The sequence below is a fragment of the Coenobita brevimanus genome, chromosome 110, assembly GCF_032717465.1.
Source record: "Coenobita brevimanus isolate Jiangsu-jjx chromosome 110, ASM3271746v2, whole genome shotgun sequence".
Lineage (NCBI taxonomy): Eukaryota > Metazoa > Arthropoda > Malacostraca > Decapoda > Coenobitidae > Coenobita > Coenobita brevimanus.
This window is the reverse complement of record NC_137063.1, coordinates 33,813,191-33,957,369: the sequence shown is the minus strand read 5'-3', so window position 1 is coordinate 33,957,369 and position 144,179 is coordinate 33,813,191. Positions and strand designations below refer to the sequence as shown.

Sequence of the window (144,179 nt, the reverse complement as noted above, 5' to 3'; positions counted from 1 at the left end):
ATTCTTTCCTCGTCCATCTGCCTACGGGTGACTTTACACTCCCTCTTCTGTCTTTCTTTCCTTCATTCTTTCTTCTTCCTTCTGCCTGTGGGTGACTCTACACTGAGTGACAAGCCAAATGGTTTCCTGTCTACCAGGAAACGATTTATTACGCTGGGTGGTAACCATATAACCAGATTTTGGCGCATGGTGATTTAATGGGTAATTATGGCGCTCCGATCGGATTGAGCCAGTGAAGGTTTATATCCAAGGGATGGTTGGGGTTTATTGCTCACGTAATGCCACTCAGGGATGAGTGAGGCTGGTCACTCTCATCTTACATGTCAGGACCAACTTGCCTAGCCCCAGGCTCCTACGCTCCTCATGGGGCAATGTAGGATTGGATGATGAATGAATCATGAATGACATTATTACCGCATACCAAACTGTTAAAGAAGTATAAAGAGGCCGACTCTCCCGCGTCGAAGCCGAACTGTGTAACCTCGGGGTGGGCGGAGCTTAACGATGACGTCACGTAAACACCCTGGTATTCTGAGATATTGGTTACTTTGCAGGCTGAGAGAGAGAGAGAGAGAGAGTGTGTGTGTGTGTGTGTGTGTGTGTGTGTGTGTGTGTGTGTGTGTGTGTGTGTGTGTGTGTGTGTGTGTGTGTGTGTGTGTGTGTGTGTTACATAGATACTCATACCAGTCTTTTGGCCCTTTATAGGTGGGCTTGGCTTTATATTATGAGAAAGGCTTACTCTCTAATTACAGGATGAGAGAGAGAGAGAGAGAGAGAGAGAGAGAGAGAGAGAGAGAGAAACACCGATAAACAAAACTCCTATATAACATTTTTAAAAACACCAGATATGGAATTTAATATATTTGTTAATGTTGAACCACTGAATACGTCGACGTCTGTTTCACTGTCATTATTTATTACCCTTATTTATTATCATTTATTATCGTATTTTACTTTATTCAAGAAGACCTCCTCGCAGTCAATGAGTTAATAAAGACTAGTTAAAAAAGACTATATCTAATCCTTCCAGTTCCAAAGGTCTCTCCACTGATAAATATAACAGTGTGCAAAAATACTATGTAAAGTAGGCCTCTGCAGTAAGGAGGATACAATACTTCAATTTAAAGAGAAATAACGTAAAGAGTCCATGCGGGCTGTGTCTGCATGTGGGATGGGGCCGGGACCTCAAAGGCTGGGATGGTGCGTGATGGAGTATGTGGGCCATTTCACGGGCCAGGCTGGCTGATATACTCCTTTCACCTTCACCTGTCCTTGAGTTTCGTCCTTTTACAACTTACTTCACGTCGGTCAGAGGAAGAAAAAGACAACGTTGTGGTTCTGCATGGTTTCCACAGCACTTCTTCATCACTAACACCATATTTTCGTGCAAACCTATTCCTACAATTCAGCCTTCCACATGCAGAGTTTGCAGTTTTAGGCCAAGTTAGAGTAACAGAAGTACAGCTCTGTTTTGGTTATTTTTATTTATTTATTTATTTATTTATTTTTTTTTGTTCATCGATCCTACCTCGTCTCATCTTTCAAGTGGTGGTGGTGGTGGTGGTGGTGATACACTGTTCTCCACTACATTGTTAAATTTCCGATATAGTCAGGTCTTGTTATCAGCGCCAAGAATCTGGCACACTTTAGTTCTTTGCCATCCCTACTGCCGACGCGTACTGGTATTTTATTTAGTCTCACACTGAACGATTTTGTTCAGCAGAGGGAAATCGTGGCAGTCAAAGGGTTTTCTAGGCTGCTATACACTGCGGCAAGATATGACACATCCCCACCCCTTCATTCACTACGACGGCTCTCTAACAGGATGAATAGTGTTGTCTGGCAGTAGCGAGAATGTAGTATGGCGTCATCGTGCTGAAGGGGTTAAAGGAAGCTTATCAACAGACTTCTTAATGTATTAAGTTCTAAGCATAAGCTAGACGTTGCGGTCCCTGTACAACCCACTGACTGTGTCAGCAGTAAGAACAAAGGAATCAATATGCCAATCTAATAATCTGAAAACGAGCCAAACAAGAAGAGCGAAATCACACACCGTCCTCACGACATAACTGTGTCTCCACGCAGGCAAAAACGGGGTGGTTTTTGAGTGTCGCTGGGGGTAACTGACAGGCCGATTCGAGGAGCTGACAAACGTGGCATCCGTTGGTGGAATTTTCAGGCAAATTGTCAGCGCTGGTTATAACTGGCGGTCGGGGATGATAAAGGCAGAATACATGAGGCAGATTGGTAAAGGACGAAACTAAGATACATAAATAATAATCATAGATATAAGATACAGGAACAGGAACTGCAACAAATGTGCGGGAATTATATACATTACGACAGACTTAGGCCAAACAATTAATATACTGTACAGTAAACGAATCTGAAAGGAGAGGGTACCAAAATTTATAATAAAGAGGAAACTTATAGATATAAAAAAAAAAAAAAAAAAAGCGAGAGCATTCAATAAAGGAAGGAACTAAAATTCTAAGTAATGAGGAGGCGATTTAGAAGCAAAACGAGCGAAAAAATTAAGAATACGCACAACAGACAAGAATAACGAAACATATTGTACAGTAAATACACACTTTAGGGAACTGATAACGAAGGACAAACATGGCCCAAACGCACAGGCAACGACCCACCCATATTTCATGAAAACACTCCCATTAGCACCATTACACCAGTCCTCAATGAGCCAGTCCTAGCTTGTATTCAGAATGGATGGCTAGTTATGGCGTCGAAGTGGCAATGTGTGAAACAGCGCTGCACGCACGATGACTGCAAGGTCTCTGGGAACACTGTTAAGTCTATGCCCAGAGACGGAAGAAAAAAATTATATTCTGTATATCGATTCGTGTGTGGAGTGGGCGGAGACGAATGAGTGGGATGGACTAAATGGCGATGACTGATGGGTCACAACGGGGGAAGAATACCCTGTGAGTATGCACGTTACACGTTGGATGTCGGGCAACTTATCATCATCATCATCATCATCATCATCATCATCGAATCCTGTGTTGCCCTGTGAGCGTAGGAGCCCGGGATTAGGCAAGTTGGTCCTGACATTTAAGATGGAAGTGACCAGCCTCACTCATCCCTAAGTGGCATTACGTGAACATTAAACCCCAACCACCCCTCGAATATAAACAGACACAGGCTTAATCCAACTGGAGCGCCTTAATTACCCACTAAACCACCAGCCGCCATAGTTTGGTTATATGGTTAAAATCGTTTCCTGGTGTATACAGGAAACCATTTGGCTTATCACTCAGTGCAGAGTCACCCGTTGACAGAAGGAAAAGGAAAGAAAGAAGGACATAAGAGGAAGGAAGGAAAGGAGGAAGGAAGTGAGGAAAGTGCAGCCACCCTAAAGCACCACTACATTGAGTGAGTGGATGGTTAGCACCCCTCCTACATTATTACAGTATGATATTCAAAGTCTCAGAGAAGATACGAGTTGTGTGGGTGGAAAGGAGTGGGCGGGATGGGCTGGGATGGGATGACAGTGGGTGGTGGACAGTCTATGTACAGTTGCATGGGCGTAGCGATGGTATAGTTAATTCAAAACGTCCCCAAGAACAAGAACAAGAACACACAACGAACACGTGTCCGTATTATACACCTGGTTTCTCACGGCGCTTGTCAAAATGTCGAGTAACACTGGTATACAGACACGGATTTTGCCCCCTGAATCCGGTGACGCATATTTAAGTATAGTATTGCCAGTTCCTGACGATTTTAGTCATGTTTGGCAGGAACTTTAGCGGTGCAAGGGCAGGCTGTATCAAACCCCACTACTTCGAAGTCTCCCAAGCTGGATAAAATCGTCTGCAGGTAGTAACAACACACACACACACACACACACACACACACACACACACACACACACACACACACACACACACAAGCCACTCCTTAGCTGTGGTGGGTTTCTCAGAGCTAAGGAAGATCGTTTGGCGTTAACTTTCACCAATCATCGAGTTTCTGTCTCGTTAACCAAACAACGTTAATCGAGACAGCATCTAACTTTCTAGCCATGGTGGATAAAAGGGTTAGTTAGTTTGAGAGAGAGAGAGAGAGAGAGAGAGAGAGAGAGAGAGAGAACAAGCAACAAAGTATTCAACAGACAAATAAATACAATAATACGTTACCAAAAAAAGTTAAGAAAGGAGAATATAATAATAATAATAATAATAATAATGATAATAATAATAACAATAATAATAATAATAATAATAATAATAATCCATCCATCCATCATCCAATCCTACGTTGCCCCATGAGGAGCGTAGGAGCCCAGGGCTAGGCAGTTGGTCCCGACATTTAAGATGAAAGTGACCAGCCTCACTCATCCCTGAGTGGCAATACATGAGCAATCAACCCCAACCATCTCTTGGATATAAACCTTCACCGGCTCAATCCGACTGGAGCGCAATAATTACCCACTAAACCACCAGGCGCCAAAATTTGGTTATATGGTTACCACCCAGCGTAGTAAATGGTTTCCTGGTGCACAAGAAATCATTTGGCTTGTCACTCAGTGCAGAGTTACCCACAGGCTGAAGGAAGTGGAAAGAATGAAGGAATGAAAGATAGAAGAGGGAGTGTAAAGTCACCTGTAGGCAGAAGGACAAGGAAAGAATGAAGGAAAGAAAGACAGAAGAGAATGGAAGGAAAGAAGGATGGAGAGGAAAGGGCAGACACCCGAGAGCAGCACTACATCGAGTGAGTGGATGGTGAGCGCCCCCACCTACCACATAATAATAATAATAATAATAATAATAATAATAATAATAATAATAAAGGAGGGAGAACATAGTAAAGGAGGTACATAAATAATGCTAAAGGAGGGAGAGGCCGGAGAACATGGCAATAATGAACGTGATGTGGACAACAAGGTTTACACACGGGACAGGCCTTTGTGTGTGTGTGTGTGTGTGTGTGTGTGTGTGTGTGTAAAGGTTGTGGAACTGACAGCCGTCTGTACGTTCATGAGGTTATGCGTCCATGAGGGTACACACACACACACACACACACACACACACACACACACACACACACACACACACACACAAAGGAACCAAGCACGTGAGCGTCCATAAAGGGATACGTGTACATGGAGGTAAACATGTAAGAAACTACATGAAATCATACGCACACAGTAAAATACATACAGAGAAAGCACAGCAGTGGGAAAGTAATATACCCCTCAACCCCTTCAGCACCAGAACCCTACTTTGCTTAATAAAAATCATCTGGTGCAAAAAATAGGAATATATGATATACATATATATATATATATATATATATATATATATATATATATATATATATATATATATATATATATATATATATATATGAGAGAGAGAAAGAGAGAGAGTGTGTGTGTGTGTGTGTGTGTGTGTGTTATCTTTCACAGAGGTCTTTACTGAGCTGATATAAATCGTCCAGTGCTTGCCAAAAATAAAAATACATTATCGTCCTGAAAAGATTAAACCAAACGCACCTCCTCATATTGACAAGTTCCATACACGGAAACTTACATCTTGTCAAGTGTTCAGTCACGAAAGCAGGATTGTCTAAGAAAACTTCAGCCTTTGCGTCCCGTGAGAATATCCAGCCACATCATCATCATTGTAACCCACTGTACCATCATCATCATCATCATAACCCAAATTATCATGTTCACCAATATCATCACCATCACCATCACGACCCACTTGACCATGGAGTTCATTTCCTCTAGCGGTTTCTTATGCCTCTGACACCCTGATAATCTTATGTGACATACCGGTATATCGTCATAATATCCACACACCTTCCACCAGTAACATACAAGAGGATATTCAGGTGCAATGCACAGAATATATAACTGGGGAAGCAATGTTACCAAATCTACAAATCCACTCAGACTAAGGGTATAAGTCTGGCCTTCACTTGTTTGTAGATGGTGATGATAAGCGATTACTCTGTCCCGGAAGCAAAACCATGCCCGATCATGTATTCACTGCAGCGCGCTTGTTTTAAATTAACCAAGATCTCTAACTCCTTTCAGCTCACCTGGTGGTCAAATGTAGTCAGACTGGAGAGCCCATTGGACAAGCAACCAAGGCGACCCATTCCTGCCTCGTAACTGACCCTCTTTGAACTTCATACGACCACGACTTAGTACTTTAGTTGTGGGAGTGGCCCAGTTCCATCTGGTAAAAACAAGGACACCTCTGATAGCCGCACCCCTTCCAATCATATTCATTACCTCATCACATCCCCCCCAAAGTCCTTTATCTTTAGACAAAGACATACCCCAAACACACAACAAATGCACACTACACGCGTCTCAGACACATCCCAAACATTCACCAGACACACAGTCAATACTCCCCCCCCCACCCATCTCCAAAGCCCGGACCCATGTGTGCGTGGCAAAAATCAATGGAAGTGAAAGGGTTGTGACGCTTAGTTTACTCTATGGTTGTACCCTGCCACACATCACCCACCATAAAGGCCCAGTGGCTCAGCGAGTGACACTGGGACGCACAGCGGACTTGGCCGCACCTGCGGGTGGGACAGTGAACCGACTGCAGTAACCAAGGAGACTCACTTCATACCCAAAACTAAAGCTCATCGAATTTCCCGCAACTATGTAGCTGTGGGAGTTATAAGACTCGTTTCCGTCAGTGAAAACAACCGACTACAGCTAAGTACAGGGTGACCCAGAATGAATGCAACCCATAAAAGTGTGTGTCATCTATAAAACTGATAAGAGATTTTCCTTATTTTTGCATTCATGTTAAGCTGAGCTGATAACAAAACAGTCCTGAAAGTTTGGGTTGTGCAATTCAAATGGTCTGTTTTTTGTGACCTTTCCAAAATGTGTTCTAAATGACCACCTCGACGTCGCAGGCACTCATGAATGCGAAATTGTCAATTACGCGGACACACTCCTCTCTTGGGTTAGCCCTGATGTTGGCCGTGACTTCTGTTTTCAGGTCTGATTGACTGTCGGTGGTTTTCATAAACATGATCCTTCAGATAACCCCACAGATAGAAATCTGAGGGATTCAGGTCAGGCGGGAGTGGGGCCCACTCAGGGTCACACCTCCTACTGATCAGTCGATCCCCGCATCGTTGCCGCAGCCACATCAAAGTTTGGTTTGAAGTGTGTGCGGTGGCCCCATCCCGCTGGAACCATTGCTCCCCACCACTGATGCCCCCACGTCTTCCTAGTGTTATGGGTTGCATTCACTTTGAGTCACCCTGTACGATCAACACCCTTTTGTACTTAAGATTTGTTTATGCAGGAGGGACAAGGAAGGCATAAGAGCAAGGTGGTGATGGTTATGACGATGACTCTTTACTCTTACCTGTTCTAAAATTGCCCTCTCTTCAAACTGAATTGGTGGTATGTGGTGGCGACCATCATCCACTGACTTGATTATCATTCCTTTTCTTTGTCTGCCCTCCTTCCTTCCTTTTGCTCCCATCTTTCCTGTCACTTTTTATTACTCTTCTTTCCTTTTCAGGTACCTTTATAATGAGTGACTAGCCTAATGATTTCCTGTAAGCCAAGAAACTATTTACAATGCTGGGTGGCAACAATATAACCAACCCATACGTGTTCCCTTCGTGTCAACAAGTGGGTTGGCGGAGAGTTAGTGCTCCTTCCCGTAAAGCAACTAACTCAGAGTCAAACGGTCGCCCCTTCCGGGACTATGTTGTCTGGCAATAGATGGATAGATTCAAACTGAATGTGAGTTGCACCAATATATTACCACTAAAATATGGTGCTAGTCACGTATAATGTGCCATGGAAATGATGTTGAATATTATTGTCTTATTCTGCCATTGATCTAAGTGATAAAGCTGCAGAGACAAAAATCTAGGCCCGCGAAAGGTAAAACGACTACAATACACCTAGCAAATTCCCGCCGTAACTTAGAATTTGTTCTCACAGGACGGGCGAGGGATGGAGAGCGCAGAATCATCCCGTGTCTCTTGTTCTTTCTTAAAAAAAAAAAAAAAAAAATCGTCTTCCTAATCTGTACCACTGAGGGGAAATTAGTTAATGCATCCGGATCGCAGCCGGGAAAAAACAGAGTTCAATTTTCTGGCCGATCGGACTGTGAGACGTAATGTTTCCTTTGACTTTGTTGTACAGTTGGGAAGGATGCGAATCTGCCCGTTACAAGTAGTATTTATGGGAAGCCTCCAACAGCAAATAACAATTATCTGCCTTACTGACCCACGTGCAGTCTGTTAGCATTTATATGAGCTTTCGTCTACATTATAAAACCTGCTCTTTCTGTGTGTGTGTGTGTGTGTGTGTGTGTGTGTGTGTGTGTGTGTGTGTAAACTTGTCTGTTATCCTGCTGGTTGGGTACGCTGGGTACGTTTAGTGGGTAAGGTGAGGTGGGTGGCATGAGTAGATGGGTTGGAGTGGGTAAGGCGCAAGGTGGGTAGGTTGGTTGGTTGGGTGGGGTGGGAAGTGGGTGGGCAGGGTGGGGGTGTGGGTGCGGCAGGTGAGTCGGTGGGTGGGTAGACTTTGTTGGTGGTGGGTGGGTGGGTGGCTTACCGGGAGACAGGGCAGGAGAAAGGTTTATGGTGCTAGTTTTCTGATCTTTTGCAATCGATGGACGATTTTGGTAAGCTTATACGAAACCACCTCAGACTGAAGGTTGTAGAGGGAACATGTTATCTCTGCACAGCGATATGTTTCTCCCTAGATGAAGAAAATGGTCGAAACAACACGAATTAAAAAACAAAAAAGCTGCAAACGAAGCGCCAAGGGTCATGATGTGGGCTGTTTCGTCAGTTTTATATCACGCGGGGACAAAGGTAGTTTTATTTTATTTTATTTTTTTTCCTATAACTCTTAGTATTCAGTTGGGGTCAAAAATTCATTTACACCGTGTCGAGATCGTGTGGAAACCTACTGGGATGTTAATTAACTACAATCAGATGGTTTGGAATCTTGCATCAGCGGTTAAGTACTCAGATGTGTAAAGGAATTATATACTGACCAGGACTTCAAAAGGAGCGCAGGCCCCTCCAAGGGCAGCACTTCCCCTCTGTTGAGCTTGACCTTTGACATTTTTCGCCTAAAATTTAATCGCTTGTTCCTCTGATGGTCATTCATCATCATTCAAAATTTGATGCAGTTCCATCGAAAAGCATCCATAATATTACTAACAGGCAGACAGACAAACAACCGAGCCAAGAACACGACCTCCTTGGCGGGGGTAACTATACAGCGGTACAGTCACTGACAAACCCAGGCCGGTTCTCCCACTGCGTCTACTTCACACCTGAACGGGCATGACCGTCACATTCCCCCCTGGCGTATCATATCAAAGAGCACAGGGCAGAGGGACACACCAGGCCAAGATCTCTCAACTGAGGAACATTAGTAGGCAGGGGAAGGTGACAAGAAGAGGTGAAGTATTGGACAAACTTTTGACACGGACTGTAACAGGCAGTAAATATCTAGCAGTAATGTTCTTAGGCAAGCCGTAAATTTTCACATGAGGCAATCTGCATGTTAGAGCGGCAGTTGTGGTGAATAATATACGGTTGTAGTAGGATGGCGGCAGCGGTGGTGGTGGTGGTGGTGGTGGTGAAGGGCCAAGGTGGGTTACGAGTATCATTCACTCGGCCTCGACCAGACGTAACAGGAGGAACGACACACTGAAGAACAACGGAAAACTGAGAGGGGGAGAAAATGAGTTCATCGAGGAATATTTAACCCCGATGCAGTCTATTGTGATGACTACAATAAAGGCGGGGGACAGGTATTTGTTTTAGTTTCGAGCAAACACCGGGTTTTAAGTACTTTCTTTGGACTCCTGTCATCAGCAGCAACATTTTCCTAAACCATATCCATTGGGAACGGTTAATAACGAAAATGCGGCAGCTAAAAAATATACACGAAAAATATACGGTGTCATGTCGGACCGATGTTTACTCCTCGCTTGCTGGGCGAGCCCCAACGAGCAGGCTCTTTCGCCTCTTCCTAAGGTAACTGGCTGCTCAAGGTTAGATCTAGTGGCGATGTAGATAGTTAGTATCATGAAGTGGGGTCTGGGAGAGGCGTAACCCCCTAATTAGGAACCAAGTTTTCTTTATTCCTTTTTTTTTTTTTTTTTTAATCGATATCCGGAAACGAAGCATTTCCGAAAGAAATGAGGTCCTAAGTAAAACTGATATTTAAAACACCAGAAAAAGATTGTTTTATCCACAAAACTCATGTTTGCTCGAAAACGCAAATTTACCATGGGAAGCAGATGTAGTCTACTATTATAATTACAAACTAGGAGTGGGACACTGCTAATTCCACAGTAGGACGTCTTGGTAGAACGGCTGAGAGAAACATGAAGTTTTGGCCCGTGCTGTAGGTGGCAAAGGAGGCTTCGTGGCATCTCTTCCTGAATTATTTTGTTTGCATCATATATATATATATATATATATATATATATATATATATATATATATATATATCATCAGCCGTTTGAGTGTCCACTGCAGGACCGGCCTCTCCCGACCGAAGTGGGGACGATACAGCCAATGTATCTCTACCAAGTGGCTTAGGCTGTCTGGGAGAGATTGTATGTAGGATGAGAAGTGCTTGTAAGTGTAATTGTAGTGGCTTTGGATGTGTGTGTAGTCTGTGAACCAAGTGAAATCGGCCCGCGCAAACCAACTGGGTGCAAGCATACTTTATAGTATGCGACACTGGTTCAACCACAGCACCTCTTGTGTCCGCCAAAGCAGTACGTGGCCAGAAGAACGTTCCCAACGTTTATTACCCTGGCGGGGCGCGAACCCTCGTTCTTCAGTATACAAAAACGCACACTTTACCACTGAGGCTTATATATATATATATCCTCGTGTGCATTAAAGAAAACTGTCAATACTTCCAGTACAGTACAGAAATAACACACAAAGGTGTAATAGGCAGACCATGTCGTAACGGAAGCGGTGTCAGAAAATCTCCAAAGCCAATTAGAGTGCGACCCTTTGTGTCTGGACGGACCCGATGATATTTGGAAGACTGACATTCCATTACCAGGCTGGATAGACTCACACTGAAAAACTCTGGAAACCTCTATAATTGCCAATGAATAGCTGCTACCTCCTGGATGACACCCCCTGGCTAAGGTCAGAATGAATAATGGATTATATAACTGACTATGACTGAAAAAGATATTATATATTTTTTGCTCTTAAATACCTGGATTCATATAAAATCTTGACAATGAAGAAGCTACAGATACAGAAGAAGCTACAAATTTTGACATTATTGCAACCTCTGCGACCTAGCGTGGCAACGCAGATAAATACACTCAACAGGCTTTTTTGGAATACACAGCATAAGAAAACTATATATGAATATTTAAATAACTATAGATCAGGAAGTATTATGGTAGCTATTAATCATGCAATTTCAAGAAAATGTGTTAGACTCGACTATTTGAGAGTATAATTGCTAATAGAGTACCGTAAATAACAATGCTTTAGGAAACATCAAACACATCACAAGTGTTAGTGCGTACATACCTCTGGTACCATGTATTTAAATACTGACCTGTTCAATGAGCTGACTAATGATATGATGAAGCATAGCGCACAAGACTTACATGTAGATATATGAATGCTTACAGTATACTAAGAACAGGTCGAACTATTTTTATGACCTATTATGTAGAATGACTTACGGAATGAAGCTTGAGATACTATCGGTACTTAATCGGGTTGCAACATTCAGTGACGCAGGAAATATCGTAGCAACTCTACCTCAGCAGTTTATTTTGTACATTACACCTTTTTTTTTTATTATTATTATTATTATCTTCCTCTACGTTACTAATACAAATTCTGTCAGTATTTCAAATATGTAAACATAAAATAGAACATCAGGATGTTGTATGCTTGATAAATTACAAGGAAACATGTGCTACGAAGCCTCCAGCACCATTTAGTGCATGCTTCATGGTCATACAAATACCCAGTACACCGATACTCGAGTAGGTCCACCAAGCCCAATGGCATAGTTATCGGCCGCCCTTAGAGGGCAGAGCGATAATGTTTTTGCCTGCCTGTGTGTGTGTGTGTGTGTGTGTGTGTGTGTGTGTGTGTGTTCCCATTATATCTCATGAACGGCTTGAGCTATCAACATTAAACCTTCAGGGTAACAAGATATGGCCAAAAGCTTGGCCGAGTTCGAAAATGGGCACTCGGGGTCAAGACGAAGGTCACCAAAATGGCTGCCAAAGGTAAACCAGTTTTTATCGCCCGCCTGAAGCACTATTATATCTCATGAAGGGCTTCAGCTATGGCAACCTTCAGGGGTATCAAGATATGGGCAAAATTTTGGACGAGTTCGAAAATGGACCCTCGGGGTCAAGGTCAAGGTAACCAAAACGGCAGCCAAAGGTCAACTAGTTTTTGTCGCTCGCCTTTAGCATCGTTATATCTCATGAACGGCTTAAACTATCAACATGAAACCTTGCAGAGTACCAAGATATGGCCTAAATCTTGGACTTAGCCAACAGCATATTCTGGCGGGCGATTAGTAGTCGGCTTCCGAATGTTTTTCGTTCATTGGATATGGAGATGCCTTATACCGGGTATACGTAAAGGTTTAGTGCTTTGTATTATTAACGGTAAGACTGGTGCAGAGAGAGAGAAAGGTAAACCTATAACAGCTGATACTCCTGCATGGGAAATATCAATCGTACACCAATGACAGGCCTAAGCTGAACAAGCTGTCACTCGATTTCAAAGTAAGAGCATGAACCTCCCTCAGAATTGAAGAATCTACTGCTATATATTTACCGTAGTGAGACATCTTATCTACTGTAGCATAGGCGTACGAGGCGGAGGTTTGGAGGCGGTAGTCCACCCCCCCTCCCCCATGGCTATATGAAATGTGTCGTTTTCACGGGAATATATATAAATAAATAAATATATATATATATATATATATATATATATATATATATATATATATATATATATATATATATATCCCATTGGAGCCCGGTGTCCAGAGTACTGGACAGATCTGGGATTTTTTCAAGTCTTTATACAGTAGGGAACCCCTAGATAGGGGCCTATGAGCTTCGCGACTATAAGCCGATAGGCGGAGGGAGGTACGTTTACTACCCTCCCAGCGTAATGCCTCGCCCACCACCCCTGGGATCCAGTGGGATATATATATATATATATATATATATATATATATATATATATATATATATATATATATATATGTATATATATATATATATATATATATATATATATATATATATATATATGTATATATATATATATATATATATATATATATATGTATATATATATATATATATATATATATATATATATATATATATATATATATATATATATATATATATATATATATATATATATATATATATATATATATAATATATATATATGTATATATATATATATATATATATATATGTATATATATATATATATATATATATATATACATATATGTATATATATATATATATATATATATATATATATATATATATATATATATATATATATATATGTATATATATATATATATATATATATATATATATATATATATATATATATATATATATATATATATAATCAGGCCAAAAGCTGACTTTTCAGGGCAGAAACTTCTGATGGTGCACTGTTAACTTAAAACAATTATGGTTAAAGTCATTCGAAATGGCAAATTATTAAGAAGGTATTCGCCTTTATGTGTGAGGGTAAATTTAATTACTATCGGTTTGTTGTGTTGTGGTAGGTCGGGGTGCTCACATGTTGTGGTAGGTCGGGGTGCTCACCATCCACTCACTCGATGTAGTGCTACTCTCGGATGTCTGCCCTTTCCTTTCCTCCCTCCATTCCTTCCTTCCTCTTCAGTCTTTGTTTAATTCATTCTTTCCTCGTCCATCTGCCTGCGGGTGACTTTACACTCCCTCTTTTATCTTTCTGTCCTTCATTCTTTCCTCTTCCTTCTGCCTGTGGGTGACTCAACACTGAGCGACAAGCCAAATGGTTTCCTGTACACCAGGAAACCATTTACCACGCTGGGTGGTAATATATAACCAAATTATGGCGCCTGGTGGTTCAGTGTGTAATTACAGTGCTCCAATCGGATTGAGCCGATGAAGGTTTATATCCAAGGGATAATTGAGGTGTATTGCTCACGTAATGCCACTCAGCGATGGGTGAGGCTGGTCACTCTCATCTTAAATGTCAGGACCAACTTGCCTAGCCCCGGGCTTCTACGCTCCTCTTGGGGCAACGTAGGATTGCATGATGGATGGATGGATCGGTTTGTTGTGATACATATTTATTACTCTCAGCTGTCCTGTGAATACAAATCTGAATGAAATATTAGCATATAGCTTACACATGAATTATTTTTATACGTACTCATATGTTCATGCACTATGCATATTTAATAGCAACTATATAAAGATCAGGGCAACTTCGAACATTTTCAGGGCAAACTCCTTCTTCCCCCACCCCAGTGAAATGTTTATGTAGTGTGGGCAACGTGCAAACCAACAAATTACGAACCAATATCTTGTAAAGTATTTATCAGATCTGAAAACGATGATATTGTGTTTTCCACAGACAGTATATACCAGGGTGTTTTCAAATCCATCAAAGTAGGTATAAAAGCAAAGTATATACCGGTGATTATACAGTTAAACTCTAGAAACACACATGTAATAAAAAGATGGGACTTTTTGTTTTTTTGTACTATTTGTTTCCTTTTTTTCTAATCGTTATACTGTCCCTACTCAATAACAACCCCTCTTCCCACTACACACCATCACCCTCCATTACATTCTTTTGTTCTCCGTCGCTACCCCGTTCTCAACCTCCCTCTCCTTCTCCTCCATACTACTGGCCAAAATAAGTTGTATTTACCGTATTTATGTGTACGTATTAGCATGGAGTGAGGTGCAGTGTTGTGCTGTTTTGTAAGTGTGACACCGAGAAAACTTTAGTTGTAAAGTGTAAATGTTTCCATGGAACTTACGACCGCAACTCACTGTTTGTGTGTGTGTGTGTGTGTGTGTGTGTGTGTGTGTGTGTGTGTGTGTGTGTGTGTGTGTGTGTGTGTGTGTGTGTGTGTGTGTCGCCAGGTGGTGTATGCATATATGCATGTGTGTTTATATCTGTGTATGTAGAATCAGGTGGTATGTACTGCATGTATGTATGTATATATGTGTGTGTGTGTGTGTGTGTGTGTGTGTGTGTGTGTGTGTGTGTGTGTGTGCGCGTGTGTCGCCAGGTGGTGTATGCATATATGCATGTGTGTTTATATCTGTGAATGTAGAATCAGGTGGTATGTACTGCATGTATGTATGTATATATATATATGTGTGTGTGTGTGTGTGTGTGTGTGTGTGTGTGTGGCCAGGTGGTGTATGCATGTGTGTATATATCTGTGTAGGTAGAATCAGGTGGTATGTGTGTGTGTGTGTGTGTGTGTGTGTGTGTGTGTGTGTGTGTGTGTGTGTGTGTGTGTGTGTGTGTGTGTGTGTGTGCACGCGCGTGCATGCGTGCGTGCGTGTGCTGTACTTGCGTACAAATGTATGAGTAAGTGTGGTGTGCGTGTGCTTGTTTGTGTGCCCATGTTCATGTGTGTATGCTTGAGTATATTTCTGCATGCAGAGTCAGGTGATGTGTATGTCTGTGTACGGTATGTAGAATCTGGTGGTGTTTATGTCTGTGTGAATGTATGTGTGAATGTGAATGTGTGTGTGTGTGTGTGTGTGTGTGTGTGTGTGTGTGTGTGTGTGTGTGTGTGTGTGTGTGTGTGTGTGTACGTGTGCTGTACTTGCGTTCATAATGTGTAATTTTATTGCCATCACCGAATTCCACAAACCAAAGTTAATGTCAATATAAAGTACAGGCACAGTCTGTCGAGCAACGGCTCCCTGACAGACAGATCTATACATACATACATATATACTATATAGCACAGGCAACCTTAGTATCCTAATTTACAATAATAGCACTTTAATTTCAATACTGATGGGTTTACGATGAAGGAGTTGAGAGGTAGGATGGGACTGGAGTGTGCTGGTGTTGTGATAAGGAGAGGTAGATTGAGATGGTTTGGGCATGTGGAGAGGATGGGGGACGATAATTGGGTGCAGAAGGTGAGAAGTGTTAATATTGGGGGTGGGGTTGTGAGAGGCAGACCGAGAAAGACGTGGGACGAGGTCATTAAGTGTGACCTCAGGGTTAAGGGACTGAACAGGGAGGCTCCCATAGATCGAGCAGCATGGACAGCCGCCATTAGGTGACCAAGGCCGACGCATGCAAGCATGTTGGAGCCTACAAAAACGAAACGAAACGAAACGAATGATACATTAAATTCAATTTACTTGAGATCAACTGAAGAAATGAATGGCAATGACCTATAAATTCTGTAAAGTAGGCCTACTTAAACAAAGTCTAACCATCTTCTTAAACACAGATATATTAAGAAACAAGATCTTATTATTTACTGTAGTGCATTCCATATAAGAGGACCATTCATATAATATTGTTCTTAAAAAGAGTTGTGTGGAACCTTGGACACTGTAGATGTAAATTATTTCCTCTTGTGCTATACTGGCTGTCAATAAATTTAAAGATTTGAGTATTAGGATTCCTAAAGGTTCTGAAAATTAACAATAACAAAAAATACTTATGAATAAACTGAATTTTTAACAAATTATGAGTTACAAATAAATCTGTAGTAGAATCAAATTTTCCAGTGAAAAATATACATTTGAAAATTCTCTTTGGGGCCACTAACAATATGCCAAGAAAAGAGGGCCAGGTACACGCCCATACAGATATGCAGTAATTGATATACGGATAACATAAAGTGTAATATATACTCATCATGGCCTCAGCTGCAAGATGATTACGTACTCTGTACAATATACCACATACCCTATATAACTTTAAACAAACCTCATTTATATGATTATTCCAATATAAATATTCATAACATATACACCAAGAAACTTTGTACATTCAACACGCTCTATTTTCTCACCCTTTAACATCAGTGGAGGCAAATAATGTTTAACAGATCGATTTTGAAAAAAAAAATATATAACAGGTCTTAGTAACATTAAGTTTTAGTTCATCTGAGTCTGTCCAGTGATTTAATGAACATAATACAGAACATAATGTAAAATATAAAGAGGGTTTATTTTTATCAACTAGAAGAAGAGTTGTATCATCTGCATATATTGTAAATTTGAATTCAGAACTTGCATCAATTATGTCATTAATATAGATGAGAAATAAAATTGGTCCTAAAACTGATCCTTGTGGAACACCTGTATAAATAAGCTTATCACTAGAGTATTTAGAATTACAGTACACAGCTTGTGTTCTATTACTACGGTAACTTTTCAACAGATGTAATGATGTGTGTGAGTGTGCGTGTGCATGTGCTTGTTTGTGTGTCCATGTGCACGAGTGTGCTTGAGTATAGTTTTGAATGCGGAGCCAGGTGATGTGTAATGTATGTATGTATGTATTTAGCCTATGTAGGCATGTGTGTGTGCGTGCATACGTGTGTTTCTTTTTATGTGTATGTACTGTATTTGTGTGTAGAGTCAGGCAATAGTGAATAATAATAATATTAATTTTCTGTTTATTTATTCATCGCAGCCAGTGGTACAAAGGTCCATTATCTAGTATCCTGATCTAAGGGAGTCAACAGGCTGACCCTGGCTGCTCCTTAGAAGCGCCGACACACTAATACACTACTAAGCCTCACCGAGGCGGAACTGAGATGTAGGCACAGGGGAACAGACCACCTACTCTTTACCCCGCTGAATTTCAAACTCTTGCCAGTCTTCAGTCCCAGCGTACCTTGAGCTACATCTGACAGGTGAGAGGTCACCTCACTAACACAAGCAGCGCGGCCTGACCCTGGGCTATGGTGGTACCATTCTTAACTGGCGGTTTGGGTGGGGCACGAACCTCTGTACAGTGTGCCACGTTTTCCATACCCGAGATGCCTCTCTCTCTCTCTCTCTCTCTCTCTCTCTCTCTCTCTCTCTCTCTCTCTCTCTCTCTCCTGGGGGGAGATGTGCATCACCCTTGGGAATTTTGTTTCTTTTATGAGTGACATAAACTTGTGCTTTCATTTCTTTATTTTGTTTTTATTATATCTAATAATATTTAAAAATATTATTGTTTTACATATGGCGCCAAATGACCTCACTATTGTGGCGCCATGATTTGTTTTCATTCAATCACTCTCTCCCTCCGTTCCCTCCCTTCCTCCATCTCTCCCTCAGCTCGACAATGCACTCAACACTGCCCCTGGCCTGCCTTCTCTCTCTCTCTCTCTCTCTCTCTCTCTCTCTCTCTCTCTCGTCTGTGGTATTTTAGGATACATTTTGGTTATTTTCTTTTACGTTATAATGTACATATTGTAAATTTGACTTTATTTCCACACCACCCAGGAGGTAAAAGTCTTGGCGCGTTTTTTTTTTTTTTAAGAGGTGTCCTCAAACAGGCCTATGATAGAGGAAGCTCTGGCCAGGTGGGACTGGGTGTGTGTGAGTGTTGCCGCTCACGAGGGTTTAATGTATTTTTTTTTTTTTAATAAGAAATTGACATATTTTTACTTATATTCCTGCACATTATCTTATAATCATAATTGTGACATTATTACCAACCCCAGAAATACGGTAACAGCCAATAAAAGTGACTACTTTTTTTTTAAGCAACACTGTAAAATATTTGTCACGTTTCTGTATTGCCGTATAAATATTTTACGCATAATAAGTTTATTGTTCTTTCATATATTATAATACACACGTTACCATTATATTCTTATGTGTTTATCTTATTATGATGCCTATTACATATATCAAGGCCGTTCACATAGCGGGTATGGAACACGTGGCATCACTGTACAAAGGTTCGTGTCCCACCCAAACCGCCACTTAAGAATGGTACCACTTTTTTTTTTTTTTAGAACTTGGATTAGGAGTCTACCCGCGTGTGTGCGTGCGTGTGTTCGGGTATATGCATGTGCATGTACATGCATACGCCTGAGTGTGCGCGTGTGCATAAGTTCATATTTACACGACTGTGTATGTGCAAGCCTGTGTGTACGAAAGTATATATATATATATATATATATATATATATATATATATATATATATATATATATAAGTGCATATTTATGCGTGTGTGTATGTGCAAGTCAGTGTGTACGTAAGTATATATATATATATATATATATATATATATATATATATATATATATATCATCTCATCAGCCGTTTGAGTATCCACTGCAGGACAGGCCCATCCCGATCGAAGTGGGGACGATACAGCCAATGTATCTCTACCAAGTGGCTTAGGCTGTCTGGCAGAGATTGTATGTAGGGTAAGAAGTGCTTGTAAGTGTAATTGTAGCGTTGGAGTGGCTTTGGATGTGTGTGTAGTCTGTGAACCAAGTGTAATCAGCCCGCGCAAGCCGACTGGGTGCAACCATGCTTTATAGTTATGTGATACTGGTTCAACCACAGCACCCCTTATGTCCGTCAATGCAGTACGTGGCCAGAAAAACGCTCCCAAAGTTTATTACCCTGGTGGGGAGCGAACCCTCGTCCTTCAGTGTACGAAAACGCACACTTTGCCACTGTACCACAGATATATATATACTGTCTTTATATATATATATATATATATATATATATATATATATATATATATATATATAGTGTGTGTGTGTGTGTGTGTGTGTGTGTGTGTGTGTGTGTGCGAGAGAGTGTGAGTGTGTGTGTAGTAAGGTGGGGGTGGAGGTGATCATAAAGGCAGGCTGAAGGTAAAAAAATATGGGTCAGTGTCTCATGAGTTTCGGAAGCACAACACCGAAGTTTAACAACATGAAGACATTATATTATATTATCTATATATCTATTGCCAGACGCCTCAATCCCGTTTGGGGTGGCCACAAACAAATCGCCTCCACGTCACCCTGTCCCCCACCATTTTACTGCCCTGCTCCCAACTCACACACCCCTCTCTCATATACCTCTCCACCTCATCCCTCCAGCTCATCCTCGGCCTCCCCCTCCCTCTCCCCCCCTCCACCTCACTCACATACACTCTCTTCGTCACTCTTTCACCCTGCATACTCTCCACATGGCCAAACCACCTCAGTGTGTTCCTCATAACGCTTCCTATTACATCCACATCCACACCACAATGCTCCTTTATATCCTCGTCTGTCAGCCTGTTTCTCCACGTGACTCCACAGGCTCCTCTTAAATAACTCATTTCCACTGCTCTCACTCTTGACTTGTGCCCTTCCAACAACGTCGAAGCCTCACTTCCATACGTTAAAGTTGGTATCACAATACTCTCATGTTGTAACTTTTTCACTTCCATGCTCACTTCCCTGTTTCTTATCACTGCTTTCAAGGAACCAGCAACCTTTCTTCCCAGCTGTACCCTTTCAAGCACTTCACCCTCCAAACTTCCATCCTTACTCATCACACTACCCAAGTACTTAAACTTACATTTTCCAATTCCTCGCCATCCAACCTCGCTGTACATTCAATGACTTCACCTCTCTCAAAGATCATCACTTTACTCTTCCCTACATTCACCTTAGATTTCGTTTCTTACACACTCTCCCATACTCGTCCACCAAGCCTTGCAGCTCCCCTTTGTCTTCACTCAACAACACAGTATCATCTGCAAACAACAGTACAGGGAGTTTCCAAACACTAACCTCTCTCACCAGGGCCACTCCAACATTCACTACCCTACCTTGTACCTCTTTTATTATCCCATCCATGTACAGATCGAATAACCAAGGAGACACGACACATCCCTGTTTCAACCCAACCTTCAAAGAGAAAAATTCACTCAGTTCACCATCCACACGCACTGCAGCCTTAGCACCATCATACATACTCTTCACAGCGTTCAACAACTTCCCATCTGAAGAGAGAACCTGTTTTTTTCACAGGAAAAATCATCATAGAAATTACCAATATGCCGGGAATCGAACCCGGGACTCTCAGGTGAGAGCCAGGCAGCATACCACTACACCACGACCAGGTAACAGTTAACTCACGTTGTCACAATCTTGTAACCAACGTCCCTCCGCCCCCACTGTGGGCATCAAGAGGATGAGTTAACCCCCTGGCACTCGGGCAAGTAGATGCTTTTAATCTATCCCAAACACTTACGGCAACTCAGAATGAAGAGAGAACCTGTTTTTTTTCACAGGAAAAAACAGGTTCTCTCTTCATTCTGAGTTGCCGTAAGTGTTTGGGATAGATTAAAAGCATCTACTTGCCCGAGTGCCAGGGGGTTAACTCATCCTCTTGATGCCCACAGTGGGGGCGGAGGGACGTTGGTTACAAGATTGTGACAACGTGAGTTAACTTTTACCTGGTCGTGGTGTAGTGGTATGCTGCCTGGCTCTCACCTGAGAGTCCCGGGTTCGATTCCCGGCATATTGGTAATTTCTATGAGAACTTCCCATCTACTCCACATACTCTTAATACTTTCCACAATCCTTGTCTATCCAACCTGTCATATGCTTTCTCTAAAGCCATGAAAGCCGCATACAACTTCTTTCCCTTCTCTAGAAACTTTTCCACTAAAGATCTAAGAATGAATATCTGATCTACACAACCTCTTCCCTTCCTAAAGCCTCCCTGTTCTTCTCCAACTAATTCCTCTGTTACTTCCCTAACTCTGTCAATAAGTATCCTACCATACACTTTTCCTATTATAATAAGAAGAGAGTTTTCTCAACCTGCCACTAAATAGTAAACATACGTGCCTCAAACACTCTACAACGATCAGCCATCTCTCTGCTATCAATACCGTCAACACCACAGCTAAGTACTCAGCATATTTATTAGGCCTAGAATATTTATACTGAATACTGATCAAAACGCCATATTCACATACCGTATATTATAATGGTTAGTTGTTTCGCTTTATGTTAGTTAATAATTAAGACCCCCTACAGTACTAATAACTAACATTATATTCCAACGATAGTTATTCCATAGCACACATCTGTTATATATATATATATATATATATATATATATATATATATATATATATATATATATATATATCGATAGATAGATAGATAGATATAGATATATATGGGTGCACAAGAGATGTAGTGGTATCAGAGGTAGACTGCGAGATAATGCTGATTTTATGTGTATTGCATGTCAGGGAGAGCAGGTGGAGATTGTCAGGCGGGAAAGGATTGAACTTGCTAGTGATTCTCTTGAGTATGTGGAAGAGTTTTGTTATTTGGGAGACATGTTGTGTGCTGGAGGTGGGGCTGGAGCTAGCTCTGTGGCTAGGGTGAGAAGTGGTTGGAAGAAGTTCAGGGAGCTTTTGCCTCTCCTGACATTGAGAGGACTCGCCCTACGTGCTAAGGGGTCTTTGTATACAGCATATGTTAGGAGTGCAATGCTGTATGGTAGTGAGACCTGGGCAGTAAAGGAGGAGGATATTCGCAGGCTCAGACGTACAGAAATGACAATGATTAGGTGAATGTGCAGTGCGTTCCTGCATGCAAGGTCTGGAGGGGCTGGGTTTACGATGGAGGAGTTGAGAGGTAGGAGACTGGAGTGTATTGGTGCTGTCATGAGGAGAGGTAGATTGAGATGGTTTGGACATGTGGAGAGGATGGGGGATGATAATTAGGTGCAGAAGGTGAGAGGTGTTAATACTGGGGGTGGGGTTATGAGGGGTAGACCGAGAAAGACATGGGACAAGGTCATTAAGTGTGACCTCAGGGTTAAGGGACTGAATAGGGGGGCTGAAATAGATCGTGCAGCGTGGACAGCCACCATTAGGTGAACAAGGCCGACGCATGCAAGCATGTTGGAGCCTTTAAAAACAAAAACGAAATATATCTATATACAGTATATCTATATCTATCTATCTACAGACAGATAGATAGATAGATATTCTTTATATTTTATATATTAACATATCCAGGAATATATATATATATATATATATATATATATATATATATATATATATATATATATATATATATATATATATATATATATATATATATATCCACCATCCAGTCCTACGTTGCCCCATGAGGAGCGTAGGAGCCCGGGGCTAGGCAGTTGGTCGTGACATTTAAGATGATAGTGACAAGCCTCACTCATCCCTGAGTGGCATTACGTGAGCAATAAACCCCAACCACCCCTTGGATATAAACCTTCACCGGCTCAATCCGAGTGGAGCGCAATAATTACCCATTGAACCACCAGGCGCCAAAATCTGGCTATATGGTTACCACCCAACGTAGTAAATGGTTTCCTGGTGTACAGGAAACCATTTGGCTTGTCACTCAGTGTAGAGTCACCCAAAGGCAGAAGGAAGAGGAAAGAATGAAGGAAAGAAAGACAAAAGAGGGAGTGTAAAGTCACTCATAGGCAGAAGGACGAGGAAAGACTAAAAGAAAGAAAGACGGAAGAGGATGGAAGGAAAGAAGGATGGAGGAGAGGAAAGGACAGACATCCGAGAGCAGCACTACATCGAGTGAGTGGATGGTATATATATATATATATATATATATATAATCTTTATTTTTTCATCTATTTAACTATTTATTTATTTATTCATTAACACATCCAGGAATATATATATATATATATATATATATATATATATATATATATATATATATATATATATATATATATATATATATATATGTGTGTGTGTGTGTGTGTGTGTAATTCACCGGGTCGGTCAGGATCACTTGATGGTCGTGATCGTCAGCTTTTACCCTCCCGGAAGGGAGCTGAGAGCTCATATAGTCCGATCTAAGGGCACGGCTGTGACCTTCACACACGCACACACCCGTCCCCTTGCTCAAGGGGGACAGTAACCACCCACTTCGTCAGTGAAACTTTTCGCAACCTGAGCGAGGCGCGAACTCCCGTCCACCAGTTGGCAAGCGAGAGCGTTACCACTGCGCCAGCGAGCGGTGTGTGTGTGTGTGTGTGTGTGTGTGTGTGTGTGTGTGTGTAAATTAAAGGAGCCTTATGCAAAGAAAACTATGTAGAATTTGAAGGACCCTACGATGTGTGTGATGGGAATTTTAATGTAATGATAAAAACATCGTGCAAAGAAAAAAAAAAAAGTGTTTAATATTTTTATCGTTTTAAAAGACTTCACGGCTTCTCTGGAGACGGTTAATTAACGACGAGACGAAAACAAAGATAAGATACTGTATCCACTTCCTTGTTATTTCTCAATATTTCTACCAAGCTGTTCATCAGATATGGTGAATGATACTTTTATAATCAGTTTGAGTAGTACGTGAAATAATTGCGACAGTTAAGAATGGCCGAATACTACCTAAACAGACGACTGGTGCACACCTAGTTAGTTTGAATTACGAAGTCTCATGTTTGCGTTCGGTGAGCTTTTGCAAGTCCGCACTATTTTGTTTTGGTTTGGCAATATATTTTGCTGGTGTATTTTGGTGTGATGAACGAATTTGGCTTTTATTTTCGGTGTTCGTGATTGGTTTTCAAATTAAACCCCCCCCCCGGGTCTTGGGGGGTGGGATCTAAGGGTTCTGGGTGGGAAGAATGGCAAAAACAACATATAGGGCAGAAACAGTCAAAATCGGTATGCTCAGCCAAGGCGTATTCGTAGGGTTATTACTGACCGCAGGAACCCCTTTGAAGCCATGTCTGACACGTGACACCGAATTTTTCCTACGGTATAGGTTCTCCAAAGCCTGTATGCATACTCCTATACAGAGTATTTAACAACAAATGCCGGTCCTTAATACTAGAAAAGGTAAGAATTGCATACATTCATAGATTATATTTTGTATGAATCTTAGAAACCGTCATATTTATTGTTTTTATTTTAAGATTTTGAATGCTAAAATTAGCAGTGTTACCAACTGTTTGCCGCGCCTACCCACAGGAAGGGGTGCGCTCTCCCGCTTTCAAGATTACCACTTACGTTGAAGGTGTGAGCTTCCACTTCGAGCGGGGTGCGGAAAGGGTAACCCCTGCCCTCAGTGTCAAGACTACAGGCGAAAATGTTCCTGCTATCATCTCCATCGTCCCCATCCCCGTAACTCAATATCCCTCTCACTCACTCACATGGGATGGGACGTCTTTGATCTCACTCGGGACGCAAATCAGCGGGGGAAAAAAAGAAAAATCCCATTTTCGTTCCCCCCCCCCCTCCGTGACACATGAGGTACAGTGAAAGGCAATAAGCAAACACACCTTACCGCTTCACTGCTGCTTCTCCCTCATTGTTTTCCATATATAAAAAAAATGGATGAAAATTATTGTTTACTGCTGACTTTGTTATCCTGTTCAATATATCAATGTTCATTCCAGTTCGCTCGTGACTGTTTCTTAAGCGTAATGGCTGTTTCTTACTCAAATCAACCAAAATTTATTATAACAGCTGTACTAACCTAACCTTACATATTCATAACCTTGCCTTACCTAACCTAATCTAACAAAATATACCCAAACCTAACGAAAAATAAGCTAACCTAACCAAATCAAAACTAACCTAACCAAGCCAAAACTAACCTAACTTCAATACCCTAACCCTACCAACCTAACCTTATGTACCCCCAATCTCTTAACCAAACACGATGACATGGAAAACCAAATGATTCTCGGACTGTTGGCGTTGCTTTCATTGTCAGCCATTACGCCTATGAAACAACACGCGTCGGGAAAACAAAACATGGATGAAGCAACAGAGAAACAGAATGACCATGAAGCAATCGTTTGCCACCATAAAAAAATAATAAGAAAAATATGAAAAATATACTGTAACAATAAAAACTTAAATGGGAAGGTCTTTCTGCTGCTTAAACTAAATAATACATATACCGGTACCAAGTTAATAATTCCTTTACACCGACTGAAAACAATAACAACCTCTAATGACATCTTGCTATACTAACCGGGAATATTCAACCGTGCTGGAGGGTTGGAATCCAGCTTCAGTATTTGGAACTGTACACGTGTGAAAGGATTACTCGTACCGACTCGAGACTGGCCGCAACACCAGTGCCAGAACCTGGAATGGCCATATCCTTTTCAGTACCCTTTTTTTTTTCTTTAATGCAAGGAAGAAGGAACCAAAGGCCATGAGCCCGCAAACCGTTTCTTCCAAGAAAAAATACAAAAACAAAAAAAAAGACAGCCAAATTCATGATCCGTTCATTTTGAGATGCCTGGACACTGCGTTTGAAAGAGTGGTGATCATTGAAAGTAGGACATACAGACAGAGGGAGACAGTTCCGGGGTTAACCTGTTGCATAAATGAAGGACTGGGAGTAAAGGTTAGCTCTTTTATTAGTGAGCTGGACAGAAAAGGGATGAGAGTTTGTTGCTAGACGGGTGTTACGCACCCGTCGTAGAGGTGGAAAGATGCAAGCAGACAGTTCAGAGGAGCAGTGACCATTGAAGTAGTGATAGAAAAGAGATAAAGTTGCAGTGTGGCGAAGAGACCGATGTTGAAGGAAGCCAGTAAGAGGAAGAGAGTTAATGAGACGAAAAGCTTTTGACTTCGCCCTATTGAGAAGAGCTGTATGTTGGGAGCCTCCCCACACATGCGAGTTGTACTCTACAGGGGCGAATAAAACCCGTGTATAAAGTCAACAATCGTGCTGGGGTAAAGAAGGTACGGAGTCGGCTTAGCACACCCATCTCTTGGAAGCAGATTTTACAAAAGATGCAATATGATCACATACATATTTCACACTGATGGAAGTTTAGAGGGTGAAGTGCTTGAAAGGGTACAGCAGGGAAAAAAGGTTGCTGGTCCTTTGAGAGCAGTGATATGAAACAGGGAAGTGAGCATGGAAGTAAAATAGTCGCTGCATGACAGTACACGTATTGTGATACCAATCCTAGCGTACGGAAGCGAAGCTTGAACCTTGTTGGAGGGACACAAGTCAAGAGTGAGAGCAGTGAAAATGAATTACCTGAGAGCAGCATGTGGAATTACGTGGAGAGAGACTGACAAATAGGGAAGTGAAGATGAGTTGTGGTGTGGATGTGGATGTGATAGAAAGCGTTAGGAGAAAAGCATTGAGGTGGTTTGGCCACGTGGAAAGGAAGGGGAGCGAGAGACTAACAAGGAGTGTGTGAGCGAGGTGGAGGGGGGGAAAGGGAGGGGAAGATCAAGGATGAGTTGGAAGAATGGAGTGGAGAGGTATATGAGAGAGGGGTGTGTGAGTTGGAAGCAGGGCAGTGAAATGGTGTTGGACAGGGCGACATGGAGGCGATTTGTTTGTGGCCACCCCTTAAGGGACTGAGGCGTCTGGCAAGAGACATATAGATATTTCACATTTATCACTTGCAACACATACTCACCGTTTAAGATACAAATTTGAAAGATTCAATAACGTAATGGCAGATCAACGCGTGACAAATTTGAAAGATTCAATAACGTAATGGCAGATCAACGCGTGCATCAGTTGACTCTCGTAACTGAGACTTTTATTTGCATGAAAAACAGACACTGGGGAAAAAAATGGTCTGCTTTCCTCGTTACCGAACCTTACCGTACGAAAGGTAAATGATCCTATGTCTGTGTGTGCATCTAAGGGGAGGGAATCTTGAACATATTTACGACTGACTCCCTGTCGTAACTTATCGATGTTTTTACAGGAACTAGACATGGGAAGATTTATATTCACTCTTTTCCCTGATCAACCTGCAACAAAAGTTACAACCTGCTGCGATTTTCTTCTCGTAACTACGACTTGTTTGTGAAGCTGGAACAGGAGGCAGAGGAAGACTTGACAGCCTCCTTGTCCTTCCTGTGAAGCCAGATCTGGGATACGACAGAGTAATTGATCGTCAGTGCGTTTGTGTGTCCCGGTACAGGCCCATAAACAATAATACTACGGGTCATATTTCTAGTTAACTTCGAACACTCCATAACGCCTCTGCCTCAGATTTAATTAGCGTATCACATCTTCACCACTTCACTCTGACGACAGACTTTTTGTCAACTAGACGATTTTATTCAGCTAAAGCGAGCACTAGAGTACTAAGGGAATTAATCACGACTTCATCCCTCCAGTCCGAAAACTCCTAAGATGAACAAAATCGCCCGGAAGTTCCAGGAATACCCCACACAACACATTACCGGATTTAAGAGATTAAACTGATATAAACGACACATTAGAGAGAATAATGTGTAAGATAGAAGATATATCGCTAAGGATGAGCTACACTGATGTCTTTAGTGCCAACGAGAACACGGCAGTGAAACCTACTTATTGAACAGAGAGGAGGGCGTATGACCTGACTCGGCTGGAGGATTCGACAAACTGACTCACTCGGCTCTCTCCCTGCCTTGCCCTCCCCCCTTCTCTTCCCTCCCTTCCCCGCTTCTATTCCCTCCCCCTCCCTTCCTCCGTCCCTCACCTTCTCCCCTCTCGCCTCCCCCCACCCCAGGAGGCGCTGTGTGGAGGGTAAACATTAGCTAGCAGTTTTTACCATTACTCCGACACTCCTCTTTCACCATTAATCATACTTCCCTTTCAAGACCTCTTAGTGCAGTGATGGGATGGGACACTCCTAAACATTTCCAAACAAATTGCACAGCGTCTGTTTACTGCTAAACACTTAGGGGCGTATTCTAGGTGTCACAGCAGTTCATAGCATCTCCTCACTAGCGACTTATTACGCATATTACACCTTAACATTCTTTTGTATGTTATTTGTATCGCTGTAATATCGACACTTCAGTACTAACATACAGGAGGATACCAAGTTGTAATGTGCAAAATATATCAGTAAGAAGGATTTGTCTTGCAGTGTCCAGAGCCTTTTAGAATATCAATAGTAATCCCAATAGTTTATACAAGGTGGCTGCCACGCTGGATTATAAAGACAGGGACATAAGCCTAATTTTCCACTGCGTCTATTACACATTAAAGGCATGGGTGTTATTCCTCTTCCTGACGCATCACATCAGAGAAAGACATCAATGGCCACAGCAACACGTCAACACCCGGATTCACAAACAAACGTACGATCAGGTCTTTCTCGTAGACGCCAAGTGTTGCAGGAGGAACATGACAGGAATCGATTCGGGAGGATGGGTGTAAAATCTGCCCGTCTCTTCTTCCTCCTACAAAAACCAAATTTAATGCCAATTATAAGAGGGAAATAACTATAAGTTTATTCGCCTTCCTCAGCTTAGAAAGATTAACCAGTAAAGTGCAGTGTCGCCAGATGTGGTGGGATTGTGTGAAATAATGTCCCCCACTGTATCAGAGTACTCAACCTTGAGACTAAGGCTGAGAGAGAGAGAGAGAGAGAGAGAGAGAGAGAGAGAGAGAGACAGAGAGAGACAGACAGACAGACAGAGACAGAGAGAAATCAAAACAAAGTACCGGTACTTAGACAACGGCTGATAATCATAGTTCCGGGGCGTTATTCATAAACTGTCTTAAGCCGCATATAAGAATGTTTGTTCATACCTTTACCTTAGTCACGCAGGTACCAAATACTTCACTACCAAAGTAGAGTGAATAACAACATGAACAATACATCTAAGCAAAATAATTCACACTAATATCCATCTGACAGGGAGACTTAATCACGTGAATGCTGGCTGGGAACCTTTATGAATAGAGGCCCCGGAACTACACACATCCGGCTAACGACTGACAACTCACACAATCAGATCCGTATTTAAGGTGATACACAACAGCAGGGTTCATACCACCTCATAACACCACATACCACCTCAATACCACCACATACCACCTCAATACCACCACATACCACCTTTTCCCCTTGCATCAATGGCATACAGGAGGCTACTGAGGTGTAATGTGCAGACTAAATCGCTAAAGAAGAGGTGTTACGAAATCTCTAGAGCCACTTGGAATACGACCCTTCCTTCTTGTGCGGAGTTAACCAAAGTAAAGTACCTAAGTTCCACCATCATAGTTACCTCTTAAATCCAGTCTCTCTCTCTCTCTCTCTCTCTCCAGACGATTTGATTCACCTTAGGCCATTTGCAGTGATGAAGGGGTTAATCAGTGCTATAACTAACACCTCCAGTTCGAATAATCTCTCCTGCAGTGCTCGGTAAAATCATACGAAAGTAGTAAGAATAAGCTTAAGAAAGAAAAAGAAAAAAAAGAGGCGTCATTGGAGTGAAGAGGCTAAATGGTTAATGAGGTTGCTTTTAACATTTTTACCCATTCAGTCCGAGTACGTATATCTTAATTCTTACTCTATCCATATTATTTTCTTTTCGCTAGGACAGAGTTGTTTCATTTTTCCTATCTTCGGACGATTTTATTTTTGAGACAGACTTTTCGAGCTGCAGTGGTTAGACATTGCTTTCATTATATTTCTTCTCCCTCAGGCTGCTCTGCTACGCTAAACAAATTCCTCTGGCCATAGCTCAGCACAAGTGACGCAGAGCACACGGGTTGACGGGGTTAGCTGGGCAAGGCTTCTCTCTCAAGTTAGAATCAAGTAAATATGACTGTATAAAATAACTAAATAAAGGCTAAACAATAACCAAATAATGACTAAACACCAGCTAAAGAATAACAATAAAATAACTAAGAAATGGTTAAATAATAAATACCTATACTCTTTTTACTTTAACGACCCAGATTTTCGTCCATTCGCAGTTTATTTCACGTATGTTAGTGGTAGGGAAAGACAACTGTACGACACTACATCCTTTACACAGCACTTCTTCGTGACTGGCACCGTATTCTAGTGTTAATCTGTTACAACTCAGTATTCAAGACAAGGGGATGGTAATTTTAGGCCTAGCTAGAATCAAAGAGTAAAAATAATACTAGTAAATACGACTCGCATTGGAAAGGTTAACACAAACACACGACCAACTGCCTCCCGTAGCTAAGATTTTTAGTTACTTATTTATTCAATATTTATTTTTATATAGAACGAACATGAAACAAGAGACGCTTCAGCAGTCACGTCTCCTTATCCTTCCTGCAAAAACGAAACTCAGTCACGAGAGGCAGGGAATCCTGTTCGTTAATGAATCATATGCCCGGATTTTCGCTTGCAGGACGAACGAGACATTCATTTTCCACCCTGAAATGTACAAGAAAAAAAAGAAATTCATGATAATTTTCTTCTCGTAACTGAGATTTGTTTTTCCAGTCAAGTGATATGGTAACACTGGATACTAGCCTTGTTCTTCATGAAAAATAATAAAGAATAAAAATAAACAGATAAACAGATATATAAATAAAGTCATAGTTACGACAGGACACTGATCTTAAGTTTGTTCATAAATCTCGGCCCTGATACTGACCCCATTGCAAGCACTTCAATAATGATCTTATCTCCAATTATCTGCTCTTCTCCAGCATGCATTTATCTTTTTGCCATGATAAAAACAAGTACAAAGGTGCAAGCTAGGGAAATTTTGGGGACTTTTGGTATGGTGTGGTGTGGGAGGGTGATTATGTCTTGTGTGGTGCGATATACCTACAGTGTCTGAGGTCCGAAAATCTTTAGTGAGAGACAGTCGAACAGAACCGGTACTAAAAGTGTTCATCTAAAAAAAAAAAAATCACCTTGGAAGAAACTGCATCCACGTTTTAAAAGTTGTGTTTCCCGCGAAGATACAACAGTTCCAGCCCGACTTGGACCCTCTTACACTTAAGTTATTGAATCGTCACATGTTCAATGGGTAAGTATAATTTCTTACACTTGAACAACACACTCCACTGTGAAATCAACACTCATTCTCGGCCTTTTCTTTATCTTCGTTTACATTCACCTTCTATTCTTCTTTAAGATTAACAGTTGTTTCATATTCATATATCCGCTACTCTCCGATGTCTGAAAAATGGTCTCTTTTTGTCCATCCTCACAATAAAATATTCTCCTCTGCACTTATCCATCATATGTTCGTGACATCAGAGATCCGCTTATCTTTCATTCATTCTGTTTGTCATCAGTAATTCTCTTATCTTCACTATATCCGTTCTGGCTTATCGTAACTCCAGCACGGTACGACGAAGTGTTATCTTTTATCCTTGATAATGCGTGAACCGCGGCGGCTCATTACCTCCACCAACGGAGTTGGAGGAGGTTAAGTATTCACCCCTGTTTGTCTGCTGTTTGTTTGTATGTGCACATGATATTCTTTTACAAAATTATAGATGGATTGCAATGAAACTTTTGTGAATATATGGGTCGTGGGCAAAGGAAGAGTTGATTAAACTTTGGTGCCGATCTGAACTGTCTGGTATAGGCGTTGGCTGAGGTATGCCTCTCCGGGTGCTATATTCTTGTTGGTTATTTTGTTTGTCTCCCCAGGGTTCAACACTGTCTGCAGTCTAATGGTCTGGGGTTCAACACTGTCTGCAGTCTAATGGTCTGGGATTCAACACTGTCTGCAGTCTAATGGTCTGGGATTCAACACTGTCTGCAGTCTAATGGTCTGGGATTCAACACTGTCTGCAGTCTAATGGTCTGGGATTCAACACTGTCTGCAGTCTAATGGTCTGGGATTCAACACTGTCTGCAGTCTAATGGTCTGGGGTTCAACACTGTCTGCAGTCTAATGGTCTGGGATTCAACACTGTCTGCAGTCTAATGGTCTGGGATTCAACACTGTCTGCAGTCTAATGGTCTGGGATTCAACACTGTCTGCAGTCTAATGGTCTGGGATTCAACACTGTCTGCAGTCTAATGGTCTGGGGTTCAACACTGTCTGCAGTCTAATGGTCTGGGATTCAACACTGTCTGCAGTCTAATGGTCTGGGATTCAACACTGTCTGCAGTCTAATGGTCTGGGATTCAACACTGTCTGCAGTCTAATGGTCTGGGATTCAACACTGTCTGCAGTCTAATGGTCTGGGATTCAACACTGTCTGCAGTCTAATGGTCTGGGGTTCAACACTGTCTGCAGTCTAATGGTCTGGGATTCAACACTGTCTGCAGTCTAATGGTCTGGGATTCAACACTGTCTGCAGTCTAATGGTCTGGGATTCAACACTGTCTGCAGTCTAATGGTCTGGGGTTCAACACTGTCTGCAGTCTAATGGTCTGGGGTTCAACACTGTCTGCAGTCTAATGGTCTGGGGTTCAACACTGTCTGCAGTCTAATGGTCTGGGATTCAACACTGTCTGCAGTCTAATGGTCTGGGATTCAACACTGTCTGCAGTCTAATGGTCTGGGGTTCAACACTGTCTGCAGTCTAATGGTCTGGGATTCAACACTGTCTGCAGTCTAATGGTCTGGGATTCAACACTGTCTGCAGTCTAATGGTCTGGGGTTCAACACTGTCTGCAGTCTAATGGTCTGGGGTTCAACACTGTCTGCAGTCTAATGGTCTGGGATTCAACACTGTCTGCAGTCTAATGGTCTGGGATTCAACACTGTCTGCAGTCTAATGGTCTGGGGTTCAACACTGTCTGCAGTCTAATGGTCTGGGGTTCAACACTGTCTGCAGTCTAATGGTCTGGGGTTCAACACTGTCTGCAGTCTAATGGTCTGGGATTCAACACTGTCTGCAGTCTAATGGTCTGGGATTCAACACTGTCTGCAGTCTAATGGTCTGGGATTCAACACTGTCTGCAGTCTAATGGTCTGGGATTCAACACTGTCTGCAGTCTAATGGTCTGGGATTCAACACTGTCTGCAGTCTAATGGTCTGGGATTCAACACTGTCTGCAGTCTAATGGTCTGGGATTCAACACTGTCTGCAGTCTAATGGTCTGGGATTCAACACTGTCTGCAGTCTAATGGTCTGGGATTCAACACTGTCTGCAGTCTAATGGTCTGGGATTCAACACTGTCTGCAGTCTAATGGTCTGGGATTCAACACTGTCTGCAGTCTAATGGTCTGGGATTCAACACTGTCTGCAGTCTAATGGTCTGGGATTCAACACTGTCTGCAGTCTAATGGTCTGGGATTCAACACTGTCTGCAGTCTAATGGTCTGGGATTCAACACTGTCTGCAGTCTAATGGTCTGGGATTCAACACTGTCTGCAGTCTAATGGTCTGGGATTCAACACTGTCTGCAGTCTAATGGTCTGGGATTCAACACTGTCTGCAGTCTAATGGTCTGGGATTCAACACTGTCTGCAGTCTAATGGTCTGGGATTCAACACTGTCTGCAGTCTAATGGTCTGGGATTCAACACTGTCTGCAGTCTAATGGTCTGGGATTCAACACTCTGCAGTCTACGAGTAAGTGGCGTTGGAGACTTCGCGATCTCGTTTCCCTACAGTTTACTACGCGTTTCATTTTTTTTTTCTTTTTTTTTCTTTTTTAACAGAAGATGAACGGAGGAAAGAAAAGAACTTAAAATCCGTACACCACATTACAAGTGTCCTCTGTTCATAAAAAATCTGTAACTGCTGGGCATGAACTGCTATAGGTTAAGTTTGGGGTGAAACTATTCTGGGGAAGCGAGTTCCAAAGAGATGTAATTCAGGGAATAAAAAAATTCAAGTAGACTGAAATTTTGCAATATGGCAGTGTGACAGCCCAGACATGAGCGCTACCAGATGCCCGTGTGGCATGGGGGAAGGCGTGGAGAGGTGACACAATGGATGCAACTTCCTCTGTGCATTTGCCATAAAAGTATTTGTAAAATAATGCAAGGGAGGCAACATTCCCTCTTACCTGTAGGGGAGGTAGTCTGTTTGTAATTGCAGGGTTAATAATAATCCTTACAACTTTGTTCTGTATTTTGTCCAGTTGTTTTAGTGCAACATGCATGCACTCCACAAGGGTGAGCAATATTCCAACTGACAGCACACATGCCTTGTAAATTATACAGCAGCTAAGTGCTCGTCAGTGAAGTAGTTACGGATACCGTTTAATAATCTAAGTTTCTTTGAAGAGGTTTTAGCAAGTGATCTAACATGAGAAATCTGGCTGGCATATTTCCGTTCTGCATGTGTACTCATCTCACCGCCGGGAACTCTCAGTCAGGAACAATGCTCGCCCCGTTTCAAAACTAACCATGGGTTTTTCTCGAAAATATGCTCAATGTGTTTCCCAGGCAAAATTACCTCTACCTACGCAAGGTAACCTAACCTAACCTAACCTAACCTAACCAAACCTAACCTATCCCACAGGGGCTGCTTGGCTGAGGTGGCTGGTTGTGGTACTGAGATGAATATCCACACAGAACGGAAATATGCATCCAGCAGAGGATACTGATAAGTGAAACACCGAGAATTTCAATACTTCTAGAGATTGGAATTTAGCATCATAGGAATCAAGCAATATGTGTCTATTAGTAAATTGCATATATATGGTTTCCCTGCATTAAATAAGACAATGTTATTTTGTCCCAATTCAGTGATCTTAGATAATTCTTGATTTATGGAGATGGCTGTAATGACTTGGGAGTTAGAGATACTGAATGCTGTGAATGGGTGTTTAAGTGAAGTGTTAAGGAACAGTGAAGTGTTGAGTCATCTGCATATCAGTGAATGGGATTATGGGTGATATATAAGAGATCATTAATATGAATTAGGTATAAGGCTGGAGCCAGAACTGATCCTTGTGGTACACTGGCATTAACTGAATAGACTCTGAAATATACATCATCTACTTTTACTCATCTTTCTGTCGCTGAAATATGAGGAAATCAGAGGAACAAAAGTTGATAGGCCATAGCAAGGGAGTTTGGATGGCAAGGAACGGTGCCACACTCTGTTTAAAAGCTTTAGAAATATCAAGAGCTGCTGCATGGGTTTCTCCATGTTGTTTATTTGACTGACGGATGGTATGAGTCAGAAGACTGAAAATATCAAGGGTGGATCTTTCGTGGCGAAAATCATACTGTCTGTCACTAATTAAGTTGTTGAATTCAAGATGTTTAAGAATATGCTTATTAATTACAATATCAAATACTTTACCAAAAGATGTGACAGCAATTGGTCTATAATCAGAGGGGTCAGACGAACTTCTTTTCTTCGGGACTGAGTGGATATTGGATATTGGCTTCTTTCCATGTATTTGGGAATGAAAAAGCACGTATGCACAGTCTGAATAATTCAGCTTGAATAGCAGCAAGTTCTGGGAAACACTTTTCAAAACGATTGAAGGGATTCCATCAGGAACTGGAGCTTTGTTGGTTGATAAATTGTCTAGGATAGAGTTAAGTGGAGCAATTCCGGGAGAGTCAAGTCTTTTACAGGGACGTTCTGACTGATTTCATCTACAGTAGAATTAGTGTCAAACGTACATGTGGATCATTTAGAATGTTTTCATCTGAAGATTTTAGCAGGGAAATGGGTGATGATTTGTTAATGCTGTTATTGAAAGAACTGAAAGCTGACCAGAATATTCTGTTGTCATTATGATTAATTAATAGTTTGAATGCTTGGTTTGATTTAGCGGGATATATTACTGGTTTTGCATAATTTCTAGCAATTTTAAATTGACTAAAGGATTCAGCTGCTATTGATTTTAAGTAAAAGGTTTGGTAAGGACTTCTGAGTCGTTGCTCTGGCACAATTGCTATCAAACCATTTTCGGGAGTCTGATCTTTTACTAAATTGCTGACTGGATATGAGCAATTCGATACCACCCTATATTAAGTCATTAATGTGGGACTGGGTAGAATGTCAGTAGAGAAGAAATACTGCCGTGGATTATCAGAAAGATAATTTCTATATCCATTGCAGTCTGCTCTAGCAAAGTGAAATCTGCTCACCCTGACTGTTTCAGGATAGGGAGATTTGGGACAACTGACAAATGAGGATTTGATGAGATTGTGGTCAAAAGCTCCAAGTGGTGACAGTACCTCTGTCCTCTACCGATCTGGGTTATGCGTCAGGAATAGGTCCAAGAGACAGGCGCTATGGTCAGGATTGTCTGGTATTCTGGTTGGTTGTTTTACCAGCTGCGTGAGATTAAGCGATTCTGCAAAAAGTTCGCATTCCAGACCAGTATCGTCAGTCCTCGCAGAATGCAATAACCACTACATTATGGACGTTAAAATAAACCAAAACGGTAAGTTCAGTGGTAAAAGTGAGATTTGTTGGTCACTTGTGTGGTTATGGAATAAAATACGCTGGGTTCTGAAGAAGTACTGGGAGAGCAATAAACTGCACAGATGCATCTGGTAATATCTGGGTAATTTAGTTTGTATAATGAATAATCGAAGTTAATTGAAGTGATGCTCAAGATAGTGTCAACCGCATATTCTGGTTTGATACAACAAGTGCCACCCTTGTTACGGAAGTTTGTGAGATGGTAACCAGGAGAGCTAAATAGGGATATGTCAGTGGAGGGACAGATCTGATTTCTGTGAGAAGGTCTAGAGGGGATAGAGACTGGAGGAAAAGGTGAACGGAAGACTGGTGCTTAGACCACGGATGTTAGTGAAATACAAGGCCAAACCCGCACTTCTCTGACGAACATGAACTGTATTTACGATAAGCACTGTTGAAAAAGTCGCTTGACTGGGACCAGGAGGGCCCTGTGCGGCCAGCCCTGCCCTACCGATGATGGCAATCCGAGATACTACCGAATTTGCTGCTAATACTGCAGCGGCCATTACTAAGAGGGGATGGAAATAGAAGGTGTGGCATCCAATATGCATGCAGTGTGGTGCAGACAGTGGAGGTAGAGGTATTATGAGAGTATACTGGCCTACTCTCTGTGTAAGTGAAAGCACTGATAATGTTCAGCAAAGGAAGACGGTCAGGATCAGGTCCTGAAGGTTGGTGAAATAGGTGTTCCAGCTCTCCATGTCACCAGCTTGTCATCCACTTCGGGAATACCGCCCTGTTCGACTGGTGCTAGTCTACTCCCTGCTAAATTCCTATTATTTCCTATCAACAGACTATGTACCACTGACGTACAAGAGGATTAAAAGCTGTAACATATTAAATAAATCGCTGGGGAAGATGTATCACGAAATCTCCCAGCCAACTAAAAATTCGACCTTGGGTTCCAAGCCAGCCGTGGCGGCCATTTAAAAAGGGTGTTGGCAGTATGTCTTATCACATGCTGACACTTATTGGCATCCTGTCCGTTATGTTGATGTCATAATAGACCCTGACACACACACACACACACACACACACACACACAAGCAGAGCCACTACAACGCTTCCACTATCACTAGCGCTGCATTCATTATACATACCACAATCTGATCCGTACCGGTACTTGATCAGCATGACTAAAGGTAAATCCTGGGTACCACTGAGGCAGGGAGGAGAATGTGCTGTGATTGTGAAAGGAGTGAAAAATGTAGGACGAGTGACCAGACAGGAAGCTTAATAATGCCACGCCAAACCAAAATTAAAGGCTATAATCCCAGGACAACCTTGATAATAATACAAAATTCTCTCTCTCTCTCTCTCTCTCTCTCACTTCAAGTAAAACAATGAGTGTCTGTGCAACCGAGGTAACAAAAATCAGGTATTCTACGGTAATATTCTTCCCAAGCTCGTATTCCAGGTGTCACAGAATTCTTAACACCTGGTCTTCAGCGATATATTTTGCATATCACACTTTAGCTTTCTCTTGTTTCCTCTTTATATTTTATTATTGGCAATATTCACATCTATAAATATACATGAGAAAGCCAAGGTGTAATGCGCAGAATACGTCGTTAAGGAAGGAGTGTTACGAAATCCTCCAAACAGTTGAAACAAGAAGTGGTGCCAAGGCACAGCAAACCCGTCCCCGGCAGTCATTTTATTGCTGACGTATAAACACAACAGGATATCTAGTCAAAGATGTCACATATCAAATTTGGAGTAAATCGGGTGAAAATTGACGATTTTGTCCATGTGAAATTTTACCTCCCTGATGTAATGAGGCATGTTATAACAAGCAGATTTGAAAGATGCACCTTTGGGTTTTGGTTTCATGTCGATCTGACGAATTTGAAAGGAGTGATGGCGAATAAAATGATTTTGTACCCGTATTTTCTTTTTACATTTTTTGGGCTTACAGCCTAGGCCTCGACTCAATTTGGCCCAAAATATAATCAGGTGATCAAAAGGTCAAAGCCCATCATCCCTGTAATTTTGGTCAGAATCGCACCAGTAGTTTTCACGTAAAGTTATTAACAGACAGACAGACAGAAAGATAGACAAACAAACACACAAACCGAGTGAAAACAATACCCCCTTATTCTGGCCTTTTCTTAATGATTTTATTCAACTCAAGAAGGAGTTCTCTGACCTCAGGTATTAAAGAAGTAGGTAGGTTTTAGAGAGTGTGTGTGTGTGTGTGTGTGTGTGTGTGTGTGTGTGTGTGTGTGTGTGTGTGTGTGTGTGTGTGTGTGTGTGTGTGTGTGTGTGTGTGTGTGTGTGTGTGTGTGTGTGTGTGTGTGTTGAAACCGCACGAGGCTTACATGAAGGAGTGTTAGTGCCAACTTAAACATATAGATGTGAGACTATGGTGTGACATGAAAATGAAAAGCCAAGAGAGCAGTGAAGGTGGGACTGCTGAAGAATGTATGTGGAGTACAGAGAGTGGATATGATACGAAATAATGTGATTCGTGAAAGCTGCAGAGTGAGGAAGTCTGTGGACACCAGAATCGATGAGAATGTACTGAGATGATATGGTCATGTGGAGAGAATGGATTACAATAGAGTGGTAAAAAAGGTATATCTGAGCAAATTTGAAGGAGGGAGGAGGCGAGGTAGGCCAAGGAGAACGTGGAGGGATATGGTGGATGAGTGTGTGAGGAAGAGTGGTTTGAAAGTCGGCGAGGCTAGGGGACTGAAAAGAAATCGAGCTGGCTGGATGAATATTGTGAGAAGTGCATGATCAGGGATTTGGCACCCCTTTTCAACGTGACAGCGTCTGGACTGACTCAATCGGATAAGTTTATGTGAAGCTAAAGAACGTGGAAAATGTTTTTGGAGTATCAGATAGAGCCAGGATTCAGGGGTCTTGAATGGTGAGCGAATGGAATCGTGCTCATTGGACTGGGCAAATTTGGGCTGTCTGGACATTGCTACTCCTCACTCTGCCCTAAAGTGGGAAAGAAGATCCGAATGATGATGATGATGATGATGATGATATATATATATATATATATATATATATATATATATATATATATATATATATATATAATAAGTGTGTGTGTGTGTAGAGTAGGAAAGAGAGAGAGAGAGAGATATGTGTGTGTGTGTGTGTGTGTGTGTGTGTGTGTGTGTGTGTGTGTGTGTGTGTGTGTGTAGAGTATGAAAGAGAGAGAGAGAGAGAGAGAGAGAGAGAGAGAGAGAGAGAGAGAGAGAGAGAGAGACAGACAGACAGACAGACAGACAGACAGACAGAGAGAGAGAGAGAGAGAGAGACAGACAGACAGACAGACAGACAGACAGAGAGACAGACAGACAGAGAGACAGAGAAAGAGAGAGAGAGAATTAAATTACATCACCAGTTAACCCTTCACCACACTAACAATTTGTCTTGTATAGTCTTGCTGCCGCCAAAGAGCTGCGTTCAGAGGAAGAAGAACGTCTGCCATATAATGTAGATCCATAAAAAATAAATAAATCAGTAAATAAATACACCTCTTCATTACAGCACTTAAACTCACCCATTCTTCAGCCCCTTCCTTGATATTTACTATTTCACTTTATTTTTTACAGGCAAAAAAAAAAAAAAAAAAAAAAATAGTAAACTGTATAAAGGTGTATAGGGATGGCAGTGCGCTCCCCACCATCGGAACAAGGTCAAGGCAGGAAAACGACATGCGATCCCAGCCTTGATTTTTTTTTTTTTTTTAGACGTACTCTTGTTCACTGTATAGGCTAGTTGGTTAATAATCACAGCATTATCATGACAAATTTTGGGTGCCCTTGCGCTACACCATAATGGCGCGTACTGGAGTTAATAAAAAAAAAAAAAATGTAAGGATGGGATTACATGTAGTTTTACTGCTTTGAATTTCTTCTGATGGTGCACTGCATCCTTGCATCTTCATACATTTTACTACATTTTTTACACACACACAACACACACACACACACACACACACACACACACACACAAAGTAATACCAAATAAACTGTTCGTCGTGTGTTGTTACGCGGAGACGAAGTAAGGAGAGAAGTGAGGTGTTGAAGGACAGTGTGATGAGGGAGTTAAGTGACGTCAGGTGTATGTCAGCACTATATTCTAGGTGACACAAACGCATAAGCACACACAAACTACACATCCACATATACACACATTCGTGTATACATATCGTACATCGTATACAGCACATACGATTATACACATACACACACACACACAAACACAAAAAAAGTCGTCGAGTCAGTCCGGTAATTCTAGTCGGGTGTTCACTGCCTCAGCCAATGAATGAAATGTATTTACAGGAGAATGAAACAGAGGAATTACGATTTGACTTACTGTATGACCATTACTACTTGATAGTCTAGTTCCAAGACAGCCAACTGGGATATTGTTTATACTGCAAGATTTTTTTATTGGAGTATATTCACATGGGTGTCTACAACATTTTAAGTTTTACTGGCACTGCGTCAACTCTGGGGAATTTTTAAAGTAGGTAATTAGTACAATTAACATTAAATAATGCTAAATACCATGACAAAAATATAACTTTTTAACAAACAGGCCTAAATTATGTGTGCTACCACTTTTCTATATATAAGTTTGACCTGAGAAATTCATTTTTTTTTTTTGTGTGTGATAAAAGGTCAACGTTATTAGATAAGGTCAAAGTCACTTTTGCTACAAATACGATGAAGTCCGGTAGCTGCAGGACAACAAACCATGAGGACTGAAATGCAAGATGTCTATATACAGTATTATAATACACATCGGATGACATATTGGCCATCTGGGGTCAAGATCACGTATATCAATCCCCCAACTCATCGTCCCCTGTTTCATTCCGATCTTCATTGTCCTCATCATGTTCATGTTCGTACTCATACTGTTCACTGTCCTCTTCCTCCTCTTTCTTTGTGAAGAGATTGCAGCACATATCACCAGCTGTACAGAAGTAGTAATTTGTGTAACTTAGTTGTTCACAGTGACATACACTTTCCTTGTTTACATGCATTGCCTTTCACTTGGCAGCGGCAGCTGATCACGTTCATGAGAAGCGGTGGCCCTGGTGAGCCGCAGTGGATGCAGGGAAAAACTCTTCCGTCCTTAGGTTTCCAACCATACTCAGAGATGGAGACATCTGGGGATCCCTGTTTGTCTGCTGCTTTCCACAACAGCATTTGCTGGTGAGCACGTAGAACACGGGGGTAAAGATTTTGGTCAGCTGGTGGCAGTGACATGATGTGCAGCGGTTTCTCCTGCTTGCGGGTGTACAGGCTGCAGTAAGCTTGAGTCACTGAGGTGCCTGCAGGTTGTTCATACAGCGAAGAAAAAGAACTGCTGTCCAACTGGCATGAGGTCCTCTTCAGTGGCAGTCTCTTCACGCAACACGTCAAACTACCCTGGAAAGTCGCCCGCCTTCAATGTCTTCATGACGGAAGCCTTGCCTTTGTCAAAAGAGTAGGACACGGTATCACAGGCAGTTACTGCATGGGCTCCTAATAACTGTAAACACACTTTGTTCCCTAAATAGTGCATATGACATTGATATCAAAGACAGCACCATCCCATTTCTCCATCTGTACGGCTAGACGATCCTGTAGATCATAGCACCACGTCCAATAGACCAGCAGCACAATGATGTCAGTGTCGTCTCTGAGAACCCTGACTACCTCCTGATTACCACCCGCGGCTTGAAGCAGATAGCTAATGATGGTGACGTCTGCTTCTTCATGCAAGAATATGCCATCATCTCTGCTCTCGATTATCACCCCAGACCCCAAGCTGAATGTACTGAGAAGACGTGATAGCCCACGCTTGTTGTGTTTGTTCTTCATCAATGCCTCACGACCAGGCAGGGGGCTATTGAGGTCTAGGCTAAAGGTGGTGGAGCCAATACCAGCACGACGCTGCCTCTCATGATCCTTAGCAGATATTTCACTATAACTGTCAAAGACCAGGATGTTCCCTGTAGCATCACACTACGAAAGCCGCACTTTTAGTGACTCTGCCAGCGCCTCGACACTTCCTCCACATGGCCAGACCACGTGATATATTAGCTGCTGAGCATCTACGATGATTACGTTGGGACCTTGAGGCTGGCGTTGTCTGACTCCAAGTTTGTGAACTAATACTGCTACGTTTCCCTTTCTAAGGCACCCATACTCACCCATAAGCGAGGGAGGAACAGCAGTACATAGTTCATAGTCAAATATTGGCAGTACTGAAATTCCATCCTGCGCTGCTGACCGACTACCAGAAGACGGAGAAATATGGATTCCAAGCCAAAGACCACTTTGTCACCGATTTTTACGCCTCGCTTTAGATGGTCCATGATGTGAACTGGTGAACTGAGCTTTGCATGGAATCCGCCTGGAAGTGAGTTACAGCAAGCAGCTACCATCGGTGCACCCAGCATCACTGAGTCCACCACACTGACCATTGTCCGAGTCACTTGGCCAGAGCAGATGTTGTACAGGACATCTATTCAGACTTGACCATATGCCCACTCTGTCACATCAGTGGCGGATCACCACTTAACGAACAAGTTGACATTAAAACTGAGAAAACTGATCACACAAACATTCCATTACGTACTTTGTGCAAATAAGATACTTGTTTCTTAAAGCAAAGACACATGGCCTTGACCTTAATCACTGATCCTGTCCTTAAATCACGAAAATATCATAAATTAATTCCTCGGGTCAAACTTATACAGGAGAGTGGTATCACACATCGTTATAAACCTATTTGTTAAAAAGTTATGTTCTGATCAAGCAGTTTGGTGTTGATTTATACCAATTACCTAACCACAAATTTTCCCCAAAGTTTGTGTAATGCCAACAAAACTGAAAATGTTCTACAGATGCATGTGAATACCTGTCAGTCCAAAAAACCTTGTAGTATCAACATTTTCCCCGTTCACTATTGAAGGTATATTGCTCGCAACTGGACTTTGACCATTCCACCCTTGGTTTTCGATATGCCTATTACTGGATCTGGCATGCTACCACACAATCATTTTGCATAATATGCTTTGATGGCCTCCCTCCTGGGCCATAGTTTTTGGAGCTAGTGTTCAAACATACATATGCAGCATACCGGTATATAGTATATATATATATATATATATATATATATATATATATATATATATATATATATATATATATATATATATATATATATATATATATACACACACACACACGCATACACATATAGCCTACTAACCACTAAGCCTCCTTGCGTCACCAGACCGTATTAATAAACTCTTAAGTTGTACGGTACAAGATTGTTTCGTATGGCACGTGCATTTCTCGTCACCCATTCATCCACTAAACACCTCACAGCCAAATAAGAGGGAATACCAACATCCCTAGAGAAATAAAGGGAAAAGAAAAATTAACAGAAAAGATGTGTGATAGTTAACCGTTATGGAGACTTATTTGTCTTGTAGCTCGGTTAGGAATACGATGCACGATAATACGGTATACAACGTACCAACAGATTATCTTTGCAAGTTTAAATATGTAGTGTATATATATATATATATATATATATATATATATATATATATATATATATATATATATATATATATATATATATATATATATATATATATATATATATATATATATATATAATGGTTCTTAATATATATATATATATTAATGGTTCTCACATTAATATATATTATATATTAATGTGAGAACCATTAATATCGCGAAATAACTGAGTCATCTCTTCAGATCTACCAGATAAGAAATGTGTTGTTTAGGAACTCACAAATACTCAGATCCAAACTCAGCAGTGCACCATCCTGCTTAAAAATGGTTGTTAGCTTAAGGTACTGAGAGTGTGATACCACGATTTCACTCAAGACAGAGCAGCAATGCGCCGCAGTGCTTTAAAGATAATCTGTGGCCACCCTGTACGACGCACTATGGCCTGGGGTACAGTTACGCAATGGTGTGGAGGTGGTGTGGTTAAGGAGATATCACTGTTGTCCCGCCACTCCATTCACTGATACCGGTAACGACTTATCAGTTTAGAACGAAACAGTCCCTCTGACCCACTTATTCCTTACGCTGCTCCACTTGCACTTTGACCTCTTATTCAGAATGATATTCAGTGTCTGATAGAGGGTGGGGGGAGGGGGCTGGATGTTTGGTGGATGGAAGGAGAAAGAATGGGCAACCGAGAACGGGATGGAGAGGCAAGGTGCGAGGGTATGTATTGCTGCAAACATAAATACTGACTCAATTAACTGCAATGAACAAGGAGAAAGTGAACAGAGACTTTGCAAACCCAGTGATATGACCTTCAACCCCCCCCCCCCAAAAAAAAAAAAAAAATCTGAATAACTAAAAATGGATTGGAATTTCTGTCCGCAACTTTTCAGTACTGTAAGGTGGGGTGGGGTGGGGTGTCGAGGCCACCCCTCACAAGATGCGGCGTCATGTGAAGCGTCTGGTAAACGTATAGAAAATAAAATAACGGTAATCAAGTACTCTTAAGCTCCGGCCACATTTGTCGGAAAAGTTGCTGTTAGAAACATGCATGAAACATGTCACAGACATGTTAGCAGCACGTCACATACATGACTGCAGCAATGTTTGGATCAGTGTTTGATTGAGGCCACACTTACTAAAATATGTGATCTAAAAGATGAAACAAAGCACCAGGTTAGGGCCATTGCAATATCCGAATCTGAACGTTGAATGGACCCTGAGCCTCGTTTCCTCTTGTCGATCACATGTTTGAAGCAAGTGTGGCCACACACATATAGGTAAAGTAATTAACATTCTAGAAACAGCTGCGGAGAATGCACAATCCACACATGTCTGAGACACTGCCCATCACAATGTTGGCAGGTGAAGATGTAATCCTTGCTGCACCTGCCGCTGCATGTTAGGTGTGCTTACTTGTGCTTAACATAAAACTCTGGCCCTTGAATACAAATCGTGTACTAATATAAGCCTCGCGACTTCCATCACGTGAGTTGCAAGTCATTTTCTTTGCCTCTCACTTTAATTAATAAGATAGTATTCTGTTCTCTCTCCTCATCCTCTACTGTATCAAGTAACTGTGCATCTCCTATATCTTTTGGGGCTTCTGTCTTATTTACTTTGTCTTACAGACCGCACCATTAACATCTCAGAGAATCGGACAGGTGATGTAAGTCAATCATCATTTAGGTTTGGTCTCTGGACTACCGCCTTTTCAGAGATACAATTGCATCACATGCCTGTGAACATGTGACTTGCTGTGTTCACGTCCACCATGCTAAATGTCTCTGACGCTAAAGCAGACATGCTCGAGACATCAGTGTTTGCAACATGTTAGCCAGTGTTCGTGACAATGTCTGAAGCATGTCTTGAACACATGATTCAGGCAAGTGTGGTTGGATCTTTACACACAAGATTATGAAACCTTGTGAATACGAACCCAGCATCTAACAGCATCCATCTACACACACACACACACACACACACACACACATTTTCACCGGTTGTTGTGTCCAACTCTCTCATGCAGTACAGCGACGCCCCTTTATTTTTACCGCCTTAACATTTTATGTAACTCTGGGGATAACTCTCGCCGTGAAGTGATTGCAAGCAATTTCCTTTTACCCTTTCATTACGACAGGCCTCCCCAAAGCTAAATAAAATGTTTGGCGGCATCACGAATAAATCTTAAAAGATGTCATCGCGGTGAAGGGGTTAGCCGGTGCTCTGACTCCTCGATACACTCAACTGGCCAACTCTACAAATGTCCTTCTCACTGTCTTTCCCTCTTCCTACGATCTACAGTCCTCTAACCCCTCCATTACAAGAGCCCTTTCTATGCTGAGTGAAGTTAGTTGGCAGGTTCATTTTACTCTGACTTGTTTTGTAATTGCCATCTCCCCATCTTGAATCCTGAGTTGTAACAATAGATTATAACTTGAATGTGATGCTATTCACGAAGTACTACAATGTAGAGGATGTAAAGCGGTAGCATTGTCTTCTTCTGTAACTGAGCTCCGTGAAATAAGTTGCAAAAAGATCAGAGTCGAGGCCAAGGTAAGGTGACATAGAAACACACACAGTAATGAAAATAAAACAGACAAAACCTGGCTGTGCTGATGTGGTTACTGAAGATGACCTCAGATCCTGGCAGACTGACAGCCCCTTCCTGAGATCCGATGATTATTTACTTCATGTGTTATTTTTACGACTCTAGGCAAAAACTAAGCTGTCCAGTTCCGTGACACAGCAGTTCTCACACGAGGCACACACTTCCTCATGTCACCACCTGGATGCTAATACCTACCGTCCATACAGAAGTAATGCTGGGGCTGGCATTTAGGACCGGTGTGATGGCATTAGCAGGGACATTTATAAGAATCGTCAGTGGGTCCTGTGAAATATCAAGCCACAAACTATTCCCTGTCCCAGCCTGGAATCGGCCTCGCGTCCTTTCGAAGAGCGGCCGGCTATTCCACCCAAACATCGCAGAGAAGGGTTTTAACGCACTGTGTCCAGGCACCTCAAAATAACGCATCTTGATTTTTTGTTCACAACTTTTGCAGACTGTTAAGTTTTTGTTCTTTTATGTGTGAAAAGAATCAGCGAGAGGGCCGATATTTACCTATAATCAGGATTATTAATAGGTATACTTAAAAGATTTATATATAGTACACTGCTTCTCGCTCGCTCTCTCTCTCTCTCTCTCTCTCTCTCTCTCTCTCTCTCTCCGCGCACGAGACTTTTTCTTCATTATATTTATATCCCTCTCTCCCCTCCTTTCTCAAATAACACTTCAACATTTTTCAATCATTATTTTAACCTTCTCTCCACCTCCTCTCTCTCTCTCTCTCTCTCTCTCTCTCTCTCTCTCTCTCATCTATCTCCATCCTGTTGCGTTCATAAATACGAGCTTCTTTAGTGGAATATTTTATCTTACGAAAATAATCTGAGGTACTAAGCAGGTCACAAGGTTAATAGGAACATGAAACAATAAAACTATAAGAGCTGTCTCGTTATCCTGTACACACACACACACACACACACACACACACACACACACACACACATTTGGTCAATATTTAAGTTTTCGAAATTCTCTGATCCACACAAGGACGAATTTTTTTATACGTGTGTGTGTGTGTGTGTGTGTGTGTGTGTGTGTGTGTGTGTGTGTGTGTGTGATGCATAGTTAGACAGATATAGTATATAGATACATACATACAGATGGAGAGATAGACAGACAGATAGATACATCGACAGATACATGGAGAGATAGATAGATAAATGGATATATGGATTTATAGACTGTTGTGAGGACTGACGTGTGGCAACTTCAGAAGGCTCTTCCAGACCTGATTCCGAGTATGAAGAAAAAATGCTATATCGACAAAGATCCAGTCCCAGCCACTGCACAGCTACCGATATCCTTATGGGCGAATATGCCATCCCTCACAACGAACTCACAAGGTTGTTAATTGCTGCTACGGATGATAATTGGACCTGTGTTGATATAGCATTTTTTAAACTCAGCATCAACCGTAACTCTCCCCCCTTCCTCTCTCTCTCTCGTTCTCTCTAAACACTTTCACCACCACGTCCAATACTCCCTCCCTCTCTCTTATGGCGGGAAACTCAAGCCTCCAATGACGCCACACACGTTGAAGTTATGATTAATATTTACCCTTAGCCCTTCAACCCGACGACGCATTTTGGCATATTTTTTTCTTTGTTATTTTCAAGCGACTTTAATTCATGAGATTTTTCGAAATGGATGAATTACATGAAGCTGTTGTACATGGGAGAATTATTCTGTAATCATCATCATCATCATCTCCAGCACCAGCACCATCATCATCTCCAGCACCATTTTCAACATCATCATCACCACGCCATCATTATCATCATCAACATCATCACAGCCCATCATCATCATCATCACTACACAACCACCCCCACCACCATCATTAATTATCATCATCCCGACCTCTGTCAGTGAGCAAGAATAACCTGACAGAAGGCGAACTACCATCAGCCTGCCTCATCACACCACACTCCTATTCACTCACCGTACAAGCCCCGCAACTGAATAACAATCGTCTGGAAGCGGCAGGAGGAAACCAGCACATCACGTCCGTTGATCTGGGGAGTTTTCGTTTTATGTTAATCCCTTGTTTCCAATGAAGGTGTTTTATCTCATTATTATTATTATTATTATTTATATATTCGTGAATTTACAGACGATTTTATTCCACTTAAGGCCTGTCAAATCGGCAGGCTAAATGATGGCACTTTCTAACCCTTCCACTTAAAAAAACTTCCCCTTAAACTGGATATCATGTTTGGAGATGGCAACAATATATTAATACCCAGGGTGCTATAACACTCTTCGCTTAATACAGTGGTCTGTCACTAGCTAGAATAGAATACTAGAGCTGTACCGACCATGGGAGGGTTGTTGGTTACAGTAATAACTCCCAGGCTCCTGTAACTCACTCTCAGGCTCCTATAACTCACTCTCAGCTGCATAAAGGCGTCTGGCGTTATGTAACAGAATACAGTACAGCACTAGGGTTGTCCCGACCTTGAGAGGGTTAAAAAGACGTGCTGGTAATAAAGAGTTAACCTGAATAACCTCAACACTCACGCTTGGCTGGTTAATTCTTCTGACACCAAGGGCCGCTACTGATGCATTTACTGTAGGTACCGTACACTGACAAACAAGGAGGAATTCTTTACACCTGGGACAAACTGTTCGTCAGAGGGTTAAAGACTCTATTAAGCCTTCCACAGCGCTGTTATTAGATTCAACAGCAGACGATTTTGTTCCGTTAATAATTCCTAGCAACCCCAGTAACGATTTACTCCCTTCACTACGATGACGCCTTTTTAACTGTTCGTCCACTCCCCAGACGATTTCATTCAGCTTATCTCTCGTACTAAAGGAGGAACAATCCCTATTAACCCTCTCCGTACGATGACGCCTTTTTTTTTAATTCTTGGCAACTCCAGACATTTTGGTGATTCACGGAACGAAGAGGAAGGGTCGCCAGGAGAATGACTCACAGCCTTTGATTAATTCCCTGCTGCCATTTTTTTTTTTTTTTCGGATTAAATGTATGGACAGGTAATTACAGAATCTTCTCACGTCTTTTTTTCTTCCCGTAATAACACATCGTAGTTGCGAGAGGAAAATTAACACAGGCTATTATACCAGCGTGCGTAGAAGGGGATGTTTGGTTCACCTGGTGTATCTGCCCGTCCATCTGTCTGTCTGTCAGCATGATGATCGGAAAACTGATTAACTGAAATCCACAAACCTTGGAATAATTACTGGACACCGCAGAAAATGGTCAGAGGTTATCTTTGTTTTGATCCGATTTAGAACAGACGTGATGGAAAGGTTGAGGGTCATAAAACGATGAAGATATTTAATTCTGACAACGGATATATGTAATGGTTATAGGACATGGTCAATGGTTCGGTTCTTCAACTCAATTTGTTATCATTCAATTTAAACCAAACATGGTGGAAGAATTTTAAAGCCAAGGATGACATTATTCTGAAAACAATGGGTCAAAGGTCAAGGTCAGAGAGAAAGAAATAACTTACGCCCTTCTGAGATCAATTTGGACCAAACTTGGAGGGAGGGTTGAGGATTAGGCAAGAATAAAGTTAGTATGAGAACAATTGGTGGAAGGTCAGGGTCACAAGGCACAGCTAAAGTTTCGGTTTTAAGCCGATTGTAGGACGACAGTGTTGCAATTTGTGAATCCTCCTTCTTGTTTTGCCTTTGAAGGAAGGACAAGGCAAGTGCAGAATCATTCTCTCTCTCTCTCTCTCACACACACACACACACACACACACACACACACACACACACACACACACACTTAGACACTGGAGAAATTTATCGTAAGTTATTAGTAAATCTGTGTCCGTGAAAATTATAAGGGGAACTAGGGAGAAAAACCTTATCTTTGGCATGTAGGTGTGCTGTGGCCGCTGATAGGACTTAATGCCAGGTGCTTATCTCGACGAAATACTTCAACCAACTCAGACTGACGCATGTCGACACTGAACTGACACTAACCCATCTCGAATAACGATTTTTTTTTTTTTTTTTTTTTTTTTACCAACTGATCTGAAGAAACTTATAATAAATCGATTAATTTATCTGGTCTAACGTATCGGAGTTAACTCATCTGAACTAACACTAACTCAACTGGATTAAACTGGCTCATTTCTGTGCTAACTCATAACTGATCTAACCCAGAATAACTCATTTGAACTGACTCATACAACTCACGTGCACTACCTTACTGAGCTAGGCTAACTCGCTGAACTAACTCATGTACACTAATAAAGACTCATCTGAACTAGCTCAGCTATTCTCAGTCGTCTTTAACTTGGCCTAAAACTGCCTTCTTCCCATATTCCATGCTGAGCTGTGACAAGATATAAATACGGACTATACATAAGGTGTTAATCACGAAAATGTACTCGTGAAAATGTGTGCTTGGGTGCTGCAGAACCGTTGCGGGAAACTGACTACAAAGGGACTAAAACCTCCACCATGTCTGGGTGAACCAACTTAAATTACTTTGGATTATTATTGCTGCTGCTGTCAAACAATTCTGTTCAGCTTAGATTTATTTTCTCGAACTGGAGGGACTAAAAACGATCATTAACCCCTTCCATACGAGAGGCACTTCCTATACTGTATTTAATAAAAATCAGCTGAACTAGCGAGAAGAAAATGTGAAGGACGCCATAGTTGTGAAGTGTTAGTCCCTTTACACACAGGCTTTATTTTTTATTCAGTAGTTACCGGTACGATTCTCTTTACCTTGAGATTTTTTTTTTTTTTTTTTTTTTGGAGGAGTTCGATACAGCCTTTACTACCCTCTTCATTCGTACTCTCTTACGCTAGGTTGTCGTGTAATTTCAACAATGCAATAACAAGACTTTATTAACCTGCGGCGAAACTATGCATCTGCTGATGCAACAGATGACACATCAAATCAAATCAAAATTTCAAACTGGGCAACTTTGTATTTCATCAGAAAGGCAGTAACATGCCTCCTTATAGTCAAAACTGAAAATCACCCAATAGCTGACGCGTCAGCTGGCGCAACTGACATGTTAAATCAACTCAAATTTCAAGCTGAGAAACTTTGTATTTCATAAGAAAATCGCTCAGAGCCCTCCAAGGGTAGATATTTGAACTTTCCTTGAAGGAGGAAACCAAAAAATCCCCAGGTGGACCATTTATACAGTAGACCGTCGGTTTCGCCGCTGAAAACAAATTTGGGCTGAAGGGGTTAAAAGGCATATAACAGTAAGTGAAGTCTCCTTTCAGAGGTAAAGGTCGCACGCAGGCTGGAGTCACTAACAATTAATTATTTGGCAAGATTGCGCCGTCTGAAGGCCATGTTATGGTGGCAGCCTCGTCTATCATATCGTAACAGCTTAATGTTGTCTAAATCAATATAACTTAACATAAAATGAGTTTTACCTTATTTAGCCCCCTCTGTTTTAAATGTTATGTGTCCAGGCATCTTGAAATGAACGAATTATGAGTCTGGTTGTTTGCTTGTTAACTTTGGAAAGGATCAAATTTGCGTGCTCTCACCCTTGTGCTTTTTTTTTTTTCTATGTATAAAAATCTTAACTTACGACAGAGTAATCCGACCTCCCTTATGTAACGTAAAAGTACCCTAACCTAGCCTAACTGATCTAACTTCTAGCGGTGATATCGGGTTACGGTGGGGGTGCTCGGGGAAACATTTTATTGTACCTTGACTGTATTCGAACCTTCAGCCTTCCGACTTGCTGTCATTGACCCTAGGGCCGCTTTCACACTATCTGGTTTTTCGCCGTGACCGTTCATGGCACGGCACTGTGAACTGGAGTCAAGATTCACATGCAGGCTTTGAAACTGCACGGTCACAGCGAATGCCGTCAAGGCGCCGAATGCACGCACGGCGCCACTGGATTTGTCCGGTCCCACGAACAGCCACGCGACCGGACAGACCCAGTCGATTGCACTTTTTTACGTCGCCTTCACACTACACGACAATCTGCCGCGTCTACGCACGGCTGCTACTCTGCACTAGGTCTTGTTGGTAATGGTGAAAACTGCGCTGATGTGACTTATTTTACATCAGTATGGCAAGTGATGAAATAGAAACATCTTCTAATACCTCTCGTTGAGCAGAAGCCAGTGATATAGGAAAAGGACCTGGACGATTCAAAGACAGTTTTACAATTTCATGTCATCACTTCTTTGTTCTTTAGACAGTGCTGCAAATGATCCCACTCCCTCTTTGTTGATTGGATGTATCCATCGACTCTGCACTGTCGCCTTGTATATTTTCCGTGAAATATAAGACAAAGGAATTTCAGATGCTGCCTGCAATCCATCGCCTTCAGCTGCTGGATGCACACACAACCACAGTAAACAGAACAGTGTCTAGGCACGAGGTGACCCGCTGCCTTCACAACAAGGAGCCGTGGCACCTCTGGTCACGGCGAGAAACCGGATAGCGTGAAAGTACTCTGACCACACCATCCACGATGCTCAACATTACCTTGCTTGATGGCAGTCTTCCCCACTGGGTACTTTACAATCATTGGCTATCCCGCTGCCATCCCATAGTTAACCTTTAGCCTCCTACAACTTACTGGTGACAATGCAGTCGTGCGGGATCAGGGCTGGCCTAAGCAGCTGCGGAACCCAAATGGGAACATTTTTGGTGGGGCCCTCAGGTTCACAACCAAGGTCCGTAGAATCACAATGAATAAAGGCTGTTATAGACTTTATAATGCTATTGTAAAATGGAAAGCAATCAAAATGTGCGCTTAAAAATCACATGTGAGTTATTAGTGGTGAGATAATTCGGACACTAACAAACCATCCCCCTCCTCAACTGTCTGAAATCATCCCGAATCTACATAATTAATTGATGGGTACCCTCAAATTTCACACGAGAGAATTTAACATTCGTTTTTTATTGCAATATCTTCTACATGCAACACAGATTCAACATTGTAATGCATACTTCGCTGCTTGGCATATTCATGGAGGCAGAGTTTATAATACACACTCAAATTATAACGTAGGAGGTGCAAAACAACATAAAATCTGACCTGCATTGAAATATGCAGCGCTCGTAACTTGGTTCCGTGTGGTCGACGTAAACAAATTCTCGCACTTTCACGCAAGACCTCGCGGCACTGGGTCCCATACGTTTCTCAGGAACTGCATTGTCAGACCCATAACTCTCTCCCCTACCCTAGCTCCCAAGCTGGCCCTGTCCGGAATTAGTTGGAATACGAGTGTCTTGACTGTGAGAGAGTTACTACTGACAGTATTAGCACCCTCTGTCTCCTATGTCTCACTTGGCAGAACAAAGTCGCCGCTGACTGTTATTAGATATGTCCTGGCCATGAGACGGTTAAGCACTGCATCACAAAGAGCATTATGTCTCCCCTAAACCTAATTTAAACTAACCTGACCTGACCCAACTTATCCTAATCTAACCTAGCTAACCAGTCTCAGCTAACACAATATAACGCCATCTATCCTAACTTGCTTAACCGATCAAAGTTTACCCTACTTATTCCACAAAACAGTCTAATGCCGTTCAAGCCCAACCATGACTAAGGCTGCTACTGTAACCTACTACAGTGCGTTTTATCTAACCTGGCAAAGGTTTGATGGTCATGTGTAGTTAGACAGGAGGGTTGTTTGACAAGTAACCAAGGACACTCATTCCAACCTCATAACTAAGCTCATCAGATTCATGCAACCACAACTTAGTATTCAATTATTGAAAGTGGGCCAGCTCCCACAAGCGAAAACAACCAACCATACACTCTTACGTAATTCAGCCATATCAAATCACAACACCCACGCCACGACCCCAACACAACCTCCCCAAATGATAACTTATCAGACCAGACATAATTTCATGCCAAAGCGCCGCACATTTCCAGGAAGCCAGGGCCCGGGTTCACAGACATATTTACGATCACCTCCCTGGGCAATGGTAACCATGTTCTTGCAGGAAGGACAAGGAGAGTGTACGTTACCTTCCCATGGCTCTTGTTCTTTCTTCCAGAACAAATCCCTAGCTAAGAGTGAGCAAATATCATGTACCCTGTTTCTACGTGAAGCACAAGAAAGGGACAGAGCAGAACTTCCAGTGTCACTTGTTCTTCCTGCAAATATTGAGTTAAGAGAGGAATTATATCGTACGTTTGTTCCAGAATCAAGACTGACTTACGCTTAACTCCTTTCCATAACTTTTTATAAGAACAATAGACACGGAAATATTCTACTCTCTCCCTTGTCCTTCCAGAAAAAATAGTTACATCAGGGATTTCATTTTGTGGGGTGGTGGGGGATTAGCTTTGATGCTTTACTTTGTCCTTTGTTCAGAAACGAAATCACAGTTACGACAGGATATTCATCGTACGTGTGTTTGTGAGTCTTAACCTGGTCCAGATTTTGTCCTTTTGCAGCTTATTTCCCGTAGTGCAATGGCAGGATAAGACTATTGCAGCTTTTGTACAGCATTAAAAGTTTTGTCGCCTCCCCTGCTCCTTTCTCCACAGACTTCAAAAATCATTGTGGTGGATCTGCAACGAACGACGCTTATGACACTGACCTGATGCCAAATAGAGTCATCAGTGTCGATTGCTGCAGATTCACTACACTGATATTCAAATTGCATGGTAAGAAGGGCAGAGAGAGACGACAGGACTTTTGATGCCGACTGCACATCCTTTCCACAGCACTTCACCGGTATCACCATATTCTAGCGTTAATCTGTTACAGATCCACATTCAGAATGGAGAGAATCTTTTTTAAGCCCATGATAGTGTAAAAGCAGTATAGTCTTGACTGACAAAATAAATCAATGTCAAAGTGAGGAAATCCAGCAGCTTTTTAGGTATACTGCTTTACTTTCATGTACTGAAGTTACAATTTTCATAACTATGCCTTATTTTAGTATGAAAAAAGAAAGACACCTGGACTTTTGTTTTTTTTCTGTATGGATGTTTGCATCTTTGTACGTATAAGAGGAGGGATATAGAGAAATGAATGGAAAGGAGCAGGTGGCTACTAAATCTTCTCTCATTTAGTCACAGAATAATAGTGGTCTTTTTTTTTTTTTCTTTTTTTTTTCCCCGACTCTGGGCATAGACTTCACAGCCTGCTCTCAAGGCCCAGTAGTCCTCCTACGTACCATACACCTCTACATGTCACCACTTCGGCGCTAACACCCACCGTCTATATTGAATACATGCTAGGGCTGTTTCATACAGGACTGGTGCATTGGTATTAGCGGGGGTATTTTTACGAGATGTCAGTGGGTCTTCTGGTAGATCGGTAAAGTCTGATTTAATGAAATTCAAAACTGTTCCCTGCCCCGGCGGGGATCTGAACGTGGGTCCGGTAGGACTGCAGGCCACCTCTCTACCGATTGAGCCGCCGCCTCCTGCCTCCTCCCTCGCCTTAACAACTCGTGTGCAGTCGATTGGCATATACTTTTTTTTTTTTTTTTTTAAATAGTGCCGCCACGTGGAGTGAATAAACAGAGAACTAAAGTTAGAAGAGTGATCTGATGGAAGACCATGAGCTAATGTTTTAAAAGCTGGAAAGAAATTCCACTGCTACACCATCTGTCCACAATCTGATTTACTTACAGATAGAGATGTTCAGTAGTGGGATGAAGTACTGAGTTACTATGATGTTCTTCCGTAGCGTGTTTAAAGACGTAACGGTAATCCAGCTGGTTTCATTTTATTACGGTGTGAAGAGTATTAGGTTTACAGACTTTCACAGAGCCCTAACTTTATAGCACTGCAATTTCAGATAGTTTCATAGTCATCAAATGTTCATAGAGGTGTTACTGTTTCACAGGACTGCATTTACCTGGTGATTCACTGAGTTGTACTGTACAGAATTTAGTCACAATGAATTTCAGTGTCACAGAGAATCAAATAGTTCCACTGATTACCTCTGGCTTAGTGATGTTCGTGGGACACGTCTCAGTTTCACATGGTATTACAATCACTGATTTAAGGAGTCACATGTCTAACACTTAATAGGAGATTCAACAAGTTTCGTAGAGGTTTTGTGGAAATTCACGCAGAACTGGTCGAGACGTACGCGGCGGGTTACTGGTTTTCATTGATGTAAAGAATGAGGTATTCGTTCGCAAGGTTTCTACTGGTTTCACACTGCTTCCGCTAGATCTGCAGTACTACAAAACTTTTCATGGGGTTCCTCAAATCTTCACAGTTCCTAAAAGTTCCACAGAGTCTGCAAAGACGACAGACATGCGGAGAGTTTTCAGCGAGAGTGACGGGCAGCTGACTCAAGTGGCTCTAACTTTGGAGCATGACAGGGACTTAACCCTTATCTGGCCGTATCATCCACATTGCCCCAGATAACACTCTGCTGAAGTATGGACGCAAACCACAGGGAAATCTGATTAAACAGAGAGTGGAAAGTTCAGTAACTTTAGAGGAGAAAAGTCTGAAACACACCCTTGCTGATGCCCCTGAAGCAAATTTGAATTTGGTTGGAAAACAACATAGCGTGCAACCTAACTGACCTAAGGAAAGCACACACAGCGTTCCCCAAAGGAACGACACGCAACTTTCAGTTTATAGTCAAGTCCCTATTTACGCATCCTACCAATTAATAAAGTGGCTATATTTTCGAACCGTAAGTCGTTTCAGCACCATGTGCTAAGTTTTTTCTTCATAGGATGATCGCTCGCATTTACTGATTCCCACCCTATACTTAACTGTGACAGACTAACCTATAACCTTAACAGATTAACTTAGCCTTAACACAGCCTAATCTAGACCTCCATGAAAAAAGGTGTATCCGAGCAGATAACAGAAATAAAATTTGCAGTGTCACCAGCACAACATGTTTACCGAAAACCCTTTTATGATGCGTTGCAAAATAATGTAAGCGATGACAGAGCCAGTGTGACGTCACGTAACCATGACAACCATGTGCTGGTTCTAAACAAACAGCAAACGATGCTGCTTGTATCATAACAGCAAAACAAAAAGATTTCATGCGCATGAAAAATGGTGTACGGATGTGAAACTTTGAAGCGAATTTGTTTCGCTCCCAAGGGGATGGAAGGGTAATAAAACGTGAGAAAAGCTATTAAGCAAGGCCAACAGATACAAGTGAGCAGCTGTCATTTTAGTTACTATCAGAAAACAATTTCAAAGATATGCTGACGATTTTTTCCCCTGTTGATGAATGTAAGGAAGCAAAAAGACTACTTCTACTTGATGCGGAAAGGTGTAGAATCCAAGAGGAGTAAACCAGTCCTAGCGATGTTCAACTTATCAACTCTGCTTGAATCAGAAAATATTATTCTCCAGGCAGTTACAGAATTCTAAAGGGGAACTTAGGTTTTACAAAACTGGAATGAAACATGAAGGACAGCAGTATTCTGCCAAATTCATGCATGACATGATGCTACAAAGACTGTCTGGAGATTTTACATTCATTTTTATACATGTATGTGCAGATATTTTCAGGTACAGTAAACTACCGTACTTTGCAGACTGAAAAGTGAATCAGTCACTTTAGCGGAATGAATTTTTGTAACACTAATGAAAATTCACCGGAATAAAATTAATCTTTACTTGGCCAAACACTTTCGCTGTCAATGTACACTACTTCAAAATCTGCTGTGTGAAGACTATGAGGGTAATTTCTACAAGAGAATAATCAAGCACCTCTTCCAGCATTTGTGTAACTTTGGAAATTCCAGAATGGTTTTAGATTGCACAGGCAGTGAAACTGCTATTCCATCTGAAGTGTCTGATTCAAAGACAGACAAATTCAGCAGATATTATAACAATGATTGCATTCAAAGTTTTTGGTATGCGTTGCAACAAATGCTGTATTCAGCTATATTAGTCCCTAGCACTGTACCCTGATCAACATCTAGAAATTGTTGTGGAAAGATCAGAATTATGTCATATTTCTTTGTTGGTGATTTCATTTTCAGCTGATTACGGGATTTTTATTCAATACAAAGCAGTGAAGTAATCTCTAACAATGTTCCATCGTTTGTCAGTAAAGTTTACAGTCACTCATCAAGAAGTAAAACTAACAAAGAATATGCAACGTGCAGAACACATTGGAAGGGGGAAAATATGTATGAAGAGCTGAAGGCAGTGAAATGTACAGTATACCAGTATGTCTCAGTTACTATGCAGAACTCCAGATAAAAATGCCTGTAAGAAAGTTTAATACCTTCTCAAGTAAAGTAGCATACTAACAATAATCTTGACTAACGTTACCATTCATCTAGTATAGATTACCACTAGATCTAACCTAGCTAAATTATATCTTTACCCAAATAAATTGGGCTACCACTGGATCTGATAAAAGCAAATCAAATTTTGATCTGATTAATGCAGACTGCCATGCCATTCGAGAAAGATTTTTTTTTTTTTTTTCCAGGAAAGCTACTTGGAAGCATGCTAAGTCGAAATCCACAAACATTCAAAACATTCCACATGAGCTAGCCGTGTGGGACGAAAATCCATGATGGCCGCCAACGGCATGGGACACTTTTATAGCGTTGGAACCAGAAGTCACAGATGGTCAGGTAATAGCTCTTTTTAAAAGTTTTGGGGTATAAGAAAACCATTTGCACCATTATTTCAATGATTTATTGACGTATGTTCAAGATATGATCAAGGTGGTGTACTATTTTAAACAAAATGGTAAATTTAACACGTCTATTGTCAACAAACAGCACTAACATTTGCCAGCAGCAGTTATTGAACTGCTTCTAAGTGAAACATTTTTTAGTATCATAACTAGCTATGGTCACAGTTATAGCATGGGGACTCAGTCTCCTCTCCATCAGGTGGGCATGAATTAGCACAAGCTCGGCCAATACACGACGAACACATACTGTAGGTGTACAGCAGAATCCTGCTTTCCGTCATTTGCATCTTTTGCCACACAGTTGTTTACACCCACATAACACAATGAGAAGAACATGCCCTTTTTCTACTGATCTGTTGGTCAAATGGGATTGAGCGTTCCACCTTGAAGCTCCCAACCCCAGTCAGTAGGATTTAAATCCTGAACATTACCCAACCACTCCTGAACTGCGAAGTAGGCTCGATATGAGTGGTACTCTGCAGCTGAGGATGTGGGAGGTAGGCTCTGAAATTGGAAACTGCTGGATGCTTTGCTCATCCTCTCCATGTACTGCACAAACATCAGCTTATCAAGTGCTGTACATGTCGGATTGGCATTATAAAACCAGTAAAAATATCTCCCCCACTCTGGTTACTTCTTCGTGGCTGGTATCGCTCTTCTCAAACACATCCAATGTCCTCCAATTCTCGCATTCCAAGACTGCCAAGGCCTTATTTTTGCCAGTGTCACATAAGGCAGAGACTGTCACATCCGGTGATAGCTTGTGCTATCAGTATGTGTTGTCGGGTGTATGGATGCATTGCTTGCTGGATGCTATGTATGCTATAAACAAAGTCTCTTGCATACTGCATGTAGATATTGTCTGTTGTAGCCCTATCAACCAACATGACAAGCAGATCTGTATCATTTGCCACAAGTACAACAGGTCGTGCAATATTCCCAGCAAATGCCAGTTCTGTGCTACTTATCAAGTAGTCAGCATCAGCCTGACTTCGACAGCAAGCAACGCCTTCAAATGTACGCCGGTCCTTCAGCCTACTGATTAACCGTGACTTGTTGTTTCGGTCTGCTAAAATGGAGCGTTGATTGCCCGTGACTGATGTGCTGAAATCAAACACTATGTCTGCAGAGACATTTGGATCAGTGCGGAGGGTCTGTTACAGCTACCATGGTTGACTGGGTAAGATTTGTGTAGCCATCAAAGTAGACAGTGCATTCTTTGCCATAGTTATTGATAACATGATTCACACAGCTGTCACACATCACCATACATACAGTCCACGGGCCATGTCACATTTTGCAGCAAATGTCCTCCATACACCACGTAGTATGGGTACTTAAGAGCTTCAATAGATAATGGGACTACTGGAGCTTTCAGCACCTTGGCAAGACCATTTCTGTTGTTTTTGCTCATTGTTCCCTTGTCAAATAGTGCTGGTGGCTGTTTGCTAAACTCATGGTTAAGGTGATTCTTCTAACCTGATCGGTTCTTTATCACACATGTGACCTGTTGCTTTGTAATTCTCCCTCAGTATCCTCTTATCTTCATCCAGAAATGTGTATATGGTGTCTTTTCCGTTGTCACATGTCATTATCATGTTGTCGCTGTAGTGCTCTTGTAACTTATCTTTCAAGCACTTGATAGGGTAGCATTCGCCATAATCAGAGTACTTTCTCATCAATGACTCTAGTTCTGTGATGGAGAACTGATGTTCATTACTCTTATCTACGGTATGTGCTCACAGAGTTTCAGGAACACATATTGTATTCTGGTGTCGACTGACCCTGAAGACCTCTCCCTTGGTTTTCTCTGAATCTCTCGCCCATCATGAAAACGGATTTGACAATCATGGTGGTACTTGGCCTCAGCTGCCACAAGATCACCAATATTTTGAATGCGTGTGTATACTGTACAGACTCTCCCCAACTATCAGCTAGCTCCATCGCCTTGGTTGCAACAGATGATAATAGTTCAGTTGTTGCTGCTTCATGAGTCGCCTCACGTTGGTCCTTTGGTTGTTTGGCTATTTTACTATAGTCCACGTATTTCCCATAGAACAGTCTTGTTTTATATTAAAGATAATGGCCTGTGGACGGCAGGTGGTTTTCTTATGCACTTGTCTCTCCGATTTTTCTGACTCCCTTTTCGCTTTTTTATGTATGTTGGCATGATGTAATGTTCATTGCACCATTTATGAGCCGGAACTGGCAACACTTTAGATAATAGCTTATCATCAAGTCCATCCCTCAGATCACCACTAATGTTCAATATGCTTGATAGGCCTCTTTCTGTGGCAGTACTTCGGTCAGAGGTGATTGGGATATCATAAAAATCACAAATATCAATCTGTTCTTGTGCTGCCATCTCGCTCCATTCACACTGTCTTTTATCCATCTATGTACTTCTGCTTCCACACTTCAATCTGTATCCAACCTGAGAAATATAAACATCTGATGAAGTATACTCTAGTTTATAAATTCAGAGCAAAATTATCAGTACAGATAATTCCTATTCTTTGCGTTTGGCTCATGTTCTCAGTGTATATCAGTGACACAAAATTCTTAGAATAATAGCAGAAATGAATTTATCACTCCTTAAAACATATAAAAGGTGGTATTACATGACCAAGCGTGAAATTTGGTCACTGAGCTCTATATGCTCTTCACGCCGATGGTGGCCATCCTTAATTTTTCGTCCCACACGGTAAACTTACGTGGAATTTTTAGAATGTTTGTTGATTTTGACTTAGAAGGCTTCTATGTAGCTTTCCTAAAAAAAAAAATTAGCTTTCTCGATTTTTTTTCCAGATGTATCCCTAATGCTCCTGGGTTATCATCACAGACCTATACAGTACACATGCAAGGCCGATTCTGCATCACGAGCTTATTATTCTTCCCGGAGACCTGTGGGACGGTAGACTGCGATAGAACTTACGGTTGTATTAGTAAAGTTTTCGACAGGGTTCAGCACAACTTTATTGAAGAGTAGCTGTGAAAGGGTTAACTAGGACTTTAACCTCCTCCATTTTGAAAAATCTCTCCCTTGCTGAATGAAGTAGTTATATGACTGCAAGAAAAAACTGAATTGTAGAGATTAAGCATTTGACATTATAACACAACAGACGAAATATGAGCATTGACCTTTGAATATGCACACACCATGAATTAAGTGGTTAAACTGCATAAGAAAGACCTCTATATATTATTGTTTTTTTTTTTTTTTTTTTTTTTTTTTAGAGGTGCACTTCACAGCCAGATCAACTATTCCAAGATGACAAAAAGCTCCATGGTGCTCGTTCAAAAATCCATCGTTCCCAGCTGTTTCACCTCTCTCTCTCTCTCTCTTGTACTAAGTGCAGAGAATAATTCTATATGGAAGAGACGTTACGGAATGTTCCAAGGCTACAAAAGTTTGGGTCATCCTTCCCTATCAATACTAACTAGAAACTCGCATGACGGCCCTGCATATTCACGTTCCTTGTGACCCTTGCAACTCACATAACACAGTGACCACCTCCCCCCCTCACACACACACACACACACACTTACACCGCTCGCTGGTGCAGTGGTAACGTTCTCGCTTGCCATCTGGTAGACGGGAGTTCGCGCCTCGCTCAGGTTGCGAAAAGTTTCACTGACGAAGTGGGTGGTTACTGTCCCCCTTGAGCAAGGGGACGGGTGTGTGCGTGTGTGAAGGTCACAGCCTTGCCCTTAGATCGGACTATATGAGCTCTCAGCTCCCTTCCGGGAGGGTAAAAGCTGACGATCACGACCATCAAGTGATCCTGACCGACCCGGTGAATTACACGCGCTACCATTTGTAAAGGACGATGATACCAGCTAAGTCGACTAATACTAAGTCGGTTCACTGTCCCTCAGGGCGCAGGGAGGCGTGGCTTGCGTGTGACGTCAGTTGGCTTAAGTAACAGAAAATGTATAAAAGGGCAGACTCAAATTAAACATTTATAATAAGGGAAAATGTAGAAGGGGAAGAAGTGCTGACTCGTTTAACCGTATAACATAGCAGTAGGTTCCCTCACACCCCTATGCCTTCCCTCACACCCCCATACCTTCCCTTACACATACCAGTCCCTTCCCTCACTTCGGACTGAAAATGTGTCATGATCTGGAGAGTGCAGCATACATCCACTCACCACGGCGGTCAGGCGTCAACTGAACTTCGGTTTCGTGCCAGCTGACGTCACTCCGTTGCTCCGACCCCTGCGCCAGCTTGGACCCGTTTTAGATGGAAGTGATCCGACTTCGTATTAGTAGACTTAGGATTGCAACAGAAGAAAGAGATAATTAAGTTCGACACATTAATGTGGCGCGTCTTTCAACCACGAAGTTTTATTTTTCCTTGCTGAATTGAAACTAATGGACGCCACACACACCAATATGTGGGTTCAACCAGCCACACTAACATTATCATCATTGTTATTACTGTCACCCTCCCAGTTCTTATTATGGTACCTCTCCCAAGAGAGAGAGAGAGAGAGAGAGAGCATACTACTGTAGTTGAAAACTCTCAACATGCTCACGTCACTGAAGCCTCAGAATCGTGGCTCCACCTATTAAAAAGAAGAAAAAATAGGCAGTTTGTTATTATGGTATGTCTATCAACAGCTCCGTCATTGCAATCACTATTGTTTTATATAAAAGACAGGACAGCTTGTAGGGTCGGCACAACTGGAAACATGATCCATATCCACAGACATACCAACAACTGTAGGTCGTACCTGTGATTTGCTTTCCCAAGAAGGACAAGTAAAGGAGTGCAGACACTTCCCAAATCTCTGGTTCTTCCTGCAAATTAAACAGGAAGTTGATCGTAAGTTTTTTTTTTTTTTTTTATAACAAAACAGAGGAAGGAAAAACAAATGAATAAAAAAATACATATACCAGATTACTGGTGTCCTCTGTTCATAAAATATCTGTAACAGTTAGACTTGAACAGCGTGGGTTAAAGTTTGGAGGGAAACAACTCTGGGGGTAGTTCGGAGAATGAAAGAATTCTGATAGGCAGAAGTTCTGCAATATGGCTGAGTGACATTCCAGTCATGAGAGCTACCAGATGCCTGTGTAGCACATGGGAAGGCATGGAGAGGTGGCACAATGGACGCAACTTAATTTGTTTGAGCATTTGCCACAAAAAAAATCTGTAAAATAATGCAAGGGAGGAAATATTCCTTCTTACTTGTAGGGGAGGAAGTTTATTAATAATAGCAGGGTTATTTATAATTCCAACAGCTTTGTTCTGAATTTTGTCTAGTTATTTAAATGCAACCTCTCCACATCCATTCCACAAGGGTGAGCAATATTCAAGCTGAGAGCGCACATGACTCTTATAAATTACAGCTAACTGCTCGTCAGTGAAGAAGTTACGGACTGCACAATAATCCAAGTTTTTTTTAGGCGGTTTTAGCAAGTGATCTAACATGAGAGATCCAGCTGAGGGCAATGTTAAGTGTGACGTCGCGAATTTCAATACTTTTGGAAATGGGAATATTAGTGGCACTGTAGGTAATATACGAATCTGGCAATATCTGTCTGTTAATAAATTGTATATACTTAGTTTTACTAGCATGAAAAGAGACAAGGTTGTTTTGTCCCCATTCACTGATCGTAGACAGGTCTTGATTTATGGAGATGGCTGTACTGAGTTGAGAGGTGGAGATATTAGACTTTGTAAATGGGTGTCTGAATGTGAATGAACTATGTAGTGTTGAGTCATCTGCATATGAGTGGATGGGATTGTGGGTGACAGATATGAGATCATTAATATGAACCAGGAACAAGGTTGGCGCAAGGACTGATCCCAGCGGCACGCCGGCGTTAACTGAGTGGAAATTGGAATATACATTATCTACTTTTACTCTTATTTTCCTGTCACTGAGATATGAGGAAATCAAAGGAACAAAAGACGTTAGTCCATAGCAAGGGAGTCTGGACAGCAGGGAAAGGTGCCATACTCTGTCGAAAACTTTAGAAATATCAAGGGCTACAGCATGAGTTTCTCCATGGATGGTATGAGTTAGGAGATTCAGTATGTCAATGGTATGAGTCAGATTATGTCAATGGTGGATCTTTCGTGGTGAAAACCATATTGTCTATCATTAATTAAATTGCTGGATTCAAGATGTTTAACTATGTGCTTATTAATTAGAGTTTCAAATACCTTACAAAGGGAAGATGTGACAGCTATTAGTCTGTAATCAGAGGGGTCAGAGAAACTTCCTTTCTTCGGATTTGGGTGGATATTGGCTTCTTTTCATGAATTTGGGAATGAAGAAGTACTTATGCATAGTCTGAATAATTTAGCTAGAACAGAGGCAAGTTCAGGGAACACTGTCACGAGTTGGCGCGATTTTCTATCTAAATAAACTCGTGACATTGAACTTTGGTGGGAAACCGCGAATTCTAGTGAATTCCCATAATTATCACTCTGTCAACCGCCACGTATTCACCCGATCGGGAGTGTTTTCAGAACATTTTTCACTGTTTCATAAGTGATCGTCCTTGCGCACGACATTAGCATTTTCGCCGAGTGATTTGTTATGGGCATGATCGCTCGCATTAATTCCATTAGCAAGAGCGCGGCCGACATTCGCCCCTCTCTCACAATTTGAATTCAATTAGGATTGAAGCGCCGTGAGACCAGGTCGTTCTTCAGCGGGTTCCTGAAGTCTCCACTCAGTGTGATCCGGCGTAGAGGTTTAGCGTGTGCAGCGTCTGTCCTACACACCAACGCCCCAGTTTCCGCTTAGCCCACTTTTCTGACCAGTATTTTTCTTTCATTTTTCCTAGGCTTAAGAGTTTAGCTTTTGAGTGAGCGAGTGAGTGTGTTCTTTCTTATTTTGAATTCATTTTAAAACATGTAACGTAAGTTTAACTCATTGTAATCAATAAATTAACAGTTCTTTTTCTTGAGCTTAATGTATTGTAAACTCGTGTTTTATTTTTCCACATTAAGCTTATTTCACTTATAGCTCATAGTTTGCATAAATGCTTTGCATTATTCATAACTGGTACTTAGGACAGTCCTTTTGTATTAAGCTTAAAATCCGTTGTGCAACCAGGAGTTAATGCACCGGCAAGAACTTGTTTATCATTAATAGCATTAGATATTGATTGTCAGGGGTGGAGTCACTTTCTCCAGAGGCTAACAGTAGCCTACCAATAAACAGCACGTGTGAGTAATTAGTCTCTGCTGTGTACTGTTGAGAAAGTTTATAAATTCTCGTCCTTAGAGAATCGGCGAAGTAAGCCGACATAAAGTAATCATTGCTTGATTTTCACAAGTCAGTTCTCTGTCCTGTTCTCAAGTATTATTGAATATTATTCCTTAATATTGTATATTCACAAAAACCCCGTGACATCTGGCGACCTCGCCAGGATATTAACTCTTACGGCCGTATGCTTAAACACATATGGAGAGGCCCTACATTGGTCCCTACTTTACACACTAAGGAAAGCACAAGCAAGCCCTCAATTTTTACATGGTATGCTAAGAGACCATTAAGGGAAAGGGGGTGATTGGTAGCCCTGCGTGACCAGTTGGTACGTCGGAAGTGCTCCCGTGGGAGTCGCCGTGACTTCTTTGTCCAGACAATGTCAATCAGCACCAAAATAATTTTCCGTCATTTTTTTATATATCAGCACTTATTTGTACGTATACTTTATATACTATTATAGTAATAAACTTTTCAATCAATACTTATGTTGTAAATATGATAGCGCTAGAGATAGGTCAGGTTAGGTTAGGATAAATTTGGTTAGGTTACCTTAAAACTGGTTAGGTTAGCTTAAAATAAGTTAGGATAAATAAGGCAGTGTTGAATTACGAAAATTTATGTTAGGTTTGGGTAAATGAGCACCGATAAAGGGCAATTTCGCTGAAAAATAGCGTTCTAAGATGGCGTTTATCAGTCTTTGCGCAGAGATTAGAAGTTTGGTTGGGATAGCATAAAATTGGTTAGGTTAGTCTCAAATAAGTTAGGTAATGTTAGGAGAAATAAAGTTGGCTTGTTACGAAAGTTTAAGTTAGGTTTGTTTAATTAGGCCTGCAAGGGTAATTTCGATCGTATATGGCGCTCTAAGATGGCGTCCATCGGTCTTCATGCACAGCAAGATAGTGGCTGTCCATGAACAAACACCGCTTTTTAAAGCACTTTTTACCATATTTAAAAGAAACGAAAAACACTAACTTGAAAACACAATTCGAGAGTACATGAAGGATTCCATGAAGGGCTAAAGCAAGGAAAAAATGCAAAATAAGGTGGTCCTATGTCTCCTTAACGATTACCAAGAATTATGAATAGAATGCTGCTGATATATAACAAAAAACGGTATAAGAAAATGAAAAACAGTTTGCAGTGCCTGAGATTAAAACGCAATGATGATCCAATGCTGGCACGACGCTTCATAGTTTGGCCTATGTGCGAAGAACAGTAGTTTGGCCTATGAGCGAAGAACAGTACCTTTCTCGTTACATATATTAACGTATATTATTACCTTTAGCATTGACTGAACGTTCTATATTCAGATAAATCACATGAGTAACGTATAAAAGTGGTTTACACATGTCAGTTTTAGGATCTCGCCTACTGTCAACTATTAAAAATAAAAATAAAAATGACAGTGCGTTTCTCCGCCAGGGCAGAGATGGGGCCGGGTTTGACCTACTACTCGGTAAGGTACAGCCCGCGTGTTTTAATAACCACCGGTTCAGTTCCCGTGTATGTTTGCATTGCACTTTTAGCAAGTTAAAATATTGTTTACATAAACTACTTACATTATTCTATGCGTTCTGGAGGTACAGAGTTACTTTGTTACGAATAATTTAATATAGGGTTTGCGAAAGCCAAGCATTCCTTCCCTTAAAAAAATGTTGGAACAACCCTACATATTGAGGGAAGTCTTTCCCTACTTAAACTATTACCATACCGTTTTGAGTATAGGGCCCTTAGGAAAGGCCCTACATTAGCTTTAAGCATACGGCCGTTAGACACTGACGAATTTGCACGTTTCATGGAATTTTCCCTTCCTTATGTAGTACATCAAGGTTACGCGACAGCCAAATTTTAGGGTCAGTTGAGAAATTAGTGAGAATAAATCAGAACCATTTTTGGCTGTTGACCAATGTTATATATCCATCCATCCAATCCTCTCCCATGAGGAGCGTAGGAGCCCAGGGATAGGCAAGTTGGTCCTGACATTTGAGTGACCAGCCTCACTCATCCCCTAGTGGCACTGGGAGCTGTAATGCTAGGTGTTTCAGGCCCGCTACCTAACGTGTAGTGGTTTCGAGACCGGGGCTTAAGACAAATAAGAGAGAGGCAGGACACAAAAACTTCAGGCAATAACCTTTACACGTGTATTACTTAGTCGGACAAGGGACAACAGCAGATGTTACAACACAATATTTGGTCAGTTACAAACTCTTATAACTAGGTTCTCAGTATCTCGAAGGATACTATAGTAGTATGCACCTGAAATAACACTCGAGACGTAGCGTACAGAATTAGCATAGTCCGGGGTCTCGGTGCACGTGGAGGAGTGAGCGATGGGGCTTACTAGAGGAGGGTGTGAGGCATTGGTAGTATGAGGCGGAGGTTATTGATAGCGCGTTCAACTTATTATTTTCTAAGAGCAAGGGGTTCTTGGTTATCACAATACGGTCCAAGGTCTCTGCCCGCATGGGGGATGTGGAGATGAGGCTCACTAGGGGAGGGTGTAAGGATACTGTGGTCCGATTATATTTATGGTAATATGAAGTGGAGGTTATTGATAGCGTGTTCGATTTATTACTTTATAAGAGCAAGGGACATTTGGGTAAAATACTAATATGAACTCCACGGCTTGGGTGTTTCACTGATTAAAATGCCTGCGACCGGACCTTCCGCCCCGCCACCCCCCACACTACCACCGGGCCACCACCACCCCACCACCCGAGGAGGAGATAACGGTCAGGTTAGTGACCCAGGACAAGAGGGTCATCCAACCACCACTGACCTGTGCCCCTTCTTCCCGCAACAACCTCAACACCAGGTGAGCCCAGACCCGCAACAAATTACACGGCGGGTTAACCATCGACAGCAGTGGGGTGGGACTGATACGTCAGTCCCTTGTAGTCTTGTGGTGACGACCATAACTTCATCCCAATGGGACAGGAGGTCCCTAGGTGAGCCACGGGGTGTTTACACCTACTGCCACCGAGCCACGAGGAAGTCCCTTCCTCTGCCGCAGTAACCCAGGTGAGCCACGAGGGGCTTGTATCCTCTGCCACAGTGAGCCACGAGGGCGTAATACCCTCTGCCACAATCAGGACAGGAGGTCCTTTGACGAGGGAAGAGAGCCCTCTATAACAAATAGGGCAGGAGGCCCAACAGTGGATTGTACGGGGCTCACGCCCCTAGCCACTCTAAGGGTAAGAGACCCTCACACACAGCCACAAGTGGGTCCCAGGACCGATCAACCTGGTGCCACGGCAATTGTAAAGACAAGAGAGAGAGTCGCCTCTGTGCTACCCTCCATAAGTGTAAGAGAGACCACGGCCTCCGTGTGTCCTCTAGAGCCAGCTAACTCCTGCAGGAGTAGCCGGACACCGCCCGGGGGAGTTACCCCTAAAGTGTCACCGGAACAGAGGCCTGGTCCCAGTCGGGACCTACCTCCTACCCCCGGGAAATTCTTGTCTTCCCCAGGTACCAGCGGGAGACGAGGCCGCAGCCCACACCTGACGGCGCGTCCCCCGGTAGACTTCCGCAGTCCTCGGACCCCTAGGCGAGCCCGGCAACCCGTCAACGCCGACCTCCCCCTGCCACAGACCCTACGACGTCAGGCCCGTCTGCTACACCTGTTTGGCCCCAGTCCCTAGGGCCAACACCGACAGGCCTCCCTTCATAGTGACCAGAGGAGGGCCTACAACAGGTCGAGACCCCAGGCAAGAGGGTCTCCCTGCACCGTGACCAGAGGCAGACCTACAACAGGTCGAGACCCCAGGCAAGAGGGTCTCCCTGCACCGTGACCAGAGTGAGGACCTACACCTTACAGTGACAAAGTGATATCGCCCCAGAAACTCGGGCAAGAATAGTGACTTTCCCTTTCCTGTAATGATCCAGTGACAGAGTGAACCAGCGGGATTACACCAAAAAGTGTCCGTAAATACCTTCCCCTAACAAAGACTATAAGTTCCGGGTTCATCCGGGCAGTGCTATCCCAAAGTCCAATCCAGAGTAGTCTCCCCCCTTGTCAGTGTACGCGCGGGCGAGAGTTGCCGCGCCGAGCCTAAACAGTGAACTCTAGTGCTCTACCTCCCTTGTTAATTTATAGTAATAATCCCTCCTCGGCTCATCAAGCCCAGACATCTCTATTGCCCCGACACGCTAAGACCTTTTGAACTTTGATACAAGTGAACCCCATCCACTTACGGACTCTTAACCTATTATAAAGCATAATTAAGGAATGTGTGAATATCCCATATTACACTAACGTAACTCTGTATATCTGTATCCTCTGTTTATAATACCATCCTATGTGATATTGTTAAGGTGTTGTAATTAAGGTAATAGATGTGTTAAAGGTGGACTGCCTAGTTTTTATGTCCTGTTCCCTTGTTAGTGCATTACTTCCGGTCCGGAAAAAGGACCCCGCTCAGTAGCTAGTGTCTTTAGTACGAGGAGTCGGCCTAAAAACACTCAGCATAACACTGATTATAATACGAAGGGTGTCACACATGAGTCTTATTCGCTATCCTTGGATTCTACATGGGTTATTCATTATTCTGCCCTGTCGTACATTAGACCATTATTCCAACTTCACGTAAACACTTGGCCTGGTGCTAGGAAGGTATCCTATTACCTCGTCACTGTTACACTGTATTCAGGGCGCAATCACTGTCTCTATCACACGGTACCTCGTACCAGGAACGGCCGAGGAAGATTTAAGTGGAACAAAACTTGGACGCTATCACACATGTTCCTCGTATCCTCGGCAAAGGACATGCTTCTCACACTGTTGCCAGAGCCACGTCTCGCGACTGTGGACAGTGATCGCTGTCGCTGACTCGATAAAGAATAAGGAGAAGCAACTTCTGTTTACAAACTGGTAGACACGCGGAACTGCCTCAATTTCTCTATAAGGGCGAATTCAGCTGCCCTTGTTCAGGAAATCGATGATAAAGCCATCAGTACGTTGTTGTTGTGGTGGTGTTTTCAGGTGGCGACTGGTTCGTCTACTCTACCTACAGTGGAGTCCCCAGTTGTAAACACGTGATATTTTATCGACATCACAGTTTCCTCGGTGTAGGAAATATTAACTCTTTATAAAGCCTTCAAAACGATTGATATTTATTATAAAATCTTAATAAGTATTCAGTGTTAGGCTAAATGTTTAATAATGTAGTATGATATATTCTCTCGAGTAGCCTGGGTTTTGGTCACACTGTTTTGCCCGTCGTATCGTCGGCAGGAATCCATACAGACGGGTTCCAAATGCCCGTGGTATCGTCGGCAATTTTACCACGTTACCGTTCCGATTTACCATCGTATCCTCGGCAAACCTCGTATGAGGTGCCGTGTGATAGCCTGGACGGCGGGTGCGGAGGGGAGACACGCCGGCGACAGTTCTGCCGGGGCAGGGGCACCGCCAGGGGAGGTCGTGCCAAGAGTGCACGGGACGACCCGCATGGGCATCTTCTCTCATCCAGGGCTGCAGGTGGCGAAGGGGCCCGTGCTTTCTGGGCTAGGAACAGGAGTATGGCCCTCAGGACTGGGGCCGAACAATTCCCTGAACCTCTCAGTCAGGTCTCGGCCGGAGGTAGAGGTCCTCCGCCGTCGGGGCGTAGGGAGGTCCTGCCCGGGCGTTCTGGGGAGGACCTGGAGTTCCTGAGAGCTGCGGCCCCCAGGGCCAGGCGGCACCGTCAGGGAAGGGTTGCGGCAATGGTCTGCGTCAGGGTCCATCAGGTCGGTTTTCTCCAGGGCCAGGCGTAGGGAGCAGAGGCCCGGGGAGGCAACAGGGCCCCTCCAGTACTCTCCTACATCCACTGCATCGGGAGTCAGGATACTCATCTCATGCTGGGGCGGTGGGGATGCTCTCGACTGCTTCCGTCTGTGGGGCCCGGCTACTGGCCATGGCTTCCCAGGGGCGCGACCATAAGGCGCCAAGGCCCAGCTACTGGCCGTGGCCTGAGAAGGGGAATAATTACCAGCGCACCTCGGGACACCTTTGGAGCGGCTACCAGCCGTCTGACGAAGACAGGAGCGGCTACAGGCCGACTCGAGGGCAACGCCTTTGGAGCGGCTACTGGCCATCTGACGAAGGTGGTAGCGACTACAGGCCACCTCCTTCAGCTTGTATGAGGAGCAGCTACAGGCTGACTCAGGGGCAATGCCTTCAGAGCGGCTACTGGCCATCTGATGAAGGTGGGAGTGGTTACAGGCTGACTCCTGTAGGAGGGGTGTGGAGCGGCTACAGACTGACTCGGGCAACGCCTTCGAAGCAGCTACCGGCTGTCTGACAAAGGTGGGAGCGGCTACAGGTCGACTCCTTCGTGAAGGAGGGGGTGTGGAGCGGCTACCGCCTATCTCCGGAAGGACACCTTCTGATGAACACAGGAGCGACTACAAGCCATCTCCTTATTACCCTCAGGTTGGCTTCTGGCCGATTCCTTTGCAAGGGGCTGGCCGCTACCGGCCATCCCAAGAGGGAAGACACCTTCGGGGAGGCTACTGGCGCACTCCTGTAGAAGGCAGGATTGGCTACAGGCCAACTCCTGAGGGGCATCGATCGGAGCCGGACAGACAGTTCCACCCCGAGATGGTTTGGTGGAACCTCGCCCAGAAGGTAGTGCAGGATTCCTGCTATGGCGACAGTGGGGCGGCTCCAGGTCATAGGGACGTACAGCCCTGTCTGGCTTGTGCCGGTCGCGCCTAGTCTCGGTGTGCTGCTGCTGCTGCTCCTCCGTGGGGTCCTTGTAGGGGTTTCAGGGAGTTTCCGGGGGCACTATGCCGTATCCCTGGTGGAGGTGATTGGGCATTCCCGGGAACACTATGCTGCATTTCAGGAGCAAAAACCCCAACTCGAAGATATGAACCTACACAGGCTTAATCAGACTGGAGCACCACATTTATCCACTAAACCACCAGGCACCATAATCTAATTATATGGTTACAACCCTACCATTACAAATAACCTTCCTCCCCTGCAAGAAAGAATGTTGCCTCCCTTGCATTATTTTAGATATTTTTTTGGCAAATGCTCAGACGAAGTTGCTTCCATGGTGCCACACCTCCATGCTTTCCCTCGTGCTACACGGGCATCTGGTAGCACTCATGACTGGAATGTCACTCGGCCATATTGCAGAACTTCTGCCTATCAGAATTCTTTCATTCCCCGAACTGCATCTCTCTGGAACTCGCTTCCCCAGAGTTGTTTCCCTCCAAATTTTAACCCACAGCTTTTCAGACTACTCAATGGTTTCCCGGTGTACAGGAAACCATTGGGCTTGTCACTCAGTATACAGTCACCCACAGACAGACTGAAAAGAATGGAGGAGACAGACAAAACAGACAGTGTAGATCACCCACAGGCAGAAGGAAGAGGAAAAAATGAACGAAAGAAGGGGAAGGAAGGAGGAGATGAAAGTGCAGACACCCAAAGCAGCACTACATCGAGTAAGTAGATGGTTAGTGCCCCCACCTATTTTGTTTATATATATATTCCAAAGTTTAATATAAACAACATTCAGAAATGATTTTATTTTGTACATTATGTTCTAAAAGTACATAAGCAGGTGGACAGATACAGTATAATAAAAATAATACTCTGAGCAAGACAATTTTTTCCAGCTACAAAATTTAAGGATGATAATGGAGCTCTTAGCACCACTACAAGGGCTGATATAAACAAAGACGATTCCTACTACAGTGCAACAGAAGCAGGCTAAAATCTGTTAAGCCAATTCACTTTACACCCTAATAACTCTACTGGGAAAAAAAAAATCACAAAGGAAAACTGCAGAGATGTATGAAGTTGTATACAGAAAAAGAAAATAACATAAGAAAGGATTTTTTTTTTTTTTTCCTTTGAGAATGCATGAAATTCTAGATCCTCCAAAAACTGGCAGCTGGGATATATGAGTGTCCACTGAGGCAGGCAGTGGAGGTGGATGAAAGCAACTTACGAAGACAATGCCACTTACACCAAGCTGTTCTGTTTCTCATCCACAACCTCTGCATGCATCAGTGAACTTTGTACATGTATTAAACAGGTAGGGATTTCAATGAGTTTGATGAATATTATGTAAAGAAAGAATTAGTCTCTGGGAAACCTTCAAAATCACATCATCAGTATGAGAAGCACTCTCTGCTGATTACAAAGAGAAATCCAGTCTAAGGCAACACTTTACATGCTTTGACCTTCTGACCTTCACATTAATTAATCAGGCAAGAGCATTCTCAACACTGCAGTTGTGAGAGAGTTCCTCAGAGATGACCTTGTCACGTGACCCCTTGCTGCTAACCATAAAAAAATAAATACACAAAAAAAATAATAAAACCAGAAATTTTCAAAATCCATCACACAACTAAAAATAATTTAAAGCAAATTCATCTGGTAAAATTCAACCTTCTGAAGAAAGTATGAGATCAATATGCTGGAAACAATACAGGGCTTCACACAAACTTCAGGACTTGTGATAAAATAGCAGCAAGAGGGTTGACCATACCAAGGCATGGTCAACAGCAGCAAGAGGGTTGACCACAACAAGGCATGGTCAACACTACATTTGGTTCCGTATGGTCTCGAGCACTGCTGCCACATCGGGGAACTTGTGCTTGCGAGGGGGCCCTTTCTTGTGACCAGACCACACCAATACAGACTCGCCATCATCATATGTAATTGTGATCTGCAAGACAGCATAAGTAATTAGCAGTACTCAACCTCCCCACTACATGCCCACAACACATTACCAGGAACCTTTTTTCCCATCCATGGGTGTGGATGAGTAGGATCAAGAAACAAGTAATAAAGAAAAGCATACATGTGGGATAACTGTCAACCAGGAATCCTGGTTACATCATAAATTCATCTACAAATGACATATTGCATTTCCTTTAGGTGCACTTCACACACACTTGTCAGGTAACTAAGTCTACTTTCAGGTGAAAAACAGGTGCCAAATCCTCTCCATCTGGTTCTTTATAGTCTACATACCTCATCCAACCAACTAACTACATCCAGTTTATTCCCTAGCTTCCTCCACTTACATACAGTACAATATCTTTTTCACAGATCCCTGAATAAATCTGAATTCAACTGACATTCAAACTGGCAGGGTTGGTGATTTTTTAAATAAAATCAATTATTTTTTTATTTATTCAATTTATTTGATTTTTGTTTATTATATAGCTAATATTTCACAAGCAGTATACTGAATATTGTTAACTTCATGTCCTGTCTATCCACTGATGGTTCAGGCACATACCTGTTAAAGTCCTGTCTGTACACTAAATTAATGGTTAAAGCTGAGTTGCCAGTGGTAATCAGGACAGCATATTCCAAAGCTGATTATATTACCACACAGAAAAATCTTAGGCTGATATTATTAAGACAAGGCCTTAAGTGACCAAGCATAGCCTACCTTGTCTTATGGCTTTGGTTTTTAATTTATGGTTCATTATCTCAGATGTACATATAATTTCAATACTTAGTTACAAAAATGTAAAAATATTTTTTGTCATACAATGTAATATCACCATTCTCAGAAATCTGCTAACTTAATGCTAAGTATCTGAATAAATGACTGCCAAGACAAAGTTATACACAACTTTTATAAACCTTAAGATTTTATTTTTGTTATTAAAAAAAAAAAAAAAAAAAAAAAAAAAAAAAATCAATGATTTAATCACATGATTAAATCAATGCCAACCCTGCACACTGGTGACCTAGCTTAATTGATTTGTTCTCAATTCTCAAACTGCCATACAATACAGATTCAGCTGTATCAACAGTGCCCTACTATCACATACTTTCAACTTCTCACTCTGCTCTAGCTACTTCACCTGTCACCAGCATTCACATCCAACTTCATCAATACACTTCAACCTGCTGTTGCTATCTTTCACTGGTGTTAAATACTCTACCAAAAGAAAAAATTAATTCATATTTTTCACTCTGAAATCAGAAGACAAACGTCCAATAAACTTTATTTTGCGAGTTCCGCATTAAATCTGGTTCTCATGCAGTTGAAGAAAGACCCAACTACTTCCCAAGTTTCAACTTTGCATGACAGGTCCATGACAACAAACTGCAGGGAGTTATTAGTAATTAAAGGAAGGGTTAGTCATCCCCATGCATTGTCACTTTGAACAGAACTACCACCAACCTGACCATTTTCCCGTGTGTGTGTGTGTGTGTGTGTGTGTGTGTGTGTGCGCGCGCGCTGCTAAACTGTAGTAGAGTAGCCCTGTCCTGCCTAGGGTACCTTGCTTTAACAAAAATTTGCGCTACACGTCGTTTTTGCTGTGTTAAGGTTCTAGTGCTGTCCACAAAGAGAGGGCCTATTAAAGGTACCGAAGCCAACCCACCCCTGAATCACATCATCTTTACGTTTATGCCCAGAATCGTGCTAAGGCTGTTCTTCGCTCTGCTAAAAATAATTTCATCCATACTAAATGCTCTCAACTCTCCAACTTGAATTCTTCCCGCTCCTTCTGGCACCTTGCCAAAAACCTTTCTAACAACTTTACCTCATCATCCTTCCCTCCTCTTTTCTACTCTGATGGTTCTGTAGCTATTTTTTCTACTAATAAAGCATATCTCTTCGCACAGACTTTCTCCTCCAATTCCACCTTAGATGATTCCGGTGCTGTTCCTCCATCACTTCCCCCCTCTGACTTCCTCATGGCTGACATTAAAATTTCTTCAGCTGATGTATTTTCTGCCATCACTGGCCTCAATACTAACAAGGCATATGGGCCTGATGGGGTCCCTCCTGTTGTTGTCAAGAACTGTGCTTCTGTGCTTACACCCTGCCTAGGCATACTCTTTCGTCTTTGTCAGTCAACTTATACCTTTCCTTCTTGCTGGAAGTTTGCTCTCATTCAGCCAGTCCCAAAGAAGGGTGACCACTCCCAACCCTCCAACTATCGTCCAATTGCTTTAACGTCCTGTATTTCAAAAGTTTTCGAGTCAATTCTCAATAGAAAAATTTTGAGGCATCTTTCCTATCACAACCTTCTTTCTGATCGTCAGTACGGGTTTCGTCAGGGACGCTCCACTGGCGATCTTCTCACCTACCTTTCAGACTCCTGGTCATCCTCCTTTCGGGACTTTGGCAAATCTTTGCCATTGCACTTAACATCTCAAAGGCTTTCGATCGAGTATGGCATAAATCTTTAATTTCCAAACTGCCCTCTTACGGTTTCTATCCTTCTATCTGTGCCTTCATCGCTAGCTTCCTTCCTGGACGTTCTATAGCCGCTGTTGTAGGCGGCCATCGTTCTTCTCCTAGATCTATCAACAGTGGTGTTCCTCAGGGCTCTGTCCTATCACCAACTCTCTTCCTTTTATTCATCTATGACCTAAGCTGTACATCTAACCCTATCCACTCATACGCTGACGACTCCATCCTTCACCATTCCATTCGGTTCCTGCAACGCCCATCTCAGCAGTTACCTCAACAAACAAGGGATGAGGCTATGGCACACCTAATGTCTGACTTGGCTCATATCTCTGACTAGGGTAAAAATAATCTGGTTGTTTTTAATGCAACTAGACTCAACTCTTACACATATCAACCCAACAAAATCTTCCACATGTATACCCACTAATGTTTAATAATATTCAGCTTAATCCTGCATCATCCTTGAACATGCCTGGGGTTTCATTTACTCAGGACTAATCTTGGAAAGATCATATTACATCTCTTGTAAAATCTGCTTCCAAGAGATTGGATGTGCTAAGCTGACTCCGTTCTTCCTTTACCCCTGCACAATTGTTGACTCTATACAGGGGTTTTATCCACCCCTGTGTGGAGTACAACTCTCATGTGTGGGGAGGCTCCCCACATACAGCTCTTCTCAATAGGGTGGAGTCAAAGGCTTTTTGTCTCATTAACTCTCCTCCTCTTACTGACTCCCTTCAACCTCTGTCTCTTTGCAGCACTGTCGCATCTTTATCTCTTTCCTATCGCTACTTTAATGGTCACTGCTCCTCTGAACTGTCTGCATGCATTCCTCCACCTCTACGACGGGCGCATAGCACCCGTCTAGCAGCAAACTCTCATCCCTTTTCCGTCCAACTCTCTAATGCAAGAGTTAACCATTACTCCCAGTCTTTCATTTATGCAACAGGTCAACTCTGGAACTGTCTCCTTCTGTCTGTATTTCCTGCTGCCTATGATCTCCAGTCTTTCAAACGCAGTGTGTCCAGGCATCTCGAAATGATCGGATCTTGAATTTGGCTCTTTATTGTATTTTGTTTTTCTCTTGGAGGAAACTGTTATTGCAGGCTAATGGCCTCTGGTTCTTTCTTCCTCGCATAAAAAAAAAAAATAATAAAAAAAAAAATAAAAATAAACCAACGTACAGAAATCGGTTCATTATAATATAGATGCTTCATTTAAATTTCTCCATATACATATCTTTAATCATGTTACTTTACTTAAACCTTCAAAATACATCTACTGCTTTACTCTCACACCTCTAGGCTATTTAACTCAGGAAAAGTATCTAATCCTGATAATATTAATTACAATAATCAATCCATCCATCCATCATCCAATCCAATGTTACCCCATCAGGAGCTTAGAAGCCTGGGTCTAGGCAAGTTGGTCCTGACATTTAAGATGAGAGTGACCAGCCTCACTCATCCCTGAGTGGCAATACATGAGCAATAAACCCCAGCCACCCCTTAGATATAAACCTACACAGGCTCAATCCGACTGGAGTGCCTTAATTACCTACTAAACCAACAGGTGTCACAATTTGGCTTTATAGTTACTACCCAACATAGTAAATGGCTTCCTGGTGTACAGGAAACCATTTGGCTTCTCACTCAGTGTAGAGTCACTCATGGGTAGAAGGAAGTGGAAAGAATGAAGGGAAAAAAAGAAGAGAAAGGAAGGAAAAAAATGGAAGAAATGGAGCTCCCCCGAGCTAAGCCCTGTATTGGACTATATAGCCTAGCTAGGGTTACAGGAGCGAGCTACCACTCCCGGCACGGCAGCCCGGGCGAGGCTCGAACTCGCAATCCCCCGATTACGAGTCCAGCGCGCTACCACTGTGCTACCGCGCCCCCGAGAAAGGAAGGAAGGAAAAGAGAAAAGGGCAAAATAATAATAATAATAATAATAATGGTAATGATAATCATGACCATCCAGATCTCCTCTCCCATCCAAGGGCTGGGTAAGGAGTAGCAATGTCCAGACAATGGGCCACACTGCCATTCATTCAATATATTAATAATAATCCATCCATCCATCATCCATTCCTATGTTGCCCCATGAGAAGCATAGGAGCCTGCGGCTAGGCAAGTTGGTCCTGATATTTAAGATGAAAATGACCAGCCTCACTCATCCATGAGTGGCATTACATGAGCAATAATCCCCTACCACCCCTTGGATATAGACCTGCAACAGCTCAAACCAACTGGAGCACCTTAACTACCCAATAAACCACCAGGTGCCATAATCTGGTTATAAGGTTACCATACACAGTAGTAAATGGTTTCCAGGTGTACAGGAAATCATTTGGCTTGTCACTCAGTGCAGAGTAACCCAAAGGAAGAACAAAGAGGAAAGAATGAAGGAAAGAAAGACTGAAGAGGGAGTGTAAAGTCACCCATTGGCAGAGGAAAGAGGAAAGAATGAAGGAAAGAAAGATTGAAGAGGAATGGGGAGACCCACAAGGCAGCACTACATTGAGTGAGTGGATGGCGGGTGCCCCCACCTACTCTAATAATAAATATTGATGATAATAATAATAACTAGAAAGGCACTCAGTAGTGCGCATACCTCCGCCATCAACATCCATGCAATACTCACTGGAGAATTAACAAAAATGTCAAAAAATGCCATATCCCACAATGTTAAAGTGTAAAAAAAAATCCTGAATCCACACCTTAATCCAGATTTGCACCAAAATTTAATGGAGTCTATTCTGGGCCAAGGACCATTCTTCTACCAAGTTTTGTGGAAATCCATCCAGTAGTTTTTGTGTAATCTTGCTCACAAACTAACCAACCAACAAACGAACAGACGGGTGAAAACATAACTTCCTTGGCAGAGGTAATAATAATAATAATAATAACAATAATAATAAAAATCATCATCATCATCATCATCTGGACCAAGGCCAATAAGAGTACCAGGTCATGTCATTCAAGGGCAAATTTGTGTCCAGTTCGTGCACATCGTCACGGTGTGGACACACCCAGCCAGTGATAAACAGTTTCATCTTATGTTCTGTAACAGCATTACTGTGCATGCGTACATTTGTTCAGTATAACACTGAAATATAATGATTTACTAATCATGCATTCATTTAGCAAAATTTGACAAAAAAAGAGTAACTAGTCGAGTAAGTTTCTAATGTTCATATTTTCCCACAATAACTGTTTTGTCTCCCACCCACATCAAGGCAATTTTAAATGATATGCTTAGCAATCACCTTTACTGTTCGACCTGATGTGCAGTCTAGCAGTTATTTGCATTCAGTACGATTAAATTGATCTGGGGTGCTCTGTATTCTGGAAATGTTTGGCAACTAACCCCTCACTTCTTCCTCTACCCTCTTTCTCTCCCCCTTTCTTTCAGGTCTTTGTTTAAGGAGGCAAATTATATACTCAACTTCAGCTTCCATGCTCCAGTTAAAGATATTAAAACATGGAATACATGACTGTTCAAGGAATTGAAGGGAGATGAAAGTATTGAGAGCATTATAAAGAGCTACATTAACTCTTCATCACCATTACATCATTCTCATTGTACTTTAGCTACAGTAACTCCACTGCCCCTTTCACTCCACAGTCTCTTTCATATCTGAGTAAATTCATCTGATGATAACTAGAACAAAAAAATAAGGGCTTAAAAAAAAAAAAAAAAAAAAAAAAAAAAAAAAAAAAGGTCATGGTATGTCTGTGTCTACCTCTCTCCCATCATTGTCACAAGAGCAGGTCCCCCCACAGAAAGAAAAATGGAAGGAGACAGTCCTCCACATCATTACGTCACCACATCTGCGTAGTACCACTGGATGAAGAGACCTGGTAGTCTTAGCCTTGATCCGGACCTCACTTCCCACCCTAGCACACGGTGAGGAGTAGCAATATCCAGACAGCCCAAATTTGCCCAATCCAATGGGGCACGCTTCCCTTCACTCATCATACAAGCCCTCAAAATCCTGGCTCCATCTCATAGGCCAAAAAATTTCACCACATTCTTTACTTCCACGTATACCTATTGGACAGAGCCAATCCAAACACTGGCACATTAAAAAAGGGTACCACATCCCTGATCATGCACTTCTCCTCACAAAATTCATCCACTCAGCTCAATCTCTTGTCAGTTCCCTAGCCTCACCAACTTCCAAACCTCTCTTCCTCACACACTCATCCACCAAACCTCTCCAATTCTCCTTGGCCTACCTCGCCTCCTCCCCCCTTCAAATTCACTCAGATATACCTTTTCCACCACTCTATTATCCATTCTCTCCATATGACCATATCATCTCAGTACACACTCTTCGATTCTGGTGTCTACCGACTTCACTCCACACCTTTCACGAATCACATTATTTCGCATCCTATCCACCCTCTGTACTCCACATACATTCCACAGTAGTCCCATCTCCACTGCTCTTACTCTCGACTCTTTATTTTCATGCCACACCATTATCTTACATCCATATGTTAAAGCTGGCACCAACACTCCTTCATGTAAGCCTCGTGCAGCTGCAACACTCACACCTCTGATTCTTATCAAGGCCTTCATTGCACCTGCTACTTTTCTTCCTTGTGTCACTCTACTTTCAACTTCTTTTACACATTTTCCTCTTTTCTATCACTATACCCAAGTACTTGAACTCTCTCACCAATTCCAATCTCTCTCTCCATTCACTGTAACACCACACTGAGTTGCCTTCTCTCTCAATAACCATCACTTTACTCTTTTCTACATTTACTCTCACAGCACGTCGCTCACAGACATCAGCAATTTTCTGCACTAGCCTACCAAGTGCTTGTCCGGTACTTGCAAGCAGTACTGCATCATCAGCATACAACAAATTTGAGATATTCCATCAATCATTATTTATTACCAATGCCATCCCTCTCTCCATTACTCATGTTTTTACTTCTCTCATCACCCCATCCATACATACATTGATCAACCAAGGGGATATCACATAACCTTGTCGCACGCTCATGCCAATCGTGAACTATTCACTTAGATGCCCATTCACCCTTACACATGCTTCACTACCATCATAAAACCTCTTGACAGCACCTAGCAGCTTACCATCTACACTGAACATGCACAAAACTTTCCACAATCCTTTTCTGTCCGCTTTGTCGTATGGTTTTTCCAGATCCATGAATGCCATAAACACCTTATGGTCCTTCTCACAAGCATTCTCTGCTATCTGTCTCACTGCAAATACGTGATCCACACATCCTCTGCTACTCCTAAAGCAACCCTGTTCATCACTCACTAGAACTTCTGATATCTCTCTTACTTTCTCTATAATAGTTCTTCCATACACCTTCCCTACCACACTCAATAAACTTATGCCACGATAATTCTTGCACTCACTTCGCTCACCTTTATTTTTGTACAAGGTACAATCACAGCCTTCTTCCACTCTGCAGGCACAGTTTCACTCATCCATGCCTTCTTACATATCTCCAACAAGCAATTCATTCCAAACCACTACACTTAAGCATCTCTGCATACACCTCATCAACCCCAGCTATTTTCCCATTTTTCAGCCACTTCGCAGCACTCATCACCTGTGCGAGTGTCATGTCTCCTGGCACTGCATTCCTTCTCTGCACATCCCCAAAACCAACCATGATTACAGCCACTCTGCTCTCTCTGTTCTCATTCATCAGGCTTTGAAAATATTCTTTCCATCTGGTCCTTACTTCATCCCCTTAGGTTAATAATCTACCACCTACATCCTTCACACCATCACATAACAATAATTATAATAATGCCCCTTTCAAGTTTCTTCTCAATATCTCCAGATCCTAATTGACAGAACATTTGATACCGATGGAAGTAAATCCTGATCACGCACTCACTTCTTTAACATACAATGCATGCAGTCAAGCAACTCCAATCTGGGGGTTTATAAAGAACAAGACCTCACAAGAGTATTACCAAACAAGAACATTATGTACTCTCATAATTCCACCACCTTCATGCGATTGAGGAACCCGCCACCTTTCTGATCCCCACATCCACTCAGTTTTAACTATAACATTTAATGTATATTTCACCGACTGTGCTGTATTTATCAGATGCTGTATATACAATATTAAGGATGTTAATGCTGTATATACAACATTAATCATGTTAATTAATCGAATCTCGCATACTACGTAGTAACAAAATTCTCACCACCTGATGCATTCAATTTGACATTGGAATAGGGTGCTGCAGTAAACCATCATATCTGCCTTTCTGTGTCACAATTCAAAGCAACAAATTCTTGAACACTGACGTGAGACTTGTTGGACTTGATACTTTTTAATTTTTAGGATTAACAGTAGTAACAGAATTCTGAATGAGTCACAATACACAAATATGACACTCACTCACTCAAAGCATTACCAAATAAAGATTAATCCACCACATGTAAAGATGATGAACAATACTGTACTGTAGAAAATAGGAAATACTAATGAGCTGTACGACAGTAAATGGTTTTGTTTTTACCATTAGGAAAAGTAATCTACAGTACAGCAACCAACATTACACAGAGATGTCTAGTGGAAGACCAAGCATACCTCAAAAGTCTGACTGCGAGGCTTCTTGGGATTGAGTTCCACCTCTATGTTGGGAAACTCAGTACGGATGCCGTCAGTCACCTGAACAGCATTCCGCTTGTACACATTTCATGATTTACTGCAAGGAACAGAAGTTCCCTTATGTTATTACCGGAAACTGACCAATAAGGCCAAATCTTACTGAAGAAATAAAAGCCAAGAGGAGGCAGAATGAGGGAATAAATGCAAAAACGAGACAAAGTGATAAGTTCAAGTTGATCAATGTGCCCCTACATCCAATACTTGCAGACTCACTTTCAAGAGCTCTGAAGTTTTGGCCAGGGATCTGATGTTTGAATTTCCAACAATTCATTTAATAATGTCAGTCAGATCACAATTAAGCACTTCCTTTACATACAATATTCAAAACAAACCTGTACCATGCCATACATACCAAGACATATATACAAGGGCAATTATTTTTGTCAACATTCTGAGTTTAAAATGAAGCATGGCTAAAAGGCACATTGTTGAAAAAACCTAGTTACATTCACATACTACTACCTTAACAAGATCACAGAACTGTCTTAAGACTGTAAAACAGCTAACAGCTGGCAAGCTCAATTCCACAAAATGGTCCCTGACCCACTTTCCTCACCCAATGAAGTCCTTAAAGAAACATATTGTATTTATGGTACTTCAAACAGTTACTGCAATCTTAAAATCAATGGCTAAGGTAATAATTCCAGCAATGTGTGTCCCAAACAATACTCATGAACTCTGATGACTAACAAATCATCCAGACCACTAACATAATCCCTGACAATACATACCCTTCATGATTACTGTGGAGTGTCATTAGTCACCCTACGCAAAGCACTAAAAATTGTCAAAAGTTAACTTATTCCTGCTTTGTATCACTGTAAGTGACAGACATACATGTAGTGCATATGATGGAAAACATACTCATAATATTCACTCAGGTGCAGCAGCATGAAGTTTGTACAATTGAGTACACGTGATGTCCGGTGAAAATGCTGCTACCTCTATGGCATTATATATATATATATATATATATATATATATATATATATATATATATATACTGTATATATATATATATATATATATATATATATATATATATATATACTGTATGTATATATATATATATATATATATATATATATATATATATATATACAGTATATATATATATATATATATATATATATATACAGTATATATATATATATATATATATATATATATATATACAGTATATATATATATATATATATATATATATATATATATATATATATATACAGTATATATATATATATATATATATATATATATATATATATATATATATATATATATATATATATATATATATATATATATATATATATATATATATATATATATATATATATATATATATATACATATATATATATATATATATATATATATATATATACTGTATATATATATATATATATATATATATATATATATATATATATATACTGTATATACTGTATATATATATATATATATATATATATATATATATATATATATATATATATACATATACTGTATATATATATATATATATATATATATATATATGTATACTGTATATATATATATATATATATATACATATACTGTATATATATATATATATATATATATATATATATATATATATATATACTGTATATATATATATATATATATATATATATATATATATATATACATATATACATTATACTGTATATATATATATATATATATATATATATATATATATATATATATATGTATATATATATATATATATATATATATATATATATATATACTGTATATATATATATATATATATATATATATATATATATATATATATATATACTGTATATATATATATATATATATATATATATATATATATATATATACTGTATATATATATATATATATATATATATATATATATACTGTATATATATATATATATATATATATATATATATATATATATATATATATATATATACACACACTGTATATGTATATATATATATATATATATATCATCATCCAATCCTGTATCGCCCCACAGAGGAGCGTAGGAACCTGGGGCTAGGCAAACTGGTCCTGACATTTAAGATGAGAGTGACCAGCCTCACTCATCCCTGAGTGGCATTACATGAGAAATAAACTCCAACCACCTCTTGGATATAAACCTTCATCGACTCAATCCGATTGGAGCGCAGTAATTACCCACTAAACCACCAGGCATCAAAATTTGGTTATATGGTTACCACCCAGCGTAGTAAAATGGTTTCCTGGTGTACAGGAAACCATTTGGCTTGTCACTCAATGTAGAGTCACCCACAGGCAGAAGGAAGAGGAAAGAATGAAGGAAAGACAGAAGAGGGAATGTAAAGTTACCCGTAGGCAGAAGGACAAGGAAAGAATGAAGGCATGGAAGACAGAAGAGGATGGAAGGACAGAAGGATGGAGGTGAGGAAAGGGCAGACACCCGACAGCAGCACTACATCGAGTGAGTGGATGGTGAGCGTCCCCACCTACCACAATATATATATAAAAAGGGGGGGGGGGGTGCCACTTTGACAAAAGGAGGACTCCTCTGCAATGACAATGCATGCTTTTCTTGGCTGTGGTGGGAAAATTTGAAGTGCTGTTGTCATAAACACAACCTCAGCTGTTCCTCCCACTCCCCCACAAACAGAGCTCGTACCCCACGAGTTAAACTTAGTTATCCTTGAGTGGTTTTTCCTAATCTCTTCCTTCACAGCCTACTGAATACTGCATGGCGAGATTTCAATCTGTTATCACACACAATGTTGAAGTATTATTAACCTGCATGCAACAGAAACTTAAAAAAAAACACGACACCATGGGTCCACAACACATAGCTGCAATCTGCAGTAGGCTGGGATAGTAGACTGGAGATTAGGATTCAACACCATGAGATTATAAGGGCTTTACAGTACACACAATCACAAGGCAAAAGTAATAAGAGGGGATAAAACAAGATCAATTTCAAATCAATTAATAAAATGGAGGGCAGGCAACATAAAACAGTAGGGCGGGAAGAGTGAAGACCTAATAGATACAGTTCACGTCATCAAAGTGACAGCTAGGACTGCATCCTCAATGTATGGTACTCCATCTGCTTTCTCTGTTTGCATAAAAAGGTATATATTAAATATACTAAAAAAATTATCAACTTTGCTCTCTTTTTACCATGACTTATACTTACCAATTATGTGATGTCCCCATGGTTCTTCTATATACAGTAATATATATATATATATAAATATACAGATGAGGTGACGAGAGAAGTAAAAACACGAGCAATGGAGAGAAGGATGGCATTGGTAATGGATGGTAATGGAAGGAATATCTCAAATTTGCTGCATGCTGCTGATGCAGTGTTACCTGCAAACACTGGACAAGAGCTTGGCAGTCTAGTGCAGAGTTCTGTTGATGTCTGTGAGTGTCGTGCCTTGAAAGTAAATGTAGAAAAGAGTAAAGTGATGGTAACTGAGAGAGAAGGTGATTCCCAGTGTGATGTTACAGTGAATGGAGAGAGATTGGAAGTGGTGAGAGTTCAAATACCTGGGCACAGTGATAGAAAAAGACAGGAAAACATGCAAAAGTGGAGAGTAGAGTGACACATGGAAGGAAAGTTGCTGGTGCTATGAAGGACTTGATAAAAAACAAAGGCTTGAGTGTTGCAGCTGCACAATGCTTAAATGAAGGAGTGTTAATGCCAACTTTAATATACGGATGTGAGACTATGGTGTGGCATGAAAATGAAAAGTCAAGAGTAAGATCAGTGAAGATGGGACTGTTGAAGAATGTATGTGAAGTACGGAGAGCGGATAGGATACAGAATAATGTGATTCGTGAAAGATGCGGAGTGAGGAAGTCTGTGGACACGAGAATAGAAGACAGTGTATTGAGACTGTTTGGTCAAACTGAGAGAATGATTACAATAGAGTGGTGAAAAAGGTATATCTGGGCAAATCTGAAGGAGGGAGGAGGCAAGGTAGGCCTCTTTAACGTGATTGTGTTCGGATTAACTATCAGATGGGTTTAAGTGAAGCTACAGGACGTGGTGAAATTTTTTTGGTCTATCTGATGAAGCCAGGATTCTGTGAGCTTGAATGATGAGTGAATGGAAGAGTGAATCATTGAACTGGGCAAACTTAGGGTGTCAGGATGTTGCTACTCCTCACCCTGCCCTTGGGTGGGAAAGGAGGTCAGGATGATGATGATGATGATTACTACACCAGCTGTATGAAAAACTGCTATAATAATGACCACACCCTATATATGAGGACTTACTACTTTAGATGCCAGTAATGGTTATTATATAATTATCAGACACAACACAAGTAATCACTCACCAATGCTCCACTGTTGCCTTCTTTGGTTTGCGTCCTCGTCTACCTTTGGCTGGTGCTGGGGCTGGAGCCTCCTCCTCAGCTGGAAAATAATCACAATCCAGTTCTCACCATATAACAGCCAAGTTTGGTGATATTTTATTCAGGTTAAAATACACTTTTTCTGCTGTTATCTTACTTAGGTAAAGTTAACTTTCCAAACTAGAAAGGGTATGATACTCTAAAACTCATTAATGAGAAGCTTTTCCCAAGCTGAATATAATCATCTGCTAACAAAAAATACACCTAACAAGAACATCACTCAGACTCATATGGTAAACAATTACCCTTGTAACTTAAAGAATCAATCCTTAACCCCTTGACATCCGGCCCCCTGCACCCTATCCCCCTACCCACAGATGCCTTATTTTCATAATTTGGATTTTCTAAAAAATATTTATCTTGCAAATAAATAAAAAATTATATACTGTATATATATATATATATATTTTGTATATATATATATATTTTGTATATAAACAAATACTTTCCCTCTGCTGCCGTTGTAGAGGTCATGGTGTGTGTGTGTGTGTGTGTGTGTGTGGGGGGGGGGGAATGAAGCTGGGATCCACTGTACAATTCATATATATCCATCATCCAATCCTGCGTTGCCCCATAAGGAGCCCAGGAGCCCGGGGCTAGGCGGTTGGTCCTGACATTTAAGATGAGACTGAGCAGCCTCGCTCATCCCTGACTGGCATTACATGAGCAATAAACCCCAACCACCCCTTGGATAGAAACCTTCACCGGCTCAATCCGATTGGAGCGCAATAATTACCCACTAACCACCAGGTGCCAAAATTTGGTTAAATGGTTATGACCCATCGTAGTAAATGGTTTCCTTGTGTACAGGAACCATTTGGCTTGTCACTCAGTGTAGAGGCACCCTCAGGTTGAAGGAAGAGGAAAGAATGAAGGAAAGAAGGACAGAAGAGGGAGCGTAAAGTCACCCACTGGCAGAAGGACAAGGAAAAACAGAAGAGGATGGAAGGAAAGAAGAATGGAGAAGAGGAAAGGGCTGACATCTGAGAGCAGCACTACATCAAGTGGATGGTAAGTGCCCCCAACTACCACTAATATTTTCCAGCTACCACTAATATTAAGGTGCCAGTTAGTTTTTTTGTATGAAGAAACATTAACCATATACAATAAGAATTATCTGTGACGCGGTTTCCTTGTATACATATAACTTCAGGTATCCCTTGTAGCCACCTTGATGTTGCATTATTTACTCAAATGGAGCCTTGTCTAGCCAGAGGGTTGTGTAACTGTGGTGTGCTCCAATCCCTTTAACTTGTTAGTAGGTGTGCAGTCACAGCCATACTGCACTACTGTGGGATTGTGAGCAGACAACTGATCACTAGAGAGTACTAACCTAAGTCAACTGCAATTTCAAGGAATATTTGGAATTTAATAAAGCCCATGAAAGCTTCCCTGAGCACTGGTGTTCCTGCTACTCAAAAACTCAATTGTACTGCACTTCATTTTTTTGCCCATCATCCTCCCCATCACTGCGTATAATACTTCACTGTATGAAAGTACTTTTGCTATGGATGTTCAATTTTATCACCACTCAAACTTAGGAGTGCATATTTTAAGTGTCTTGGCTCATGGAAGAGTGGTACGTGCACATCCAAGGTTGCTGTCTGCCCTCTAGCTAACCTACTAGACACTATCATGAAGGTGAAAATACTCTTGCAATGGATGGTCAACTCTTTCATCACTCAAACTTTCTAAAATGCATACTGTGTCTTGGCTCATGGAAAAGCAGTACGTGCACAACCTAGGTTGTTGTCTGCCCTCTAGCTAACCTATTAGCCACTTTCATGAAAGCTGTTTGCAAATCTACTGAACTTCTAGCAATTCATATCCAGTCATTTTCTTCTTAAACAGTGGAAAGTCCTTCAAGTGACTACAGCAACAATGTCGCTCATTAAGGCAAAGCTAGGTCCACACTAATAATGTTTCCAGAAGACATTAGCCTCTGCAACAGCTTCCTTGCTGATTATATTACAACTCCAAAACAGACCAACCTCAGGCTTAGTGTGATGTTATGTTTGTTACTGACATTTCTATCATTTAACCCTCTCATGAACTGTAAGTTTTCAAAGAGTTCCTGGGACACAATCAGAGAGAATGGAGCTAAGGCAGCCCCTACTCGCGACAAAGAAATACACTCCCATGGATTTTATTTAGTCCGGAAATTAGTTATATTGGTATAAATTGTATACCATCACCTTCACTCTGATTATAAGCTAATAAAATACATTCAAAACTGATGAGTAAAGGTACAGAAATGCAGTGAGAATAAACTTCTTCAAGAGTAAAAATAGCTTCAAATAACTTCCAACATCCCAGCGCAAAATTTTTACACCCACTGTTTAAGAGCAAAACATATGTCTAGATGCTGAATTTCATGAGCTTTCACGTGGTGTTTTGGAATCACGCGCAACCTCCACCCCACCCCACACAAAGCCAAAGGGGCACCAGCTAATAGCGGGTGCTGGCCTTGAAACAGACACCCTCCCCTATGGCTCGCCAAGGTTTGTCACACTTCACGCTAAAACTTAATCTTTTGGCAAATATTTGTGTCCAAAATTGCCTAATCAGTACCTCTTCCGTCCAAACATGATTGTGATGCTTATCACATCATCGAGCACTTTTCATGCCAACTCTGATATGGCAATTTGTGTCATTGCTCCCTAAGAGAGTTAAATCCCTCCAGGTTTGTTCTTGTTTGGCCACAACTTGGTACTGTTTATAATACTGACTTGCTCTCATTTTTATTCAGAACAGCTATCAGAAACGTAACTGGTACTGAATAATTTACAGTCCTAACACCAATACCACACTTGTCTTTGAGGGAACTAAGTCAGGTATTTCAGTATTCCCTTTTAAGTGCCATAGTAAAAAAAAAAAAAAAAAAAAAAAAAAAAAAAAAAAGGTGTGTAAATCACAGGGGTAATTGTCTAACCAGAGTGATAAACTGAAGGACAGCTTTCAACATAGTTAAGGGTCTCAGAAAGACGAGGGAATGAATACACCACAGCTTGTAATATACAGGGAAAACGTTAGAAAGAGGAGTAAGTTGCACGTTACCTTCAAGGGATTTGGAAAAAGCATGACAGCAGAGAAAATATAGAATGGGGTGAAAATAAAGTAGATAGGAAATAGCTGAATGCTCTTAACAGTACTGTATATATGAAGAGTCAAAGATTAGCAAAGAATATAGAAGCACTTTAAGAGCTTTCATAATTTGAATGTTGGCTTGAAAAGTGGGTATAATGTCTCCATGGTCACTTTATATATATGCAAAATACTGATGGTGTTATAAAATAGTGTAGAACAGTGAATACTGGTCTTTATATATACAAAATACTGATAATGTTATAAAATACAGTGTAAATAAGTGAAAATTGGTGTCCTTTGTGAAAGGACAGGGTTTGGATTTTGCCTGTACTGTTGTTTGCTGGTGATACTGTTGGTACTACAAGTTTTAGCTGCAAAGTTTTGTAAATAAAGTTTGGGATTGTGATTTTAATGAATTTGAAAATGAATGTAGCAGACACTGAATGTACAGTTTTTGAGGCGAATGATGGCATGGAGTCCACTGTGAGGCTTAAAGGTCAGAAAATGAGAAAAAAGTGTACCTTTATATATCTAGATACTGTAGTGTGATACACAAGGATAAAAGGTGTAACAAAAATTACAGCAGAGGAGGTGGTTCCAGGTACATTAAGAGCAGTGACATGGATTAGGGAGGTGGGAGATGAACATGGAATAGTAACTGGACAAGTTGTGTGAACCATCCTCTGGCATATGGAAGTGAAGCTTCGACATTAACAGGAAGAGTAAAGTCAAATATGAGAATTGGAAATTAGTTATCAAAGATGAGAATGGGCAGCTGCCTGGAAAAGCAAACAGGGAAGTTTGGGAGCACTACAGCACTGATGTGGATGTGCCAGAAGCATTACACACCACACCTTGAGGTGGTTTTGCCACGTGAAAACAACGGAGAATGAAAGATGGACTTGAAGAGTGCATGTGTGAGATAAAGACTGAGAAAGAGGAGGATGGGAGTGGAAATAATAATAAAGGTGGTGTGAGATGGATGGGCAGCCTGATGGTAGACTGTGAGACAAACAATGTTCACTGTCATCTGAAATTGGTTGTGACAAATTTACCAAATTGGCAGTCATTTACCGAATCGTCACTTTTAACCCCTTAACCGCAGGCATGTCAGAGGCGGTCCGTGCACCTCACGCAGGGATATTCGCGCTCCGACAGACTTTTAAAAAAATATTTGTCAAAAATCAGTTATTAGTCCTAGAATATTATAATTAAATATGCATATGGTACATGGCTTCAGCTTTCTCCTGGGATGTTTGTTGAGCCTTCGTCAACTACCATAGAACTCGCAGAGACTTCTGAAGTTGGGTAACAAAGTCTCCACTTTACACTTCCTGACACCCCGTAATATGATTACCACAGCCTGATCTTATCATTAGAAACACTATTCTATGATTTTCAAGTAGTTTGGAATCCATACTTTAAAAAAAAAAAAAAAAAAAACACACACACACAGAAAGCAACGTAAATTACGAGCGCATATGACTTCCCACCCACACTGTTTCCCCACTGGTATTCTGTCATATAGTATTCATAAACACACTCACACTTTATATTCCTATTACTTTATTACACTTATATATATCTACAGTATTTATCCGTAAGTTTCCTTCATTAATAGCAGTTCATTTTCACTCCAGGCATTCACTTTCTCATTCAGTAAACTAGCATAGAGAGCAAAGCATTCACTTTCACTGTCATTACTCCTAAGTATTTGTACTCATATTCTTATACTAGTAATTATTTACATTTATATCTACATTTTCTATTTTATTTACATTTCTATTTTATATACACTATGTTATACACTGTCACTTGCAGTAACTAAGGGCTCCTTTCCCTTGGAGCAACACTGAAGCACTCGTACTGGGAGTTTATCACCATTTCCTCCGCTAGGTCATCACACAATTCACCAGAAAGATTGTAGTCACTGTCCATCATTATCATGGATAAATTAGCCAGCTCACGTTCCACAGCCGAGTCACTTAGTCCTATACCCCTTCCCACACAAGGTTTAGTGGGGGTAGAGGTTACAGGGCCCTCTAGAAGCGGCGGAAATGGAGGGGCGTGAGTGCGATGTGATTTCATCTCAGGAGACATCACTGAACTGAATGACGAGCCGGATATGGGGCCGCCAAGGGCCGACAATGTCAACATGGTGACAGCTGCTAATTTATATGCTGTGAAATGATTGGCAGGAAATCTAGACAATACATAATAAATTAGGTAGTTCCAGGTGAATGTAAATATCACTTAGGCTTCGCCCTTCCTTTCTTATATACATTTTTATTATGAGAACAGGTCATACAGCATACTTCAAGGGGAAATAAACAGGGAAAATTAGCGAATGAGTGCACGTGGGGTGTTGCCAGGTGATAATTAGCCAATTCCAGGTGTATGGCACTATCAATTACCTTTTTTCTTTTTTATATATATTATTTTGTATAAAAATTGGGCATAGGGCTCATTTCAATGGATGAAATGAGTGGAAAAATCCGTGCAAGATTTGCGTAGCGTGGCACAGCTGGGGCAGGCGGGAGGAGAGGGTATTGGAGGGAAGGTAGGGAGGGGAGTCAAGAATGGGGAGAAATGGCTAAATTGTCAACAATGGATGGGAGTACAGATGACATTAGCAGCACTGACTATTGTTGGACACTGGCAGAACAGACCGATGATACAAGCAACCACTTGAAAGCCCAGGCGAATCCAAGATAACACAGAATCGCGAAAGTGACGCCCCACGCTATGATCCATTACACCCGAGCGTCACGAAAGTGATGCCCCGCAGTTAAGGAAAGTATAATTCTTATCACCATATAAGTTCATACACACCTATTTATATGAAATCCTGGAAAAAAATATATTCAATGCAAAAACTAGCTAAATTTAGCAATTTGTTTTTAGCTAGACAACTCTCCTTGACAGATGTCTATTTTGAATTATTATTATTTTAAAATGCAAATACAGTACAGACAGATGTCTATTTTGTATTATTATTATTTTAAAATGCAAATACAGTACAAGTCCCATTATTCGGCATCTATGGGACTAGGATGATGCCGAGAAATTAGATTTGCCGAATAATCAAAAACCTACCCACTCAGTACCTTAAATATATTGGTGAACACTCATCACCACTTATGGTACGGTATTACAAATGTGTTTGGAGAGAGTACTGTATACTGTACAATACTGCAATCAATACAGTACTATACCTGAATCTGAAATATATATATATATATAAATTAGTGAACATATACAAGGGTAATGACACAGTAGGCCTACAAGTCAGATAACACTTCCTGGATGGCCGAAATGATACGGAATATTACCTACCAGCTCAGTACATCACTTGTATTGGTGAACTCATCACTACTTATATTATTACAAATATGTTTGGAGTGAGGACTGTATACATTACTTTTTCCAAACAAAATAAAATAGTCGGAAATTTGCATAAAATAAAGGGATCTGAATTGGTAAGGTCTTTCTGATGAAAGTTATAACTTGCATTTAGCACTCACTCTTTTGTTCGTTTTTTTGTTTACATGTGAAAGGAGAGTACTGATGGAAACAGTAATGTATTCCATTAACCCCTTAATAACTTCCGACATTGAACAACCCTTTACAGTACCGATGTCGAGTTAGTGAGCTATGGAAAAACTGTGAACAATTATGGGAATGGAACGAAGGTCACTGGTATGTTTACACGACTCTAAACTACGATTCCAAGCATTCAGGAGGTCAGTTAATCTCAGATGTTTTCGCTCATTTGGTAAATGCACCGTAACTTTATCAATTCTCCAGTCAATCATGGCGAATCATAGCATGGGTTTAGGAAGCTAAATAACACATTTCTAGGTGCGCCAGATGATTATCTTCACATCTTATAAGAAAATGGAAGAACTTAAATCCCTCCCTGAGTACGTAAAGTTCTTCCATTCTTCTGAAATCAATTTATTTTTCTTAAAGATGGGAAGATAATCGTCTGGCTCACCTAGCAATGTGTTATTTAGCTTCCTAAACCCATGCTATGATTCGCTATGAGTCACGGAAAGATTGATGAAGTTACGGTGTATTTACCAAATGGGCGAAAACATCTGAGATTAACCGACCGTCTAACTGCTTGGAATCGTAGCGTAGTCATGTAAACATACCAGTGACCTTCGTTCCCTCCCCATAATTGTTCAGTTTTCTTTATAGCTCACACTAACTTAACATCACTGACATCGGTACTGTAAAAGGTTGTTGTGCCGGAGGTTATTAAGGGGTTAATAGGATATATTACTGTTTGCATCAATGCTCTCTCTTTCACGTTAAGCACAAAAACAAACAAAAGAATGAGCACTAAATGTACGTTTAACTTTCATCAGAGAGACCTTAGCAATTCATATTCCTCCAGTTTATTTTTAAGTATTTTTCTGACTTTAGATTAGGTTAGGTTTGGTTAAATTATTAGGTACAGTTAAACTCGGTTAGGTTAGGTTCAGTTAAACAGGACAGTCCCTTCCACCATTATGCTGAGGAATAAAAATATTAGAGCTGTCACAAAGGTACAGCTAAAAACAACGGGGAAACTGATTTAACAAGCAACATTTATTTATGGGTAATGCATTACAATGTCAGTGGTTCATGGGCTACTCAATTACCGGTAAGTGTCATTTTCAGGAAGGCATCAAGAAAAAGAATTTCAAGAATTAGCGTGGGGGCTTGGAACGTAACCCTCGCTAATTTGGTGGGGGTGGTTACTGTAGTGTATGATACTGTGCAATATTGTAATCAATACAGTACTATATCTGAATCTGAATAAAAATATGGAAATTAGTGAACATACAGAAGTGTAATGAAACATTAGGCCTACAAGCCACAGATAACACTTCCTGGACTGCCGAGATGATTCCGGACATCTGCCGAACAATCAATGATTTTCGTAAATGGGACTATTTCTCAAAACTGCCGAAATGTCGGATCTACCGAACAATCAGCTGCCGAATAATAGGACTTTTACTGTACTGTACATTTATCTGCACTTTAACATTTATGCAAAACTGAAGTCTGTCAGGGCATGCTGGTGATCCAAAGGGGATTTATACTCAGTAACTTTAGCACATTTCTGCTGAACCCTGATCTTTTTACTGATAGTTACAGTAAATTAAGCACAAATTTTCTACAAAAATTCAAATAATTTGATGTGTACGAACCTATATGGTAATATTCATACTTTCCAATTAAAAGTGTCAATTCAGTAATTCAGTGCACCGCTGAGATTACGGCATCTGGTAAGACAGGATCTTTGAATGTCAACAATAAACAATTGCTTAGTATGAATAATGATACTGGATACTGACACAGGTAACCTATTTAAACAAATTTTTCTTACAGGATACAGTACCAGTGGTGAGTAGAGAAAATGAAGAAGGACCTTGCGCAAGCACAATGCGCAACCCACAGTTCACTACCTTGCGCATGCGCAAGTGCGCAATCTGACAAATAATTAGTTTGCGTAATGTCGCAAAGCGCAAGCGCAAACCATTTGCATATATTTGTGAGAATTACTGTAAAATATTGAGATATTTAAATAAAATAGCATACTTACTTACTTATATTTATTATTATTTTCAATTATTCGTAATTTGCGCTAGTGCACAATCTAATATGTAGCTTGTGCAATGTCGCTGAGTGCTAGCGCAAGCCATCTGCATATATTTGTGGGAATTACTGTAAAATATTAAGATAATTTAAATAAATTAGCATACTTACTTTTATTTATTACTATTCTATCTATTGCCAGATGCCTTAATCCTGTAAGGGGTGGCCACTGGCCACAAACAAGCAACAAATCACCTCCATGTCATCTGCCATTTCACTGCCCTGCTCCCAGCTCACACACCCCTCTCTCATATACTTCTCCACTCCATCCCTCCATCTCATCCTTGGCCTCCCCCTCCCTGTTCCCCCTCGATCTCACATACACTCTCCTCGTTAGCCTCTCACTCTCCATCCTCTCCGTATTACCAAACCACCTCAGTGTGTTTATCCTAACGTTTCCTATCACATCCACACCACAACAATCCTTCAGTCATTTGTCAGTCTCTCTCTCCATGTAACTCCACATGCTCCTCTCAAATAACTCATGTATTTCCACAGCTCTCACTCTTGGCTTCTGTCCCTTCAACAAGGTCAAAGCTTCACTTCCATACATTAGAGTTGATATCACAATACTGTCATGTAGTTACTTTTTCACTCGTGGAAGTTCAAACAGAGGAGTAAGTGGGCTGCGAAGCGGAGGGACAAGGAAATGTGATGTTGCCAGTTTTATCTGCATTTTTGCAAGATGTTTTATTTAATAATTTAATATAGATATACAACAGCATCTGCAATTCCTTACAGAAATCATTAAAACATATTATTTAAATGATATATCCACAGCCTAATAAATAGGCTGCGGATATTTGAATTAAATAATATGTTTTAATGATTTTCGTAAGGAATTGCGTATGCTACTCTTAACACCTCCGTGGCCGCCGGCGTCGAATGACGTTTAGCCGATAAATGGCCACCGGCATCGTTTGAGCGCGGCCTGTAAAAAACTGCAAAAATTTTTGGGAAGTGAATGGACATTCTGAACGTCTGCACACTGACCTACACTACACTCCCATATACCCCATCCAGCAGTTCAGAGCCTGCTGCTGTGATAAGTGGATTTTCAATTATTTCGCTCCTGGCCATGCCTTAACAAGCACAACTACACCCATTATCTCTACCCAGGCAGAACATATCATCTTTGTCCTCTCTTGCAAAACACACACAACCACCTGTTGAAGTAATACAGGCACATACAGAAAAGACATGATAATAACAGAAAAATACATTTTTGTCTTGGTATCTTTACCTATTTGCTCAGGTTTGCTGTAATGGTTTGGATTATTTGATGCAATGCAACTTGTAGAAAACTGTGAAAACTTTCGGGAAGTGATAGAAAATCTGGGACATGAGACTGACCTTGACTTCACCCTCTCACGTATCATCCGTCAGTTCACCACCTGCTGTTGTGACGAGTGGATGTACGATTTTGTCGCTCGTGGCCATGCCTAATCACACATAGTTACACCCATTAATTTGACCCAGAAAAGAAAATACAATCTTTTTCCTCCCTTGCAAAACACACACAACCACCCTGTTTACAAGACAGCAATATATATTGTGAAAATAACATGGTAAAATGACAAAGATGAACGTACAATGACAGAGAAAGATGAACATGTTTTGACGGAAAAAATACATTTTCCCCCCTCCGTAAACGTATTTATTTCTGCTTTGTATATGTATTCGTAATAATTAGACTTATTCTTAGTTCTGAAACTGCATTACGATTCTATTTTTAGCCATGCTCGTCGTGAGGGAGCTGGAAGTTGCGACTCAACTTCCTTATTGCTAATCGGACTGACCCTCTGCTTTATTCTCCCGTGGCAGAGTCTAGCCTTGGAGGACGCGCAGTTTTCTCATTTAGGACTGAAAATTCAACTCTTTCGCTCCCTTTCCCAAGCATGGGCACAATGATAACAAACTCGAAACTACCATAAACATATTTTATATCAAAAAGGTGAAAATGTATTCATAACATTTTTTTTTCCAGCCATTCCTAACAGATTATGTACTGAAATCATTCGACATAATCATATCTCATATATGCATAACATTTCAGCACCATTCGCATTGTTTTGGGAGGTAACAAAAAAAAAATAACAACACCTGCCCAGTTGGCAGTCCCCTGGGCGGCGATATTGGTTGCCGATATTTCTGCAACTTCTGCGCTTCACTGCAAGCCACAAAATGCATCTAGGAAGCTGGGATTTGCACTGTTAGGTGCATCTGAACTTGCTCTTCAATATGGCAAGAAAAAAAATCAATTTTCGAAACTTAAAAAAAATTACCCCAGCATCGGCCTGGGGTGCACGGAAAATTCCGGGCCTTCGACCACGGAGGGGTTAATAAATAATGTATTTTTAAATTAGTATTATTTACTAATAATAATAATAATTTAAAAAATATTAAAATACATTATCTCTGTTGACGCATTTTAAGATGCTACTACCATCCATCCTTCCCGCCTCCCCCAGAACCCTCATGACCCGCCTGAGTCTCCCCCCACCCTTGTCCAGCCATACGGGAAGCTCCTAAGACCATATGTCCTTTGGATTGCACAGTGCGCAATCCACAGGACAGGTGCAAATTTAGTTGTGCAAGCGCAACTAAGTTTTCGCTTGCACACCTGCCTTTTCATGTGTGGCGCAATATTGCGCATGGTCTCGTGCGGTGCGCAAACAATATTCACCAAGTGCAACGGTGCGCAATTGTGCTTTGCGCACCTGCCCAGCACTGTACAGTACAAATACAGTATTACTGTACCTTCTGGCTCTGGCTCATTCTCCTTCTCAGCTGCTGCTGCTTCCTCTTCCTCCTTGGCTGGTTCCTCCTCCTTTGCTTCTTCGGTAGGCTCCTCTTCCTTCTCCTCTTTGGCTTCCTCCTCTACACCATTAGCTTCACCATTTTCTTCCACCTGAGCATCTCCATTTGCCTCTCCATTTTCTTGGGTCTCTTCTGCAAAGAAAGGTAAATTAACAATATGTCTTCACAGCTACAGTACAAGGCCATTGCAACTCCAAACAAGGATGCTGCACAAAGCCATTAACTTCTACAGTATGGGAGGGAGGGGAGGAGGGGGCAGTGACCAGGATTTCCAGAATCACTCTGAGACAAGATTGCTTCTGGAAGTACTCATGGGCAAAGACTGCCTCTAGAAGTCTCCAATCAACACAATAAATTTTGTGAAGTTGATGAGGCTTTAGTAATATCAACAGTTTACCATCACAAAAATAAGCACAGTTTAAACAAATTAGTTTCAACAGAGCTCACTTTTATTTAGGTACAACAGCAGTACAAACAAGGCTGCTAATCAGCATGCAAAAGCCAATTAACCTTCTCAGGGTTTTCATACGCATTTAACGCATATGATCTACTTAACCCCCTCACGGTTTTTTGTACGCATTTAGACGTATATGAAGCACTGGATGAAAAAGTATCTACTCTGCTTTCATACGCATTACAGGCTCGTATGTCTGGCAGTGGTGTGACTAACTGTATACATGTGCCTCGCTGGTCCAAGTCACAAGTGACAATCTTTTACTTTTGTGGCTAATATACTGTATTACAACAAATCTCACTTTGATTGGGACCAGAAAACAGTACCATAGCAAATTTTCATGTGCTTTATACACTTACTAGTTGAGAAGGGAGAAAAAGTGAGCATATAGAGAGAACACTTCAGGGAATTGTTGAACATAGAGAATGAAAGTAATGCGAGTAAAAGTGGCTGGGGAATGGCTGGGAGAAGGAGGGAGGTGAGAAGACAGGAAGGAATCAGTAGGATGGAAGTTGTGGAAGCATTGAAGAAAGTCAAAATGGGGAAAGCCCCAGGAATTGATGGACTGTGTGGTGAAATGCTGAAGCATGGGGGAGAGATAGTAGTAGAACGGATGTGTAAGATGTGCAGATTGGACTGGGAGGAAGGTAAAGTCCCGGATGATTGGAAGTAAGGTATAATTATTCCCTTGTACAAAGGGAAAGGGGAAAAAGAAGTGTGTGGTAATCATAGGGGCATTTGTCTATAATCATTCCCCTGTACAAAGGGAAAGGGGAAAAAGGTATCCATAGGGGCATTTGTCTTCTTAGTGTAATAAGAAAAGTATACAGTAGGATACTTATTGATAAGAGTTAGGGAAATAACAGAGGAATTAGTTGGAGAAGAACGGGGAGACTTTAAGAAGGGAAGAGGTTGTGTAGATCAGATATTCATTCTTAGATCTTTAGTGGAAAAGTGTCTAGAGAAGGGAAAGATGTCGTATGCGGCTTTCATGGATTTGGAGAAAGCATATGATAGGGTGGATACACAAGGATTGTGGAAAGTAGTAATAATATATGGAGTAGATGGGAAGTTGTTGAATGCTGTGAAGAGTAAGAAGGTGCTAAGGCTGCAGTGCGTGTGGATGGTGAACTGAGTGAGATTTTCTATTTGAAGGTTGGGTTGAAACAGGGATGTGTCATGTCTCCATGGTTGTTCAATCTATGGATGGGGTTATAAAAGAAATACAAGGTAGAGCAGTGGATGTTGGAGTGGTCCTAATGAGAGAGGGCAGTGTTTGGAAACTTCCTGTACTGTTGTTTGCAGATGATACAGTGTTGTTAAGTGAAGACGAAGGGGAGCTGCAAGGATTGGTGGATGAGTTTGGGAGTGTAAGAAATGGAATTTAAAGGTGAATGTAGGAAAAAGTAAAGCTGTGGTCTTCGAGAGAGGTGAAGTCAGTGAATGTACAGCGAGGTTGGATGGTGAGGAATTGGAAAATGTGAGTACGTTTAAGTACTTGGGTAGTGTGATGAGTAAGGATGGAGGTTTGGAGGGTGAAGTGCTTGAAAGGGTACAACAAGGAAGACAGGTTGCTGGTTCCTTGAAGGGAGTGATAAGGAATAGGGAAGTGAGCAAAGAAGTGAAAAAGTTATTACATGACAGTCTTGTGATACCGACTCTGATGTATGAAAGTGAAGCTTGGACATTGTTGGAGGGACACAAGTCAAGAGTGAGAGCAATGGAAATGAGTTATTTAAGAGGAGCCTGTGGAGTCACATGGAGAGACAGACTGACAAATGAGGATGTGAAGGAGCATTGTGGTGTGGATGTGATAGTAAGCATTAGCAGAAACACATTGAAGTGGTTTGCCCATGTGGAGAGGATGACGAGTGAGAGACTGACAACAGAATGTGAGTAAGGTGGAGGGGGAGAGAGGGAGGGGAAGGCCAAGGATGAGATGGAGGGATGGAGTGGAGAGGTATATGAGAGAGAGGGGTGTGAATTGGGAGAAGGGTAGCGAAATGGCGGAGGACAGGGTGACTTGGAGGCGATTTGTTTGTGGCCACCCCATATGAGAGATTAAGGAGTCTGGCAATAGATAGATAGATTTACACACTTAATTACTCAAAGACCGCATAATATGTGTATAATACTTTGGCATCAAACAGATGGAAGGATTGTATTTAATATAACGATATATTAATTCCTCAAAAAGTTCCAATTTCTTTGTAAATGAACGCATTATGGTATTCAAATGCTTATTTCTACATAAATTTAAAAGTTTACAAATTTACAGCCCAAGAATAAAAGAAAGCTACACCTTTTGGCTTTCCAACACAACTAAAAACAGTAATTGGTATCTGCATTAGGGCCTGTTCTGTAATAAAAAGTATAAACAGTACTTTCAACGCAAGGGGAAATATCTGGCTGGCCGAAATTGGGAGGAGAAATAAGTGTGCGCTGGCCAGGTTCCTGAGAGGATTAACAACTGAATATGTATCAGGAGAAAATTATCCGATAAGCAGAACTGTATCGGAATCAGCTGAGTATGGATGAAAAATAAATGAATGCTTGTTTTACCCAATAGCCCTAGACTCCTATGAGTCTTCTAGCACTTATTTCTCTACTATTTTTTGTGTGAACTAAGATTGTAATTATTATTTTTTCCAAAATATGGTTGTACCTTACATCCCATTCACTGCCTTAGATGGTAAAATGCTTGAACTAAAACACGAGGAATATTTAGGACATAATATTATAACACTCGATATAATGAAATTCAGTACAAAAACAATACCCTGACAGTACTGTCAAGGAACTGTGGCAGGCAGGCAAGTAGGAACCTGTGAGTTGAGTGGCAAACTTACCACACACACACACAAATATGAGAACAGCATTCACATACATAAATGAAGACATGCTGAGAAAGATAATATCATTCATCAGACCAACCCTGGAGTATGCATCAGTAATCTGGAATCCTCATCTCAAGAAACACATAGATAAGACTGAAAAAGTTTAAACAGCCGTTACAAGATGGGTACCAAGCTTAACCCGTGGATTGCGAGCCACAGCTCAGGCTGTGCTGGCCGTGCATCAACGCAAACTACTCCACCCCTATGCAAATTTACACATGATGCAATGCAAAGACGGAGAGAGAGATTTATTCTTTTCACCAGATGATTCCCTGGATGTTTATCTTCAAGTTTATAATACACAACTTTTTTTTTTCTTCCCCACTACTCCCCTATGTAAACTTATACATGGCCTTATGCAAAGATGGAAAGAGAGAGATTCCCCCCCCACCCACCAGATGATGCCCTGGATGTTTATCAAGTTTATTATTATTAAAAAAAAAAAAAAAAAAAAAAAAAACTTCATTTTTTGCATACCACAGGGTGGGATAAAAAAGGGTAATTGTGCAATCCACGGGTTAAGGGATCTAAGCTACAAAGCAAGACTTGAAAAACTTAATCTGCCAACACTACAGGAGAGAAGGAAAAGAGGAGACATGATTATGATATATAAATCAATATCAGGGAAGGAGAAAATAGACATAAATGAGTATACAACCTATGGGGAAATATTAGAAAGAGGATGCTGCAAAAAACATAAAAAGAGAGGTGATAAAGACATAAGGAAATTTAGTTTCCCAAACAGGGCAACTATCCAGTGGAATGCACTACCAAATGAAACACTGTGTGCCAAAACAAATCATAACTTTAAGGATATGTATGATAAAAATGGTTTAATACAGAGGACAGTATGAGCCTAACTCATTCCTGTAAAGATACAATTAGGCAAGAACACACTGGTGTTCTATCAAAGGTATGACTTAGGCTTAAAGTTTACTTTCGATGGTACACGAGTTTGAGAATTTGTTTTTCATTCCTTTCCATTAATCTTCAGTAAAATGAATATACCGTAATACATAACATATACAATTTGAATATTATTGGTTGTCTCGAACTTCATGGGTTTTTGTGCTGAATTTAGTTGCTACTTGCAAATCTTACTTTGGCTAGCTATTGCAAAAAATTTTGGTGATGGTGGTAGGAGGTGACAAACATCATCAACTCACCTGATGTTGTGTTACCTACTTCATGCTTCATATTTATAATTCTTTTTCTGTGTCTGCCCTCTTCTCTTCCTATTTCTTCCATCTTTCCTGTCACTTTTTATTACTGTGCTTTCATTCTCCCCCCTCCCCTATTCAGATGGCTTTCCACTGAGTGACAAGTCAAACAATTTTCTGTAAGTCAAGAAACCATTTACTATGCTAGGTGGTAACCATATAACCAAACCACATGTATTCCCTACATGTCAAAAAGTGGGTTGGCGGAGCATCAGTGCTCCTCCCCATATTCTCCCCCCCCCCCAACAAGATGAACAGAGGAAGGAAAAACTATCTATCTATCTATCTATAGCCCGACGCCCTAATCCCACAAAGGGTGGCCGCAGACAAAATTCCTCCAAGTCACTCTGTCACCCACCATTTGACTCCCCTCCCCCCAACTCACCCCCCCTCCCTCATATACCTCTCAACTCCATCCCTCCACCTCATCCTCGGTCTACCCCTCCCTCCACCTCACTTACATACACCCTCTTAGTCAGTCTTTCATTCTCCATCCTCTCCACATGTCCAAACCACCTCAGTGTATTTCTCCTAATCTTTTCAACCACATCCACATCTACCCCACAACGTTCCTTCACTTCATTCGTCAACCTGTCCCTCCATGTCACTCCACATGCTCCTCTCAAGTAACTCATTTCCACTGCTCTCACTCTTGACTTCTTCCCCTCTTGCAAGGTCCACGCCTCGCTTCCATACGTCAGGGTAGGGATCACAATACCATCATGCAGTGACTTCTTAACTTCCATACTCACCTCCCTATTTCTCATCACTGCTTTCAGTGTGCCAACAACCTTCCTTCCCTGCTGTACCCTTTCACGTACTTCATCCCCCAAAGTTCCATCCTTACTCATCACACTACCCAAGTACTTGAATGCACTCACATTCTCCATATCCTCACCATCCAACCTCACTGCACACTCTGTGACTTCATTCCTCTCAAACACCATAACTTTACTTTTGTTTACATTAACTTTCAGCTTCCTCCTCCTACACACTGTCCCAAATTCATTCACCAAACCTTGCAACTCCCATTCATCTTCACTCAACAATACTGTATCATCAACAAACAGCAACACCGGAAGCTTCCAAATCTCACCCTCATTCATTAGGCCACCCCCACATCCACTGCCCTACCTTGTACCTCCTTTACGACCCCATCCATATATATATATTAAACAGCCATGGAGACATTACACACCCCTGTTTCAGTCCCACATTGAGATCAAAGAACTCACTCAGCTCACCATCCACTCGCACCGTAGCCCTAGCTCCTTCGTACATACTCTTCACAGCACTCAGCAATTTCCCCTCCACTCCATATATTCTTAATACCTTCCACATACCTTTCCTATCTATTCTGTCATAAGCTTTCTCCAAGTCCATGAAGGAAAAACAAATAACTAAAAAATCTGCAACAGTTCGACTTGAACAGCTGTAGGCTTAAGTTTTGGGGGAAACCACTCTGAAGAAGCTAGTTACACATAGATGCAGTTCGGAGAATAAAAGAATTCTGAGAGGCAGAGGCTCTGCAATATGGCAGTGTGACAGTCCAGTCATAAGCACCACCAGACACCCGTGTAGTGTGGGGGGAAGGTGTGGAGAGGTGACAAGATCAATGCAACTTCATCTGAGCATTTGCTACGGTATAAAAGCACTCTCGATTATTCTGTGTAATTCAGCCAAGCCCTACACCAATTAAAGTAAAATACCAGATAATACATAGTAACCCCCATCAGCTCACTATTCGGCATCGATGGATATTGCTTTACTATCCATCTAAAATCTCTATCCTAAAAAACTTCCCATGAGTAAAAGATGAAAATTAAGCATAAAATACAATAAAGTAATGGCACAATACACTAATACTGTGCTGGCTGGCTACTCTTTATCAGCCGGTTGATACACCTCAACGCTGGATATTGCAGAGAACTGCCGGTTATGTCATGTTTCAGCACCAAATATTAATTTCACCGGATATTCCTTTCAAAGAACCGAGCTAGCAGCGCCACATTGCGTTGGGCCAGATACTGCAACAATTGATAATTGATATTGCTGTACCTGCAAAATAATGCAAGCGAGGCAACATTCCTTACTTCTAGGGGAGATATAGGTAGCACATTTGTAACTGCAGAGTTATTAATAATTCTGACAGCTTTGTTCGGAATTTTGTCCATTTGTTTTAGTGCAACCTCTCCACATCCACTCCACACAGGTGGGCAATACTCCAGCTGAGAGAGCTCATGACTCTTGTAAATTATAGCTAACTGCTCATCAGTGAAGAAGTTTCGGACTCTGTACAATATTCCAAGTTTCTCTGAAGTGGTTTTAGCAAGTGATCTAACATGAGAGGTCCAGTTGAGGACATTGTTTAGTGAAACACCAAGAATTTAAAGATAAGAATATATGTAGAACTGACGATAATACAGGAATCAGGCAATATCTGTTTACTGGTAAATTGTATAAGTGTAACCTCCCGCAATATATTAATTGGGGCCCCAAGCCATTCTGAAAAAAACGAGATTCCAATGAATACATCTGAACTTCCCTCTGTTAACCCGGACTTTTTCCGATGTAATCGGACATTAGTCTGGATCATGCCAATGGTTTTTAAACTGTTTTCACTACCACTGCAGTACTGCACTATAATATACATTTACCACAATAATCAAATGGTATATTATTTTATATATAATAATACTGTACTGTACACTGTTAAACAAGTCATATATTTACCTTATTGTGGTGAACATAGCTGAAGTGGTCAAGCAGACCAAACTGCTTCTGATTTTATGGGACTTTTTCTGATATATAAGAATTTAGTCCGGTGGCTTCTTAATTCTAATAAAAGAGAATTCCGGTCTAAGTTGTTATATCGAGGTTTTAATGTACTTGGTTTTCCTAGCATTAAAGGTAACAAATCCTATAAACAGAATAAAACTAGAAAATCAGCTTTACAGGTAGGAATATTATTTATAGACAACTACTGTGGTATACTGTTGCTCGCCAAAGCAGTAACAAATTTGATAATGAAGAGAAGGTTTACAGACTAGCAAGGAAAAGGCCAAGTGAATGTGAGGAAGGCAAAGTTATGGGCTGCAGTTTACCCACTAAATGTTTAGGGTAGGTATCTAAATGCAGTCAGGATAAATTCTGTAAAATTGTCATAACTGTCCTGCAGAAGATGTCAAGTTACAGAACCTGATACATCTGGTTACACTACATAATGAAGGGAAGGTCTACAGTCTAGCAAGCAAAAGGCAGAATGATTAATGAGGAAAGCAATTAGGCTGCAGTTTACCCATACATGCAGTCAGGCTAAATTACAGATGTAAACTTGCCACAGCAGCCCTGCATAAGATGCCAAGTTACAGTATCAGATATGACATGTCTGGATACAATAGGCAAGTCACATATACAGAAAAATCTCTTACTAGGATGCTGGGATACACAATCAAACAGGAAAAATAGGTTCTGTACTATATACAGTAATTAAATGATACCAATACAAAGATATACAGCCAGATAACACAGGTTCATACTGATTGTTGGTTTATGCCAGTACTATACTGCCAAATGAGATACTGAATGACATCTATAGAAGCAGACAAAGAGTGACTAGATATGCACTGTTAACACAAACTCTAGTCTCTACAGACACTGAATGCTGGTATATACCAGCATTGTATGGCCAGATAAGAGATACTGAGTGACATCTATAATCACAAATTAATACATACTCTACATATGCTGGCGTACACCAGTTTTGTACGACCAGAGATGACTGACACTGAATGGCACCTATCGTAACAGCTATGGTGCTGGGTTACAGCAATAAAGTACCTCGCTATAACACCAGATAGTTACATACAGTACACTGTGTTTAAACAGGACAGGTTACATATCAATGAAGACAATCAGTCAAGCACAATCCAATGCACCAGATCAGGCTACATAGTTGTGACTGACTTAACAAAATGACCATTCATTACCCATCACCCTGAATCACCATGTTCACATCCAGCAGAGCTTGGAGTATTAACCAAATCACCAACTCACCCTCAGCAGCTGGTGCTGCCTCCTCTACATCCTTAATGGGTTCAGCCTCCTCTGGTTCTGCAAAAAGAAAACACTGAATCAAAAACACTGGTCAACTAAATTTAACGTGTGGTTCTAGTACATTTTTAGGTGACTCTAAAGCAACATGAACCAGTAAATTTCGAATATGAAATCCAATTCTTGCCAGCACGTCTAGTTTTCGAGAACCATTATACCGTAGGAAAATCTGCTCGTGTTGGAAAATCCAAATCGACTCCAATTATAGAGATAGACATAATGTACCTTGTAAAGTTGCATTCAGCTAGTAATTTGAAGGTTATATCAGTTTCAGCTGAGTACCTGACTCATAAAATATTAAGCAATTCAAAGTGAATCAGCCACAGCCGAAAGTCGGGTAAAGTTTTCCCACCTTCCCCCCCCCCCCAACCAATGTATGCAATGGTAATCTTATATTTGCTATTATTCCATTTCAACTCTTCTTTCCTGTTACAGTGCCTTGATCTGTGTTGGCAAGCAATGAAGCATCGCAACTGTATAAATGCACCAGACTCTGCTACACCTGTGGGATCTTTACACCTGAAAGCCTGAAGAGACCAATTACATGGAATGTTAAAAGTGCTTACAAATATTACTTCAAATGTCATGATGGTAATCAAAACAAGAAGTGGGCATCCCTGACTGCATGCAAGCTCGGTGTAAACCACACAAAATGGCCATCAGGTATGCCTTTCGCTGTACCAATGGTTTAGTGCAAACCAAATAATCACTGTCCTGACTGCTACTTTTGCCTCACTAACACCAAAGGGAATTAGGTGAAAACTCGGTCCAAGATCAGGTATCCTCATATACCTTCTCTAAGGCAAGCATCCCATGGCCCTGAGCTTCCAGTTCCAGATCGTCCATTAAGTGCCACAAGTGAATAAGAATCTAGTGAGGAGTGTTGCATGCATGCCGACTTTCAAGAAGATTTAGAGAGCAAGGAGTCACACTTCATCAGTCTGGTAGAGCTGCATAACCTAAAAAGGGACCTTAACTCCCCCAATGAGAAAAATGATTTCCTTGGATCTCAACTCAAGCAATGGAACGCGCTATAGTCCAGGCTAGAAAAGATTTTTTAATGAACCTTGCACTTTTACTTTTTTTTTCTTTTTTTTTAAACACTGGTTTTAGACAATTTCGACCTGCTGATTTCAAATGTGATGAGTGCCAGAGGATAAAAGTTGAACGTTTCTGTAAACATCTCTTTAAAGCAGGTATATAAAATCATGGTAACAGGTATTGGCTACCTCCTTTTATACCTAACTAGAAGAAGAACTCTGCTAAGACTGACAAAGTTTTATGGAATTCTGTTAAATTCATTTAATTTTACACTTCACTAGTGGTAGGTGGTGGCGACCAGCATCCACTCACTTGACGTAGTGCTGCCTACTTCTTCCTTAGCCTTTATCAATCTTTTTCTGTGCCTGCCCTCCTCTCTCCCCATTTCTCCCATCTTTCCTGTCACTTCTTAATGCTTTTCTTCCCTTTACAGGTGTCTTTACATTGCGTGACAAGCCAAGTGGTTTCCTATAAGCCAAGAGACCATTTACAGCGCTGGGTGGTAACCATATAACCAAACCATACGTGCTCCCTACGTGTCAACAAGTGGGTTGGTGGAGGGTTAGTGCCCCTCCCTGTAAAACAAATAACTCGAAGTCAAATGGCCACCCCTTACAGGATTATGGCATCTGGCAATAGATAAATTATTACTTATTATTACAAAATAGGTCTGGCAATAGATAGATAGATAGGTCATTACTGTATTTTACTAAAAACTAAAGACACTATAATTTATACCTGCATTCAAAATTGAATTCGTATTATCAGGCTGGTAAATATTTGTCTCTGTCTTTCTTGCAGTGATGGACTGCATAATATCATAGTAAGAAGCCGAAGCTTATCCAGTCTTCATGAATTCAGAGTCTGAATGAAGCGAGTCATCAACATGGTGATGGTTTGAGTGAAAGTGTTGCAGAAGGTGTTACACAATTCACCTGTCACAAGACTTGCATCAGCACTTACTGCTCAAGGAATCATATACAGCGATTTCTAAAAAAGCGAAAATTGCTGCCAGCTGATGGCACAAGTAGTAAAAGACTGAGAGGAAGTCATGCATTTAACTTCCTTGAAAACTGTTTGTATTGTGGTCAGAAACGCTCAGTGGAAAGCCCTGCAAAGAATCCATGTCGTTGGAGAGAAGCATATGTTTGTAGAAATGCTGATGTCGAAAAGACCACATCAAAAGGAGTCATTCTAAGGTGGGAAAGTGAAAGAAATGATGCCTGGGCAAAAGATGTGACATTCGGAGTTAATTGTGCTTTGACCGATCTTCATGCAGCAGACGCCTGTTACCACAAAGACCGTCTTGCTAAATTTTTCACCAACAGTCCAACTGAGTCCACTTCTAATCATGCAGGTGACAGTGCACTAGACAATCTGGTCAAACAAATTGCCACAAACAATGCATTTGGAATAGTGTTGATCTGTATAATTTGTACACTGAACTAGGAGGAAAACAGCACTTAAGGTGTTCCCTCTTAAAGAAGAAACTGCATCCTGAATTGATTGTTTTGTCCTCTCCTGGTGTGGCATCAATCTTGGTGTTTTGGGGTAAAGCAGCAAATCAACTTCATTTTGTAGATGACACTGAGGATGAATGCAATGTACGAGTCATCACAAGTTTGGCCAAAAACATCAGAGCAGAATGCCAGAAAACTAATATGAAATCTTATTACACCCGCCTATCAATGTCCAATGTTATTACTGTAGTGATTGTAGCCAAATGCTCTTGCCAATTCTTGCAGCAATATTACCTATGCTTGATTGCACACTGGAAACAGCAATGACTGGCAACATTGTAACAGGTGCTGTGACTAGTCAAGCAACATGCCTACAGATATCTTTGAATGTCCTGTTGAACCTACAGCATCACCAGATGATGGCACTAGCTCTTGTTTGAAATTTCCAGCCATGTTATGTGGGTAGGAGCCAGAGATCTCACCAGGCCACATGCATGCTAATATTTTCAAAAATTGCTGGTAAACGACACGTACCACCAAAGTTGAGCAGCCTGCCACCTACTCAAGGTGCATTTAAGCTACATAGTGAGTGACCCCATTTCCAAACAGCTTTGTGGAAATCAGCAGGCATGGTTTCGCCACCCAATTTGGACCCTCTGCAGCATGGCTGGGAAATGAATGGACAAGAACTGTGACCAAAGTATGCTCTACCTGGACAGTTAGGTGCACCAGATGAAGTTCTTAATCTCGTCAACTGTGGCTGCATAAGCGGCTGCAATATGACACACTGTCCATGCACAAAAATTACACTTCCGTGCTCAGACTTCTGCAAATGCAGGGTCCAAGCAAGCTGTCAAAACACGTTCAAACTGAACATGGACAGCAGAGATGACAGTGGCAATTAGTCTGAATAAATATTGTATGAATATATTACCATAAACATTATATTTTGTCAGAATTAATTTCTTGAACTGATTTCTAGAACTGAACACTCATAACCTGTCATATGATACCATTACAATGTAAAGTCTTTGTGTACAGTGAGTCCTCAAAATACAAAAACTCGATGTACGAATTTCTGATAGTACAAAAGCGATGAATGTAGGACAAATTCCACAATACGAAAGTATGTCTTGATGGTACAAAAACAATATGAGAAGAAATATGAAAAATTCAAAATGGGCGCACTGCACAGTGCTGTGCTCGCTTGCAGCAAGAAAACGAACTAAACCCTCTCTCGTAAACACATTTTCACACGTTTCTCAGTCGAGTAACGTCCGTCCTCTCCTCTCAGCTTCGCTGTAAGTTATGCAGTTTTTCACTGTTCTTCCTCGTTTCGTATTTTCGCCATGCCTCCTAAGTGCCCTGCATCATCTCCAGCATCCGAAGAACCAGCTGCCAAGAAGAAACAACACCATACTCTGACTCTGGAGAGGAAAATTGGACCATCAACAGCTTCAGAAACACCTGCATCAGTCGAGGAAGTATCAGAGGAGCAATAGGGTCCCACCATGTGACTTAGCACCACATCAACGACACGAATCTCCAGCTGCAGCACAGGTCTATATTTAACTATAATGTACTAGTACTACAGTAATTAGTCGTATGTTCTATTTTTTTATGTCTGTACAATTGTATACACGAAAAGTAATGAGACGGATGGATGGTGAACTTGTTGAACGAAAGGCAATGATAGACTATGTGTGTGTGTGGATGAGTGAATGAGAAGACAAGTGTTGGATGCATGAGTTTGGAGAGGGTGGGGGAATGGAGTCTCAGACCATCACTTAGTGATGGCCAAGATAAAGCTGCAAAGAAAATGGTTGAGGAGACATAGGGGAAGACAGGAGGAAACAGCTCCTGTGAGAAGAGAGGAGAATTTGCAAGGTAGTGAGAGAATGGCAGAGTATAAGAACATAGTGGAAGAAAGACTGGGAAGGTATGAGCTAGAGCAGATGGAAGGGGTGGAAGACGTATGTAAGATATTCACGGAAGAGATAGGCGCAGCGTGTGAGGTGGTTTGTGGAGTGAGGAGGAGATGCAAGGGTGTGCAAGGGACAGCATGGTGGAATGATGAGGTGAAACGAGCTGTAGAACAAAAGAAGAAGGCATATAGTGAATGGTCAGCGAGTAGAGGTAGGGGAGAAGATGAGAGAAAAGAGAGAGGTATATGTGAGCAGGAGAAGGAAGGTGAAGAGACTGGTGAAGGAGAGTAAGAAGAAAGTGGATGAAGAGTTTGGGAGGAATCTGAGTGTGAAATGGAGGGAGAGTAAGAAATTGTTTTGGAAGGAGGTATAGAAAGTAAGGCAGTGTGAAAGGGGAAATAATAGGGGAGTGAAAGATAGGAATAATAGATGGTTGGTGGAGAAGAGAGAAACTGAGATGAAAGAAACACTTTGAGGATTTGTTGAATGTAGAGAGTGAGAGCAGTGCGAGTATTATAAGTGGTTGGGGAATGGCTGGGAGAAGAGATGAGAGGAGGGAGGAAGAGATCAGTAAGGCAGAAGTAGTGGAAGCAAAGAAGATCAAGTTGGGAAAGGCCCCAGGAATTGATGGAGTGTGTGGTGAAATGCTGAGGTATGGGGGTGAGATTGTTGTGGAGTGGATATGGAAGTTATGTAGATTGACTTGGGAAAAGGGAAGAGTTCCAGAGGATTGGAAATCAGGTATAATTGTTCCTTTATACAAAGGAAAAGGGGAAAGAGAAGTATGTGGTAACCATAGGGGTATTTGCCTTCTTAGTGTGACTGGTAAAATATAAGGTAGAATACTCATTGATAGGGTTAGGCATATGACAGAGGAGCTAGTTGGAGAAGAACAAGGGGGATTTAGGAAGGGAAAAGGTGTGTAGATCAGATATTTGTTCTAAGATGTTTAGTGGAGAAGTATCTAGAGAAGGGAAAGAAAGTGTATGTTGCCTTCATGGACTTGGAGAAAGCTTATGACAGAACAGATAGGCAAGGTATGTGGAAGGTATTAAGATTATATGGAGTGGAGGGGAAATTGTTGAGTGCTGTGAAGAGTATGTACGAAGGAGCTAGGGCTACGGTGTGAGTGGATGGCGAGCTGAGTGAGTTCTTTGATCACAATGTGGGACTGAAACAGGATTGTGTGATGTCTCCATGGCTGTTTAATATATACATGGATGGCGTTGTAAAAGAGGTGCAAGGTAGGGCAGTGGATGTGGGGGTGGCTCTGATGAATGAGGGTGAGATTTGGAAGATTCCAGTGTTACTGTCTGTTGATGATACAGTATTGTTGAGTGAAGATGATTGGGAGTTGCAGGGTTTGGTGAATGAATTTGGGACAGTGTGTAGGAGGAGGAATCTGAAAGTTAATGTAAACAAGAGTAAAGTTATGGTGTCTGAGAGGAATGAAGTCACAGAATGTACAGTAAGGTTGGATGGTGAGGATATGGAGAATGTGAGTGCATTCAAGTACTTGGGTAATGTGATGAGTAAGGATGGAACTTTGGGGGATGAAGTGTGTGAAAGGGTACAGCAGGGAAGAAAGGTTGTTGGTTCACTGAAAGCAGTGATGAGGAGTAGGGAGGTGGGTATGGAAGTTAAGAAGTTACTGCATGATAGTATTATGATCCATACCCTGACATATGGAAGCGAGGGGTGGACCTTGCAAGAGGGGAACAAGTCACGAGTGGGAGCAGTAGAAATGAGTTACTTGAGAGGAGCATGTGGAGTGACATGGAGAGACATGTTGACGAATGAAGAAGTGAAGGAACGTTGTGGGGTGGATGTGGATGTGGTTGAGAAGATTAGGAGAAATACACTGAGGTGGTTCGGACATTGGAGAGAATGGAGAATGAAAGACTGACTAAGAGGGTGTATGTAGGTGAGGTGGAGGGAGGGATAGACCGAGGATGAGGTGGAGGGATGGAGTAGAGAGGGTATATGAGGGAGGGGGGGGGTGAGTTGGGGGGAGGGTAGTCAAATGGTGGGTGACAGCAACTTGGAGGCGTTTTGTCTGCGGCCACCCTTTGCGGGATTAGGGCGTTGGGCTATAGATAAATAGATAGACAACAGTATAGTACTGTATATGTGTACTGCATACTTCTAAATAGGAGGGGTAAAATGGGGCGTACAATGGGGTCCTGGAATGCATCCCCCCTTTTATACGTATACAGTAATCTCCATAATATACGGACGCCCAATTTCCGGACATCCCCAATACCCGGACATTTTCGTCCCGGGATCCAATATTCCCAAAATTGGCCAAAAACCACAAAAAAATCGAAAAAATCTGACTTTTTTCCCCACCCGTAATTTGAAATTGCTGCGTGGCACTGAACAGCTGCTACACCATGGTCCCTTCACCCCTTCCTTCCTCCCCCCTCCCCCATCAGGGTTGCCATTTGGTATTTTTCATTACCAAATGTGGGCCAATTTGGTAACGAAAAATTCGTTTGATATTGAATCAGAATAATACAATACCAAATGGATTTTTCACATGTATGAGGATACACAGGAAGGAGATGGTGGATTGTTTGCTCTCTCTGAGTAATTTGGTAGCCTATATAGCGTGACAATAATCAACATGCTCTTAATTGTAAGAAGAGTGATTACATGTATTTCCACTTGTGTATATAATTAGTGAAGAACAGATGCTAGCTTTACAAATTTGGTAATGAAAGTTAAAAATGGTAATGAAAATTGAGGAGTTTGGTAATTGACAAACTAACCTACCAATTTCTAAAGGTCCCTTGATTCCTCTAATTTTGAATACAAGATAGGATAGGCTGTCACTCTACCATAGAAGACTAGCAAGGAGCACAAAAGTGACCACGGAAAATATCTAACTACAGTATTGCCAGACGCCATAATCGGGGCGGCCATTTGACATTGAGTTATTTGTTTTATGGGGAGGGACACTAACCCTCCACCAACCCACTTGCTGACACGTATGGAGCATGTATGGTTTGGTTATATGGTTACCACCCAGCGTTTGCAAATGGTTTTACAGGAAACCACTTGGCATGTCACCCAATGTAAAGCCACCTGTAAAGGAAAAAGCAGTAAGAAGTGACAGGAAAGATGGGAGAAATAGGAAGAGAGGAGAGCAGGCAGAAAAAGAATGATACAGGCTAAGGAAGAAGTAGGCAGCACTACATCAGATGAATGGATGGTGGTTGCCACCACCTTCCACGGAAAATGACTAAAGCAAAAATGGCAATGAATGAGAGTATCAGTATTATAAATAAAAAGGAAATGAAGCTTAGTAGGGTTAAAACAAGATTAACATTGTTTGCCACATGTGTAACACCAGCACTCTTGTGTGGAGCAGAAACTTAAAAAAAGTTAAAAGAAAAAGAAAAAAAAAAAAGAGGTTAATGACATCCAAACAATGTACAGTACTTAACAAAACTACTAACCCCTTCTTTACCGAATTTCCGAAATGTGTACCCCCGTACTCAAAATGAAATGTCGGCAGCGGAATCGAATACGATCATGAGTACTAGGGTACTCATGATCATTATAGGGGACTATTGGGCTTCCTCTTCCTCGGTTTGGGTGCTTTGTGATCCCATGTGTGATGACATAAGGCAATTTTGTTACTGATGCCGCACTCCCCAGCCATATGCCCCTGCCATGGGGCATAGTTTTATGAAAATGACTCAGATATATTTTGAATTTGGTATATATAATAGCCTATAACACGTGATATACTGTAGCCAGATAATGCTTCTTGGTAAGGGGACCGTCGCTAACTCAGCAACAATGGTGGTACTGCGGGAAAGTGCGTGGGAGCACGCTGTAGTGTTTTTCAAGCAGCCGAACGTGTCAGTGCTCTTGGATTTACTTCTGTGCCATGGCGTCCTACGGGAATGAATCTGACTTGGATAGTGACTTAGAAGTGTCTGACGATAACGAAACACAATCTGACATAACTGTGAGTGACTCTGATGAGAAATACATGCCCAAGAATGATGGTGAAGTGAGCAATAGTAGTGGGGAAAATGATACTGATTCTGGTATCAGTTTGGCCTTGAAGCGCATCACCCCACACCCAGCTACTTTTGACCTGCCTGTCTCCTACCTCATTCTTCATGGATCTTCTTCATATTTACAAGGTAAATAATACAATCATTATTCTCCTCCCTATTCATTGATTTATATCTCTATCTACTATATTTATCTGTATATTGTATGTTTACTAAATCAGTTGGGTAGACATGCAATATTGTCATGTACATTATTTTAACATCATAAACACATCTCGTGGTCAATATCTACTAACCAATACAAAAATAAATAAAGCAAATAGAAACGATGTAATGATAAAATAAATACTACCCAACGAAAAAGCCACGCCTGGGGGAAATACGGTTTGGCAGGGGGGTAGCTGAGCAGGGGAGGGGGGGGGGATGCGGTAACGAAGGGGTTAAAATTACCAGGAACACCACCAAAATGTTCCCTACTATATTAAACAAAATCAATGAAAATGGAACATAAGACAAATACATGAAAGTTAGAGTATTATACAGAGCTAAACACAGAAATGAGGATGCAATGGAAGTACACATGAAACAGCTTAGTGTGGAAAATGAGGGAGAATACAAAAATGAAATACAAGATCTGAAAAGGCTTTATAATACTGCAGAAAATATAACAAATATGGAACAAAATGAGGCAAAGGAAATGATAAAGTAAGGTACAAGAAAAGAATAGAGAAGAAATCAAAGCTGAAATGAGATGAGGAAACAAAATTAAAGAAGCAGCAGAAGAGGAAATAGAATACTGTATTTAGGTTAGGTTAGGTTAGAAAAGATGAATCTTGAAAAACCAAGTTATACTTATGCTAAGAACGAGAATGCTTGATGTTCTGGTAAACTACAAAAATAAATATGAACAAAATTTACTATGTGAATTAAGCAAGGAGGAAGAAGAAACGCAACTTCATCTGTTTCATTGTAAGGCATATGAAGACATAACGGAGAACATAATAGTGAAGAAACAAATAAATGGAACAATTCAAGAAAACGATATAGTTAATGTGGTAGAAACTGTAGAAAAAATACTGAAAGGAAGAAGCAGAATACTATGGGGGAAAAAAAAAAAAAAAAAAAAAAAAAAAAAAACCATCTGTTGTAAAACAGAACTCCTGGACAGGAGAGCGTGCCAGCAACAACAACAAATCAACACTTGCATTTCAATTCCTATTTTCTATCTATCTATTGCCAGAGGCCTCAATCCCGTTTGGGGTGGCCACAAACAAATCCCCTCCACGTCACCCCGTCCCCCGCCATTTCACTGCCCCGCTCCCAACTCACACCCCCCTCTCATATACCTCTCTACCCCAACCCTCCATCTCATCCTCGGCCTCCCCCTCCCTCTTCCCCCCTCCACCTCACTCACATACACTCTCTTCGTCAGTCTTTCACCCTCCATCCTTTCCACATGGCCAAACCACCTCAGTGTGTTCCTCATAACGCTTCCTATCACATCCACACCACAACGCTCCTTTATATCCTCATTCATCAGCCTGTCTCTCCATGTGACTCCACAGGCTCCTCTTAAATAACTCATTTCCACTGCTCTCACTCTTGACTTGTGTCCTTCCAACAACGTCCAAGCTTCACTACCGTACGTTAGAGTTGGTATCACAATACTGTCATGTAGTAACTTTTTCACTTCCATCCTCACTTCCCTGTTTCTTATCACTGCTTTCAAGGAACCAGCAACCTTTCTTCCCTGCTGTACCCTTTCAAGCACTTAACCCTCCAAACCTCCATCCTTACGCATCACACTACCCAAAGTAATCCCTCTAATATCCGAACCCCCCCCCCCCCCAACCGGACATAATTGTCCCGGGATCCAATATTCCCAAGATGGTCCGAAAACCGCAAAAAATTCACCGGGGGAAAGGGGGGGGGGACGAATTTTTCCTGACCGTAATTTGAACTTGGCGCACGCGGCGCGGGACAGCTTTGTTGTGGCGCGTCATTCCTCCGACGTCCGATAGAGCGCCGCTGCATCCTTCCCACTTTCCGCCTGTCTCGTCGCGAGTGCACGCTCGTCATCATGGCTGCCCACGTGCTCGCTTTTGTGGTGGTTCCCTACCTGCTGCAGGCACTCCTGCTGCTCTCAGGCCTCTTATTAGTGTGTGTGATGATGGCCCCGCCGCCTGAGAAGAGGAAGAGAGTGGCCCGTAATTTGAACTTGGCGCAAGCGGCGCGGGACAGCTTTATTGTGGCGCGTCATTCCTCCGACGTCCGATAGAGCGCCACTGCATCCTCCCCACTTTCCGCCTGTCTCTCGTCGCGAGTGCACGCTCGTAGTCATGGCTGCCCACGTGCTTGCTTTTGTGGTGGTTCCCTACCTGCTGCAGGCACTCCTGCTGCTCTCAGGCCTCTTATTAGTGTGTGTGATGATGGCCCCACCGCCTGAGAAGAGGAAGAGAGTGGTGTTGACTCTGGAGAAGAAACGTGAGATATTGGAGAAAGTAGATGCGGGGTGGTCTTTTATCCTCATCCTCCACGAGTTCAACCTGGCCCGATCTACTTTGTTCGATATCAAGAGATCCCGAGACAAACTCATGCAGTACACGGCTGACTTCTCGTCGAGAAGCAAACGCAACGTGGAGAGGAAGGTGATGTTTACTCTCAAGTTTGCTGAAATCGACCGATCCACGTTGATTTGGTATCGACAGCAATGTGCTGCTGGTGTGATGGTACGTGGAACGGAGCTGAAGGCTGCTGCTGAGAAGTTCGCCAGGATTCACGACGCCCTACACTTCAAGGCATCCGAGGGTTGGCTCTTCGCGTTCAAGTTACGGCATGGCCTTACCAACCGTAAAGCTCATGGCGAAGCTTTGGACACTAACGAGGATGGAGTTGACAAGTTTCAGCACAAGGTGAAGGGCTTGATCGACAGGGAGGGCCTCACTCTCGGTCAAGTCTACAATGCTGACGAAACTGGTTTATTCTATCGCTCTTTGCCAACGAACACTCTAGCCGAGGAGACGGAGAAGCGTGTACCTGGCCGCAAGCTCTCCAAGCAACAGATATCTGCTTTGTGTTGTGCCAATGCTAATGGCATGCACCGACTTAAGCCCGTTATTGTTGGCCGTGAAACAACCTCCGTGTCTTCGTGGAGTGACGGATGTCCTTCCTGTCGTCTGATACCATTCTTTGAAGGCATGGTTTACAGCCCAGATCTTCAAAGACTGGTTCCACCGCCACTTTGTCAAGGTCATCAATTACCAGACGAAGACACTGGGAATCCCGTGCAACCAGGTAAAGGCCCTCCTCCTCGACAATGCACCTGCCCACCCGTGCGACAAGGACTTGGTGGCTGAGAATGGCCGGATTAGGTGCATGTTTCTGCCACCTAATACGACTGCTCTCATCCAACCAATGGACAAAGAAGTGATTGTGGCAACAAAGCGCCTATACCGCCAGAAGTTCCTGGACGAGGTGATGGTTGTTCACGAGGACGAGCACAGGGAGGGACGGGATACGCGAGGCCAGCGGACTTTAGAAAACCTTCGCCGCTACAACATCAAGTCTGCAATCTACAACTGGGCCAGTGCATGGAAGGAAGTCCCTGTCAAGACTCTAGAAAATGGTTGGTCTCGTCTGCTTCTCGGAACAGATGTGGAGTACAATTTTCTAGGTTTTGACGTGGATAACATCCATGCACGGCTACGTATGCATGGAGACGATGTTGATGTGGACGATGTGTGTGAGTGGTTGGATGACGACGAGGGCGATCCTGGGTAACAGACATTGTCTGATATCAAGATCACATCTTCAGTTGCAGGTGTCAGTACCCAGCTTGAAGATTCCGAAGAGGATGGCGACGATGATGCGGACTCCTCTCAGCAAGACACTACTCCAGCCATCCCCAAGCTGAGCGCACTCTGGGAACACCTAGAGTTCGTTCTCGACTACCTGGAACACCTGGACTGCGACAGGGAGATCGGGCCCTTGGGACTTGTGGAGGAAGTGCGTGCTTTCAGGCAGCGCATCAATTGTCAGAATCGTCGGTCCTTGCGTCAATCAACCATTGACAGTTTTTTCAGGCCCGTGACCCCCGCTGTGCCCAGCCCTGGCTCCACTCTGTTGCCTCCCCAAGACAGGCCCTCATGCTCCGAGCCACAGCCCAGCACATCAGCCACGGTGGAGTCACCGCTCAACGTGAGTTTGTGTCTGTCTTCAGAGTCGTCTGCAGTGGGTACGCCATCACCATGACCCAGCGACGCACCCCTAGGTCACCTGCCAGTGATACTCTCGGACTCTGACAGTGATTAAACAGCAAAAACTTCTCCAATAGACCACACAGGAATTTACAGTGTTGTGCAGTGAGAAAAACAGTGTTTTGTGTTAAGGATTTACAGTTGTGAGTGAGAATACAATTTTGAAACAACATTTAACGTAAATAGACTTGTTTGTTTTTGCTTTAGAAAATGGTTAGAAGAGTGGGAAAAGTTAAAGTGCAGAGTGCAACACTTTGTAAGTTACAATGGCGCATAAGTTAGACAAGAGTACGCACTGTGAAGAGAACGGACTTCTGAATGCGATTGACTAAGTTCAGTGCAAGACTTCATGAACAGTGTACTGCAAGTGCTTCAGGAAATCCTTCTTACTGTCAGAGTCCGAGAGGAGGCGGTTATTCATCGAGATGGCCATGGACTTACTGTAAGTAGGCAGAATGTTTCATACTGTACTTTTTTCCATACTATACTTACCTCAAACACCTCATTTCACTCTTTAATGTCCTTTATTGGTGTGAATAGGGTGTTAGGAGCTATGCATGTGCAGTAGGAAGGCGTTTTTCTGAGTTAGGCTAGGTTAGGGTCCATAAGTACCAGTCCAGGAGCCAGGCACTTGTAAGTACCCAGAATGTTGAATATTGTATGAACCTACATCAAAACCCCCATTTTATGCTTCTTTTGCATTTATTTCAGTTTTTTATGTGCCTTATTGGTGTGATTTGGGTCTTAAATAGGTGCTATGCATGTCCAGAGGGAGTTGTATAGGTGTTTCTCTGAGTTAGGGTCCATAAGTACAAGACCATAAGCTGGGGCCCAATATCCGGACAGGACCACTATCCGGACCTGCCTATGGCTCTATTACGTTGGATATTGGAGGGATTACTGTACTTAAACATACTCACATTTTCCAATTCCTCACCATCCAACCTCGCTGTACATTCACTGACTTCACCTCTCTCAAAGACCATCACTTTACTCTTCCCTACATTCACCTTTAGATTCCGTTTCTTACACACTTTCCCAAACTCATCCACCAAGCCTTGCAGCTCCCCTTCGTCTTCACTCAACAACACAGTATCATCTGCAAACAACAGTACAGGGAGTTTCCAAACACTATCCTCTCTCACCATGGCCACTCCAACATCCACTACCCTACCTTGTACCTCTTTTATTACCCCATCCATGTACAGATTGAACAACCATGGAGACATGACACATCCCTGTTTCAACCCAACCTTCAAAGAGAAAAATTCACTTAGTTCACCATCCACACGCACTGCAGCCTTAGCACCATCATACATACTCTTCACAGCATTCAACAACTTCCCATCTACTCCATATATTCTTAATACTTTCCACAATCCTTGTCTATCCACCCTGTCATATGCTTTCTCCAAATCCATGAAAGCAGCATACAACTTCTTTCCCTTCTCTAGAAACTTTTCCACTAAAGACCTAAGAATGAATATCTGATCTACACAACCTCTCCCCTTCCTAAAGCCTCCCTGTTCTTCTCCAACTAATTCCTCTGTTCTTTCTCTAACTCTGTCAATAAGTATCCTTCCATACACTTTTCCTATTATACTAAGAAGACAAATGCCCCTATGATTACCAAACACTTCTTTTTCCCCTTTTCCTTTTTGCTACACGAAAATTTGTTACTTAACAGACATGGTGACGATACTGTATTACATATTTCATTAGTATCCTGGTATTCTAAACGTTTACCTCCACATACGGTGAAAAGTATTAGTAACTAATGAGAACATAATCAATCATTTCCTGTGGCACCCCACAGGATGTACAGGGCCTCGATGAATTCTCTCCACTAATATTTGTCTCTTGCCATCTCCTTCAGGTCCCACTAACACTCCTCTCCTGCTTCTCTTTTCATTGTCCTCAACCAGGTTTCCCTTGGTCTACCTCTACCTCTTCTTCCTCTAGCAGTCTACTCTGGCACATCCTGTATTAAACTGCCTTCTTTTCCATGTATGTGCCCCAGCCACTTCCAGCGAGACAGTCTCACACAGTCATTAACTGGTTCCACTCTCGTAATATCCCTTACTTTTTCATTTGTAACACTGTCTTGCCGCTTTACCCCAAGAATCAATCTCAGTATTTCATTCTCAAATCCTGATACTTTCTGATCTGTTGCAATTGTACTGTACCATGACTCATGCCCATAAATTAAAACTGGTCTAACCATGGACTTGTAAATTTTCACTTTAGTATGTACCGAAAGCATATTATTCCAAACAGATTTCAACATTCCAACAGCCTGCCAAGCCTAACTAATCCTCTCCTCAATTTCATTGTTTAATGATCCATTAGATGATACAATCGTTACCAGATATTTAAAGTTTTCTACATTCTTCACCACATTATTCCCAATTACACAATCAATTTGGTTTTCCACGTTCATTTTAATTTGTCTTTCCACAATTTATTACCAATCCCGCCTTTTCTCCTTCCTCCACCAATCAAGCACCCTCTGCATCTCATAAATACTTCTGCAAATCAGTACATCATCAGCATAGTCCAAATCCATCAGCTTCTTATTCTCTCTCCAGTTAATTCCTGCACCTGTTCTCCTTACAACCTTTCTCATAACATAATCCATAACCAAAACAAACAGCAATGGCGAAAGAAATCCTTGAATCACACCTGACCTAACTTCAAATGGATCACTCAAAGAACCACCCACCATTACCTTACAAAAAGTACCTTCATGCAGGCTTCTAATAATATTTACAAACTTTTCTGGTATACCACAGAATCTCACAAATTTCAACATAGCTCCACGTGAAACACTATCAAACGCCTTTTCAAAATCCACAAAACACATAATAAGTGGCATTTTCATCTCATTAGCTGGTTGCATTAGATGCCTTACAATAAAAATCTGATCATTACCTCGACCCTTTCTAAATCCCACTTGTTCTTCTCTTAAAATTTTATCAATTACCGCCTCTATTCTGTTCAAGATTTTGGAAAAGATTTTTGCAACTACAGGTGTCAAAGTTATCCCCCTCCAATTGTCACCCACACACTTAAATCTCCTTTTGGTATTTTTATAATCACTCCATTTTTCCACTCTTCTGGAATTCCACTATTATCCCAAGCCACATTAACCCGAGGCGTCCTATCGACGTATGAGTACGTCGCAACATTTTGTCACAGCTAGACCCATTGACGTACCAATATGTCGCGCAATTGCAAGGTTCATAATTTGCACAGTTGTCAATTTTCGCACATGGTTTTTGGTATGTATAGACGGGACACCTTCCTTTACAAGATACCAGGCAGGGACAATGCTTTACCCTGCATGACCCCCCCCCCCCAAGCACTGTCTCGGCAATTCACCTGTTACCAGTGACCTGGACAATAAAGACATTCAGGGCCAGAGTGATTCCCCAATCGATGACAATGTGGAGGACAAAGTTTACGTAGCATTAGAGGAAGAAACAGTCAGAAATGATGATTGCTGTAGGTCTATCTATCTATCTATTGCCAGACGCCTCAATCCCGTTTGGGGTGCCCACAAACAAATCGCCTCCAAGTCGCCCTGTCCCCCGCCATTTCACTGCCCTGCTCCCAACTCACATCCCCCTCTCTCATATACCTCTCCACCCCATCCCTCCATCTCATCCTCAGCCTCCCCCTCCCTCTCCCCCCATCCACCTCACTCACATACACTCTCTTCGTCAGTCTTTCACCCTCCATCCTCTCCACATGGCCAAACCACCTAAGTGTGTTCCTCATAACGCTTCCTATCACATCCACATCAACACCACAACGCTCCTTTATATTCTCATTCGTCAGCCTGTCTCTCCATGTGACTCCACAGGCTCCTCTTGAATAACTCATTTCCACTGCTCTCACTCTCCACTTGTGTCCTTCCAACAACGTCCAAGTTTCACTTCCATACATTAGAGTTGGTATCACAATACTGTCATGTAGTAACTTTTTCACTTCCATCCTCACTTCCCTGTTTCTTATCACTGCTTTCAAAGAACCAGCAATCTTTCTTCCCTGCTGTACCCTTTCAAGCACTTCACCCTCCAAACCTCCATCCTTACTCATCACACTACCCAAGTACTTAAACGTACTCACATTTTTCAATTCCTCACCATCCAACCTCGCTGTACATTCACTGACTTCACCTCTCTCAAAGACCATCACTTTACTCTTCCCTACATTCACCTTTAGATTCCGTTTCTTACACACTTTCCCAAACTCAGCCACCAAGCCTTGCAGCTCCCCTTTGTCTTCACTCAACAACACAGTATCATCTGCAAACAACAGTACAGGGAGTTTCCAAACACTATCCTCTCACCAGGGCCACTCCAACATCCACTACCCTACCTTGTACCTCTTTTATTACCCCATCCATGTACAGATTGAACAACCATGGAGACATGACACATCCCTGTTTCAACCCAACTTTCAAAGAGAAAAATTCACTTAGTTCACCATCCACACACACCGCAGCCTTTGCACCATCGTACATACTCTTCACAGCATTCAACAACTTCCCATCTACTCCATATGTTCTTAACACTTTCCACAATCCTTGTCTATCCACCCTGTCATATGCTTTCTCCAAATCCATGAAAGCAGCATAAAACTTCTTTCCCTTCCCTAGAAACTTTTCCACTAATGATCTAAGAATGAATATCTGATCTACACAACCTCTTCCCTTCCTAAAGCCTCCCTGTTCTTCTCCAACTAATTTCTCTGTTCTTTCTCTAACTCTGTCAATAAGTATCCTACCATACACTTTTCCTATTATACTAAGAAGACAAATGCCCCTATGATTACCACACACTTCTTTTTCCCCTTTTCCTTTGTACAAGGGAATAATTATACCTGACTTCCATTCCTCCGGGACTCTACCTTCCTCCCAGGCCAATCTGCACATCTTCCACATCCATTCTACTACTATCTCTCCCCCATGCTTCAGCATTTCACCACACACTCCATCAATTCCTGGGGCTTTCCCCGATTTAACTTTCTTCATTGCTTTCACAACTTCTATCCTACTGATTTCTTCCTGTTGTAGATAATGTTGCCAAAAAAGTTCAGGTATGTTGATGTGTTAGTGAGTGAAACAATGCTTATATTACCTATATTACTGTTTGAAAACCAATATACTCTTGTACTACATATAAATTCGTACCAAATAAATAAATAAATACAGTTTATGAGTGGTGTGGAATAGTTACCCTCCCATAGAACTCGTTTTTTTTTAAGCCTACCTGATAGGAAACCCAGTAAGGTAAGGGGTACTGCTACCAATATCAAGTATTTTAAACCTCAGGTGAGCGATTTCTCTATGAATTTTCGATGTTTCTCACCAAAAGCGGAGGTTTGAGCCAAAAAAAAATTTTTCGAAAACTGGTCAGGATTGGGGGGTCAGTGGTGGTAAATCGGTCGGGACGGGGCGGGTTAAAAGGTTTCAAAAGCACATTCGTCAACTCATCATTTTCCACCTTAAGCATTTCAGGAAATATTCCATCCTCTCCTGGGGCCTTAAAATACTTTGAACTCCTTTACTGATTTTGCTACCTGTTTCCAAGGTTATATCCCCTATTTATATCTGCAAATCTCTCGGCTGGCAAAATGTCCTCTTCAGCTGGGATTGGCCTATTTAGAATAGATTCAAAATGCTCTTTCCACCTTCCTTTTATATCCAAATCTTTGGTCATCAAATTACCATTTCCATCTTATACATGTATTTCCTTCCTTCTCTTTTCAGTCCCAGTTAATTCCTTTACGGCCTGATACGCTGCTCTTGTGCTCTGACCGTCATATTATCATTTAATTTCTATCTCTGTCGCCTTTTCATCATATAGCCTCCTCTTATCACATCTAACGAGTCTTTTTACTTCAGAAGGTACACTCCAGTACTTTGCTTTAAGTTCTTCAACTACCTGGCCATCAACATGTTATTCACTTCTTAACTTTGCCTCTTTCCTTTCCTGAACTGCATTCCATGTTTCATCTGACATCCACTTTTTCCTTCTCGCTTTTCCCTTTTTCTTAATAGTAACCTTAGCACTCACACAAAACCTCTTTTACCTCTCTCTACATTTGTTTAATATCATTGTCTTCAGATTCCATCAAAGTCTGCAGGACTAGAAACCTGTTCCTACATTCCCACGAAACTTTTCCTTCGTGTTCTCATCACTTCTCAGCTCATCAAAATAATAATTATTACCTCCTGTACAATTACCATTAACATTTCTCTTAAGTTTTATTTTAACCTGCCCTGTCCCGACCGATTTTCCATCACTGACTCCTCCCAGTCCCGACCAATTTTGGAATTTTTTTTTATTTGGCTCAAACCTCCGCTTTTGATGAGAAACATCGAAAATTCATAGAGAAATCGCTCACCTGAGTTTTAAATTACTCAATACAGGTAGCAGTACTCCTTACCTTAATGGGTTTTCTATCAGGCTGGCTCCAAAGAAAACAAGTTCTATGGGAGGGTAACTATTCCACACCACTCATAAATGGTATTTATTTATTTGGAACAAATTTATATGTAGTATGAGAGTATACTGGTTTTCACACAGTAATATAAGCAATATAAGCATTGTTTCACTCACCAAATACATCAACATACCTGACCTCATTTTGGACGACATTACCTGATCATCATTTCTGACTTTCTTCCTCTAATGCTACATAAACTTTGTCCTCCACACTGTCATTGACTGGGGAATCACTCTGGCCCTGAATTTCGTACTATGGCACGACATGTTTTTACTCTGGTAACGGGTGAATTGCCGAGACAATGGCGTGCGAGGGGGGGGGGAGGTCATGCGGGGTAAGGCATTGTCCCTGCTTGGTATCTCGTAGAGGAAGGTGTCCCGTGTATGCGTACCAAAAATCATGCACAAAAATTGAAAATTGTGCAAATTAGGAACCTTGCAATTGATTTGCGTTTCTATACGTCAACGGGAGTGGCAGTGACAAAACGTGTGGATGTATATATGTCAACGGGATGCGGCGCGTTAATCTTTGACACAAGTTGATGATCACTACCTATATCTGCCCCCCTCCTTATGCAAACATCTTGCAAATAACTCCTATGCCTTCAGCTAATTGTAATGTGGTCAATCTGGTTACAATATTTACCACATGGTGAAACCCATGTAGTCTTATGTATTTTTCTATTCTCATTGACAGTTCCACCAATTATAAGGTCATTTGCCTAACAAAAACTTCCAAATTGCACCCCATTTTCATTTTTTATACCAACACCCTCCTTACCCATACACTCTTCAAAGCCATCCCTACTACTGCCAATAATCGCATTAAAATCACCAATGCAAACTAACACATCATGTCTTACCACTCTATTCACATCCTGCAGCTTCTCATAAAAGACATCCTTCATTTCATCAGCAGAGCGTACACTACAACCACACTGATATTACCATGGTCAGATTTTAAATGAGCATAAAGCGCTCATTAATTGGTTCAAACTCACATACTGCCTTACAAGCATCTCTACTCAGCAGTAAGCCTACTTCTTGGTAATGATTTCCATCACTCCTACCAGAAACCAACATAGTAATACCATCCTCCAAATTCATTTTATCAACTCCAAGCAACCTCGTTTCTGTAAGAGCACAAATATCCAACTTGTATTCCTTGAACACTGAAAAAAGTTCTTCCATTTTACTAGTCTGATTGAGATTTCGAACATTCCAGTTTCCTATTCTTAGGGTTCTTTTTGGAGGTATAAACTTATTTCTACACCGTGGGATTCTTTGCACCCCCTGCCCACTTAAGGGCTGCACAGAACTGAGGGCCATTGCTTCGTAACCAGAGTTCAAGATTTCTTTGGCAGAAAATTTTTTTTACCCTGGAGCCAATGCCAGTGGCTCGCAGGAACCAGACTGTGGTGAGAGGAAATTAACTAAATGAAAGTGAAATGCAAAGGGTCTGGACAAAGTACAAGGGAAAGAAAGAGAACAAAAAGAATGTAGATAAAAGTGTCCCTTTTAGTCGCCTCTTACGACAAGCAGGGAATACTAGGGAAGTATTCTATCCCACATATGACACCTCTCCAACAGTTCCAACCGTGACTGTGGGCAGCGTAGTGACCGCAGCTCTTGTATGGATAGGCTTTTTCGGTATTATTTTACAAGTGGACAATACGCAGTTTAGGAATTTTAGCACCATTAACGTATAGTATCGTCCCTAAGGATCATAATGAACTCCATAACCCAATTCGGAAATTGATATTTTCAGAGATAATGAATTTAATTTAAAATTCCAAAAAAAAAACTATCTTGGATCTTCACTCGGCCACTCCGGGTAAATGTGTGCATTCATACATGTTTCTCTTCCCTTCGACTGTGCATGCGTCTCGTAGGTCTGTATCACCCACTCATAGGCCTGCTTTAGGTCACGTGATGGTATTCTACCAATGAATTTGAACCGGTCTTTGATTCCTTGTGGATGGAAAAACTCAAATCTGTCTCGGTATGGCCTCTGAAGAAGAGACGTGCTGTGTGTCCCAGGTGTGATATTGATTATTTACGAGTGATTAATCGTTTCCACTCGGAATCTGAGGAGGCTATTGAGTTACTTTGACGCGGTGTATTACCTTCCGAAGTTTATTGCCCAGACTGTCAGAAACCGTGTAAATTTAGAAAAGACAGACATCAGTCGTACTGTGGTCGGTACAAAAAGTACGTAAAAACCTAGAAACGGGTACAGTGTGGTTTTTGTGTTTCTGACTACAAAGGAACTTTTTTGGACAACACACACCTTCTGGCTCGGCAAATTATATTGTTCATAAACCACTGGATTCAAAGGTTCTGGAACCACGACATTATTGCCACACGACCATCGTCCTGGACAATTGTATACCTAGGGTAAGCATTCCCCTAGGACAGATTAGGTATGTTGGGTTAGGTTGTGTTAACGTATTTCCCTAGGATAGGTTAGGTATGTTGGGTTAGGTTTGGTTAGGTTTAGTGTGTTTGGTGAGGTTGCGTTAACGTATTCCCCTAGGATAGGTTAAGTATGTTGGGTTAGGTTTGGTTAGAATTAATGTTTGGTGAGGTTACGTTAACATATTCCCTTAGGATAGGTTAGGTATGTTCGGGTATGTTTGTGAGGTTACGTTAACGTATTCCCCTAGGACAGGTTAGGGTAGGTTTGGTTACTTTTATTGTGTTCGGTGAGGCTACGTGAAGTCTGTTTCGTTTAGTTTAGTTTGGTCTGTTCGGTTACGTTAACAGATGGTGCAGTATACTGTATTTTTTTGGTGTTTTTTTATGCCAGTTCTGTTGTTTTTTGCTTTTTTTTTTTTCCCCGGAAAATGCTTGATTTCACCTACTTGTCCAATCAAAGTTCATGATTGGAAGAGGGAAAATGAGGCATTTCCGACAAAAATGAAGGTCGGAAACATTTGAATCGCATCAAAAACTGCCAGAAAAATATACTGCACTACCTGGGGGGTGTTTTGTCCACTTGTAAAAATTTACCGCTTTCTCATGGGTAGCACCGCGTAATTTATGTAGCGGCTCTGTAGCGGCAGCCATGTTACACCACGCCTGATACCCGCGTTTTTGTACCGAGCTGCTCCGTGGGTTTTGAAAGCAGCTGATGATTCCGGGAAATATAGTGCCATGGTCCACTGTGCAGCTTACGGATACAAAAATGGGCACAGGAATTCATCGGATGGCGTAACATAGCAAAAAAGGTATCTTGTTGCTAATTCTATAACACATCTGCCCCCAGGGTTGGGGCGGGAAGATTCTTCCCCAGCATCCCTGCATGAATGAGACCACTAAAAGGGGCCCACTTATCTCCAGTCTTTCTCTCGATGTCTTCTTCTGTTCACTCTCTCTTGTAGATATTTCCATGTCTCTTCCGGCCTTTATCAGTCTGGACATTCGGTTTCATGACATGATAGTGCCATAATGGGCACTGCAGCAACCTATGGCGTTGTTTTATACTCATTGGCTAAATGTACCCGATATAATTCGTTGAACTAGGCAAAAAAAAAAAAAAAATCATAATCCATATATGTTTCTGTATTACAAGTGACGAGTGTATCTTTATTAATAACCACTGCTTAGTGGAAATATGGTATTTGAATTTGTGCTTGTTTCAATATGGCGGCCAAAATCACACGCCCGCGGCGGAGATAGCCTCTCCATATTATCGAGCTCAGTGAACACAGCTCAGGTTCCTCCTACCCTGGCACTGCACCTTTACGGATGACAACCGTTCTTGTATTATTTCCGTATCGAATTACATTCTACCCACAGCAGCAGAATGTGGGATAAGGCCATACTTTAGGGAAATAATCATCCCAACTTCACACACACAAAAAATAAGTACTATTATCGTCTTGGATCAGTGTAAACGTTACTCCAGTCGACTTCGGTAAGTTTGATTATCGGATATTTCCCTCCCGATACATATTAAAAGGCTTTTGCTTTCCAATTTACATCACAATAGTAGACTAGCAAGAACTGAATATGCCAAAAGGGTATACCTTAAGTACTCTATACGTTTAACAATATTTCATATCAAATCCTTCCTCCGTTTTTCAATGGAATCTTCTCAAATTTCAATGGAACTTTCTCAACAATATCATCAATCAATCAATGGTCCCGTTTTCTTTTTCACACCCATCCCCCATCTCGACCCGTCAATGGTCCCATTTTCCTTTTGATCCCTCTTCTCCTCTCCCCCCTCCCCGGGCTCGTCAATGGTCCCGTTTTCCATTCCGCTCACCCTCCCTCCCGCTCCACCACAGAGGCACAGACACGGCACGGAAATTATCATGTCTGGGTCAGCCCACACGAAGTAACAGTTCGTTTGAATTGCCATAACATTGTCATCATTCTTTATCTGCTCATATAAACAGTACTCTGTCTACCTACACGTACCCGATTAACGTTTTCCCGCTGGAGATTTTTTCTTCTTCTTAAACCACAGGGAATAGTCGCTAAAGACCGAAGTTCTTAAACTGCTTTAAGGTAGCAAGAAAAAAATCGAACTAAGTCTATTCACCAATACATTGAACCATTAAAAAAATACAGGACCCGTTACTTATTGCTGTGTATATCCAACAAATTGTATGAGAGAGACCTGAACTGCGTAAATATTCAAAAGTATGAATACTCAGTCAACCTGCAGAAATGGAGCTTATACTTAAGAACTGTTAGAGCTGGCAAAATACCTAAAAATGCTGATGGCAAACATTACAGCATAACACAACGGCAACTTCACTAAGAGGGTTTCCACCCCCATAATTGAACTTGCCTGAAGAATAGTCAATCTACCTGATCCCAGTCCCCCATTATGAGAACTGCTCGATATTGGCGGAGGCGGAAAGATCTCCAGGTTTGAGGCCAGACATTCCAGAAAAGATACGGCTGCCCAAGTCACATTTTTTTTTTTTCCCCGGCTCGTAAAACGGAAACACAGGGGACACCCGTGTTTTCCTTTATCCTGTTGATAATTTTTAACTGCTTGGATGCTCAGAAGTATACTTTCAAGTCAGATATTTATAGCTTTTCAGTTAAAGTTCCTTCCTAAAAACCAAATGAAATCGAGTGGCATGAGAAAAAAAATAATCTGGAGCTGTTACCAACTGGTCACTCTCGATTTCTTAAGAGCCACGTTCTAACACTGCGCAGTCGTGTCAATGCTAGCTCTAGTCTAAAATCACCCAACAGTAGCTCAAACTGGAATTTTGACAAGCATTCATGGCGAAGCAGAACCACCCTACTTATTCCATGGGGTAACTTCGCAAAAAATTAAGGGCGTCATTCCTTTGCATGTTTCGAGCCACTTACACAACCCATAATTATAAAACAATGTCATACACAACACTGGTAACCTGGTCCTGTACTATACAAAATAGCCCTAACCCACATAGTAACTTCGGAACAAACCCTTGGAGCGATATCTGTACTGAACACCCCTTACCCTGCACGCCACGTGGTCTGCTACCCGTCGCTCCCTCTGACTACTTCCTTTAATTCATGAATTTACACGGTTAAACTTTAAACACCACTTAAAACTATCGACAATTTGTAAAAATTCATTAACATACTTTACGGCGAATAAAATGGCCGCCATTAAAGATTACGAAAATTCACAGTAGTGGAAGCCTTGTTCAACTTTCGGAAATATTTCTAATATTTAAACTGGCAGTGGAAGATTATAAATATCGTCGTAATTATGAACATAACGCCTACCACTCTGCACTCACTTTCTCAAGCACCTAAAGTAGCTTTACTACGATGTGATAGTGTAGTCCTCTACAAATGCATTGGTCTTATGAATTATCTCCCTTTAGACGCAAACATTTACCACTTCTACGACACACTAACAACGATACTGTTTTCATACCGGGCTTCTTCCCCTTGGCCGGCCGGCCCCTCTTGCGTGGTGGTTCTGCTGCGGGTTTAGCAGCTGGTGCCGGCCTTCTGGTCCCAGCTCGGCTGCTGCGTGTGGTAGGCATCTTCTCGCTAAGACTTCCCGCGCTTGTCTGAACCCGACGGCCGACACGGCGACACCCGTCAACCCTCCACCCCAGCTTGGCAACAACACCGCCCGCCAGACCAACCACTATGCCACGTTATCCATTTTCAGTTTTAATATCTCCCCTGTTCATCCATCCCCCTTCTATTTCCCTACATTTCCACGTACCTCTCGAATATCCTGAGATTCATCAAGTCGGGCAGTAATCGAACTGGGTGACTGAGGGTTGAAAAATGCATGTTTATTCAGCATATTATAGGTAGATGTGGCACTATGGTAGATGTGGAGGGGGGAATGGAGGGGACGGGGGGTAGGCTCGCGAAAGACGCTAGCCCGGTTATATAATACAAAGCACTTACATAATGCTGCTATTGCAGGTTCGTCATAGTTCTTTCCCATATGCACGTACAATTCCCGTGACAAAGATACTGATACCATTTAGAGGCATTCAAATAAGTTTGGTCATAATATATAACCGAAAACAGATCATGGAGTGCAAGTTGTAATTAACCACTTATTTTGGGCTATATTTGTGAATGAAGGAATTCGCTACAGATCTGCAGCTTAAGAAAATATTTTCCAGTGGAAAGTAAATATTTCTGCCCTTTCACTTTATTTTCTCACTCATGCTAATGCCAACCATGCAGTAACGGAAATAACCGAAAGCTAGAATAGAAATCAAACTACCACTGAACAAAATCTGTAGGTTAACACTCACCTATCTTGTTTACAAACACTGAAAGGGCAAAGGTTACTACAGCCATCAATCAACCCATCAAATCTCCCCTCTTTCCTCCCCCCCATTTTCCCCCGATGTTAGTAATGTAAAATTCTGACCTTGACACATATAGTTTCGTAATTTCTAGTGTAGGTGGGTTGGCTATTTATATTTACCTCGTTGCCTTCGTTCCCTTGACTACCAAAACGCTTGCGCAGGAGTGGTATTCATAAACTTTCTTGAGCTTAAAGTTGCACGGTATAAATTTGCCTGTTTATACTTATAACACACAACTACCAGAGACATCACACCCAAGCTACAATAATGATAACGTGACATACAACAATACAGTGTGATTCGTGGTAATACTTAACTTATGGAGATGTTCATGGTAAAAATTAGTTAAGATCCTTTATAAATGTCGCCCCAGCCACGCTTCACCCATCCCCCCCAGCCAATACTCGCACCCAAAGACCACAATCCCCCCCCCCCTCTGTTGCCCCCAAAACGACCCCCTGAGCGTAAATACAACCTCCACCACCCGCCCTTCTTCCGTTTAACCCATCCCCTCTCAAAATGACCTTCTCTTCCTCCCTGAAACGACTCCCACAGCCTTCACTCTTACATTAAACATGACCTTCACTTCCATACAGTAACGATTTAAACTCCATTCCCTCCAAAGCTTCCCCATCCTCAAAAAAAAAAAAACCCTTCCCACTAAAACCTCAGCCCTCTCAAAAAAAAAAAATAATAATAAATCCATCCACCTCAAAAAACAATCTCCAAAAACGATCCCTCCCATTTTTCCCCTCCAGAAATGCCCGTCCCACCAAAAACTACCTCACTCCTTTCAAAAAGATATACCCACCCTCCCATTCCGAAAAGACCCCTTCCCCCCCAAGAAAAATACACCAAGCTCTTCCCTTCCAAAAAACACTATTACTACTACCTTCCTATATAACAACCCTTCCTATAAAAACAACCCTACTCCACTTTCCTCTTTAAAAAAATCAATAACTACTATTACTACTGCTACTACTGCAATTACCACTAGTGCTGCTGCTGATGATGATGGCGATGTTACCCTGCAAAACTATTCCCCTTCGCACTCCAAACTTTTCCTTCCCCTCTTCACCCTTCAAAAAAGATCCTACCTCCCTCTCCCACCTGCCGTTACCCCAACTCTCTGCAGTCCTTTCCAACATGACCCTAACTTTCTCTAACCTCAGTATTTCACACTGCCTCAAATAACTTCAGTTTTTCATAGCTCGACCCCAGTTTTTCCTAAGACCCCTTTCCCCGTTTCCCACTTCATACTCCAATTTTTTCACATTGTCACCAACTTTCCCTAGACCAAAATTTTCCTCATTTGATCTCGTTCCCCACAATGACCCCCGTTTTCCCAATTGTCCGCAACTTTCCTCACCAACACCCGTTTTTACCACTTAGTCCCAAGTTTCTTAAGCAAAACCTCAAATCCTTTCATAAAGCTACAGCCTCTTATCAATCCTAATCCTTCCCATCGAGACTCCAGTATAACTCTACCAACCCTATTTTCCCTAATCTAGACCGAGGAACCCCAGCCAGTACCTCAATAACCTCAGCCTGAAATCCCTAACTCCCCCTCTCCCAGAAATAATCTAATCCCCCAAGCAAAGATTTACAACCAACCCCCCAACCTCCTCCTTCCCTCCCTCTCACTCTCACTGCTCTCGCTCTCTTTAATCAAAGAGTGGATCTCTCTCTCTCTCTCTCTCTTCCTGAATTAACCTCGCTTCGTAAAATAGTCTGTTGTTTGGTATTATAATATGACCTGAAATTCAAGGCCGCTTCAAAATGGTGGGAAAGTCTGTATTTTCATTCCAAATTGAATTCGGTGAATGGTAATTTTTACACATGTTTAATTGCATGATCTTTAGTATCTTGACTTCGAGAAACAGGATACCAGTTTCCTTTAAGCGCCTGAAGTGAGAAAGTCCTCTGGGATTTTGAGGGAGTTAAAAAGTTTACATCGTTATTCAAAATGGATTCGGTGTTCATCTAGAAATTTCCATACGAAATGCATGATTTCACGATTTTACTTTCTTTGCATCGGAATTTCAGAAAGGATCAACTTCAATTAAGCGTCTGAAATTAAAATTCTGGAGTTTTGTGGGGTTCTTCAGTCTAACAGAGTTAGTAAAAAACGGATTCTGCGTTCGTCTGGCAAATTTCATCCGACATGCATTATTTCATTTTGTTTGATATGTAAAAAATATCGATTTCCTTTTCAGCGTCTAAATTTAAAGTGCAGCTGGTCTTGTGAATGAATATAGCCAAGTTCATACTAGCTAGCTAACTAGGCTTACCCGATGGGCTTATGTAATAGACCCAATAGACAAGGTCGGAGGGGAGGGGATCTGGGATGTAGGGAAGGGGAGGCAGGGACGGGGGAAGGAAAGGAGGAATTTGGGGAGAGGAGGGGAGGGGGGGTTAGAGGAGAGACCAAGCGAGAGTGGGAGTGGAATGGCAGGGAAGGTTGCGGGGGGACGGAGGGCCAGGGCGGAACGATGAGAGGGGAGTGGGGGTAAAGGGACAGCCGGGAGGGAAGGGAGGCAGATGGGGGAACAGAGGAAAGGGGGTGAGGGGCAGTGTAGTAGTAAAAGAGAAGAGGGGAAGGGCATCTGACGGGGAAAGGGGAGGGGAAGTGTTGATGCGATTCACAGCTTTACATAAGATAATGTTCAAAATCCTTCCATTAAACCCAAACATTGTCACATACAAGAGTAGGCAAAATAACTATATATACCTGAATAAAGCCGTTCAATACCCCACACAAGTGAACATCGGCTTCCCTGGCTAGACCGTTTTCAGGTAGACGGAATGCTAACCGGATGTAACCAGTTCGCTGTGTGGCTGCCAAGGGTTCGACGATATTTACTCATCAGCCAGGCTACATCCATTTTCACGTTCTTGATAGAAAAACGAATGATAACGACATACGAGAGACTGACTAGATGAGAGATTGTAGATAGGTAGGTAAGTAGATAGGAAAGGAGAATTTAAATTTGGTAGATATAAAATGCGGGTCGGTAAGGGGAGGGACATGAATGCAGGTTGCCGCTTTTCCTCCCTCTGCACTACCCTCTCAACGTTTCCCAATGGCCTAATTAAGATACACGCACAGATTATTGTTTGGAGGAAGTACAGAGATTATTCAGTGCGTCAAGGAGAGTTGTTTTCTAGAGTCTGGCGCCGATTATGAAGTTAGCACCACCGCATTAACTCGCATTCTCCATATTGTTTTCATCACTTGTCCGATCTCGTTCTTACGTACTTCAAAAATCTTGTCCTTGTGTTTAAATATTTGTGTGTGTGTATGTACATTTGTGTATGCGATCAAGATAGTATAAGTCTGGAGAGGAGGGAAAACGTTGGTGAAAGGGAGAAAAGGGCAGGAGAGATGAAGGTATTAACGTCAAAGAGGTGGAGGAGAAAGGGATATGGATAATGACACCTCTCTTCCCTTTTACTCTTCCGTTACTCTATCCCCTCCCTCTTCGTCTCTCTCTCTCTCTCTCTCTCTCTCTCTCTCTCTCTCTCTCTCTCTAATTTCTCATTTCACCTTTCACAACAGTACAGATTTGGTTGCTTGTTTATTTATTTATTTATTTTGCTTCCCCCCTCTCTCTCTCTCTCTTTTATGGGTGTTTTACGAGCACGGGGTCTGTATGGTTACCTCTCTCTCTCTCTCTCTCTCTCTCTCGTGCGTCTTACGAGCTAGGGGTCTGTATGGATAGAACCCCCCCCTCTCTCTCTCTCTCTCTCTCTCTCTCTCTCTCTCTCTGAAGCACTTCGTAACATCGGCAGCGTAGGGGAAGCATTTCATAAATGACCTTAATCAGTTCCTACGCTTAACAGATTTCAAAAATAGTGAATTATTTTCAAAGTTTATCTGGTCGCAGTTTTGACTGTGAAGTAATTTCCAACTATATGAATGAAGGAAAGGGTGAAAACAAGCAGACAAGCTTAAGAAAGTTTATGAATATGGCCCCAGATCCAGTTCCATCTAGATTCCTGTGACCAGAATTTTCATTTTCACGCAAGATTTTGGTACTGTATTGGATCATATAACCTATGTAGTATAAGTTGCTATCTCAGAAAATGTCATCTTAATGACATTTTACTCATTTATATTTAGAAATTGTAGCACTTGGCACTTCAACAACAACAAAGAAAACGTGCACATAGCGCGTAACGTGACATTTCAAAACATACCTGTTGACTGTTGTAATCACTGGTGGACCAAAGTAATTCTTATCTTGCAGCTTCATTCACAACTCAACGGCAGAATAATACAGTTCTGCATCCTTTTCACAGTAGGCTTTGTAACTAGACACTTTTCACCTAACCTGGCCCAGATTTGCTTCGTTTTGCCACTTATTTCACGTAGCTCAGTGGCACTTCATAATGACTGGCACCATATTCCAGTGATAATTGTTGCAATTCAGTATTCAAGATGGAAAGATGGCAAATTGAGGCCAAGATAATAAGACAGGTATAGCATCATATTCTAGAGTTGATGTATTGCTCTAGCTCGGCATTCAAGGTTAAGAGATTGCAATTTTAGGTCGTCAAAGGAGAGAGAGAGAGAGTACAGGCAAACCAATAGAGAGAACAGTATGAGGAAGAGAAAACCAAAACAAAATGAAGAATCGTATGTACAGCTTTCATAAGCTCATTTTATACAGGATGCTTCTTTGTTATTCTGTATTCACTGACATAATTATTATGCACTACACTTAAACCAAAGTAAATATGAAAATGAAAGGATGCGTAAAATGAAGCTACAAAAAACTGCTATGGAGACTTGTTTACGTCGATACCTATTGTAAATAAGAGTCCAGGTTCCGTATTCATAAAATTTCTAAAATAAGTTATGTAAACAGAAACTGTTTCTTTTCTTTTTCCTTCATGCAAAACGCCCACCAGACAGATCACAACCAGCCTAGTGAGAATAGTGAAGTGAAAAGATGCGACGAAACCAATATATATATATATATATATATATATATATATATATATATATATATATATATATATATATATATCATAAGAACTTAGGGAGACTATGGTAATGTATTAAAAAAAGATATCACTCCTAAGATGAAACAATCTGGACTGACTAATAATAATAATAATAATAATGATGATGATGATGATGACGATGATGAAGATAATAAAGTCCTTAGCCTGAAGGAAGTCTTGGCATTTGTTGTCTGTCAAGTAACGAAAGTCTCTCTTTCTTTCCCCCTCCAACGTATTGGAATATCAAGCCCAGAATAAAACCCAGACTCCTAAGAACTGAAGCAGAAAAACGACATTCTTTAAGTAGATAAAAAAATAAACTAAACAAGAATGAGGAAACAGACCGAGGACACGGTGGAAGAACATTTGAACATAAGAAGAGAGGACAACTGCAGCAGACCAGTTGGACCATGCAAGGCAGCTCCTAAAAGAGTAACTGAATTAACAGAGTGAGATAAGGATAGCCTAGCAAAGAAGAAGGCTCTCCCCCGCCCTCCAAACCCTACAGCCGAAGCCGGCAGGAAAAAGTAAGAAGAAACACCACGCAGTATAGAAAAACTGGCGTGGACATTTTTATAGGAAAGTGAAAGGAGAAAAAGAGACTATCATAGTGTAACTTGAAAAGGAAAAAGAATGAATTAGTACTGGTTATATAAATATTTTTTTATATCCACCCCTTATTTGCCATATGCTTATCTTGCTTATGCTTGATTCATTGGAAGGGGCAGCAACCACATTACTAGGCAGCTTATTCCATTCGGCTACTACTCTATTGCCAAACCAATTTCTACCTACTTCCTTACTAAAACGGAATTTATCTAGTTTGATACCATTACTTCTAGTTCTATCCTGTATGATCACTTTAAGTACCTTGCTAATAACTCCCATATTTATTCTCTTCATCCACTTAAAACACCTTAATTTAGTCTCCCCTTAACGCCTTTCTAGTGAGTGCAGATATGACAGGTTTCGAACATTATGTATCATTTTTGTCATTCTTCTCTGTACATTTTCTTAATTTATATACTTTCAATAGTGCGGACACCAAAATTGCACGGCGTGGTCTAAATGTGGTCTTACAAATGATAGATACTGTTGCAATATTACTTTTGATGTCCTATTGGTCACGCTTCGCGAAATTAATCTTAGGTAGAGTTTAGTTGCGCAGTCGATAAAATAATGTTCCGTGATGATTAATCTATTATCATCTCACTGTGCGCAGGGAGACGGTACTTAGTGTCAAGCATGCGATGTGCGAGTATATGGCATCCTTAATAAACCAAGTTTATTTACGAGAAGCACAATCATTTGTTTTCGCAGTAACAATTCTCTGCGGCATATCAGGCTGTTCCACACACACCTATACCTTTTTGACCGGGTATACAAATGAGACAGGGCGGTATGAAGTGGCGGGAGGTATTGGTGACTGAGCTTGAAGGCGCTTTGGTTGTGGCCATCCTGAATATAGTCTGTACTCTGGGATTAGGCGTTTGGTGATAATCATAAACATTCATGTAGGCCTATACCTAGGCTGATGTTTATTCTTGATAATAATACTTAAGTTGGAAAAAAAAAAAAAGTGTACCAGGATATGTTAGGCTTTTAGGCTAAACTAGGCCTGTAGGGCTTATAGGGTGTTCTTAGGCTATATTCTATTAGGTTATAACAGGCTTAATAGGCTACATATGAGATACTAGCCTGTCGTTTATTATACCAGATTTTTGGTTTAAACTTGGTAGGTTGTACTGGGGCTTTATTAGGCAGCAATACGATACTGTTAGACTTTAAGTTGACTTTTAGGTTATTCTCGGTGTTTTTAAGCTATAGAAAGCTGTTACGTTGTATTAGGGTTTAGTTAGCCTATATTGGGCCGCTAGGCTATGCTAAGATGTTTGTTAGGCTATACTAAGGTTTTTAAACGGTATACTAGTCTGTCAGGCTACACCAGTGATTGTTAAGCTCTACTAGGCTGTTGTTAGGTTTATTAGGCTACTCCAGGTTGTCAGGTGATATTATTCTATAGGCTATAATTGTTTTAATAGTTTTATTACAACGTACTTAAATTTTATTTCTGATACTTCCAAAGAACTGTAACATTATTATTATTATTATTATTATTATTATTATTATTATTATTATTAATTTTTGCTGAAGGAGTTAGTCATTAATCCATTCATCACCAGAGCATTCTCTTATGCTGAGTATAATACCAGGAAGGAGCAAAAGAAAAAGTCATTAGATCGAAGGGGTTAAGCTACACTGGACCTATTAGGCTGTAAGGTGCTAGTTTGTTGCTAGGTCAACATGAGGCGGTTATTAGGCTATACAGGATGTTGTTAGGCCTTGCAACACTATGCCTGGCTATTATTAGGCTATGAAGACTGTAAACTGTCTCCCACAGGGCTTCACATGTCATACGTAACGGAAAAAGGGAGGAAAAAATGTTCGTCCCTGTTTTTTTTAATTACTTCATTTTTTTTTTCTTTCAATTAAAGATGCTTTGATTGCAGCTAGGCTTTTGTAATGCTATGAATTGCTTTTTTTTTTTTTTTTTTTCCTAACTGCATCCAAGCCTCTGCCCACTCCTTCCCGCCACTCTAAACCGGCCTACCTCATGTCCTCCAATTTACTGAAGCATAATAACTTCTCACGGGTAAAATTAAGTGTCAGTTACCCTGTCTTCAATCAAACGATTATGGGGAGAATAGTAAGATCAAATTATTATTATTATTGTTATTATTATTATTATTGTTGTTGTTGTTCTTGTCGTTGTTGTTTTCTGAATATAAATTTATTTAACTTGGAAATCTTTAACTGAGAAGAGATTACAAACGATCTCCATTAACTCTCAGGCCGCGAGAGGCGAATAAAATCGTCAGGCCTGTCACAGGAAAACGATACATGGTCCCCTAAGGTTTCAGAGGTCCACACAGACCTGTAAGTAAAATCAACAGGTGGCAGCATGAACGTAACTAGAAAAACTCTCTTTACAGATTAACCCTTGCAGCCCAAGGACATCATTTGCACTACATTCTTGCTGCTACTTGTCAATTTCATGCATTCTAGGACACTCCTATAGTGAAAACGGTTAACGATGGCTATATCTAACCCCTCATGTTTAGAATTCCTCTCTTCAGTTTTATATATACAGTACAGTATATATATCCACTAGCTGACAGTATTGAATATAGTGGTATATTTATATGAAGCGGTGCTGTTTGACTCCACTACGAGGACGCTTGTATATATATATATATATATATATATATATATATATATATATATATATATATATATATATATATATATATATATCAGGATTTATTTATTCGACACCAGAATTGAAGGAAAAGTGTTCATCAACCGCTTCACTGCGATAATTTCCTCTGTCCTGTTTTTGCTGCCAACAAAAGATTTTACTAAGCTCAGAAAGGACCTGCTGCAGGGAGTTAATGACGGATGCATAGAG

The 144,179-nt window shown here is 41.4% G+C and overlaps 1 protein-coding gene across 2 annotated transcripts; it reads right to left on the bottom strand.

Annotated features, from left to right (window-relative positions):
- Window positions 1–74,639: 74,639 nt before the first annotated feature.
- On the bottom strand, window positions 74,640–134,961 carry LOC145417478 (uncharacterized). Of its 2 annotated transcripts, XM_080286186.1 has the most exons (6): window positions 134,794–134,961; window positions 109,610–109,666; window positions 100,923–101,114; window positions 89,349–89,427; window positions 84,904–85,021; window positions 74,640–75,802 (listed from the first exon to the last, which is right to left on the bottom strand). In XM_080286186.1, exons 1-5 carry the CDS (start codon window positions 134,903–134,905, stop codon window positions 85,012–85,014), a joined length of 450 nt encoding a protein of 149 aa, XP_080142312.1. In that variant the 5' UTR covers window positions 134,906–134,961; the 3' UTR covers window positions 74,640–75,802; window positions 84,904–85,011. The 2 variants fall into 2 exon arrangements, with proteins under 2 accessions (XP_080142312.1, XP_080142313.1); XM_080286187.1 differs by lacking the exon at window positions 84,904–85,021 and having other exon boundaries at window positions 134,794–134,958.
- Between the last annotated feature and the right edge of the window lie 9,218 nt (window positions 134,962–144,179).

Excerpts from the sequence above, each read along its gene's own strand:
- LOC145417478 (XM_080286186.1), bottom strand. The coding sequence starts at position 134,905 with ATGCCTACCACACGCAGCAGCCGAGCTGGGACCAGAAGGCCGGCACCA. Across the intron at positions 109,667-134,793 it reads GGCCAAGGGGAAGAAGCCCG|AACCAGAGGAGGCTGAACCC; the intron begins GTATGAAAACAG and ends TTCTTTTTGCAG. Across the intron at positions 89,428-100,922 it reads GAATGAGCCAGAGCCAGAAG|CTGAGGAGGAGGCTCCAGCC; the intron begins GTACAGTAATAC and ends ATTATTTTCCAG.